A 144,179-nucleotide genomic window follows, 5' to 3' on the forward strand; every position below is an offset into this window, starting at 1 on the left:
ATTAAACATAAAAATTAAATTGATACTAATATCTCCACACAACAATGATAAAAAAATTAATAAAAAGACATTATTTCCTACAGACTCCTACTACTACAGGGGGGAAAAGTCATGAGAGAAAAACAGAATCAACAGGAGAAAAAAGACAATGAGCATTAATTTAATATAGTTTTACAGATATTTTTAAAAATTTTAAAGGAATGAAATAATTTACTGAATCAAGAATACAGGAAATAGTAGAGAAAGGAACTAGGGCTAGAATAAACAGATGATTATTGTGTCTCATTTAAATATAAAGTTCATGCTTTCATAAATAGGCTCAACTATTTTTAAGCCTAATAATTTATCAACAATATTGGAGAATGTTTTGAAATACCAAGTAAAGCTGAATTTACAGAACATTAGAATACTAGTAATTTTTCAACATGCTCTTTAAGTTTCAGGCTGAGTTCTAGAAGAAGATTACATTTTTCAGGGTGTAAATTAATGTTATTTTACTTCAGTCTTTCCCATGAGTTCTTATTTCTCAATTTTTTGACAAATACGTCACTAGTATACATGCTGAGAGTGATGTCTGTGAAAATGGTGAAGACATCTGAAAATTCTCTCCTGTAATAATGACAGGAAAAACTGGCAAAGACAGTCACTAAGGCCAGAACTCTGGGAATCAGCCAAAGTCTTTCATAAAGTAGAAAATATTTATTTTGAAAACAAAGTAATTCCAACATTAACAGTATTTTGTGTAATGAGTTAGTTTGCCCTGTTTCTTTTCTTCAAGACCCACTGCTGTAATGGCTTTGAAAACCAGCAACCAGGTAGCCACTGAAAGTGGAAAGAACAGTGTTTAGGCTTCTTCAACTAGATATGTTGAACTACATAAAAATTAAATGTATTTTTGCCTCTTATAACATTCTGAACTGAACTGATAACACTATTAATAGTGAAAGGGCAGCAAATCAAGTAGTAGAAAATGTTTGTAAATCATATTTGATGAGGGGTTCCTATCAGGAATATGTAAAGAATTCCTAAAATTCAATAGCAGCAACAACAAAAATAAAAAATAATCAAAGTATTTGACTAAACATTTCTCTGACTGTGACATACACATGGCCTGTAGCAAAGAAAAAGATGTGTATCACCAGTCATTAGAGAAATGCAAATTTCTCCAAACCACCACAACATTCCACTTTATATTCCTTAGGAAAGTAATGAGAGAAAATCTTTTAACTATCTCCATAGTCTTTCCTTTTTTGTAGCATTATATAGTTGGAATCAAGCAGTGTGTATCCTTAGACTGGCTTGCTTTATTTAGCAGTATGTATCTAAAGTTCCTCTATGTCTTTTCACAGCTTGATAGCTCATTTCTTTTTAATGCTGGGTAATATTTTATATTCTGGATGTAAGAAAATTTTTCCAGTCACCTACTAAAGAATATGTTGATTTCTTCTAAGTTTTGGTAATTATTTATAAAGCTGTTACAAACATTCATTTACAGGCTTTTGTGTAGACATAAATTTTAAGCACATTTTGGCAAATAGCAAGGAGCACGATTTCTGGATTGGCATATCTAGTTTTGTGAAACTGCCAAACTTAAGGTATTGGTACCATTTTGCATTCCCACAAATAATGAATGGTGGGTTTCCCTTGTAGCTCAATTGGTAAAGAATCTGCCTGCAGTGCAGGAAACCCAGGTTCAATCCCTGGGTCAGGAAGATCCCCTGGAGAAGGAAATAGCAACTGACTCCAGTATCCTTGCCAGGAAAATCTGATGGGCAGAGAAGCCTGGTGGGCTGCAGTCTATGGGGTCGCAAAGAGTCTGCCACGACTGAGCGACTAACACACAATGATAAATGAGAGTTTCAATTGCTACACATGAACTATAATTTTCAGTTGTCTTGTTCCCTTACTTTGTAACTTGAAGACTTGAGGTATTTATGGAAGTATTAAATTGGTGGTCAAGTTTAGTTCACATTTCCTTCTTGCCATTTTTTTGGGCAGTGTAAAGTAGTGTCTTGCTCCTTCAAAATCCCTTGCGTCTTGAGCCACTTCCCACCGTCCCCCTTCCCACCATTCTAGGTGGTCACAGAGCGCCGAGCTGAGCTCCCTGGGATATACAGCAGCTTCCCACTAGCTAGCTATTTCACACACAGTGGTGTGTATGTGGCAATGCTAATCTCAATTTGTCCCACCCTCTCCTTCCCCCAGCGTCCACAATTCTGGTCTCTACATCTGATTCTCCATTCCTCCCCTGCAAATAGGTTCATCAATACCATTATTTTTTTAGACTCCATATATGTGTTTTAATATGATATTTGTTTTCCTCTAACCGACTTACTTCACTCTTGTATAGCAGACTCTAGTTTCATCCGCCTCACTACAACTGATGCAAATGGCTGAGTAATAGGCACCATAATTTCTTTATTTATTGAATTAGAACATTTTCTAACAGCATACACAAAAGTAAACTCAAAATGGATTAATAACCTAGATGCAAGTCCATAAACTATAAAACTTTTAGAAGAAAACATAAGCAGAACACTCTGACATAAATTGCAGCAAAATCCTCTTTATCTAATGTCCTAGAGTAATGGAAATAAAACCAAAATTAAATAGGACCTAATTAAGCAATTATATTTTTGAAAGTCAAAATTTTGTATATTAAAATATTATTCAGAGAAAAGAATCTGAGGCTTAGAGTTTTTTCATTATTTTCTAATTTTATTTCCCAATACTTTATTATTAGAAAGTAATAGCAAATGATTTTATTTTCTGGATAAATGAGAATTAGTATACCATTCAGAAGAGTTAAAATTTGAAAGAGGAACTATAATATTCTGATGGTAGAGCTGGGTGCCTGGTTTAAATTCACATATATACTTTAATAAAATATCTTTATAATACTGTGGTGCCACTTTCTGTTGCTAGATATTAATTATTCATTTTCTTGTCCAAATGATCTAAAATTTTTGAGCACCTACAGTTTTAAAACAATGTACACTTATTCTTCAAATCTTAGAGTATGTAGCACAGAGTTCAATTTATAGTGTTCAATATAAATTATGTTAATGAAGTGGCTTATAAATTCAAATTACTATAGAACAGTAGCAAGGTGATTTAATGAATATTTGGCATCTGACATATTCAATTGGAGAAAAGTGTCTGCTTCTCCAGTGTTTTATCATCATAGATTACATACATATATGTGTATGTATATGCAAATATTACATTTATATACAAAACATATATTTATACTTATGATACAAATGTTAATGCAAATGTAGAGTGAAAACTTCTATATATGGAGACAAGAAAGGAGTGTTTATAGCATTTTGAGGCTGTTATGGAGCTTATATCGAGGGGTTCTGCTGAGTCCATAGTTCTAAGAGGGCTTCTTTCCTGCTGAGCAAGCGGTGCTTGGTGCATGCATGACTGAACTTCCTGAATAAGTGTAGCATCCTGCAGCCGTGAGTCATGGAGGTGTTCAGAGGCCTCAATCTTTGTTGATTCAAGCATCATTCATGGGAAAATTGCTCCAGTTCATTTATCGCTATTTGTCCATTTCCAGATTATTTTATGAATACATGTCACAAAAATCAAATAAATAAATATTATTTTGGTATTAAGTAAGAACTTTTATAGTAAAACTGTAGTTTCAGTGATTATTCTTAGGGGAAAGAAAACTGAAAAATAGCTTTTCCCTATTTTTCAGCCTTTTGCAGATTTTGAGAATCAAAGCAGTTCTCATGTGCTTTATTTCTTTGCAGCGATTTTTGCAATAGAAGAAAATAAAAGCATCTGCTGAGATTCTTTGCCCCCTGGGATTGAGGAAAATGGGAAAAATATAAAGGCAATGATAGATGGATTTGAGAAGTATATTTTATGATTTTTTTTCTTTAAAAGAATTAGTATGTATTTGTTATGCATTTATTGGTTCTTAATAGAAAGGTTTTTTACTGAAAAAAATTTATGAGCTGAATATTCAGGTGATTTCTTGGTCAGTACATTTAGAAATACTTGATGGACCTAATTGGATATATTTTTTCTTTGCTAATATTAACAATTTATTTTTTATTGTAGAGAAATAAATGGTATGACCATTTGCCAAACAAAATGTGTATTTTCTTCCAGTTGTTACACAAGAATTATTGTTTAATATATCCAAAAGGTTTAGTAGGCATTTGGGGTTCACTTGGTTCCTCTATAGTGAATATCCTCAAAGCTTATCTTAGTGAACTGGGTATATTTTTAACTCATCCTATAGTATCACCCTATAGTATCCCATGGACAGAGGAGCCTGGCAGGCTACAATCCATGGTGTTGCAAAGGTCAGACACTACTTAGTGACTAAATCACCCCCATAGTATCACCTGTGCTATCTTCAAGTATAAATATAATTTCCTTCCTCAGGTCTCACTCCTTTAAACTTGCTTTCAACATTCAGTGATGCTCATTAGCCATCACAGTTTATTTTTTGCCACCTTCCATATTAGTAACATCTTTAATTTCTCTATCACTGTCACTTTTTTGTGTTTCCTTTACTCACATCACTTATTTGAATTCACTATATACCTGAGAAATTTTCCTTAGCATCATTGTGCCTTTATTTCTCTAAATAAAGCAGATCTTTTTAAATTTGACTCAACAGTTTTGGCTAAGGTAAGACATGACTACTTGGATGTCACAACTTCCTCAAAACAACATACATAAAATTGAATGCATTTTATACCCCACCTCTACCATTAGGCTGTGACTTTTAATTCATTGTATCTAGACTCAGACACATATTTATGAATCAAAATAGGAACAATTACAATCAACAAAGTTTTGCCAACAAGAAATGTTTGTTTATTCCCGAAGTGTAAAAATCCATGTGTTAGCATTTAACAAACTCTTGGAAAGCATTTTCTGCCTCCTGCTGGTTGTGGAAGACTTTTCCCTGCAAAAAATTGTCAAGATGCTTGATAAACTGGTAGTCAGTTGACAAGAGGTCAGGTGAATATGGCAGATGAGGCAAAATTTCATAGCCCAATTTGTTCAACTTTTGAAGCATTGGTTGTGCAATATGTGACCGGGCATTGTTGTGGAGAAGTATTGGGCCCATTCTGTCCACCAATGCCAGCCACAGGCCTTGCAGATTTTGGTGCATCTCATTGACTTGCTGAGCATACTTCTCAAATGTAAACCAGGATTCAGAAAACTGTAGTGGATAAGATGGACAGCAGAACACCAAACAGTGACCTTGATCTTCCTTGGTGTAAGTTTGGCTTTGGGAAGTGTTTTGGATCTTCTTCTCAGTCCAGCCACTGAGCTGGCCATGACTGGTTGTTGGATAAAGTCCACTTTTCATTGCACATCCCGATCTGATCAAGAAATGGTTCACTGTTGTTGCATAGCATAAAGAAGACGACACTTCAAAATGATGATTTTTTTTTTTGGGGGGTCAGCTCCTGAGGCTCCCACTTATTGAGCTCTTTCACCTTTCCAATTTACTTCAAAGGCCAAATGACTATAAAATGGTCAACACTGAGTTCTTTGGCAACTAGTAGTTGTAAGAGGATCAGATTTGATGATGGCTCTCAGTTGGTCATTGTCAACTTTGGATGATTGGCCATTCTCTTCTCATCTTCAAGGCTCTCATCTCTTTTGCAAAACACTTGAATCACCACTGCACTGTATGTTCATTAGCAGTTCCTAGGCCAAGTGCATTGTTAATGTTGAGCAGTTTCTCTGCTGCTTTACAACCCATTTTGAACTCAGAAAAATCACTTGGATTTTCTGTTTGTCTAACATCATTTCTATAGTCTAAAATAAATAAATAAATAAATATAAATATATATATATATATATAACAGCAACTAATAAGTCATTAGTAAAAAATTATAAAACAAGAAATATGCATTAAGACGATGTATAATATAACCACATTTATTTAAGATTGTATTCTAATATCAAATGATAAAATTTAAAAATGCAAAACCACAATTTTTGCACCAACCTAATATATTTTACCTCTTAAAATCCACAGAATGATCTCTTTCCCCTTCTTTCTCAAGAAACAGAGACTTCTTCTGTGTGTTCTTTTCTTTTGTACCTTTCATCTGAGATATACTATTCATTTATTATGCATAAAATCACTTTACATCTATTTTTTCAGCTGATATTTGTGCCAAAACATTGTATTTTATAGGAAGATCAAATGAACTTTTGTAAAAGTAAATATGTTCATAAAGATCTCAATATACACATATTCATATATTTATCTTCTGAAGATAAAGTACAATTGGCTTTAGTTTGAAAAAGAAATAGAGCTGAGAGGATTATAAAATATCACCCACAAGAAAAATAGGTTATACAGCAGAATATTTAGGTAAGTTATTTGTTTGTTTTTAATACTTTGCTTAAAAGACAAGGAAAGTACAAAGTAGGGTGGAGTAGAAAGAAGAAAGGTAGGGAAGTCAAATGAAAGATAAGAGTTGAAAAGTTTTCAGGTTCTTGGATATAGACAAGAGTGGCCCAGCTTAGCTACCTTGATCCTGAGGACTGATGTAAAACCCTTAGGAAATCTAGTTGGAAGTTTCCAGGTAAGAATTTTCTTGGCATTCTTAGGAAGTTTTATGGCTGTTTGCTTGTTTTGTTTTTCAGAATCTTATAGTCTGGGGAGGGCTTCCCTTGTGGCTCAGATGGTAAAGACTGCCTGCAATGCAAGAGACCTGGGTTTGATCCCTAGGTTGGGAAGATCCCCTGGAGAAGGGAAAGGCTACCCACTCCAGTATCCTGGCCTGGAGAATTCCATGGACTGTATAGTTCATGGGTTCTAAAGAGTCAGATTCGACTGAACAACTTTCACTCACATAGTCTGGGGAAAATTGATTAGAACTTTCACACATGAAAATTAGGTTTTTAGCAGTCAATGGATGTTCCTGGTACAAAGGGATCCACTGACATCAAATCAAAAGCAAGGTCGGGACAGGCTGCTCTTCCATCAAGGGATAGGTTGAATATTTCAGAGTCTCAGTCAAGGACCAGACAGGACAGGAAGTGGTCATGATCTAGCAAGCAAGCCCTGCTTCCTGTCATCACAATGTTAAAAGTGAATGTTTGTGGTATTTGTGGCCCTGTGTGAAAAGTGAGCCATTGTACAAAGAACATATTGTTTATATACAAAGTACATGTTATACAAACCCTATGATTGGTAATAACAAAAACATAACACACTTATGGAGCAAATTATGCCCTAGCCTTTGTATTTTACAAGGAAACTTGAAGGTTATGTTTACTTAAACATTACCTGATAACATTTGCTGGAATTTCTCAGTTCATCCTTATTCAACACGGGCTGCAATCCATTGTAAGCAGTACTAAACTTGTGTTTCTAAGGCTTTAATTTTTACATGCATCTATAATGGTGAGTAAAATGTATGACAGTATTCAAAATATTAAAAAATGACTCATGACTCTAGAATTCTTAGGGATTCTGATTTCATGTTTCTGAATCACAAAGATTAAGCCTCTCAGCAAATGGGAAATGAGTAGATTGCAATGTGTGAAGTTCTAAATTGTGATTGACTCTGCTACTGTACATTTATCTTTGCACTTGAACAAAATCTAAAATCAAGCAGAGATTTAATAATTTCAGTTCTATAATTGCTGTATTTCTGGTATTATCTATAAGTAACAATACTGCACTCATTCTTTTTTCAACGTGCTGTAGAATTTTGCTCTTCTAAATCTGATGAAAATACCATCACTGCTAGCATAGGATAACTTGTTTCCTCTTAGTCTCTACTTCCTCTGTTTGACACTTACCTCTTACCTCTTATGCTGTCTTTTTAAGTGAATACTTTATTTCTTTATTCCTTGTATTAATAATTCTTTTAAAATGCGAGTAATCCCTCTAACTTTTAACAAATTATTATTTCCCTCATTTCTGTCTTTCAAGTCTCACAAAACAGCTTATGGCCCACAATAATTTGGAACAATAAAAAAATGGAATTCTAGTTTAATTAGGCTGATACCATTCGAACCCACCACAAATAAATTTCAGGTTGGTATTCACACATACTACTTTTAACAAGATTTAATACATATTGCAAGTAAATATATTCACAAAATCAAGTTTTTATCAATGAAATATCTATCCTTATACCTGTGAACACAGCAATCATTTCCAAATTGGATGGGAAGTATTTTTACCAATCTTGAGTTTTTTCCCCTTCAAGCTGTGGAATTCCTCCTTTAATATCCTGTAACTTAATACTGAGATACATAGTTAACTAATCTAAAACTATTATTCATGTGATAAGAAACAGGAGAGGAGAAAATATATTATGTAGAAATTATTTCAAACTAAGTTTTTTAAAATTCTTACTCCTATTAAAATCCTCAATTCTGAATTGGATCACATTGTTGTAGCTACTTGTAAATCTGTTTAGTAAGCTCATTGTAATAAACTCAACCTAATCGAGCTAATGTCCTTTCCACAGTGATCCTCAGTTTGAAACTGAATCCCTGTGTGTTCCAAGTTTCTGTTGTTGTCATTTGCTATGTATCACATCTTATGGGTCATACTTTGTCACACACACACTAACTTACTTTTAACCTGAGTCTAATGATAGATACAGACAATAGAAAGTGGAAGAGTAGAATAAACCAAATAATAGATGCACTAAAATTGTACCCATCTTTATCCTTGCAACCTGTGAATATACGGCACCTGTTATGGCAAAAGGGACTTTGCGAGTTATGATTAAGTTAAGAAAAAAGATGAAATTTTATCCTGGGTTATCTGAATAAGTCTAGGAGTAAAAGAGAAAGACCAGAATCAGATAAGGAGACCTGGTGATGATGAAAATGGAGTAGGAGTTTGGAAAATGTCACACTGCTGTCTCTGAAAATGGAGAAAAAATTCCCAAGCCAAGGAATATGAGAGTTCTCTAGAAGGTGGGCTTCCCTGGTAATTCAGCTGGTAAAGAATCTCCCTGCAATGCAGAAGACCCTGGCTTGATTCCTGGGTCAAAAATATCCCCTGGAGAAGGAATAGTCTATCCACTCTAGTATTCTTGGTCTTTCCTGGTGCCTCAGTTGGTAAAAATCCATCTGCAATGTGAGAGATTTGGGTTCGATCTCTGGGTTGGAAAGATCCCCTGGTGGAGGGCATGGCAACCCACTCCAGTATTCCTGCTTGGAGAATCCCCATAGACAAAGGAACCTGGCAGACTATATCTATGGGGTCTTTAAGAGTTGGACTCAATTGAGTGACTAAGCACACACACCCTAGAAAGTGATAAAGATAAGGAAACAAATTATCTTCTAGTACTCAGCAGAAATTGTTATGGCTTCTTTATAAAAGCAATAGGAAACTAAGGGGATAAATCCTGAAGGTCATCAGTGTCTAATAAAGCAATTATTTCAGAGGAAGCTATAGATTTTGAGGCAAGGGAAGATTAACCTCCCTGTACAAAGTGTGAAGAGATATTTCCACAAATGAAGGAGGATCAAAACAATTTAGAAGTTTAAGTTCCATGGGATTTAACTATAGGTGCATCCCAATTTTCAAAATTCCACTCCTACGAAATTGTTTCCCTAGTTCAAAATAATAGACCTTGAATATTTTGGAATTTCTTTTGTGGTATAACTTGATTTCTAGCGGGATTAAATTTAGGGCTTTATTTTCAGAAATCTTAACTGTGGAGCTGTTAGAGTTTAGGGTATTCAAAGAAACAAGAGCTTGGGCTTGGTAGTTAATATTATGAGTTCCACTTTTAATCCCTAAATTGCCCAGTATTTAAAACAAACACCTAACCTTATTATACTGTTTATTTTGACAATATTTCTTATGGTAGCAAATAACTTGTTACCTAATACCTTTTGTTGTCTAATCTCTTGATTACAGGTGATATTTTAAGTCATTGTTTTGTCAATTTCCATGTTTTACAACATAATATGATGTATGAAGACTGTCTTTACCATTGGAAATACTGTCATTAGTATCTGTAATCATATAAGATCACTCTGGATAAACTGTACACAATTCAAAGTATCCATTTTAGGGTTCTGTTCCACTAGAAACATTTGCTGTACTAAATTTTATATCTGAAAACAAGAGAAGCAGAACTGACTAAAGAATATGTATAAAAGCATTTTTTAGAGGCATCGTTGAAAGTGGTCACTCAGTCATGTCTGACTCTTTGTGACCCCATGGACTGTAGCCTGTCAGTCTCCTCTATCCATGGGGTTTCTGTGAGGATATGCTGGAACCCACAAGGATAGCCTATCTTATCTCTCAATACCTGGATGTCACCTAGATAGAGATATTCCACAGGAAAAAATAATGCCCTTTATCATGAAGCAAAACATACACCTGGCCCCGTGGTTGGAAGATCTTAAGAAATCCATCAGAAGGTAAAGGAGCCTGGTTGCTGCCTCGCATCAATGGCAGAAGAGACAATTATGTGACTGGCTGTAATCTCTCATGCCCTGCACTGACTTTTTGAGATTAAAAGAGAAACATAGCTACTGTTTCACCTCCATCTTCAACATCTCAAGCTACCTCTGCTCCCTTCTCTACAGTCAAGAGAATTCTGGGAAGTATAGTTGATTGAATACAAATCCTGCAATAGTATCCAGAATGCTGGAAACTACATAATGCTATTACTGCCTATTCACTGTAGATTGGAGTCAGAGTTGAAGCAGTGTCCAGGTGATCACTAATTTTACTTGAATTTAAGCTTTCAATTGTAGGGAGTTTAGGGGTTCTGCTATAAAACTCAGGATGTTGGAGAAGAGCACCAGTGGGAGTATAGTGGGGTAGAGGCTAATAACCTATCATAATTACAAACTTAACAACTCATGCAACTGCATGATCGGCACATATAACAGTTCAACAAATACTTGTTGGGTGAAGGATGATTGAACATTCTAGCATTCTACTAATCCTGATGTTTAGTAGAATAAGGGTCTTTATTCTTCATTATATCTTGGAATTGATTTTATAACTTTCTTCATTCAAACACCTAATGCACTATTTCTAATATACTTGACATTGAATTTAAGTTTGTCTATCTTATTATGGTGAATGTACATCTCATATTCTCCAGATCACAAACTCAATAATAATTATTTGAATGTATTAATTTACTCAACAAGTATTTCAAACAGTTTAAGATATCAGAGATATGATGTGAGGAATCTAGAAATATACAGTGTTTTAATTTGAATATACATATGAACTAAACTAACCTTAGTATTTCATTCATTCATTTTATGCTTCTTTTTGTTTATAAAATTATTTTGTAAAATTTTAAAAATAAGTACTATATATCAAAATAATTTTGCATTCATAGACTAAATTTTATATTTTAAAATGTATAATTTTTTCATTTTATATGATACAAATTTTATGTTTACAACCTCACAAAATGTTTACATAATAGTGTTTCCTCTATTCACATGAATGACCCAATTCAGGGCTTCCATAATTTAAAATTTTGTACTAGTAGCCTTAATATTGTTTTTATATAAATTCTGAGTTTGATATTTATACTCTGTAAAGTCAAAAAATATAAAATTTTCCCAGGAGGAAACTAAAGTAAATTTGACCCTTAAATCTCATTTTATTCCTAAAGCTCTAGAGATTCTAGTTCATTATTTCTGCAATTCTAATACAAACAGTATTTTCCTGAGTATATAAAATCTCCATTAATACATAAACTTGATTTGCATTTTTATAATATCTTTTGGCCTTGGCCAATCTACTATTAGCATATGCAGTAAATCTAAATGACAGAGATTTTAAAATTGCAATCCATTATGCTATTTGTAGTGGTAGTCCTTAGGTCTTTTTAATAGGTTATATTTTAAATAATTCAGTTTTTTAGATAAAATCAGTTTGATCACTAGTATTTTCAGGCAATTAAAAAAAAAATGTGTGTTGGGTGAGGGCTTTGCCTAGAAACCCATCTGGGAAACCCAATGAAGTATGTCCTTCAAAGTGAGTAAAGTTATGGTTGATGAATTTGGTGATGGTCCTAATAATGTATTTCACCTTTCTATATTCAATGATAATGGTGTAGAAGAGAAATTATTGACTACTTAGTATGTCCCAGGCAATTTCTAATGACTTTATGTAGTAGCATGTTTACTCATTCTTAATCTTTTGTACTTTCATATCAGTATGCCATTCATTCGCTCATGGAATACTGGCTGCATGGTGGTGAATAATCTTCTAGGCTGGATAGTCCCTATTTAGGGTTATTGATTCCAGAGAAGGAAGTGATTTTGCAAGCGTTACTGACTAGTGTTCTTGAACTCCTTAATCAACAGAAATTGATAAGAGGTCAGACAAGAAATTCAGGCCAGGATTTTATAGGACTTGTGCTACAGCACAAGGGAGTAAAAAGGAACAGGTTCCCTTACTCCTGTGGGAGTGAGTGTGCATGTTTCTAATTGAGGGTGAGGGCAGAGGTGGGTTCAGAGAGTGGGTTGAAGGGGTGCCTTAGGTTGGCTTACCCAACCTCTTATCGATGCTGTGGGCAAAGTGCTTGCTTTTGTTTCCAACACCCTATTTTTGCTGTGTTTTTTTTTTTTTTTTGTCATTTTGTATCTTCTTCATAATTTGGGTTGAGATGAGGTTTCCATCCTTGGGTCCAGGGAAGATCCCCTGGAAAAGAGTTATGGCAACCCACTCCAGTATTTCTTGCCTGGAGAATTCCATGGATAGAGGAGCCTGTCAGGCTATAATCCATGGGGTTGCAGAAAGTTGGACATGATTGAGTGCACATGCTCACAAACACACACGTAATCCAATAGAATTAGCATCTTTGGAAGAAGCCAGAGATGACAGGAGTAAACGTGCACAGAGAAAAGGCCACGCAAGTTGAGTGAGGTAGTGATCTGAGCCAGAGAGGCCTCAGGAGAAACCAAATCTTCCACCAACTCGATATAGGTTTTTGAGCCAAGAGATCTATGAGAGAACAAATTTCTTTTGTTAGGCTGCTCTGTTTGTGATTTTTGTTATGTTAGCCCTAGCTAATTTAGTAGCTCAACACTCCTGCTCCAACTCTGGGACACTTTGATGGCTCTTCCAGCTTCAGAGCTCCCGCAGGGTTAGTTGGGGTCTTGTTGTGACTACTTTGATGTCTAACTCCTCATTTTCTTTAAAGGAAACAGCTTCCTTTCCTATCGTCTCCTCAGCCCCGCAGTGCTTGATACCCAAGCATTTCCTACTGAACCTTCTACATGCTAATACCCACCTCACTGCATGCTGATGAGAACTTCACCTGCAACAATCAGTCTTTACATGTATCCCTTCCTGGTTTATGTACATCAAAGTTTTAGTAATAGAAATGCTAGGCTTGCCAGTATAAATTATTGGTAACTTTAAAAAATCCTAAAGTACTGATAGCTGTGGGGGAAAATTGACTTAGTAGTAATTGGAGAAAAAAATTTAAATTATCTATGTTTTACTTTGAAGTAGGTACACAACAATCACTCAACTAATGTGTTGATTATTTGGTATTTTATTTCTGAAATAAAATTTGAAATATATACATATAATGTATTTATGTATATTTTTGAAATATATACATATACAAAATTGTGATATATAATTTTGTTACATTTGATATGTTTTCTGGATATATATAAATGCAATTTAAAATGTAGCTGCATGTTTTCCCAAGACTACTGATTTTTAAATGCATATTGACATTTTAAAAATGTGTTTATTGTACAACTGTAGTGAATAGTAAATATTGGGAATAGTCCCCAAATTCAATTAGAAGAAAGTGGAATAGATTATATAACAAATTTTATAAGATATCATATAACCATGAAAGTCATTTGAAAAATAATGCTGAATTGCAAAGTATTAAATCTATATTGAATATGTAGAATAAAAATATTATGAATAAAATGTATACAACCTGTAAATACATGTCAATGAAAAATGTAAGTATACATTAGTGTGAATGTATATGTATACATATTAGCAGAAATTAACATTGAGTGGAGGATTAACAAGCAATTATTCCTATGTGTTTTTTAATTTTTTCCAAATAAAGAATATACAAAAAAGGGATAGATCACCCCAAAAGGAATACCTGTACAGAAATTCAAGAAGTCTCTTTACAGAAAGCAATGTCAAAGGTGCATTTGAACACCCAATCACTAATAACACTCTTCTGTTTGGCTAAGAGCTTTCTCCAGGGAGATCTTGGCATACTGCACTCTCCTTTGTTTCTTCTTTCTATGACTAGGAAGTCTGATTCTCTAACTGTATGTATTTTAACAATTTTCTAACTGTAGTAAATGCTTGGCCATTGAGTGTATTCCTTAAGATCATATCTTTGATTACCTTCTCTCAGGGTTCACGAACTGTGAGAGAGAATATATTTTTCCCATATCTGTGGCCTCATAGAACTCTAAACATAGCTTGGCAGCCTTTCCTACTTTTGTGACATTTCACTCCTATCCAAATCATTCACTATGTTTCTATCACCAAGCGATGGCCTATTTGCTTTCTACCATTCCAGTTCTTCACTTTTTTTTTTTTAATTTTATTTTATTATTTGGAGGCTAATTACTTCACAACATTTCAGTGGTTTTTGTCATACATTGACATGAATCAGCCATAGAGTTACACGTATTCCCCATCCCGATCCCCCCTCCCACCTCCCTCTCCACCCGACTCCTCTGGGTCCTCCCAGGGCACCAGGCCCGAGCACTTGTCTCATGCATCACACCTGGGCTGGTGATCTGTTTCACCATAAATAATATACATGCTGTTCTTGATATCATGTCATAGAGAGTCACTGAAATCATTGAAAAGTGAAAGTGAAGGTTTCTCAGTTATGTCTGGCTCTTTGTGATCCCATGAACTATATAGTCCATGGAATTCTCCAGGCCAGAATACTGGAGTGGGTAGTCTTTCCCTTCTCTAGGGGAGTCTTCCTGACCCAGGGATCGAACCCAGGTCTCCTGAATTGCAGGTAGATTCTTTACCAGCTGAGCCACAAGGGAAGCCGATTGAAATGTCTTGACAAAAGCAGGTGGAAATACAAATTAGGTGATTATGTGAATGTGAAACTCAAACTTCCATTAAAGGAATTGTCTGTTCATGTTCTGGAATCCATGGTGCCCTTGCAACTGATGGGGTGAGGTTCATAAAATTCTCTAAAACAGGTTGGACCTACTTGCCATGAAAAATCTCCAGATGCTGATATCTAAGAGAAAGTACTGCAAACTCGATGGCTGACATGTGTTACTATATATATCATTTTTTTTCCTGTCTAGAATTAGGTATACCTTTGAAATAATATACTGTCCATCTTTGTTCAAGGTGCACTGTGGTTAGAATAAACTGTGTGAAACTATGTAGAACGTTTCAATGTAAAGTCAAGTCTTATCTGTAGTGTGATTAATGTCACATGTTCTATTTTATCACATTGACATTATATATCTGTGTAATTGAGCATCTTATTCTAATATATATACTCTTTATCTCCTCTCTACTTTGACTCTTTCTAGTTAATTGAAAATAGAAAAACTTATTTCTTGACAAAGAATATCATCATGTTAAAACAATTTATGGCTTTTGACTGAACCAATTTAAGGAAATGCTATTTTATTGTTTCCAAAGGAAGTCAGTTCTTTGATTCATCAAAATTCAGCATATCAAAATGTTATTGCATAAATTATGTAAACCAAGATATCTGAAATTACCAATAAACAACTTTCAACTATATTAAGAAACGCATATATTAAATTTTCAAAAATGGCAATACACAAAACTCTTAGACCGCACACTAATTCTGAAAGATGCTGATGAAATGAAAGTTTCTCTATACCATGAACTAGTCATTCTTGCATATTCCAATAGTTGCTGGTGCTCTCCTCAAACTTTATCAGATCCATTATATTTTTTATACTCAAAATAATTCATGGACAATTATTTTCCATATAGAATAGCATAAAAAAATAAGATCTTCCAAGGTTTCAGTTCAGTTCAGTTCAGTCGCTCAGTCATGTCTCTTTGGGACCCCATGGACTGCTGCAAGACAGGCCTCGCTGTCCACCACCAACACCCAGAGTTTACTCAAGCTCATGTTTATTGAGTCAGTGATTCCATCCAACCATAACATCCCCTGTTGTCCCCTTCTCTTCCTGCCTTCAATCTTTCCCAGCATCAGGGTCTTTTCAAGAGTCAGCTCTTCCCATCAGGTTGCCAAAGTATTGGGGTTTCAGCTTCAGATTCAGTCCTTCCAATGAATGCTCAGAACTGATCTCCCTTAGGATTAACTGGTTTAATCTCATTGCAGTCCAAGGGACTCTCAAGAATCTTCTCTAATACCTCAGTTCAAAAGCCTAAATTCTTCTGCACTCAGCTTTCCTTATAGTCCAAGTCTCACATTCATACATGACCACTGGAAAAACCATAGCCTTGACTAGATGGATCTTTGTTGGCAAAGTAATGTCTCTGCTTTTTAATATGCTGCCTAGTTTGGTCATAAGTTTCCTTTCAAGCAGTAAGTGTCTTTTAATTTCATGGCTGCAATCACCATCTGCAGTGATTTTGGAGCCCCTCAAAAATAAAGTCAACCACTGTTTCCAATGTTTCCCCATCTATTTCCCATGAAGTGATGGGACCAGATGCCATGAACTTAGTTTTCTGAATGTTGAACTTTAAGTCAACTTTGCACTCTCCTCTTTCACTTTCATCAAGAGGCTCTTTAGTTCTTCTTCACTTCCTGTCATAAGGGTGGTATCATCTGCATATCTGAGGTTATTGATATTTCTTCCACAAATCTTGATTCCAGCCTGTGCTTCCTCTAGCCCAGCATTTCTCATGATGGACTTTGCATATAATTAAATAAACAGGGTGACAATGTACAGCCTTGATGTTCTCCTTTTCCTATTTGGAACCAGTCTGTTGTTTCATGTCCAGTTCTAACTGTTGCTTCCTGACCTGCATACAGGCTTCTAAAGAGGCATTTCAGGTAGTCTGGTATTTCCATCTCTTTCAGAATTTTCCACAGTTTATTGTGATTCACACAGCCAAAGGCTTTGGCATAGTCAATGAAGCAGAAATGTTTTTCTGGAACTTTATTGCTTTTTTGATGATCCAGCAGATGTTGGCAATTTGATCTCTGGTTTCTCTGCCTTTTCTAAAACCAGCTTGAACATCTTGAAGTCCATGGTTCATGTATTTTTGAAGCCTGGCTTGGAGAATTTTGAGCATTACTTTACTAGCATGTGAGAAGAGTATAACTGTGTGGTAGTTTGCACATTCTTTGGCATTGCCTTTCTTAGGGAGTGGGATGAAAACTGACCTGTTCCAGGGCTGTGGCCACTGCTGAGTTTTCCAAATTTGCTGGCATATTGAGTACAGCATTTTCACAGCATCATCTTTCAAGATTTGAAATGGCTCAACTAGAATTCCATCACCTCTACTAGCTTTGTTCATACTGATGCTTCCTATGACCCACTTGACTTCACATTCTAGGATGTCTGGTTTTAGGTTAGTGATCACACCATTGGGATTATCTGGGTTGTGAAGATCTTTTTTGTATAGTTCTTCTGTGTATTCTTGCCACTTCTTAAAATCTTCTGCTTCTGTTAGGTCCATAAAATTTCTGTCCTTTATTGAGCCCATCTTTGCATGAAATATTCCCTTGGCATCTCTAATTTTCTTGAAGAGATCTCTAGTCTTTCCCATTCTAGTTTTTCCTTCTATTTCTTTACACTGATCACTGAGGAAGGGTTTCTTATCTCTCCTTGCTATTCTTTGGAACTCTGCTTTCAAATGGGTATATCTTTCCTTTTATCCTTTGCTTTTCAATTCTCTTCTTTTCACAGCTATTTGTAATGCCTCCTAAGACCGTCATTTTGCTTTTTTGCATTTATTTTTCTTGGCAATGGTCTTGATTCCTGTCTCCTCTATGATGTCATGAACTTCCATTCATATTTCATCAGGCACTCTGTCTATCAGATCTAGTCCCTTAAATCTATTTCTCACATCCACTGTATAATTGGAAAGGATTTGATTTAGGTCATACCTGAATGGTCTAATGGTTTTCCTTACTTTGTTTAAGTCTGAATTTTGCAATAAGGAGTTCATAATCTGAGCAACAGTCTTCTTTTTGCTGACTGTATGGAGCTTCTCCATCTTTGGCTGCAAAGAATATAATCAATATGATTTTGATATTTTTCATCTAGTGATGTCCACGTGTAGAGTCTTCTCTTGTGTTGTTGGAAGAGGGTGTTTGCTTTGATGGTGAGCCGTGGCTGCCGGGCACTGGATCAGCGAGCAATTGAGAGGAGATACCCAATATCAAAGGTCAGAGAAACACCAGTAAGCTGGTAGGTGCTGAGAGAGGGCACCAGAGGGCAGATAGACTGAAACCACAATCACAGAAAACTAACCAATCTAATCACATGGACCATAGCCTTGTCTAACTCAATGAAATTAAGCCATGTCGTGTGTGGACACCCAAGAGAGCGGGTCATGTTGGAGAGGTCTGACAAAATGTTGTCCACTGGAGAAAGGAATGGCAAACCACTTCAAGTATTCTTGCCTTGAGAACCCTATGAATAGTATGAAAAAGCAAAAAGTTAGGACACTAAAAGTTGAACTCCCCAGGTTGGTAGGTGCCTAATATGATACTGGAGATCAGTGAAGAAATACCTCCAGAAAGAATAAAGAGACAGAGCCAAAGCAAAAACAACACCAGTTTGGTGATAGAAGCAAGGTCCAAAGCTGTAAAGAGCAATTTTGCATAGGAACCTGGAAAGTTAGGTCCATGAATCAAGGCAAATTAGAAGTGGTCCAACAGTGAGATGGCAAGAGTGAATATTGACAGTTTAAGAATTAGCAAAGTAAAATGGACTGGAATGGGTGAATTTAACTCAGATGACCATTATATCTACTACTGTGGGCAGGAATCCCTTAGAATAAGTGGAGTAGCCATCATAGTGAACAAAAGAGTCCGAAATGCAGTACTTGGATGCAATCTCAAAAATGACAGAATGATCTCTGTTCGTTTCCAAGGAAAACCATTCAATATCACTGTCATCCAAGTCTATGCCCTGACCAGTAATGCTAAAGAAGCTGAAGTTGAACGGTTCTATGAAAACCTACAAGACCTTGTAGAACTAACACCTCAAAAATATGTCCTTTTCATTATTCGGGACTGGAATGGAAAAGTAGGAAGTCAAGAAACACCTGGAGGAACAGGCAAATTTGACCTTGGAGTACAGAATGAATTGGGACAAAGGCTAATAGAGTTTTGCCAAGAAATTACACTGGTCATAGCTAACACCCTCTTCCAAGTTTAAACGCATACTTTTAACAAAAAAAATTATTAGAGTATATATGCTTTAAAATATTGTGTTTCTGTTGTGCAGCAAAGTGAATCACTTGTGTGTGTGTGTATGTGCGCACCCTCTCTTTTTAGATTTTCTTCCAATTTAGGTCACCACAGTGTGTTGAGTAGAGTTCCCTCTGCTATATAGTGTGTTCTCGTTAGTATGAACAATAAATTCTGTAGAGGCTGTGGAGAGAAATGAACTCTCCTACACTGATTGGAATGTAAATTCATGTTAATTTTATCAAAAGAAAATGCGGACAGGTGCACGTTACATGCTACGGACACAATTTGAGCAGTAATTACTTCTCTACTCAACAGCTGTAAACATTTTCTCTTAGGAATATATGGAAGTAGATGTAGAAAATTTAAATATATAACAGTTTGAAAACCTGTTCAGGAACTAAATTAAATATTTATAGTTTCTTAATAACTATATTTTATTGTATTAACATATTGGTGCATAATATTTTATTATAAACTATACTTCAGGATAGCCCTGAATATTGATTGGAAGGACTGATGCTGAAGCTGAAACTCCAATACTCTGGCCACCTGATGCAAAGAGCTGACTTATTGGAAAAGACCCTGATGCTGGGAAAGATTGAAGGCAGAAGAAGAAGGGGATACCAGAGGATGAGATGGTTGGATGGTATCACTGACGCAATGGACATGAGTTAGAGTAAGCTCCACACGTTGGTGATGGAAAGGGAAGCCTGGCATGCTGTAGTCTGTGGGGTTGCAAAGAGTTGGACATGGCTGAGTAATTGAACTGAACTGATACTTCAGAAATTCATTAAGAATTGGGCAAAGAAAATAATACTGAGGACACCCTAAATCATTTGCAGCCACATTTATAAACATTGCTGTTTTGATGAAAATAGATCATTATTTAACTCTGTACAAAAACATAAGCTTAAAATAGATTAAAGACCTAAATGTGAGACCAGAGACTATAAAACTCCTAGAGGAAAACTTTGGCAAAATATTCCCTGCCATAAATTACAGAAACGTCTTTTTTTTGTTCCATCTCCCAGAATAATGGTAATAAAAGCAAAAAATAAACAAATGGGACCTACTCATACTCCAAAGCTTTAGTACAGCTTTTGATATGATAAGGAAATGATAAACAGAACCAAAAGACGACCCACAGATTGGGAGAGAATATTTGCAAATTATGTGACCAATAAGGGATTAATCTCCAAAATTTACAAATAGCTCATGACATTTAACAGCATCAAGGCAAACAACCCACTTGAAAAATGAGCAGAAGACCAAAGAAGATGTTCCCCCAAAGAAGGCATGTAGATAGCCAACAGGCACATGGAAAGATATTCAATATTGCTAATTATTAGATAAGGTCAAATCAAAACTACAATGAGATATCACCTCACATCAGCCAGAATGGCTATCGTCAAAAAAAAAATCCACAAGCAGTAAAAGCTGGAAAGGGTGTGGAGAAAAGGGAATCCTCCTACACTGTTAGTGGGAATGTAAATTAGTGCAGCCACCATTGAGAGCAGCATGGGCGTTCCTCCCAAAACATTAAATATAGAGCTACCATATGACCCTGCAATCCCATTCCCAGACACATGTTCAGAGAAAAACATGATCCATAAGGATACATACAACCCAATGTTCATTGCAGCACTGTTTACAATAGCCAAGAAAGAGACTCATAGACTTAGAAAGCAAGCTTCTGGTGACCGGTGGGAAGGGATAGTTACAGGGTTTGGGATGGCCATGTACACACTGTGATATTTCAAATGGAAAACCAACAAGGACATATTGTATAGCACATGGATTTCTGCTCAATGTTATGTGGCAGCCCGGATGAGGGGTGGGGGTTGAAGGAGAAATGGATACATGTATACATATGGCTGAGTTGCTTTGCTGTCCAGCTAAAACTATCACAACATTTTAAATCGGCTATACCCAAATATAAAATAAACATTTCAAAAAAATGTTGGAGTTTTGAGAAAACATCTAGTGGTGGGAACCTCACCAAAATTAAATTTTCCCAGGATGTTTGACAACAATGGACAATTAATAGTTTATAAAATGTAAGAACTGTGTCAACACGGATAATTCATTTTTTAAATAGGAATTCTCCCATGTTCAAAGTAGGATTGTTCACACACAGACACTGTGATGATATATCTTACCAAGATCAGAAATAACATGGTGTGCATACTTAGTTGGTATTTATGGGTGTATGAAAAATCAAGTAGTGGAAGTGAGTCCAGTAATGAGTAATGAGGGTAGATATGTAAAGAAGGAAAATATGAATCTATGAATTTTATTCTTGTAAGCATGGTTGGTGTTCTAAAATGCATTCTCATCCTTGTTTACTGGTTTCAGTTTCAGAAAATGAAATTTTGTTACTGCATTCACGTCTTGTAACTTTTTTTGACAAGTGGAAGATATAACTTGGAGCCAAGTGCCTTGGATAAACTCCCACAGAGAATAGATTACAGGTTGCCACCTCCTTGATGCTAATATTCCAAGACTCGAGAAAGACACCCCTGGAATGCAAAGCAGGCAAGAAATTCATTTTTCTTTTTGAAAAATTGTACACATCTCAAAGATACAGAGGAATAACATACAAATACATTTTTAAAAAGAAAAATGCTAAAAGAGAGGTTTAGTTCACTCTCCCTTTGGCATCAGAAAAATCTAAAATTTATTATTTTTAGATTTGTGTTTACCTATATGTTGTCTCCTATTATTGTTCATATCTGTTAGTAACATTTTTACTTTTCCATTATCTCTACTTCTAGTTCAACCTTTCTCTGAGTAGCTACAGGGAAATCCAGCTGTCTAAATATCTAGCAAGTCCCTATCAAAATAAAAAGCAAAGCAGTTATCAGAATAACAATGGGATGGATTTTCTTAAAATCAATGTTTGTTTGTCTTGGAGAATTACATTTAAATATATCATGCTAATAATGAATGATTAAGGCAGATTCTTGATTAACAACATGATAAAATTAATTACACAAATTGTTATATCTTTATTGCTTGACTCTTGAACTTCATAATTAATTTATTTTAAAATATTATTTTATTTAAAAATAACTATTTAATGTTTATTTTATGTATTTATATTTATAATAAATATTTATTTAATAAATAAATAACATAGAATATTTAACTTTTTAAAATTGGAAGAATTTACCTTCCAATATTAACTGAATAATATTAGACCTGTCTTTTGCACCCTCTGTCTCTAAATGCAGGATTCCTATTAGCTAAAATATTTCCTTTTCTACATCTTTCTGTCTTTTCTGTGAGTTTTTCTTGTTAAGCCAGTAAATTTCTCTTGTTTTCATCAATCACATAAGCAACATTACATTTACACACTAATGTAGGTGCTTTGGTAATTATTCTGTCTTCCCAGATAATTTTTCCTGGATGTGAAAGAAAACCCTGCCCATGGCTGTTAGCAGGTTTCGAAGTCTTATTAGGAGACACTCATTGAAGTGTTCAGGTTGAAATTATAGTGTTTAATGTACATAGCTCTAATTGTTTTAACTCATTAAAACAAGTACAAGCAATGGGTCATTTTTCACATAGGTTAAAATCAATAGCTTTATTATGATAAGTTAATTATGCCTCCATGAATAATAGGCGTTCACCTTTGTTTATCTGTCTATATTTTACCGGCAATAATTTACCTTCCAATATTAACTGAATAATATTAGACCTGCTTTTTGTAATCTCTGCCTGTAAATGCTGGATTTCTGTCTATTAGTAAAAAGCTTTCCTTTTCTACATTTTTCTGTCTTTTCTGCTGTTGCTGCTGCTGCTAAGTCGCTTCAGTCGTGTCCGACTCTGTGCGACCCCATAGACGGCAGCCCACCAGGCTCCGCCATCCCTGGGATTCTCCAGGCAAGAACACTGGGGTGGGCTGACATTGTCTTCTCCTGTCTTTTCTGAGGTAGCCTCATATTGTCAGTACCCCGCTGTTCCCTTCTGTATGTATTATTGGAAGTATAGGAAGAAAAGTAGTAGAGCAGGTTAAATGTAAACTTGGTCCTTTAAGTCACTGAAAGAACTCTCACTATGAATAGGACATTTGAATAAAATATAAGAATAGTATATTAAGGTAAAATATTGGTAGTAAGTTCTTTAGAAGACCTACTTTCAATTGAGTTCAGTACACTGCAGATGGTGATTGCAGCTATGAAATTAAAAGACACTTACTCCTTGGAAGGAAAGATATGACCAACCTAGACAGCATATTAAAAAGCAAAGACATTACTTTGTCAACAAAGGTCCGTGTAGTCAAGGCTATGGTTTTTCCAGTGGTCATGTATGGATGTGAGAGTTGGACTATAAAGAAAGTTGAGTGCAGAAGAATTGATGCTTTTGAACTGTGGTGTTGGAGAAGACTCTTGAGAGTTCCTTGGACTGCAAGGAAATCCAACCAGTCCATCCTAAAGGAGATCAGTCCTGGGTGTTCATTGGAAGGACTGATGCTAAAGCTGAAACTCCAATACTTTGGTCACCTGATGTGAAGAGTGGACTCATTGGAAAAGACCCTGATGCTGGGAGGGATTGGGGGCAGGAGGAGAAGGGGACAACAGAGGATGTGATGTTTGTATGGCATCACCGACTCAATGGACATGGGTTTAGGTGGACTCCGGGAGTTGGTGATGGACAGGGAGGCCTGGTATGCTGCGATTCGTGGTGTCACAAAGAGTGAGACACGACTGAGCAACTAATGAACAAGTTCAATTGAGTTCAGTATCAGTGAGTCTGGAAAACTTAGATTTCCAGTGTTTTGTGGAAGCCACAATTTAGTTCTCCTGAGGTGCTGGCTCACATAGGAAACTTAAATCCCACTAGGTATTCGTTTCACATTAATAGCTTTTTGAATGATAAGCAACACTTGAAAGGATCCCTCTCAGCATGGGCACAGGCTATCTTTCCTCTGGAACACTTTTATGTAGATGAAATCTCCCGAGAGAAATGGCAGACTTCTTTATGTTGATCCTCCAGGTCCTTATGACTTTAGTTTCCAGGGAAGGGAGAAGCCCTTTTAAAATATTGGAAACAGTTATGGAGAATTCAGTTAAATCAGGCCCAGGGCAATATCTCAGACCCAATTTGTAGACATGTCAAACACAAGTTCAAAGGGAAAAGTGTATTTTTGCTTGCAGGAATTCTGTACTTTGTACCAAAGCTAGTATAATAGTAAAGCTCCAGACCATCTTAATCCAATAGATTGTGGAAGGTTAGTCAATAAATTGTTGAATTGTTTTGTTGACTTTTGATTTCTTTAGAGTTTGGTTCATCCATTCTATATATCCAAAGGGCTGAGGATAAAAAAATGTAATAACCAATAGGTACCCACAAACATTTATGTAACTTCTACATGGCAGGGGAAACAAAATTAATCCTCTCTGATTCAGCATGCTCTGATACCTTGAAGTAGGAATTCTGTGTATTATGATAGCTAGTACTACTGTTTATGATAATCAACTTTTGAAAAGGAAAGATAATAGGCAGTTCAGACATCATACATAATGTAATTAGACAAAATTTCTTACCTTCCACGGGTGTTGATTCTGTAAAACCCAACTGCCACCACCTTTCTTGTAAAGTTGATGAGGAATCTTCTGCAAGTATCTTGGAATTGGCATAAAAAGAACTCTGACAAAAGCATTCCTCTTTAATAAGTTTTGAGTAATTTCATCTTTTTGGTAGGGGCTTCCCAAGTGGCACAGTGGTAAAGAATCCTCTTGCCAGTGAAGGAAACACGAGATCTGGGTCCAATCCCTGGGTTGGGAAATGGCATAGGAAATGGCAACCAACTCCAGTATTCTTGCCTGGAAAATTCCATGGATAGAGGAGGCTGGCAGGCTACAGTCCATAGGGTCTCAAAAAAGTCAGCCAAGACTGAGCGACTGACCACACAGAGTCTAGTTACTCTGGCTTTATTGGTGACACAGCAATTTTAACAAAGCAAATAAAGACTGATATAGGAATTTCTTCATAAGATAATTCCCATTACTCACTGAGTTTCTTTTATTTTTCTAAATCCAGGTAATTCCCTTGTGGAACCTTTTTAAAATGAATGAAAATTTCTTTTTTTCTTTTTTTTTGTCAGGCACAACTTAGAATTTTATTCCTAGAGAAATTTTGAGCAGTTTATGATACTCATGATGCAAAAATCATCAAGTTTCCAATATACCTGAATGATTTAATTTCAATAAGACTTTCTTTCATTTGTACTTTTGAGTTTAACGTCTGCCTCCAGCACTTTTATAAAACTATCCTATGTCATTTAGATTGTTTCTTCATACACTGAGGGTTCATTGCAGAGAATTATACAAGATGTTAAGATTTATTCGAATTTAAAAATCATTTTTGAGTTGATGGCAACACTGTATTAGCTATCTACATTTCCAATTCCAGATAGTTAGGACTACTTGAGTTTTTATTTATTTATTTTTTTTCAAGGTGATTTTTTTTTCTTTTCTATTTATTTTTATTAGTTGGAGGCTATTTACTTCCAAATTCATTCTATGAGGCCACCATCACCCTAATTCCAAAACCAGACAAAGATGCCACCAAAAAAAAGAAAACTACAGGCCAATATCGCTGATGAACATAGATGCAAAAATCCTTAACAAAATTCTAGCAAACAGAATCCAACCACATATTAAAAAGATCATACATCATGAGCAAGTGGGCTTTATCCCAAGGATGCAAGGATTCTTTAATATCCACAAATCAGTCAATGTAATACACTACAGTAACAAATTGAAAGATAAAAACCATATGATTATCTCAACAGATGCAGGAAAAGCCTTTGACAAAATTCAACATTCATTTATGATAAGTACTTGAGTTTTTAATTTTTTATTTTATTTTGCAGTATAGTTGAGCAATAATGTGTTAGTTTCAGATGTACAGCAAAGTGATTTGGTTATACATATATCTATTCTTTGAAAATTTCTTATTAAAAATGGGGCTTCTAAGTTTGGAATCTGTCATGTCTTAACTGTGTTTATTATTTTTTTCTTCTAACTTTGTCAGAAAGATCACTGCCTTAAAATTTTTTGTTGTTTTGCCTTTATTAAGCTCTAAAATGGATTGCTAATATCTAAGCAGGACATTAGTTGTAAAGCCTCTACACATCGACCATGAATTTTCCAAATGACATTTTAGTTCTCATCAAAATCAAGAATTCCCTGCTTTTCCAAATGTCCCTGCTGTATTAGACCAAACATGCATGCACATGCACTTATGTGTGTTACTCTCTCTCACACTAACATCATATAATCACATGTGTATTTGGAACAGGAATATCAGACATTCTAGTCAAGGTCTAATATCCTCTATTATCCCTGTGATGATCATCATTTCTATTTCCTCAGGATCTGATTTTTTTTAAGTAAGATTTAGGGAATTTGGTGAATGTTCCCCACGTAAATATCATAAGTAGAAAACAGCACTCATTCATAACTAGTTTGATAGTGCATTGAATGCTAGATCCTGTGCATCTTTAAGATAGCTGTCAGGTAACCCAAGATAGCTCAGTAGCCCATGGTAACTCAAAAGTGTGGTTTCCATTTATCTTCTTGGAGGTGTTCAGACACTCCATGCATCCATACTTGCAGAAGAGTCTGCAAGTATGCTCAAGTCTGCTAACAAGATTTAAGTTAAAATTTCACTAGCAGCACCTTTATCTTCATAACAAACCAAGTGGAAAAGCTTCTCAAAATCTAGAATCTCTAAAGCTGAGAGAGAAACTATAGCCCATTTCAGTGGTTCAGAATCTCTTTAGCTCCTAGGAACTAACCCAGACGATTAGAGTAATGCCAAATAACTGCTCTGTTGTGGATTTCTGGTTTTCACTAAAGTTGGGACCCACTCTCTACAATACACTACTTGTCCCTAAATTGTTTATTTGGGGTTTGTTTGCATACTTCTTTGGCTTTTAGAAACCCCTAGTGTAGAATAGCTGACTTGTAGATTGTAGCATGTGTTGACTTCAGCTGACAACAGATGCCCTAAATACTTTGCTTCATTCCAGCAGTACTGTAGTTTGTCTGACATCCTTTGCCCCTGTGAAGCAAGGATAGTTAGCCAAGTCCAAGTATCAGTTTTGCATTGCTATTTAGTTTCCAAGGGCACCAACAAATCATCTACATTGTGAATAATTCATAAATCTCTCAGGTGGGACAACTTTCCTCAAGTTTTCCTGTAAATAACAAGAGAAAATAAGAAACCTGAAATCCTGCAAACTCCTTTGCCATAAATTCTGGACTTATTTATAAGCAAACACCAACAAAAGTTTAATAGTCATTCACTAGAGGAATAAGGGGATAAAAGCAGAATGTAGATCAACTATAGAGAAAAGTTTTGTAGATGATGGTACAAAAATAAAAATAGTTGCAGGGTTAGGAACTACAGTATAGTTATTGAAACAGCAATTTATTTGCTTCATCAAAATCTTATGCATAGCCTTGATAGAGGGGTGACCACCTTGATCAAATTTACCTTCCTCTTTACTGAACATATGGAAGTATTGAGTGACTTCCTGTTTTACCTATCCCTTTTGTTCTAATTCTTGTGTAACTGTTTTACTTCTAGTTGAGTGCTAATAAAGGATATTGTTTTACACTTGGCTGTGGCTTATTGTTTTGTTAGCTATATTTGTTTTTCATGTCAAATTAAACCAGTATCATTATCTCCAGAGCCCAAACTGATACATTTATTTGCTGCCATTGAGGATATTTTTCCAACATACTGTGAGACTGCCACTGCCTTACCGCCTTTTCTTTCAGAAAGGACAAAATAGTCAGATAAAATGTCTTTTATTCCCCCAGGGAGCTCCAGAAATATTCCATCTGGCATACAGAATACTGAGGCCTAATTTGCCTAGTCATTGTCTTCCAAATCGTTTTACAGGTGATTGGGAGAGAAAACTATATTCCTCAGTTAAAAGAAAATATTTGTATGAAAAATACTGAATAAAGAGAAAAATGAAAAGCTGAATAAAAATACCAACAACTGACACTGATGTATCATCAGATCAAAAGTAAGAGACTTGTATGGAATAAATAGCATCTGTATGTACTAGGAATTGCAAGGAATAAGATGGCATAAGGGAAACATATTTCCCAGTCACCGCCTCAGAGATTTCCTTCAATCCATCAATGTTGAGCCATTTGCTAGTTATTCCCTAGATGAAGATTTTGTCCTTCTGGGATTTCCTGAATCTCTGTTGCTGCCATTTCTGTGTTTCTTGAAGTCTCTTTCTCCAATCCATCTTCCATTGTCCCAGCCTCTTGCGGTAATGATATACAGTGTATCTTTCTTCCTAGCTCCCTTCAAAGGATGTGCAGAGAAAGGGTTATAGACGAGAATAAATAGTTCAAGCTCAGAAGCAGACACTGTATTTTTAAAATTATTTTATTTCTTTTTATCTCTATGTTGTCCCTAAACTAAGTAGCTGCTGCTAAGTTTTAAGTAATAGTCTATCTTTGCTATTCTACTCTCTTTTTCCTCATGCGAGCTTGAATAGTTGACAAGAGAATGCAGGGAAGAGGAAAAAAAAAACAAATGAGTAGTAACAGCAGGTGGATGGCAGGTGAATTACATAGGAGGCTTGGGTAGCTTTGCACTGACATCAGCTCACTGGCAGTCTGAATAAGAAGGGCTGATTTCCCTCCTATTGAGATAAAAAGCATAGAATTTAAGCCCTTATTTTCCCCTTTGTGTCAGTATTTCCACCTAGTATTTCTGTTTGCCTTCTCCAAGTGCCAAGCACAATGACTGGTCAAATTATTGACTTCATGTAGGGACACAGCCTCCTACTCAAGTGCTCAGTTATCCTCTAATCATATCTCTGTGATCCCTGCTTCCTAGCCACATGGTGTGTGAATGATAAAGGTTAAATCCAGGCTAATACATGAAGAGATCCCTGTTAGGTCATGAGATTCACAACTTAGGTCCTCAGAGAAAGTGGTTCATTACCAGCTAAAGATATTGTGCACCTGTCTCTCTTTGCATGGAAATGCACACATGAAGGGGGCCATGCATCTGAAAGATTATTGTCTCCCTCTTCCCAGGAGTTGATTTTGAGGAATGGAGGACCTAAGAGATGCAGGAGGATGGAAGAGGGAGGGAACAGTAGAGAAATAAGGGTTCTGTGAACAAGAAAGTAATATAAATGATCATATTTCCCCTTTAGTTTTTCTCTTAGTATTTTCTTCTGGCTATTTTTTAACTTTCCTCTTAAGATGATACTCACCCCACAAATAACAATCATTTACTTGTGACTGGTTGACTATAAATATCTTATTTATCCAAATCTGAGACACCATCCTCTGGCTTACTACAAGATTGGATTCATATATGTAAACCTGCTTCAAATATGATGGAGAGATATGTCACTTATGAAAAACACCTGCAGAATACAATCCTGGCTTACCATATTTTTATATCATCAAAAAAAGACTAGTGGTGGTCTTTACAAGATGTAAGAACTTGCATTAACAATGCTTACTCCACCATAAAATCTTGAACTTGGAGAGAATGTTTTGTCTGGTTCTATACTAAAGGGCCTCCTGGTGACTCAGATGGTAAAGAATCTGCCTACAATGAGGGAGAACCAGATTCAATCCCTGTGTTGGGAAGATCCCCTGGAGAAGGAAATGGCAACCCACTCCAGTATTCTTGCCTGGAGAATCCCATGGACGGAGGAGCCTGGCGTGCTGCAGTTCATGGGGTTGCAAGAGTCAGACATGACTGAGTGACTAACACATTCACTTTCATATTAAAAAGAAGAGAGACAGAAGTAAGACTTTTACCCGATATTTGTGCTACCACAAGAACCTCAGTTGTGTCCGTTTAGTTCAGAAACTGCCAAGCTAATCCTGTCCTTATAGTTCAGTTGTAGAAGAAATGTAATTAAAAATATACTGCTATCCTGCAAGTAAACCTATCCATAGATTTTTAAAAAGAATAAAATAACTTTATCCCTTATAAAGTGCATCACAGGTAATCTGCTAAAGAGATTACCAAAAACAAAAGAAATCTTACCCTATTTGTATAACCAGATTAGATATAAACTATTACACACATTTTGTCTTTTTTAGGTTATCAAATTTTGTATTTTAATTATTTTAAATTTTATTTTATAATTGGAGTATAGTTGATTAGCAATGTTGTGTTTCAAGTGTAGAGCAAAATGATTCAGTTATATGTGTATCTCTTCTTTTCTCAAATTCTTTTTGTATTTATTACAGAATATTGAGCAGAATCCCATGTGCTATGTTAGTAGACCCTTCCTTGTTGGTAATCTATTTTAAATATAGCAGTGTGTACATGTCCATCCCAGACTCTTAATTTTTTCCTCCACCCCAGCTGTCTGCAAATTGCTACAGATGGCATTATTTCATTTTTATTAATGACTGAATAGTACTTCATTGTATATATCTACCACATCTTTATCTGTTTCTCTATTGATGGGCATTTAGATTGCTTCCATGTCTTGACTATTATAAACAGTGTTGCAATGAACATTGGGGTGCATATATCCTTTGAATCATATTTTTCTCTGGACATTTGCCCAAGTGGGGTTGCTGGATCCTGTGTTTGCTGGAATATTGCAGTAAATATCTTTTAGTGTAACCACAAGTAATGGAACATTTGCTTTTTGCATAAATATACAATATATGATGAGCTTAGTGATTTTAGTAATGGAAAATTATTCTGATTTCAAGATGATGTCTTTATTATTTGAGTAAACTAAAATAGTACATGTTTATCATTTATTATTTGCATACAATTAATATTGGTTGATATATAATATTTGTCAAAATCTGATGTATATTTAATATTTCATTTAATCTTACAATGGACATTAATCTTATAATAATAAGCATATTACTTTCTGAATTTTATAGATAAAATTTTGGACTGTTGAAATTTAAAAAATATATATATATTTCACATTGGAATATTATTTCATGGTAGGTGATTAGTATCACAGTTATGCAATTTATTTTAATTTGTTATATGTTATAATTCTTTCAGTGGTAAAGAATGCATGTGCCAATGCAGGAGATGCGAGTTCAGTCTGGGTCGGGAAGATCCCCTGGAGGAAACGGCAATCCACTCCATTATTCTTGCCTGGACAATCTCATGGTCAGCAGCGCCTGTGGGCCACACTCCATGGTATTGCAAAGAGTCGGACATGACTGAGCACACACGCATAATTTTGTAATATCAACATATATCTTTGACTATCTAGTGATTTTTTTCACTAACTAGTGATTTTTCTTCACTACTGTGATTTTTTTTTTTTTAACTGAGAATAGCTGGATTGTCTCAAAAGAGAACTGGGTTATTACCATCTTGTGGTTAATCTTACATAGATAGGTGTGCTTGTGCGCTCAGTCACTGCAGTCCTATTGGTTGTATAGCAACTCTGCAACCCCATTGGTTGTATAGCTCTCCAGGCTCTTCTGCCCATGGCTTCTCCAGGCAAGAAGACTGGAGTGGATTGCCATGATCTCCTCCAGGGGATTTTCCTGACCCAGGAATAGATATGTAGTATACAATAAATCATGTGAAACAGTTCCAGTTTCATTTCAGTTTACCCTAATCTTTTACGTTCAGAAATTTGCTTAAATTGTTTTAAACTATTTTGGCTACAAATGGGTTCAATGAGATATACATCAGAATGTTTGATTCATCATAAAATATATGAATATTCTCATAACATTTTAGGTGATCAATAAATGTCAGTTCCTTCCCTCTTAACTATGTCATCAAAATCATCTACTCCCACAACTGACTAGTTTCGTTGCCAGCTAGTCATTAAAATTATATTCGGAAATCAAATAAAATTCTATTTATAGATCATCTCTCTCCAATTTAGGAACTATCACTTCCCACCTGTCAGAGTGGCTATCGTCGAAAAGACCAGACAACAAATATTGATGAAGATATGAAGAAAAGGGAATATTCTTACACTGTTGGTGGGAATGTAAATAGAGCTATAATATTTTCCAGCAGTTCCACATCTTGGTATATATCAAGAGAAACTGAAAACTCTAATTTGAAAAGATTCACATACCCCAGTGTTTATTGCTGCACTATTTATAGTAGCCAAGAAATGGAAACAAAGTGTCCTGGAACAGATGAATAAATAAAGATATTGTAGATCTATATAGACAATAGAATACTATTCAACCATAAAAATATCTCAGTCTTGCCATTTGCAACAATATGGATGGAGGGTTTTACGATTATTGAAATAAGACAAAGACAAACAGTTCATTTCATCACTTATAAGTAGAACCTGAAAAGTAAAAGAAATGATATAACAAAATAGAAACAGATTCACAGATACAGAGAGCAAACTAATAGCAGTGGAGGAAGAGATAGGGGACAAAATAATAGCATTTACCTCTTAAATCCCTACCCCTATGTATAAACTAAGAAACAAGGATGTATTGTATAACAGTGGGATTATAGCCAATAGTTTATATATAACTTCAAATGGTGTATGATCCATAAAAATACTGAGCCACTGTGTTATATAACTTACACTAATGTACTATTATAAATAAACTGTAATTTAAAATGGTTTAACGAGACTACCATCTATTCTGAGCTGCAAGGGTTCTCTGTTGGCACATTGAAAGTAGGTCCAATGACACATTTTCTCTGATTTATTCAGAAATAGTGTCTGCTAATTTTTCCAAATAATATATATATTTTTAGTTTACTCTTTTCACTGCAAGAATATTTAAACTATTTTCTCTGTTATACCTGAACAACCCTATATGTAACAATAAACTAGGAATCTGGAGAGAAAAAAGTCTGAGATAACCATGGCCCTTCTCTTTTCCTGCAATACTCCTTTGGTGACCAGCCTGTAGCTGACAAGATTCCTTGTATTTCATGGAATTCTCATGGTCCTCATGATGAAATGATCAACTCCTTCCAGTTGGATATAGACCCTCAACTTCATGGTACAACTTGGTAGTTAGAATTTAATTTCAGATATCTCCTGTCTTTTTGTCAAAAAATATAACTGGAAGAGACAAATGTAAGGCAAGGGAACTAGCTGATTGTTTATGATGACTTTTCCTAGGCATCAACTGCATACTACTTTGGTTCACTTATATTTGGACCATATTTGGCCCATGTTGAGAAGGAGAAGGAAATGTGGAGGTGTGAATATTACTCAGGAATATATCCTGTAAGGGCTTCCCTGGTGGCTCAGATGGTAAAGAGCCTGCCTGAAGCTCAGGAGACCCAGGTTCGATCCCTGGATTGGGAAGATCCCCTGGAGAAGGACATGGCAACCCACTCCAGTATTCTTCCCTGGAAAATCCCATGGGCAGAGGAGCCTGGCAGGCTACAGTCCACGGGGTCACAAAGAGTCGGACAAGACTGAGCCACTTCACTTTACACCCTGTAAGGAGTTCTATGGGAAAGGGAGATCTGGTGTTTGCAGGGAGTTTGCATATTGGTCACAAAATGTGCTGTCTGTTGGGTTGGACAAAAAGTTCATTCAATAAGAGGTTACAGAAAAACACAAATGAACTTTTAAGCCAACTCAATATTTCTTCCTGAAATGCTCTCTCATATTTTTATGACTATATTTTATTTTTTATTATTTATACCTTTCCAGATGTTCAAGCTGGTTTTAGAAAAGGCAGAGGAACCAGAGATCAAATTACCAATATCCGCTGGATCATCAAAAAAGCAAGAGAGTTCCAGAAAAACATCTATTTCTACTTTATTGACTACGCCAAAGCCTTCGGCTGTGTGGATCACAATAAACTGTGGAAAATTCTGAAAGAGATGGAAATACCAGACCACCTGAAATGCCTCTTTAGAAGCCCGTATGCAGGTCAGGAAGCAACAGTTAGAACTGGACATGGATCAACAGACTGATTCCAAATAGGAAAAGGAGTACGTCAAGGCTGTATGTTGTCATCCTGCTTATTTAACTTATATGCAGAGTACATCATGAGAAACGCTGGGCTGGAAGAAACACAAGTTGGAATCAAGATCGCCAGAAAAAATATCACTAACCTCAGATATGCAGATGATGCTACCCTTATGGCAGAAAGTGAAGAGGAACTAAAAAGCCTCTTGATGAAAGTGAAAGAGGAGAAAGAAAAAGTTGACTTAAAGCTCAACATTCAGAAAACTAAGATCATGGCATCTGGTCCCATCACCTCGTGGGAAATAGATGGGCAGACAGTAGAAACAGTGTCAGCTCCAAAATCACTGCAGATGGTGACTGCAGCCATGAAATTAAAAGATGCTTACTCCTTGGAAGGAAAGTTATAGCCAACCTTGAAAGCATATTAAAAAGTAGAGACATTACTTTGTCAACAAAGGTCCGTCTGGTCAAGGCTATGGTTTTTCCAGTGGTCATGTATGGATGTGAGAGTTGGACTGTGAAGAATGCTGAGCACCGAAAAATTGATGCTTTTGAACTGTGGTGTTGGAGAAGACTCTGGAGAATCCCTTGGACAGCAAGGAGATCCAACCAGTTCATCCTGAAGGAGAGAAGTCCTGGGTGTTCATTGGAAGGACTGATGCTGAAGCTGAAACTCTAATACTTTGGCCACCTCATGCGAAGAGCTGACTCATTGGAAAAAACCCTGATGCTGGGAGGGATTGGGGTAGGAGGAGAAGGGGACAACAGAGGGTGAGATGGCAGGATGGTATCACCGACTTGATGGGCATGAGTTTGAGTAAACTCCAGGAGTTTGTGACGGACAAGAAGTCCTGGCATGCTGCGATTCATGGGGTCACAAAGAGTCAGACACGACTGAGCGACTGAACTGAACGGATGTGTGTGATGTTGTAAGAGCCCTCTCCTATTGCAAAGCAATCTGCATTCGTCATTTATGTCTTACCACATTTTTCCATATGTTATATGCAGCATATGAACCACAAACTAAAATCTTTCAATAGGATATTTGATCAGTTACTCGATTTTTTTGTCCCTTTTTTAAGAAGGATGACAGCATTCTAGGAGGAAAGAACTGTTTTTCTTGTTCAGAAATTCATTCCAGACTTTCAAACTGTAGTTATCATGGAATAGCACCAAATTAACAAAAGTAGGTTAGATAATACACATAAAATCAATTATTTCTAAATATTTTGAAACAACTTGAAAAGACTCCATGTAAACTAACACCTGCAGACAGTGCCTGAAGCCATGAAATCAGAAGATGATTGCTTTTTGGCAGGAAAGTGATGACAAACTTAGATAGTGTGTTGAAAAGCAGAGACATCACTCTGCCAACATAGGTCCGTATAGTCAAGGTATGGTCTTCCCAGTGGTCACATACAGTTGTGTGAGCTGGGCCGTAAAGAAGGCAGAACGCCGAAGAACTGATGCCTTTGCACTGTTGGTGCTAGAGAAGACTCCTTAAAGTCCCTCGGACAGCAAGGAGATCAAACCAGTCAATCTGCAGGGAGATCAACCCTGAATATTCACTGGAAGGACTGATGCTGAAGCTGAAGCTCTAGTATTTTGGTCATCTGATGCTCATAGTTAATTCATTAAGAAAGTCCTTGATGCTGGGAAAGACCAAGGATAGGAGAAGAGGAGGTCAGAGGATGAGATGGCTGGAAGGCATCACTGATGCAATGAACATGAACTTGGGCAAACTCTGGGAGATGATAGGGGCAGGGAGGCCTGGCAAATTGCAGTCCATGGGGTTACAGAGTCAAACACAAATGGGCAACTTAACAACAACAACAGCAGCAAACTAACACCTAAGTGTTTTATCCATCTAATCACTTCAAGTATTTTGAGCATGTAACTAGAAATTATAAATAATTGTAATTAGAAATTATAAATAATTAATAAATAATTATATAAAATTATAAAATTTTATATAAAATTATATATAATTATAAAAATGTAATTTATAATTATAAATAATTATACCTCCATTAGAACTTTCCTAGTGGCTCAAACAATAATGAATCTGCAATGCAGGAGACCTGGGTATGATCCCTGGATTGGGAAGATTGTATGGGAAGAAATTCAGTGGTTTTGCATGCTCCCGCATGTGAAATAAGACTGTAAGTAGAAATATAGATGAAAGAAACCATAAAAAGTTATGTAATTGCTATAAAGGAAAATTGTCAGAATATTAATTCATACACATTAGAGAATGATACTTGGAGGATACTTAGTGCATTTTTCCATCAAGCTGAAAAACTGATCTATTTCAGCGTAAAGACAACATAGGCTTAAATATAGTTTTAGCCAATAGATCATTTTGCGCAATATTAAGCCTGCAAACACTTTCAAGAATTCTTAATGCTGCAGTACTTTTAAACAACTATGACACAATTAATTTCCACTGTGCACATAGGCAACCAACAACCATAGAAGCAACTTTCAGGCAGTTATAAACCAAATACAGAAAGTATTTGAATAAAGTAAGTTAGAATTGAGAGAAACTGGGATAAAGTAAAATCATTCTGGTTTGCATGTAAATATGTAAAGACTGAACTGTGAATCCACAGCACAAATTCTTTGTTTCCAAACAAAATTAGAGATAAAAAAAACTTATACAACACACACATACTAGTCTATTTCAATATCCCAAGAGTTATACTAGCCCAGTGCCATATCTGTAGATAAACTTAATTTGAAATTTGGCAATTTGGTGATTCTATGATTTCATGACCAACTTTGGAGCTTACTGTACTATGTTAATTACTGTTGTTGTTGTTTAGTCATTAAGTCATGTCTGACTCTGTGATCCCATGGACTATATAGCCTGCGAGGCTCCTCTGTCCAAGGGATTTCCCAGAAACAATATTGGATTGGGTTGTCATTTCCTTCTCCAGGGTATGTTCCCAACCCAGGTGTTGAACCCATTTCTCCTGCATGGGCAGGCGGTATCTTTATTGCTGAGCCACCTGGGAAGCCCCAAGAATACTGGAGTGTGTAGCCATTCTCTTCTCCAGTAGATCTTCCTGACCCAGGAATCAAACCCTGGTCTCCCACATTGCAGGCATATTCTTTACCATCTGAGTCACCAGGGAAGTCCATGTTAATTACTACCTTGATGCAAACTTATATTTCTTTGGGCATGCATTTTTCATGTTTAGTTGTACCTCATTTTTTATGTTTAAGATGATAGGAAGCGAGTTTCTTGCATGTCCTTCAACTTGGGTAATTCCATTATGGATTATTGCTGTAGCACATTCCCATCAGTATAGCACTTGTCTTTCAGAATTCTGCTATCCTACAGTCCATATGATTCCAAGGGTGCCCCAGGTGGTGCTAGTGGTAAAAAACCTGCCTGCCATTGCAAGACACATAAGATCTTTCATTCTGTCCCTGGCTTGGGACGATGACTTGGTGAAGGAAATGGCAACCCACTGCAGTATTCTTGCCTGGAGAATCCCATGGACACAGGAGCCTGACAGGCTATAGTCACTGGGGTCACAAAGAGTTGGACACAAGTGAAATGACTTAGCATGTATCTGATGGTCCATATAGTCTACTTGCACTTTTGAATGTTCATCTGATGTAGTTCTTGCCAAACTGTTTTGTTTTTATTTTCCTTAACTAGGTTTCGCTTTCTTTAAATAATCAAAAATATATTTTCAGATATTTTAGAAAGAATGCTACAGGTTTTAGAAGTTTACTACTTAAAAGAAAGTGAATCCACTGTTTCAGTGGTCTACACCTTCTCTCACTACATATATTTTTGAATATATATATATATATATATATATATATATATATATATATATACACACACATATGCATGTATAATAATAACTCTGAACAAATTAAGGATTCTTTGTGTCTTTTTGAAGTGGGTGGTTTCTCATGACAAAGCCTAGCGGGAAACAGTTCAAATTGTGGAAAGCTGCTTCTCTGGAATGTTTTGTTACAGGGCACATCGGATCGTTTGCCTGGCTCTATCTTTTTGGTCACTTCCTCTAAACAAATTGGATTTCCTAGAGGAGCTTGGCCTGTGTGCAGCTGATAAGTAGAGCAGCAGGCTATGCTTGCATTTGGTATTCCTCCTGCAACTTTGACTCCATTCTTTTCATCCAATTTTCTGGTTGTTATGGTTTGCACTGATGATTTGCCTCTTCTCCCTCCTCTTTCCCTTTCACTCAAATACAATTTCTTGTCCCTTTCAGTGCTTGTAATAATAAGGTGTTTTGTCAAGCAATGCTAATATGCTGTCTCTAGTCATACTCCTTGAAGTGACTCATCCCACAGAAAGGCATTTTGCCTTGCTTGCCTCCCAAAATATAGATAAACAACTACAAATCTTTGGGAACCCAGATTAGAATTTAGCATAACATGCAAGGCAAAATAAAGCCACATTAATTCCATTAAGGTTTCTTAACTTTCTGCCTTAGTGACCTAAAGTTGCATTTGAGGTTAGAAAAGGCATAAGAGATTTACAGATCCATGGACTGTGTTAATTAGGCTGGAAGCACAGGAGAAGGCACTGTGTGATTGAAAGGCGCAACAATAACAGATCCTCTGAATAAGAGTGTACAAAAGTAAATATGGCATATCTTGTCTATTGCTTGGTACAGACTTAAGGATTTTCTTCATGTTAATAAAGTCACTGGAATGAAGAAGGTATGATGTTTGGAGCTGACAATTCTGGTTATCAAACATGTTTATTTGAATTGATGAACACAGAAACATAATTTCCACCCATGAATTGAAAATACTAACTCTAAACATTGTATTACTCACAATAATGTGGGACCGATGAGGTAAATAAAGGTTATATATAAATCCTTTATAGTCTTTATAATCCACTCCATAAGTCAGATAAATATGCATTAAATATATTATAAAATCTAATTCTGAAATGTAATCAGAACAATAAGTCCAAAGAGTGTTTTTTTGTGTGTGTGGGTATGAGATGTGAATCAATCTATTACAAAAGATGGGAAGTAACTAACTTATTAAAATACTCATCTTCAATCCAGAGTAGAATTACCTTAAAAACCACAATAATGTGCATTTTAATCTTAAAAATATACACAGCAATATATCAGGAGATAAAGATTTATATTTGTTTTATGTATTTTGCTTCAGATTAGGTAAAGACAGCAGCATATAATAGGAGAGGTAGTTTAAATAGCTTAATCAACCATAAACAAAATATTTTGCTTTTAAATTAGACAATTTTCCAAAGGCTGTTGCCTATAGAATACTGCTATGTCAACTCTACTTTCCCCTACAAGGCACTGTTTTACTACCTGATAAATTATATCATTAAAAAAAAAAGACCTAGAAAATAATGCTCTTTTTGTGTGTGCTAATTTCTCCTGTTGTATAGAGATGCAAAAAATAAAAATTTAGTTTATCTTAGTGTTTTAAAAGCAAATACAAATTAAATTCAATTTCTTCATCATGGAGAAAATCTTTAATTGGATTTTAAGCTATTTTCATTATATACTCACTGTAATTTTTTGCACCAGTAAGAGAGAAATCTAGAAAAAACTATACTGATGCTTTCCCAAATGCTTCTCAGGATTTGACAACTGCATTTTTTCATTTTGAGTACTGAAATAGCTGCTAGAACATTCCAAAGAAAAGAATATAAATAAAAGGACTACACAAAACAAAGAAAACCATGATTTAAAAAAATAAGATTTAAAATTGTGTAAGTTTAGGTTTATAAAATGTTGATTTGATACATTTATATATTGCAATATGATTACCACCATGCACTGTGCTTAGTTGCTCAGTCATTTCCAACTCTTTTTGACCCTGTGGACTGTAGCCCGCCAGGCTCCTCTGCCCTTGGGATTCTCCAAGCAAGAATACTGGAGTGGATTGCCCTCCTCCAGATGTTCCCAATCCAGGAATTAAACCCAGGTCACCCTCATTGCAGGGGAATTCTTTACCACCTGAGCCACCAGGGAGGTCTGAGAATACTGAAGTGGGTAGCCTATCCCTTCTCCAGGGGATCTTCCCAACCCAGGAATTGAACCAGAGTCTCCTGCATTGCAGCCAGATTCTTCACCAGCTGAGCTACCTGGGAAGCCTGATAACCAAAATAGGGTTAGCTAATATCTCTATCATCTCACATTAACTGTTTCCTTTCTGTGATATGAACAATATAGATCTAGTCTCTTAGTGACTTTGAAGTTTATAGTACTACTGCAAAGTTGTGTATAATCACTACATTTATTTATCTATTGGTTGCAATTCTGTGCTCTTAAACAACATATAGCCAGGTCTCCCACCCACCACGTCCTGGTAACCACCATTCCATTCTGACATTTACGGAAAAAATTTTTTTTTAAATTATGTTCAAATTATAATAAGGAAAATAAATCTATAGAAGCATAAAAAAGTAGAACACTAGTCTAATTTGAAATAAGTGATATTATATCTGATGCTCGCAAGGTAAAGGAAAGGTGAATGGGTATTCAAAACATAGAGAAAGGATGTACAAAGCTCTTGTAGCTATAAAGGCCCATAGAGACAAGAGACCAAGGTAGCTAGAGATTAATGAATGAAGCAGAGAGTGCAATGAAATTAAGTCACAATGAAGCGAGAGCTTATGTCTGCTAGGCACGTTGAAATGCATTCTAAATTTAATAGCGATAGAGTGAGTGAAATTAAGCTAGAGAACAACAAGAATAAATTTGCTTTTATAAAATATCAGTGCCTCTGTCATTTGGAGAAGAGAGCAGAAGTGACAAGTTTAATGGCAATACGAGGATCATTTATGAATTTATTCATCTGGTCCAGAAAATGTCTGTCAAAAGGGGCCAATTATATAAATATTTTTATGTTGCATAAATTATATAACTCACATATTACATATAAATCACATCTTTTAAAACAATATGTGCTATTATTTTCAATTTAATGCATAAATGCACTTTGTGCAAATAGATTGTTATGGCCAGCTTTAACAGAAACATACTTTGATAACTGAACTATATTTTATACAGACATAAATATCTAGTATTTAAATGAAAAATATATTTTAAAAAATGTACTTACCATTTTCTTTTAATATACCCATTTATCATATACTTGATATCACATTTCTCCCATGTAAAATATACATTTGATAATGTATATTGTCATAATGTAACATATACAGAAAAACAATCCTCAGTATGAAAGTATTCTAATTCCCAAACCTAAGAGTACATTCCGCTTGCCACATCTTGAGGAGAGTCTTACCTTCACTATGACCTATTACTGTATTTTCAAAAGTCAAAAACAAAAGCACTTACTATGCACATAAAACGTTGTCATTGTAACATTCAAAAAACAGCAAATTAATTTTATTTATGCAGCATATTCTGTGAAATAAAAGCAAATCTTGTTTACATTGTTAAATCAGACAGTATTGAATTTAGATATAAACTCCAAACAACTAGTTTATAAATTTTAAAAAGTCAGTGTGCCTATGAGAGATTTTGGTTGGGGATAAGATAAACAATATGTCTTGAAATGGAAAGGACTGAAGTAACTGTGCATCCTTTAAGGCATTATAAAACAACTTCCAGTCTTTTTCTCATTTTGTTAAATGGTGGCCAAAAACTTGGTTTGAAAAACTGGCTAAGGCTTTACAATATTATACTTATAAAGATGTAATGGGATTATGCAAAGTTAACCAAATGATAGCTACAATTAATAAAGTCCAGATTTTAATTTCTTATTTTGATTTACCCTTTTCAATACACTGTTGGAGATATGTATAAAATGTATAAAGACTTTAAGTTTTTTTTCCTGAAAACATCTCTAATATTTGACTTATCTATTCAATGTTTATAAAGCAAATTTAACCATTGGTTTTATTTTGCATCATTATTTTTCTATTCATTATAACGTGCTATCTATATTCTCTGGAATTGGAGTATTCTATTTTTCAACGATGTAGCTCAACATTTTAAGTTTGAAAAGATTTGTTTTGATCCTTTGTTTTCCCAACTGCTTCTGTGTTCAGATGTTTTCATGAAAGGAGATATTAAATTCTCCTTCCTTTCACAAAAAGTTTAAATTCTTCATTGATGCATAAGCTTAAAGAAAATTTTTTGAGTGAGTTTAAGGATTTCACATAAATTTCCCCTTCCCTCTCTCCCTCAACACTGGCTTAGTGTAAAAGCTCTCATTTAATCCTGTCATCATGAAATTTCAGTGAGGGATAATATGTGGTGTTACGGAGTTTTCTTTGTTCTCCATTAATTTCTCACAACTATAACCGCCTGGAAGTAAGGGGATCTTTCAGTATAGTGATACAAAATGTTATGCTAACAGAAGTGTTCAGTAATACCAAGTAGAAATATTTTCTTTTCTAAGTAGTCAGCACTCTAAGAATCTACTACTGAGCATATACTCATCTGGATTCACATCCAATTAGCAGTCGGAAATTTCAAACAACAAACATACCTTTTCTGAGTAGTACAAAACCAAATTTTATAAGATATAATTCTATTTGAAAAACTATATGTTTAAAATTCCGCATGTCTTCATTGAATTATTGAATGTGATTATATTTAATCTTTCTTATTAGTCTAAGAAATATTTATATTCATTCATATTTAGTATTCATTTGTACTTTAAGCCCATCCTTTCTTAAATATGGTATATAAAATGGTCTACAACACTCCACAATTGGCATTTGATATAACAAAGCATGTCCATTAATTATATATCTTCTGGACTTTACAGTCTAACAACTTATTAATATGTATACAAAACACACTTGAAAGTTAGCTTATATTTAGTAGGGAACGACAAGTAAATATACCTTCTTGTTTAAATTATAGTTAAATAGCAATGTCTTCATATAGCTGATACATTTATGCTATTAAAAATTTTCATCCCTCCCCAAAGCTCATTTCCTCTTGTCTCATCTATGTATATCTGTCTGTCTCCAAACACAGATACTCACATGCATGTATTTTTATTACAAAATGATTGTGCTAAAATATTAATAATATAGCTGAACTACTGAGTCTTGACAAACATCTTATTTTTTAAAATGAAATTAAATCTTTATCTTAAAAAGTCTTCTAGATTATATTTGTATTTTATACTATTTAAGTGGCTCAAATACAAGCTTTATTGCAATTAGATTTCAGTAAATGGGGATTTGATGTTTAAAAATTTGAACATTATTGTATTAATATTAAAAATGGTAATAAATCATTGCCACTTCTGTATTTTCATCAGCAGAATAAATAGAATTATTTCCATTAATCACCAACTTGTTACTTTTAAAGAAACCTGAAGTGTTGCAACTTAATCTAAAGTCCATTATTTTCCATAAGACTGTACAGTTAATACAACAAATGTGTGTAAATACTGTCATTTTTTTATCCTTATTTTTTCTTGAGTTTACACTACAATAGCTTTCTTCATTAACATGCCAATAAGAGTCCTTACTAAAAATACCAGCATTTTATAACTTGCAAAATATTAATCCTATATTTTCACTTTAATTTTCTTCTCAGCAGGATATAATTGAACATCATTCCCAATTTCTTAAAACAAACAAACAAAAAACTCCATTGCCAGGAATTAGTGACCATAGAGTATTCTGATTTTCTTTGTACCCTAGCCCCACTGCTAAGGCTTTTCTTAAAGGGATCTCAAAGCTCTAGGGTACTTTAAGGCTTCACCCTGGGTTCTTTGCTCCTTGTATTGCATAACATTGCATAGTGTCATTTACCCTCAAGGTTTTAAAATAATCTATATTCTAGTGATTGCCAGATTTATTGTATAGTCTTGCTATCTCCCATGAGTGCCAGACTCATATGTCCATTTATTCAACAAACTATTCAGATTCTTCCTTTGGAAATGTACTAGATATCCATATTTTGTACATCTGAAAGAAGATATCTTGACTTGCTCCCTCTACACTCCCTTGAATTGGTTCATCATTCATTCTTTCTCTCATTATGGCATCAGAATTCCTCTATGGCATCAATTATCCCAAATTAATCTATTCCATGCCTACTTTCAGAAAATTCACTCTCTTGGTACCTCCAAAATATTTCCCAAAGAATTTTTTCCCTCCATCTCCTTTAATACCATTTATTACAAATCCATTTCCCCCCACTTAAAGTAATGCAAAAGCCTAACAATTAGCTAACTTTGGGTTTCTGTTTTAAACAGATTTAATCACATCGACAACTTGATTAAATCATCCAAAATCTTTCTACTAGTGTTAGAATAAATCCAACCTTCCTGCCTACTTCTGCTTCATTGACTATGCTAAAGTCTTGACTGTGTGGATCACAACAAACTGGAAAATTCTAAAACAGATGGAAATACTGGACCACATTACTTGTCTCCTGTGAAACCTGTATTCAGGTCAAGGAGCAACAGTTAGAACCGGACATGGAAGAACAGACTAGTCTTAAATTGGGAAATGAGTATATCAAGGCTGGATATTGTCACCCTCCTTATTTAACTTATATGTAGAATACATCATGCAAAATGCTGGACTGGATGAAGCACAAGATGGAATTACAATCAAGATTGCCAGGAGAAATATCAATATCCTCAGCTATGCAGATGACACCAACTTTATGGCCGAAAACAAAAAGAAATTAAAGAGCACCTTGATGAAGGTAAAAGAGGAAAGTGAAATAGCTGGCTTAAAAATTAACCTTCAGAAAACTAAGATCATGGCATCTGGTCCCATCACTTCATGGGAAAGAGATGGGGAAACAATGGAAACAGTAACATACTACATTTTCTTGGACTCCAAAATCACTGCAGCCATGAAATTTAAAGACACTTGCTCCTTGGAAGAAAAACTACAACAAAACTAGACAGCATATTAGAAAGCAGAGACATTACTTTGCCAGCAAAGGTCCATCTAGTCAAAGCTATGGTTTTTCCAGCCTTCATGTATGGATGTGAGAGTTGGACCATAATTAAAGCTGAGTGCCAAAGAATGGATGCTTTTGAATCATGGTGTTGGTGAAGACTCTTGAGAGTCCCTTTGACTTCAAGGAGATCAAACTAGTCAATCCTAAAGGAGATCAGTCCTAAATGTTCATTAGAAAGACTAATACTGAAACTCCAGTACTTTGGCCAACTGATGCGAAGAGCTGCCTCATTAGAAATGACCCTGGCAGTGGGAAAGATTGGAGGCAGGAAGAGAAGGGGACAACAGGATGAGATGGCTGGATGGTATCATCAACTCTATGGACATGAGTTTGAGAAAGGTTCACGAGATGCTGAAGGACAAGGAAGCTTGGCATGCTGCAGTCCATGGGTTCACAGAGTCAGACATAATTGGGTGACTTTACAACAACAACAGCTTTGAAAGTGTGAAGCAAAAGTGAAAGTCACTCAGTTGTGTCTGACTCATGACATGGGGTATAGTCCATGGAATTCTCCAGGCCAGAATAATGAAATGGGTAGACTTTCCCTTCTCTGGAGCATCTTCCCAACCCAGGGATCAAACTCAGGTCTCCTGTATTGCAGGTAGATTCTTTACCAGCTGAGCCCCAAGGGAAGCCCAACAACAGCCTTCTTGTCATGATTTAGAAATTAGATCCCTCCTTTCTCCTGCAGTGAGACCCCCCTGCAATACTCCTCATTCTGTTGTAGCTATACTTGTTGTTCAGTCGCTCAGTTGTGTCTGATTCTTAGAGATCCCAATGACTGCAGCCCTCCAGGTTTCCATGTCCTTCACTGTCTCCTGAAGTTTGTGCAAACTCATGTCCACTGAGTCAATGAGGTCATCCAACCATCTTATCCTCTGTTGGACCCTTCTCCCACCACCCTCAATATTTCCAGCATTAGTGTCTTTCCCAATGAATCATCTCTTCTCTAACATTTATCTTACTCATCAGTTAGTTCTGGTTTATTCCCATCTCTTGGTCTTTGTACAGATTCATCAGCATGGGGATCTATTTTCCTAGGAGGTAGGACTTGTTTCTCCTTATCATTAAGCCCTGATTTTAGATATTACCTTATTACCCTTTCCATTCTATATAAAATAACTTCCCAGTGAGTAGTTAATCATCATATTGATCACTTTTTGAAATGTTACATTTTGTATTCTGTGAGTACTTTTCTGTATCCCCACTTCTCAGACACACACTAATAAAGGAAGCTCCACTGTAGCCAAAAACATTTGTCTTGCTCAATTTTTCATCTCCAGTTCTTACTACAATGATTGGCAGGTTATAGAGAAATATTTGTAAATATTTTTTCAAGTAAATACTGATGAAATGTAAACTATTTAAACAAAATAACAGATGAAAATTTTAGTTTTTCAGAAATAAATTTCCAATTCTAAATTCCGTACCTACTAGATTAATAACTTACTTGTGCCAGGCATTATTGATAAAGTTTAGTTCAGTTGACTCTGGCATTGACTTGCGAGCAAGATTATATCTTTATATCTCATGGTGAAGTTAACAAAGTTAATTCATTTATGGTTACACTTAATAGCAGTATTAAAAGTACTAGATACTGATTCGGTATCTCTTATCTATCCCTGGTGGCTCAGACGGTAAAGCGTCTGCCTGTAATGTGGGAGACCCGGGTTCGATCCCTGGGTCGGGAAGATCCCCTGGAGAAGGAAATGGCAACCCATTCTAGTACTCTTGCCTGGAAAATCCCATGGACAGAGGAGGCTGGTAGGCTACAGTCCATGCGGTCGCAAAGAGTCGGACCCGATTGAGTAACTTTATTTTTTATCTGTCTCTAGTGAAATTTGGCTTTCGATTTACAATGTTAAATTATTGAAAAATATTTGTCTATACACATGATTTCTAAAAGCATGATTTTATGTTGATATCATCATTAAATATATCCAGAATTTATTTTCTGGGAAAGACATTTATAGTGGCATGTTTATGACTGTCTCACAATATAAAAATATGGCACATCATAGAAAGTATATATATTTAGAATGATAAAATGTGAGTCATAGGCCCTTATCTCTTTATTTTTATAACAGCCACTTTTCAAACAGCTATTATTGATGCCATGAAGCTCATACTTCATTTTGACAGGTTAACATAACTATCAATATAGAAATGAATTGGTCATGAAAACATTAAGAAACATTCCAGAGAACTATACATTTACCTCTTACCTAAACACAGGAGAAACCCATAAGAAATTGCCTGTTACTATATAGATCAGAAAAGGACCACACCGCTAAACAAAATCATAAAAACTTGAAAAAAATTACATCAGTCAAGGATGTTGATATTAGCATCATTAATAATAATGTATTATTTAACTCAAAGTTAATAAATCTAAGTTAAAAATTTTTACATTTGGAATTAAAATATACCTTTGAAAATATTTTTTTCAAGCTAAGGAATTTAAATTCTATTATGACACTATGGTTTCCATATGCATGAAAACATGCCCCTGGAAACCTCAGTGAACTTATAAGGATGACCCAGGGTATTTAAAATTTTCAAAGCAAACATAGAAACATCATCAAAATCATATAAACTATGATATTAAGTGATTTGGTCTTAAACTTTTGACTAAATTTAGTAAACTGTGTGCTTAAACTGAGTTTTTCTCCTTATTGGGGGTGGCCTGAAAATCTTACTGATACCCTAAGGTGGCATGAACTTAAAATATTTATAAAACTTACTTATATTTAGAGATAATTTAAAAAATTTGTTATAGCATAAGGCTATGAATATGGCCTCATTTTCAATAATTCAACTAATCTAAAAGAAGTGCATTTACAATTGTTATATCTTCTTTCTGGATTGAACCTTTGATCATTATATGTAGAATCCTTATTCCTCTCAAAATCTTAAGAAACCTAAGTGAAAAAGCAATCCTGGTCTTTAAAGATAGTGTGAGAATGTTGCTCATCAAAATTTGATTATTTTTAGGTTATATTTATCATATTTGCAATATCATTGAGCTGTATTTTTCATGGAAATTAAGGATGGATGGAGCCTTAATTTTTTTTAGTGTAGTTGTAATTCTGCTTTTCCTTTTTTTGTCATTGTTGATGAGGTACTGTTTCTGTTTTTCCCCTTGGTGGAGATAGGTTAGCACTTTAGTTATAGTGTACTGTGCATGCAGTGTATTGTTTATATCATATACAGTCAGTAAATGTATACATGTAGGTATACTATACTAATAGGGTTTTATGGTTCTTGTGTCTTGTCATTTATGGCAAATCAGGTTCCAAGGTGACTCATTTGCTGTTGCTCCCTAGGTCAGGAACACTCTCACTGGCTATAGCATTTCTCTTGTGACAAAATGAGAGCAAGCCATTTTATGATTTAAATGCATGGAATTCCATTCAATGAACATTTTTTGCATAGTGGCAAATTTGGCTGTGGCAATTTCTTCTATATAAGTCAAGGGTAAGATATTTATAAACTGCCCTGATAGGATAATTTGTGGCAGAGAAATTTAAGAGTGGATAGAGTATAAAGGGGCCTTTCCTGGTAGCTCAGCTGGTAGGGAATCTGCCCGCAATGCAGGAGACTCCGGGTCAATCTTTGGATCGGGAAGATCCCCTGGAAAAGGGATAGACTACCCATGCAGTATTCTTGAGCTTCCCTGGTGGTTCAGATGGTAAAGAATCCACCTAAAATGAGGGAGACCTGGGTTCAATCCCCAGGTTGGGCAGATCCCCTGGAGGAGGACATGACAACCCACTCCAGTATTCCTGCCCGGCGAATCCCCATGGACAGAGGAGCCGGGTGGGCTACAGTCTGTGGGGGTCTCAAAATGTCAGACATGTCTGAGCCCCTAAGCACAAGCACATCACAAGCATTGTGGCCATTCAATCACCCTATGACTCAGTAATTTAGCAACATGTTTATCAAATGCTTAACCTCAGCAAAGGTCTGTGGCTGGAGAGGAAGCTTTATACAAGCAGATACAGCAACAGCTTTTATAAGATTAATATAATAGCCTATATTCTGGTGCCACATGTGGAAGTTTGATGTTTATCCTATCATTCTTTTTAAAGCATTTGTGTTGGTTTACAGTGACAGGACATTTTTTTCCCCCATACAAACAGGATCCTTTAATATCTCATTGTTACACTTACATACACACTCACTACTGAGTTTATGTGTGTCTGTATATGTATGTGTATGTATATTAATATTGTATCTCCCACTAAGAATAATGTAGCCTGAGGAACAGGCTGCCTTGGTTTGTTTCCAAGTTTCACCAGGTTCACTAGTCCTGCAATCTTGAGCAAGGTGATAATTTCTCAGAGACTCCATTTCCTCATCTGTGAAAAGAGGGTTACAATTGTACCTGTACTACATAAGTAGTGTATGAATATAAGTGTAATGCATTTGAGATGTTTTAACAATATTTGACATTGAGAAAGAGCCCAATATATATTTGCTATGATAGTAATTTTATTACTTCTATCACTTGACCCATTCCTTAATCTTCATTATCAGAAACATTTCTACAGAAAGTTACTTCATATGCAATTTTAATAGCTTCATAGTGTTTCATAGGGACTTCCCATATGTTTTAGTGGTAAAGAATTCACCTGCCAAGCAGGAGATGCAGGTTTGATCCCTGGGTTAAGAAAATACCCTGTGAAAAGAAATGACAACCTACTCTAGTATTTTTGCCTGGAAAATCCCATGGACAGAGGAGCCTGGTGGGCCACAGTTTGTGGGGTTTCAAAAGAGTTGGACTTGAATTTAATGACTTAAAAAAATATTTCATAGAATGTATGTTCCATAATTTATTTGATTATTCACTTTTAAGATTTGTGACATTTTTGTATAAAAAGCAATGCAGTGATGAACATCTTTGTACATTTTTCCACAAATATGCAAGCATGATTGTAACTAGTGCATTGCATAGTTCAAAAATTTTGATAGACAAGGATGAAATTCACTTCCTCCCCAAATATTCACAATTTATTGTAGCAGAAATGTTAGCTTGTTTTCCCTACATCACATTTTTTCTTTGCATTTTATTATTGAAATTCAGAGGATATGCTATTTTTTGTAGCTTTGTATTTCTTTTTCAGTGAAGAATAATTAGCAAAGCTTAACTTTAAAGTATGTTTTAGTGAATTTCCCTATTGACATATTCCTCTACTTCTTAAATTTTTAAAATTTTTGTTGGAGCACAATTGCTTTATAAAGTTGTACTAGTTTCTAAACAGCAAAGTAAATCAGTTATGTGTATGTGTGTGTGTGTTTGTGTATGTGTGTGTGTGTATGTATGTATACATGTGTGTGTCTTAGTTGCTCAGTAATGTCCAACTCTTTTTGAGCCCATAGACAGTAACATCTGTCCATGAAGTTCTCCAGACAAGGATTTGGTGTGGGTAACTATTCCCTTCTCTAGGGGGTTCTCCCCACCCAGGGATTCAACCTGGGTCTCCTGCATTGCAGGCAGATTCTTTACTCTTTGAGCCACCAGGGAAGCCATATATATATATATATACACACACATCAATTCAAATCTCCAAACTTATCCCACCCTCCTGCACATCTCCTTGCTTTCCATAGTTTGTTTTCTACATCTGTGAGTTTACTTCTGCTTGACAATGTGCTCATCTGTATCATCTTTCCAGATTTATGATGTTTTTTGTCCTTCGGACTGACTTCACTCTGTATGACAGTCTCATGGTTAGATAGCCAAACCATTTCTCTGCAGACGGCACTATTTTTTTCCTCTATGACAAATTGTTGTTGTTTACTCACTAAGTCATGTCTGACACTTTGAGACCTCATAGGCTGTAGCCCACCAGACTCCTCTGTCCGTGGTATTCTCCAGGCAAAGGTACTGAAGTGGGTTGCCATTTCCTTCTCCATTATGACTAATATTCCATTGTATCAAGGTACCACGTCTTCTTTATCCATCCGTCTTTGGATGGATATTTATGATGTTTCTATGCCCTGCTTATTGTAAGTGTTGCTGCAATGAACATTGGGGTGCATATATCTTTTTCAATTATGTTAGAGATGAACACTACAAAATACTTAGAGCAAAACATGAACAGAACATACTTTGGTCAAAAGAAATCTTGCTGCAATTTATGTCAATCTCCTAAAGTAATAAAAATAAAAATGAAAATAAACAAATGAGACCTAATTAAACTTAAGAAATTCTGCATAGAGATCAAAACCATAAACAAAATGAAATGACAACCCATAGAATGGAAGAAAATATTTGAAAATTAAACAACAGAAAGGAATTAATCTCCAAAATATATAAATAATTCTTACAGCTCAATATCAACAACAAATTAACCTAATCAAAGATTTAAAAAGATAATTGTCCAAAGAAGACATGTATATGGTTAAGTTCAGTTCAGTTCATTTGTGTCACTCTTTGCAACCCCATGGACTAAAGAACACTTGTGTCTGACTCTTTGCAACCCCATGGACTGAAGCTGACTCTTTGCAACCCCATGGACTGAAGAACAACAAACCTCCCTGTCCATCACCAACTCTGGAGTTTACTCTCAGACTCATGTCCATTGAGTCAGTGTGGCCATCCAACCATCTCATCCTCTAGTGTCCACTTCTCCTCCCATATTCAATCTTTCCCAGGATCAGGGTCTTTTCAAATGAGTCAGTTCTTCACATCAGGTGGTCAAAGTATTGGAGTTACAGCTTCAGAATCAATCAGTCTTTCCAATGAATATTCAGGACTGATTTCCTTTAGGATGAACTGGTTGGATCTCCTTGCAGTCCAAGGGACTCTCAAGAGTCTTCTCCAAAACCATAGTTCAAAAACATCAATTCTTTTGTTCTCAGCTTTCTTTATAGTCCAACTCTCACATCCATACATGACTACTGGAAAAACCATGCTTTGATTAGGTGAACCTTTGTTGGCAAAGTAACGTCTTAGCTTTTTAATATACTGTCTAGGTTGATCATAACTTTTCTTCCAAGGAGCAAGCATCTTTTAATTTCATGGCTTTAGTCACCATCTGCAGTGATTTTGGATTCCTAAATAAATAAATAAATAAAGTCGGTCACTATTTCCACTATTTCCCCATCTATTTGGCATGAAGTGATGGGACCAGTTACCATGATCTTAGTTTTTTCACTCTCCTCTTTCACTTTCATCAAGAAGCTCTTTAGTTCTTCTTCACTTTCTGCTGTAAGTGTGGTGCCATCTGCATACCTGAGGTTATTGATATTTTCCCTGGAAATCTTGATTCCAACTTATGCTTCATCCAGACTATAGTTTCTCATTATATACTTTGCATGTAAGTTAAATAAGCAGGGCGACAATATACAGCCTTGAGGTACTCCTTTCCTTAATTGGAACCAGTCTGTTGTTCTATGTCCAGTTCTAACCGTTGCTTCTTGATCTACATACAGATTTCTCAGGAGGCAGGTAAGGTGGCCTGGTATTCCCATCTCTTGAAGAATTTTCCACAGTTTGTTGTGATTTGCACAGTCAAAGGCTTTGGCATAGTCAATAAAGAAGAAGTAAATGTTTTTCTGGAACTCTCTTGCTTTTTGATGATTCAGCAGATGTTTGCTATTTGATCTCTTATACGTCTTACTTTTCTAAATCCAGATTGAACATCTGGAAGTTCTTGTTTCACATACTGTTGAAACCTATCTTGGAAAATTTTGAGCTTCACGCTACTAGTGTGTGAGATAAAGTGCAATTGTGCAGTAGTTTGAACATAATTTGGCATCCCTTTCTTTGGGGTTAGAATGAAAATTGACGTTTTCCAGTCCTGTGGCCACTGATGAGTTTTCCAAATTTGCTGGCATATTGAGTGCAGCACTTTCACAGCATCATCTTTTAGGATTTGAAATAGTTCCAGTGGAATTCCATCACCTCCACTAGCTTTGTTCGTAATGATGCTTCCTAAGGCTCACTTGACTTTGCATTCCAGGATGTCTGGCTCTAGGTGAGTGATCATACCATAGTGATTATCTGGGTCATGAAGATCTTTTTTGTATAGTTCTTCTGTGTATTCTTGTCACCTCTTCTTAATATTTTCTGCTTCCGCTAGGACCATACCATTTCTTTTAACCACAGATTGTTTAAAGGCGCATGGAAAGATGCTCAGCATCACTAATTATTAAAGAAATGCAAATCAAAATTTAATGCCGTATCCTCTCATACCACTCAGAAGGGCCATCAACAAAATATCTACAAACAATACATACTGCAGATTTAAAGAAAAGGGAATCTTCCTATACATTGAATGTAAGTTGGTACAGCCACTGTGGAGAACAGTATGAAGTTCCTCAAAAAACCGAAAATAGAACTACCATATGATACAGCAGTCCCACTCCTAGATATATACCCAGAGAAATCATCCACGCTTTAAGTGCTTTTCATTCTTGCTGCTTACCTGGCTCAATGCCCACATGCACGCATATATGACTGTGTGTTCAGTTGTGTCTGACTCTATGAGACCCCATGAAGTGTAGCCCACCAGCCGCCTCTGCCCATGGGGATTCTCCAGGCAAGAATACATGCATGGAGAATACAATACAAGAATACAGGCATCGAGTGGTTTGCCATGCCTTCCTCCAGGGAATCTTCTGACCCAAGGATTGAATCTGTATCTCCTACATTGGCAGGCAGATTCTTTACCACTGGGCCACCTAATTAACACAAACACAAATTTTAAAATTTCATGAGCTCATACCAGGTTTATTTTCTATCTTTACCAAAGGCAATTATAATTTAGTATTGGCTAAAATTTGTTTGTAAATTTCATTTGTAAATTTTCATGCAAAAATTTAATTTATAAACTGTAAATTAAAAGTAGAAAATATTTGTAATGCTTCAGCAAGTTTAGTGCTATGAGAATAATGGAAGGGTTTTGGGGAAAACTGCTTTTGGAGAGCTTCTTAAATCACAGAAAACAGATAAATTCTTACTTAAACTTCTGGCCCATGGGGTCTTGAGAAAATCATTTGGAATGATATGTGCAAAGGCTTATATTATGAAGGTCAGTTTAATTAAGTACTGATGCTATCCAGATGGAATATAGACATGTAAATGTATAGTATAATTAGGCATATTTGAATCAGTTCATTATATTTTAAATCATTTTGTCCCTTAGCATAGCAAATTTATAGTAAATTGTCATTTCTGTTTCAGTTCTCATTTTTCCCCATACAAATTTTTGTAATGTAAACACATACCAAGTATTCTATTTGTTCATCATATTTTCTCGTCCTCCTTGTAGCTAGCCAAAGTAATGTTTCTTATTCTGGCTAGTGAGTTCTGAATTATGATATATGTCACTTGCAGAGGGACACAGAGAAAGGTACACTCAGTTCTCATTCTGCTTTTCCCTGTTGCAGCAACTGAGGCAGCCCACATGGTCCTGAAGTTACCATATAAGGTTCTTGAATTGCTGTCAGCCTGGATCCCTGGGTGTCTAAATACAGAACTCCTTGCTGCAGATCTCTGTAGATTGCTTGTCACTGAAGTATGACCTGTTCAACCCTAAGGCATAGTTCATACTCTTAAAACATGAAATCTTAACTTTTTAGAGACAGAATAACTTGTAAAGGTCCTCCTTCACTGGAAAAGAGGTTAATTCCATTGTTAAATTACTAAGCAGTGTATGATGAGAGATCCTTGATTATACTGAGTGCTATGTAGGCAGTTATGAGTAATGCAATAGGTAAAGTTATTCTGTTGAAGTTTCTTCTTAAAATATTAACATGTTATATTTATCTAATTATCTAACAAAACTCAAAAGTACCAAGTTCAACTATACTCAGCAAACTTATGGCTTTAAATTCTGTATGCTAAAATCTGCTGATTACTGTATGCAGAATTTTCACTTACCAAATCTGTAAATTGCAGTTTTATGCAAATAAGAGCTTGGACAATCTTCAGAGTAATAGATTTATTTAAAAGCTGACAATATATCATCTTACAGTATAATAAAATCTTAATCAGAACCTTGGGATAAAGTCTTCTAGTTGAATTAAATGTATGTTCGCTACACTCTTTCCTCAAGAAGCGTATTGTACAAAATGAAATTTGATCTCTCTTTGAAGTTTTTCAACCATGTATAAAGAAAAATTAAAGACTGTTCTTCATTTAACACTGTCTACTTTTTCAAATCATCCACAATTATTCAGTCAGAGGCATAAGGATAGAGTTAAGGAAAGGAAGGGTAAAACAATTATGAAAGATGAAGTTGTGATCTTTGGGGACAGGGGTTGATGGAATTTAGTTGCACACTATACACGTTTAAACATAATCAACACAACTGTAATAAATTGAGAAATACTGAAATTGTATGTTGAGCTTCTCCAGAGAGATGATTCTATGAAATATAATGTCAAAGCTAGGATGTGAGCCTAAGAGACAAAACTTGTAGAAAAAAAAGGTGTCTTAAAAACTGTCATAGAATACAAGTTTCCATTTGTAATAAATTTCCCCAAAACTGATCTTGTATAATGTCCCTTGGCCTTTAGTAGTCCTAGACTTTGAATAGGATGTACTCCTGCACTGTCAACAATTGTATTTTGAATATATTTTATCATGACTTTTTATTCTATTATTGCATTCATATCCAAAGATATATCACCGGTTAGAACAATTTCATGTTTATTGTGCTATTCAGTGTTTAGTCTCTCAGTCATGTCTGACTTTTTGTGAACCCACAGACTGTAGCCCATCAGGCTCCCCTGTCCATGGGGATTCTCCAGGCAAGAATACATTCCCTCCTCCAGGGGATACTACCAACACAAGAATAGAACACAGCTCATCTGCATTGCAGGTGGATTCTTTACCATCTGATCTACCATGGAACCTTCATGTCTATTATATTTGCTTAAAGTATTTTGTTGGCTACCTTGGTGATTTACTATTATATATGATTGATGCTTCCCAGGTGACTCAGTGTAAAGAATCCACTTGCCAATGCAGGAAACACAGTTTCAACCTCTGGGTTGGGAAGATCCCCTGGAGGAGGACATGGCAACCCACTCTAGAATTCTTGCCCGGAAAGTCCCATGGTTAGAGTAGTCTGGCAGGTTGTACATAGTCCATGGGGTTGCAAAGAATGGGGCACAACTAGTCACATAATAGCGGAAAAAATATTAATATTAATAGTGAGATTTTAATCCAGTTCCTTTAAAAAGTTGAATTGAGTAAATAATCACAAGTTTTGTTAATATCCTATAATTTTGACCTTTTAAATTGCTATGTTAGGTTGAGATTTGATCACTGTAAACTTGTATAAGAGCACATTCTTCTTAAGCTGAGGAACATACATAATTTTTTATATTTATAAAATTAGGAAATTTTAGATTTCATTATATATCACATAGGATTTCTAGAACTTTTTAAAATACCTATAAATTTTATTGATGGAAAAAAGAGAAAGCAAGATATTACTTTCTTTAAAGAAAGTGATTTTTTTCCTATATGCTAACTTATCAACTTAACATACATATATGAGAAATATGGATTGAGTTTTTAGCAAAATATAGAACAGATTTTTTAAATCTGTATTTTAATTTCTACTTATTTTTATAGAAGTTATTTTTGAAGTATTACTGTTAACTAGTTTTTTACTGAGAGTATGTTAGTCATAATACTATATCATAAAATATACATAAAGTTCACTTTCAACGTAAGGTCTGTTATAGTATTGTGAGAAAGATGACATTAGATATAGGTGAGATATAGGTTTCCTTCAAACAGAGGATATGGAATTGTAACGTTAAGCTGCTGCTGCTGCTAAGTCGCTTCAGTCGTGTCTGACTCTGTGCGACCCCATAGACGGCAGCCCACCAGGCTCCCCCGTCCCTGGGATTCTCCAGGCAAGAACACTGGAGTGGGTTGCCATTTCCTTCTCTAATGCATGAAAGTGAAAAGTGAAAGTGAAGTCGCTCAGTCGTGTCCGACTCTTCGCGACCCCATGGACTGCAGCCCACCAGGCTCCTCCGTCCATGGGATTTTCCAGGTGAGAGTACTGGGGTGGGGTGCCATTGCCTTCTCCAAATGTTAAGCTACATAAAAACGATTGGATACTGTGATCACAGAAGGAGATAACTTTCTCAGCACCTTACATTTCCCATGAATGAACAACCATCATCAATACCACATATGTGGATTGGGGGTTATGGTAGGAATTCATTCATTCGTCTCTTTAGATATCCTTATACCCTCATACCTCCTCTTGATTGATGGGAGAATTCTGGCTTTGGCTTCACCACACATACATAATTTGAACAAAACAGTCCAGTACTCTTCTTATAAGAGTGAATGACTTATAGACTTTTCCCTCTGTATAATTCCCTAAGAGAATAAAACTTTAATCCTTGAAACAACTTACAAATTCAAAATAAAATAAACAGATATATACCTTTTGTTAAAATGTGATTATAGTATGATTCATTTATCAGGCATTCATTGTGAGATTTTGCACATTGCTATCCCTTTTCTGTGCACATACACAAAACCATGAATTCTCTCAAAGAACTGTGAGCATATGAGCGTGTGAATCACACAAACATTTGTTTCATCTGAAACATGGTATTGTCCATATATAGCATCATACAGTACTACCTATCAAAGAATGAAACCACTTCCACAAGTGTTAAATGACTACATTTTGATTTTAGAATGTTAGAATATCGTACGTATAGTTCAAGTACTCTGCATAATGTAATATTTTGCAATTCTAATATTGAGACATGAAAGCAAATTAGTTCCTTTTGAAATTGAAGAAAAGTAGCAATTTATCTTTCTTTTCTTTATATGGCTATTTTAACAATACCAAATCTAAAATGACAACACAGCTTTCAAATCAATCAGAAAATGACCTAGAATTCCAAAGGTTTAAGCCCATAAAAATCTAGTATATCCTTTTTATTCTCATAGATATTGTCCATTTTGTTTCATTACATTATATGTTGACTGGACACAGTGAATAACACTTATATTTTGGCATGAAAAATTAACCACAAAAATAATAGTTTGGTAAACATTTAAAATTACAGATAGAGCACCTGTCCAAAGTATTTTTACAAATCATCTTGTACTAAACTTATCAGTAGATCACCATGAGGAAAATTATGATGTCAAAATGGAGTGTCATGTACACTTGATCAAGATTAGGCTATTAAAATGTTGCTTTTGGAAGAATAACTTGGTATTAGATAATCACATGACACACAGAAAGGCTCTATGTTCTTGTTTTAAAGCAGGTGTTACCCTTTAGATTTTTGCTGATAATGGAATATGACAACTTTTGGGTACAGTGCTTGAAGTGCCGATACAGGACTAAAGAAATAGGGATAAAAGCATTATTATAGTAGTCTTTCAAAAATAACAAAATTCACTCAGCATTATAAAGCTTCCTTAAACAAAACTATGGCATGACTGTAACTACCTCTCCATCAGAGGGAACCATGACCCGCTGCCATTTATCCAATTAGATACATTCCAGAGGTAATGGTATTCTTGAATCATTTTACTAAGCTTTCAAGCAGTACTCTTGAGAAGAATAATATGGAATCAAGAATTGCTGAAAAATGTCTCTTTTCTTCTTTAACCATTCATCTCTGTAGGCAGGCATCAATATCTATTAAATTATCAGTGTGAGGGCTTGCTACAGATACAGTAGGCTGCCTGATTTTCATTTTTTCCTCAACTTACCTCAGTTCCAAAGTTCATCAGCTCTGGGAAGTAGAGTTACTTCCGACTGAGTACTCTTTCAGTCCTTCAGCTGACTTGAATTTCTGCCATAAAAGCATAGTCATTATTCAGTGAATTAAGGCATGCCTGTGAGCAACCCATTCTCATTCCAGATAGTAGATTTTCACTTTAAGAGGAAGACAAGCAATGCCTTTAGATTCTCACTCCATGAAATTTCTTCTCACCATGGGTGATTATGATTGAGCTGCCATTATACATCTCTGATCACATTTGTATTCATCTTGTGTTATTTTGTCCTTTATAAAGAATACTTTAAATAGAAAACTTTTTTAAACCCATACTTACAAATCAATCTGAATTATGTTCATTAAAATGCTATAACATTATTGAAGCAAACCAAATAAATGCAAATAGTGATTAACTATGCTGCTTTTAATATACTGAAAACCTCTCAACAGAAAATAGTTTTGGAGATAAAGGTTGCTATCTTTGATACTGAATTGTAAGTGTAGTATATTATAGCTTCTAATAAACATAACACAAATGTGGAATTTTCTAATATTATATTTTGTTCTGTCTAAATTATCAGTGACAATAGTATATGGTTAAATAATCTATAATTATAATGATAATTACCCTTTCATAAATTATAAAAATTAAGAATAAGAATATTAACCTTTTTTTTCTGTTTGTTTTTGCCTTTCTTAACTTTGGATACAATCAAAATGATGATATTTTTAAAGAATTCTAATCCATCACCTATTGCTCATCTGAAAATTTAAAATCAGTATGAAGTTAAAATTAGTTCATGATTTTTCAAGTATTTTCAAAGCAACATATATTTCTTTTAAATTTATATTTTATAAGTATTTTATTGATATTTTAGATAAACCAAAGAACCAAAGAACAAGATAAATTTAAAACAAGTGGAAGTAAAACTAATTATTCTCAATTATTTGGCACTTGATAGGTAAAATTCTATCTATAATGAAAGCAAAGAAGTGATCCAGGCACATAGTAGGTGCTTAATACATATTTGGTACATTCATATTATATTAATCATATTATACATATTTCACATAAATGACAGCCATTAGATACATAACAATATAGTGAGGCCATGGCTGGGGTCTCTTTTACAGAGGAGACACTGAATCTGCATTTATATTCAGTGAATTTCTATATTTCCCACATTGATCCTTTCTTTAGAGTCCATACTCAAAGGTTGAATATTCTGAACTCTTGCTTTAAGGCAACACTGACATTCTGCCAGGGAATAAGATCAAAGAGCTTGTTATAGAGTGAATACTGGGATTAGAGATAAAAACGTTAAGAAATCAAGGAAAAACTATGTACTTGCTATATATTAATATAAGTAACTTTCAGGGGCAGGCGCACCTTGCAATATTAGAAACTATAGACAACATTGCATATGTTACAAATGTCTACAGGTTTGCTAACTTATGTCAAGATGTCCCTCTACATCACAGGGACCCTTCTCTCCGGTCCTTTCTCCCAATGATTTGTGCTCTCATCTTTATTCTATTCTATTTTCTAGTTTAGCAGTCTTGTGCCAATTAATTGATTATAATTTGAATCTTTATTAAGTTTGGATGAACCTTTCAGTTCAGTTCAATTTCTTAGTAGTGTCCAACTTTTTGCAACCCCATGGACTGCAGCATGCCAGGCTTCCCTGTGCATCACCAACTTCCAGAGCCTACACAAACTCATGTCCATCATGTCAGTGATGCTATCCAACCATCTCATCTTCTGTCGTCCCCTTTTCCTCCTGCCTCCAATCTTTCCCAGCATCAGGGTATTTTCAATGAACTGGTTCTTCGCATCACATGGCCAATGTATTGGAGCTTCAGCTTCAGCATCAGTCCTTCCAATGAATATTCAGGGCTGATTTCCTTTAGGACTGACTGGTTATATCTCCTTGCAGTTCAAGGGACTCTCAAGGGTCTCCTCCAACACTACAGTTCAAAAGCATCCCTTCTTCGGCACTCAGCTTTCTTTATAATCCAACTCTCACATTCATACATGACTACTGGAAAAACCATAGCTTTGACTAGATGTACCTTTGCTGGTAAAGTAATGTGTTTGTTTTTTATATCCTGTCTAGGTTGGTCATAGCTTTTCTTCCAAGGAGCAAGCATCTTTTAATTTCATGGCTGCAGTCACCATCTGCAGTGAATTTGGAGCCCCCCAAAATAAAGTCTCTCACTGTTTCCATTGTTTCCCCATCTATTTGCCAATAGATGCAATTTCAAACATGGATAGATAATAGATGGAATCTCAAAAACTATGAACCTTTACTGAATTTTAACTATTGTAGTGATGATCCATAGGCCATTCCATATCCTTTACCATCCTGTGAGATCTTCCTACATACACAATCCATGAATCCAGCTGTTCTTGACAGAAAACTCAAGTTGAATCTCTCACTAGAAAGCTGGGATAGTTTCTATTATGTCAGAGACTGTATGCTCTGAATATAGAATAGTCCCCAGAGTATAATCTCTAATGACTGAACATCTATTTCTGCATGATATTAAAATATTTCTAGTTATTTTAGATTTTCCTATGAATTTCATTTATTTATCCTATAATTTATTTACTTATTCATTAACCCCCCAAAAATGTCCTTTTTATCATAGGGGACTGGAACACAAAAGTAGGATGTCATGAGATAACTGGTGTAACAGGCAAGTTTGACTTTGGAGTCAAAATGAGTCAGGGCAAAGAATAACAGAGTTTTGCCAAATGAAGGCACTTGTCATAGAAAACGCTTTCTTCCAACAACACAAGTGATGACTCTACACATGTACACCAGATGGTCACCACTGAAATCAGATTGATCATATCATTGCAGCTGAAGAGGGAGAAGTTCTATATAGTCAGCATAAAACAAGACCAGGAGCTGACTGTGGCTCAGATCATGAAATCATTGCAAAATTGAGACTTAAGTTGAAGAAAGTATGGAAAATCACTAGATCATTCAGGTATGATGTATATCAAACCTTACAATTATACAGTAGAAGTGAAAAATAGATTCAAGGGATTAGATTTGATAGGCAGAGTTCCTGAAAAACTATGGACAGAGATTTGTAACATTGTACAGAGGCAGGGATCAAAACCATCCACAAGAAGAAGCGCAAAAAGGCAAAATCATTGCCTGAGGCCTTACTAATAGCTGAGAAAAGAAGAGAAGTGAAAGACAAAGGAGGAAAAAAAAAAAAAGGTATATCCATCTGAATGCAGAGTTCCAAAGAATAACAAGGAGAGATAAGAAAGCTTTCCTCAGTGATCAGTGCAAAGAAATAGAGGCAAACAATAGAATGGGAAAGACTAGAAATCTCTTCAAAAAAATTTGAGATACAAAGGCAACATTTCATGCAAAGATGGGACAATCAAACTTGCCCCAACTTTTTAAAATACATTTTAAAGAAGTGGTTATGGAACTGCTAGCTCCCATCTGTAAGAGAGAAAAAGTGGCATCCACAGCCATGACTTTAGGGGTTTATACGGACCTGCCAGCCAAGAGACACCCAAGGTCCCTGCTAGGGGAGCAGCCAGAGATGGGAAAAGCATGTGGACGGAACTTTCCTTTCTCAATCACTTTTTCCTGTTCTCTTTGACCATTCCATAATTGCATGGGGAATTAGAACTACTAACATAGTCTGCCATATCATAGACTTTCAAGGGACTTGTGATCCATGATATTACTATGTACTTTTACTTAGACCCCATGTATGGAAGCGCCTAGCCTTGCTAGGAGACAAATGTTACAGGAGCACCTTTGGGAGCGAGGCGGAGCTCTAGCTCCAGGATCGTCTCTCAGGCTAGAGGTCACTCTCTTGGTTGCCTGCCTCGGGGACCAGCGACCTGAAAGTGAGTCCTTATCACTGCTGTGTCTTCTAGCTGTGTGGATAGAAGCACTGCTGGTATACAGTTTTTGAGGTTTTTGCGGACCTTGAGGTTTTTGAGGACACAGATCAGGAATTGCAAGATCTGGTCAGATTGGAAATGAATGGGCTTCTTCCTTTGGTAGTACTAGCTCTTAGTGGACCAGAGGAGGCTCTCTGATGACTTTTTTCTCAACTCCCTAGATATTTCTTTCTGTGGAATTTGTGGAAATGAACTGGAAGGACTGGTTCTAGTAGCTCGAGGACAAAAATTACTCTTTCCTCGTTGGCCAACCCTCTACCACCTCTTTTGCTATCTCATATACTGGCGTGGTGACACTCTGAATGGGCATCTTGGTTGTTATTCATCTCTTTGTGACTCACCATTTCTGCTGTGGTCAGGACTATACTCAGAACTGTGCACAGGCACATGTAAGATGGATGTTTCCCCAGTAGTACTAGCTTGGGAAACATCCCAGGAAAGCGAAGGGTGCAGCTTTGGGTGTGAAACCTTCAGTTTCTTCCTGTCCTCTTACTTTGCCCCTGTATCAGAGTCTCCCAACTGAACAGGCTGAGAATCAGGGCACCCTTCCAGGAGGGGTTGCCTCATTCTTGGTAGAATTTCAAACAGTTCCAATTGTGGTTGAGATTATTTAGAGGATCCAAAAGTACACAGAAGCCTTTATGGGACTAACTTTACTTTATGAGCTTACTTGGAAGGATGTAATGTTTGTCTTGGGACAGACGCTGACTCCTGACTCAAGAACTCGAGTTTTGGGGGAGGCTAAGGAGATCCAACCAGTTCATCCTAAAGGAGATAAGTCCTGGGTGTTCATTGGAAGGACTGATGATGAAGCTGAAACTCCAATACTTTGGCCACCTCATGCGAAGTGTTGACTCATTGGAAAAGACCCTGAAGCTTGGAGGGATTGGGGTCAGGAGGAGAAGGGGACGACAGAGGATGAGATGGTTGGATGGTATCACCGGCTCAATGGACATGAGTTTGAGTAAACTCTGGGAGTTGGTGATGGACAGGGAGGTCTGGCGTGCTGTGATTCATGGGGTCGCAAAGAGTCGGACACGACTGAGCAACTGAACTGACTGACTACTTATGGCGATGAATGGCTTGAGCATGAGGCAAGGGAAAAGAGGGAACATAAAATAGCCCTCCTTCCTACTGGGAGCCAAGCAGTTCCCATGACAGAGTCACTTTATTAGATGTATTCTTGAAGGACTTAAGCAAGCACATGCTAAGACTTTAAACTATTCTAGGTTGGCTGACAAAGAACAGGAAGAGAAGGAAACTCCTAGCAAATTCCTAGATAAACTATGGGAGGCTCTCCACAAGTTTACTGACGTTGATCTCGAAATTACAGAGGGAGAAACGATTTTAAAAGATAGATTTCTCACTCAGCAGGCTCCAGATATCTGCTGTAAGTTATGAAAACAGGTGGTTGGGCCAAATGAATCTTTAGATAATCTGTTGCAACTAGCTCAGATGGAATATTACAATAGATAATACGAGGATGAAAATAGACCCCCCCCCAAAAAAAAAAAAAACCAGTTGAAAGACTGAAGCCCCAACAATGGCTGTTAGATCTGCTCTGAAACAGTCTGAGAAAAATGCCCAGAGGAACCTAGGTGAAAAGGGATGGGCCTGGTATTACTTTGGAAGGTAGGGACATCTCAAGCAGGATTGCCCTCAGGCATCTAAGCTGCCCCTGGCTCCAGGTCTGGTCTGCAAAGGACCATATGGAGAAGAGACTATCCTCTGTGGTGTAGGCCCCCAGAGGTGTGACTCTCAAGACAATCAGGACTGAAGGTGCCCTGGAATCCCCACTCAAGCTCCTGTCCTAATTACACCTGAGGAACTCTGGGTATTAATAACTGTGGAGGGCCAATCAATTGATTTCTTTTGGACACTGGTGCAAATTTCTCTCTGCTCACTAAAGCCCCTGTTCTGCTTTTCTCCCAATCTGCTACTGTAATGGGGCTCTCTGAATAAGCCAATTATTTTTCAGTCATTGATTCAAAGGATGCTTTCCAGAGTTAAATCTGTAATAGATCACTCTCTACCTATGAGTTTAAGACAACTGAAAGGATTCTTGGAAATTACAGGCTACTGCCACATTTGGATTTCAGGTTATGGGGAACTTGCCTCGCCTTTATATAAACTTATAACTGAGACTCAGCAGGCCCAAACCGACAAGCTGGTTTGGTCTCTAGTTACTCAAAAGGCTTTTAAGATTTGGATTCTTCAGTGTGTATGCCCAGAAGTGGTATTGCTGGGTCATATGGCAGTTCTATTTCCAGTTTTTTAAGAAATCTCCACACTGTTTTCCATAGTGGCTGTACTAGTTTGCATTCCCACCAACAGTGTAAGAGGGTTCCCTTTTCTCCACACCCTCTCCAGCATTTATTGCTTGTAGACTTTTGGATAGCAGCCATCCTGACTGGCGTGTAATGGTACCTCATTGTGGTTTTGATTTGCATTTCTCTGATGATGAGTGATGTTGAGCATCTTTTCATGTGTTTGTTAGCCATCTGTATGTCTTCTTTGGAGAAATGTCTGTTTAGTTCTTTGGCCCATTTTTTGATTGGGTCGTTTATTTTTCTGGAATTGAGCTTCAGGAGTTGCTTGTATATTTTTGAGATTAATCCTTTGTCTGTTTCCTCATTTGTTATTATTTTCTCCCAATCTGAGGGCTGTCTTTTCACCTTACTTATAGTTTCCTTTGTTGTACAGTTGTGTAGAGACACGTGCACCCCAATGTTCATCGCAGCACTGTTTATAATAGCCAGGACATGGAAGCAACCCAGATGCCCATCAGCAGATGAATGGATAAGGAAGCTGTGGTACATATACACCATGGAATATTACTCAGCCGTTAAAAAGAATTCATTTGAATCAGTTCTAATGAGATGGATGAAACTGGAGCCCATTATACAGAGTGAAGTAAGCCAGAAAGATAAAGAACATTACAGCATACTAACACATATATACGGAATTTAGATAGATGGTGGCGATAACCCTATATGCAAAACAGAAAAAGAGACACAGAAGTACAGAACAGACTTTTGAACTCTGTGGGAGAAGGGGAGGGTGGGATGTTTTGAAAGAACAGCATGTATATTATCTATGGTGAAACGGACCATCAGCCCAGGTGGGATACATGAGTCAGGTGCTCAGGCCTGGTGCACTGGGAGGACCCTAAGGAGTCGGGTGGGGAGGGAGGTGGGAGGGGGGATCGGGATGGGGAATACGTGTAACTATATGGCTGATTCATGTCAATGTATGTCAAAACCCACTGAAATGTTGTAAAGTGATTGGCCTCCAACTAATAAAATAATTTAAAAAAAAAAAAAAAAAGGCTTTTAAGACTCTTCCAATTGCTCCCTTGTAGCCTCCAATTATGAGCTTGCCCACAGGATCAGAGTTTAGTTTGTTACTGAAAATAAAGGCTATGGCCATATTGCTTAAGGGTGATTGTTACTATTGTTTTGCTAATACCTAAAACTCACAGGTTTACTAATGGGTGAAATTTTACTGTACTGACTTCTTTTGATGTAGGTGGAATCTTAAACTCTAAAGTTCAGAGCAACAATGCTCAACCTTTAAAGCTGCTGTAACTCAAAGGGTGTTGAAAGCTCTAGGAAAAGAATATCACACTGTTCCTGGAGACCCCAATCTTCGGGAAAGGTAAAAAAAAAGCTAATGACATTATTAAGAGACATCTGAGTAAGCTAACTCAGGAAACATAAAACAGCTGGTTTAAAATTTTACCTGTAGCTTTAATGAGGGCTCAAACTGCCCCTAAGAAGAAGGGACTGTCTCTATGACAGACTGCTTTTATGCACAGATATTGTCATAGGTCCTGAAGCCTTAAAATTAGCTATGTGACTCAGCTTTTAGCTTATCAACAGAAATTACCAGAAGGTTAACTCCTGACCCAGCCTTTGAGTCAAACTTGCGGTTGTTTGAGCAAGAAACCAAGATGGGCTTGAGAATCTAGGTGGGCTTGCTTCTGCTGAATCCAAAAGTCCTGAGTATGCCATTTGACCCTCAAGGCAACTCCTTCCTGTCTTGAGCTCATTCCTACACTGTATTCCACAATCGCCATAGTTGCTGAATCTGCGGAGCACTCCCCTCTTCAATTGAAGACTTCCCAGGGTGGGTTTCTCTGCTTCACAAAAGGAATTTCCTCAACTCTGTGATGAAATCTAACAATCCTAAGATGCTTTCTGGTCTTACATTTAAATCTTTAATCCATTTTGAGTTTATTTTTGTGCATGATGTTAGAAAGTGTTCTAGTTTCATTCTTTTACAAGTGGTTGACCAGTTTCCCCAGCACCACTTGTTAAAGAGGTTGTCTTTTTTCCATTGTATATTCTTTCTTCCTTTGTTGAAGATAAGGTATCCATAGGTTTGTGGATTTATCTCTGGGCTCTCTATTCTGTTCCATTGATCTATATTTCTGTCTTTGTGCCAGTACCATACTGTCTTGATGACTGTGGCTTTGTAGTATAGTCTGAAGTCAGGCAGGGTGATTCCTCCAGTTCCATTCTTCTTTCTCAAGATTACTTTGGCTATTCGAGGTTTTTTGTATTTCCATACAAATTGTGAAATTATTTGTTCTAGTTCTGTGAAAAAGACCGATGAAACTTCCAGAGGAGAACATAGGCAAAACACTCTCTGACATAAATCACAGCAGGATCCTCTATGATCCACCTCCCAGAATATTAGAAATAAAAGCAGAAATAAACAAATGGGACCTAATGAAACTTAAAAGCTTTTGCACAACAAAGGAAACTATAAGCAAGGTGAAAAGACAGCCTTCAGAATGGGAGAAAATAATAGCAAACGAAGCAACAGACAAAGGATTAATCTCAAAAATATACAAACAACTCCTGCAGCTCAGTTCCAGAAAAATAAATGGCCAATCAAAAAATGGGCCAAAGAACTAAACAGACATTTCTCCAAAGAAGACATACAGATGGCCAACAAACACATGAAAAGATGCTCAACATCACTCATTATCAGAGAAATGCAAATCAAAACCACAATGAGGTACCATTACATGCCAGTCAGGATGGCTGCTATTCAAAAGTCTACAAACAATAAATGCTGGAGAGGGTGTGGAGAAAAGGGAACCCTCTTACACTGTTGGTGGGAATGCAAACTAGTACAGCCGCTATGGAGAACAGTGTGGAGATTTCTTAAAAAATTGGAAATAGAACTGCCATTTGACCCAGCAATCCCACTTCTGGGCATACACACTGAGGAAACTAGATCTGAAAGAGGCACGTGTACCCCAATGTTCATCACAGCACTGTTTATAATATCCAGGACATGGAAGAAACCTAGATGTCCATCAGCAGACGAATGGATAAGGAAGCTGTGGTACATATACACTATGGAATATTACTCAGCCATTAAAAAGAATTCATTTGAATCAGTTCTAATGAGATGGATGAAACTGGAACCCATTTTACAGAATGAAGTAAGCCAGAAACATAAAGACCAATACAGTATACTAACGCATATATATGGAATTTAGAAAGATGGTAACAATAACCCTATATGCAAAACAGAAAAAAAGACACAGATGTACAGTTGGACTCTGTGGGAGAAGGCGAGGGTGGGATGTTTCAAGAGAACAGCATCGAAACATGTATATATCAAGGGTGAAACAGATCACCAGCCCAGGTTGGATGCATGAGACAAGTGCTTGGGGCTGGTGCACTGGGAAGACCCAGAGGGATCAGGTGGAAAGGGAGGTGGGAGGGGGGATTAGGATGGAGAATACATGTAAATCCATGGCTGATTCATGTCAATGTATGGCAAAAACCACTACTATATTGTAAACTAATTAGCCTCCAACTAATAAAAATAAATGGAAAAAAAAAAATCCTGTGATGGATTGGTATAACTATGGACATAATATAACTTTTAATTTTGAATATGTTTTAACATGGTTTAATGACTATTTTGCCTTATATATGTAACTGTATAAGTGTTTGTTTCTAACCCTCTGAAAGCTTTTAAGTTACAAATGGTTGTCCAGGTTCCTATGAGTGCCATAATCTCCGTCAACTATTACTTCGGGCCCCCAGATCAGAGACACTCAGGATGAGGTTAGGAGAATACATTGCCTCAACAATTTAGGGACAGCGCCCCATCACAGCAAGAAATAGTTATGGAATGAAAACAATGCCCCTTTCCCTTGGCAAGATAATTCTTCTAAAAGAAACGGCCGTGAGGTGTGGGGGTGGGTGAAAGAGGCAATTCCTAGGCAGGTTGGTAAGAAGTCAGGGGTTCCACGAGGAGGAGAAATGGATCTGGGATTCTCAAGGAGGAGAAAGGGGTCTGGAATTCTCAAGGAGAAGGAAAAGACAAACTTTTTTTTTTTTTTTCCCTCTACATTCTTTAGTTTTAGTCACATAAAACTTTTTTTTTTTTTTTTCCTTTCCTTTAAGCCTGGAACTGATGATTACACAACTCAGTTTAAACTTTGTACTAGGGATTATATAACAATAGTGCATCCTTGGGGACAGTTCCCCCTTCCTGAAAATCTTCTGACAAAACCTGATATCTTAAAATGTAAATTATGGGAGTGGGTCTAGTAGGATAAGTTCCAATCCTGTTATCCTAAAATATAAATTGTGAGAGTGAGTGTGGTAAAATTTTTACAACCTTGAGACATTCTTTTGACTTATTGTAATAATTAATTTAAAAAATATATAAATCCCTTGCTAACACTAACAAGGGGGACACTCTCCATCCCCCTTCTGATGTCTATGTCAGAAGCTTTCTCTGTTCATTTTCATACTTTAATAAAACTCTGCTATACAAAAGCTCTTGAGTAATTAAGCCTGGTCCCTGGTCCCGATGTTAAATCTTCTTCGGAGATCACGAATCTGACACTGTTCACCGTAAGCTATCAATACCAAGGGAACATTTCATGCAAAGATGTGCACAATAAAGGACAGAAACGGTATGGATCTAAGAGAAGCAGAAGATATTAAGAAGAGGTGGCAAGAATACACAGAACTGTACAAAAGAAGATCTTCATGACCCCGATAACCATGATGGTGTGATCACTCACTTAGAGCCAGACATCCTTGAGTACAAAGTCAAGTGGGCCTTAGGAAGCATCGCTGCAAACAAAGCTAGTGGAAGGTGAAGGTGATGGAATTTCAGTTGAGATATTTAAAATCCTAAAAGATGGTGCTGTGAAAGTGCTGCACTCAATATATCAGCAAATTTGGAAAACTCAGTAGTATTCACAGGACTGGAAAATGTCAGTTTTCATTCCAATTCCAAAGAAAAACAATGCCAAGGAATGTTCAAACTATCGCACAATTGCACTCATTTCACACACTAGCAAAATAATGCTCAAAATTCTCCAAGCCAGGCTTCAACAGCACATGAACTGAGAAATTCCAGATGTTCAACCTGGATTTAGAAAATGTAGAGGAACCAGAGATCAAATTGGATCTACTGGATCTATTGGATCACTGGAAAAGCAAGAGAGTTCCAGAAAGACATCTACTTCTGCTTTACTGACTAAACAAAAACCTTTGACTGTGTGGATCACAACAAAGTGTGGAAAATTCTTCAATAAATGAGAACACGAGACCACCTGACCTGCCTCCTGAGAAATCTGTATGCAGGTCAAGAAGCAACAGTTTGAACTGGACATGGAGCAATGGACTGGTTCTAAATTGGGAAAGTGGTACGTCAAGGCTGTATATTGTCACCTTGCTTATTTAACTAATATGCAGAGTTTATCATGCAAAGTACTGGTTTGGATGAAGAACAAGCTGGAATCAAGATTGCCAGGAGAAATATCAGTGACATCACATATGCAGACTCCACCCTTATGGCAGAAAGTGAAGAGGAACTAAAGAGCCTCTTGATGAAAGTGAAAGATTTGAGTGAAAAAGTTGGCTTAAAACTTAACATTCAAAAAGTGAACATCATAGCATCTAGTCCCATCACTTCATAGCAGATATATGGGGAAACAATGGAAACAATGACAAACTTTTATTTTCTAGGGCTTCAAAATCACCTCAGAAGGTGACTGCAGCCATGACATTAAAAGATGGTTGCTCCTTGGAGAAAAGCTATATCTAACCTAGACAACAAATTAAAAAGCAGAAGCATTTCTTTGCCAACAATGGTCCATCTAGTCAAAACTATGTTTTTTCCAGTAGTCATGTATGGATGTGAAGGCTGAGCACTGAAAAATTCTTTGTATTGATCTGTGGTGTTGGTGAAGACTCTTGAGAGGCCCTTGGACTGCAGGGAGATCAAATTAGTCAATTCTAAAGGCAACCAGTCCTTAATATTCATTGAAAGGACTGATGCTGAAGCTAAAACTCCAGTACTTTGGCTACCTGATGCGAAGAACTGGCTCATTGGAAAAGACCCTGATGTTGTGAAAGATTGAAGGCAGGAGAAGAGGATGACAGAAAATGTGATAGTTGGGTGAAATCACCTACTCAATGGGCATGAGTTTAAGCAAGCTCCAGGAGTTGGTGAAGGACAGGGAAGCCTGGTGTGCTGCAGTCTATGGGGTCACAAAGAGTTGGATATGACTGAGTGACTGAACTGAGCCTATTTTTTTTTAAAAAAAGTTACTAAACACTCCATTATATCATAGAAATAATATCTATAAACATGCATACATTAATAAATAATATAGTTAGGATGTTAATCTTTATGGTTTTTAAAATTTAGAGTGGCATGGAAATAATGCAAACTAAGCAAGGTTATATTCACTTTTAGAAAAATGAATGTTTTTCTTTGTTATTTGTATTAAAAAGAAAGTGATTTTAACCTTTGCAGGGGAAGTAAATCTAGGTTTACCATTTGGATTTCTGACAATTGGCATTCCTTACATAATATAATGAGATAATTTCTCCTCCTGTTTTGGATAAATAAAAATGGCAAAATACTAATATGCACTCTATCCATTAATGCACGTATGTATTCTATCCATTAATGCACTTATGTATTAATACTTAATTTTAAAAAAATCACATTTCTACTTCATGCCAGACACTATTTTAAGTGTTAGTGATAAAATGTCGATATGAAATCTCCTATAACCCTTGTTTTTGTGGAGTTTAAAATTATTAAAAGCCAAGTAAAATTGGTGGTTTTAAACCACATTTTAGTGAATAGACTATATTAATTAAGTACATTTCTCTGCAAACCTGATGAATTAGTGGTAGGATTTCTGAGATTCTTTAAAGTCAGAGTGAAATGGAATATTTGTCATCCCAGTGATACATGTTTATAGATACAGATTCTTTTTCTATGAAAAAAAATGGTAATTTTCTCAGTAAATAGATTTCTAAACAGACTCTCTGAAAGTTAGATACCTTAGTTGATGGTTTCAAAATATTTATTCATGGGAACTGTCCTGCAAAATCACAGCACAAAGGAGACCAACAATTCTGCCTATTTAAATAGCAGAAACAGTTCTTTGGAGTCATATAACAAGAATGAATTCTTACTGGAGAGGAAGTCTTGCATGCAAACAGACTTTTGGGATAATGAGTTGAATGTTAGAATACACCGAGTAGCTTTAAAAGTCATCTGTAGGCATTTAACAGATGTTTATGCTTTTTAGATTTGCCTCAAATTTATTTTTTTTTAATTTTAAACTTATTGCTTCAATTGAAATAACAACAGAAGTATAGTTAACTGGTTATAAAAAGGCTTTAAGATATTTTTAATTGATGCTTCTACAATGCCTAAAACACATTTATATAGTAAATTTGATACTTAGGAGAAAAAATACTCTCTTTTATTTTTCTTTCTGTAACAGATATTACACTTTCTTCCCCAATATTAATTTTCCCTTTATTCTCTGTTTAATGCATTCTATCAATATTTAATAGACAAATGACCTACTATAATAAAAGCTGGATTTCTCATTCTCCTTTGCCCAAAAACTTGTCCTTGCAATAAACTTGGTTCGAAGCTGATCTTTTATATTACTGAAAAAGTGTCTTTATTTTTATCCAGCTCTGTTATTGGACTATCAATGTTTTATAATACTGTGTTAGTTTCTGTACTAACTGAGTGAATCAACGATATGCATACATGTAAAGTTTGCCTCTTTAAACTGAGGGAGAATTGTTCCCTTTTCTCTTGAATCTTCTTGAATTTTGTAAAGCAGTGAATGTGTGAACGTGTTAGTCACTCTGTTGTGTCTGACTATCTACGACCCCACGGACTGTAGACTGCCAGGCTCCTCTGTTCTTGGATTTCTCTAGGCAGGAATACTGGAGTGGTTAACCATTCTCTTCTCTGGTAGATATTCCTGACCCAGGAATAATCTCCTTCATTGCAGGCAGATTCTTTACCACCTGGGCCACCAGGAGATTCAGTCATATTTGATTACAATGTATACGTTTTCTTATTGAACAAGATGAAGAACAGAAGGGGCATTTGTCCTTCATGGTCAATCCTGAATTGCCTATACATATGTGAGAGAGAGGGTTTGTGGTCACTTTCAGTCTAATGGAATTACCACTATTACACTCTCAATACTATTAATTACAGCATATATTCATAATCCATAGTGAATTATTTTCCTCAAGGTTTGGGAAAAAATAGAGTAAAACATCATTGTTATTAAGTTGAGTTCTCCAGAATAACACCTTAGGTAAGAATTTTTGTGCAAGTTATTTATTAAGAAGTTGGTTCTCAGAAAGGGGAAAAAAAAAGTAAGCAAACAAGAGGGACAGGTTGACAGTGGAAGAAAACAGTGGAAGACTGGTTGACAGTGGAAGAAGGTGTTTGACTCTAGACAGAAAAGCCCAAGCTTCACTGTAATCATGCAACTGAGCAGAAATGATGCCTCAGAATTTGGTCCAGATCCAGGAAGGAGAGCTGAACATTGCTACTCCAGCAGCACTTAGTCGCTGAGGACCGGGTGTGTGGATTAAACTCTCCAGTGCAACGTTCTTGTGGATAATGACTGCAGTAGTTTAAGGGCAGTTGTGGAAAAAGAATCCAGGCACCGTACTTTAGAAGTGAGGACAGTAAAGTTCGATAAATGGTTGGTCAGAAGTACCAACAGGAATCTGTGATACAATTAAAACAGTGAAACATAGGCCAGAAATCATTTCACTAAACATAATTGTCATATGTTTTGGTTTGACTATGATCTAATTAAGAAAAATCAACAAAACAAACCATCTATAGAGAGTAATACAAGTGTAAAAGCAACCTGCACATGAATCTTTAAAAAAAATGGCAGGAATCTTCATATTGTGAAGGGCTATATTTGGTTTTTCAGTTCGGTTCAGTCACTCAGTCATGTCTGACTCTTTGCAATCCCATGAATCGCAGCATGCCAGGCCTCCCTGTCCATCACCAACTCCCGGAGTTTACCCAAACTCATGTCCATTGAGTCGGTGATGCCATCCATCCATCTCATCCTCTGTCATCTCCTTCTCCCCCTGCCGCCAATCCCTCCCAGCATCAGGGTCTTTTCCAATGGGTCAACTCTTCGCATGAGGTGGCCAAAGTACTAGAGTTTCAGCTTTAGCTCCAGTCCTTCCAATGAACACCCAGGACTGATCTCCTTTATGATGGACAAGTTGGATCTCCTTGCAGCCCAAGGGACTCACAAGAGTCTTCTCCAACACCACAGTTCAAAAGCATCAATTCTTCAGCACTCAGCTTTCTTCACAGTCCAACTCTCACATCCATACATGACCACTGGAAAAACCATAGCCTTAACTAGACGGACCTTTGCTGGCAAAGTAATGTCTCTGCTTTTTAATATGCTATCTAGGTTGGTCATAACTTTCCTTCCAAGGAGTAAGTGTCTTTTAATTTCATGGTTGCAATCACCATCTGAAGTGATTTTGGAGCCCCCCAAAAAACTAAAGTCTGACACTGTTTCCACTGTTTCTCCATCTATTTCCCATGAAGGGATAGGACCAGATGCCATGATCTTAGTTTTCTGAATGTTGAGCTTTAAGTCAACTTTTTCTCTCTCCTCTTTCACTTTCATCAAGAGGCTTTTTAGTTCATCTTCACTTTCTGCCATAAGTGTGGTGTCATCTGCATATCTGAGGTTATTGATATTTCTCCCGGCAATCTTGATTCCAACTTGTGCTTCTTCCAGCCCAGCGTTTCTCATGATGTACTCTGCATATAAGTTAAATAAGCAGGGTGACAATATACAGCCTTGACGTACTCATTTTCCTGTTTGGAACCAGTCTGTTGCTCCATGTCCAGTTCTAACTGTTGCTTCCTGACCTAGATCAAAGAGGCAAAAGTTCTCATGGATTAGTTTCAGGTATGGCAAGATAAATCAATATCTGTGTTATAACCCATTATTAGCTCTGCCATTTTGACTTAGTTTTGTCAGTAGTGATTCAAACATTATCTATTTTTTCCCAAGAAAAGTCAAAGGCAGCATGTTATTTTTGTTGTCCAGGGGAGAAGTGTGTTCAACTTTTGGAGATCTCATGGATCGCAGTACATGTGGCTCCCCTGTCCTTCACTGTCTCCTAGAGTGTGCACAAACTCAAGTCCATTGAGTCAGTGATGCCATCGAATCTCCTTATCCTTTGTTGCCCACTTCTTCTGTCCTAAATATTTCCCAGCATCACAGTCTTTTCCAATGCATTGGCTCTTCACATGGCCAAAGTATTATTGGAGCTTCAGCATCAGTCCTTCCAATAAATAAGCAGGGTTGATTTCCATTAGGATTGGCTGGTTTAACCTTCTTGTTGTCCAAGGGGCTCTCAAGAATTTTCCCCAACACTACAGATCAAAAGTGTCTATTCTTTGGCACTCAACTTTCTTTATGGTCCAACTCTCACATTTTGAGTATATGGACCTTTGTTGGCAAAGTGATGTCTCTGCTTTTTAATACACTATCAGGGCTTGTCATGGACTTCCCTAGAGGGTCAGATGGTAAAGAATCTGCCTACAATACAGGAGACTTAGGTTCAATCCCTGGGCTGGCAAGATCCCCTGGAGATGGAAATGGCAATTTACACCACTATTCTTGCCTGGAGAATTCCATAGAGAGAGGAGCCTTGTGGGCTACAGTCCATGTAGTCCATGGGTCACAAAGAGTCAGACATGACTGCGTGGCTAACATGCAACACTCACTCACAGGTTTGTCATAGCTTTCCTTCCAATGAGCAATAGTCTTTTAAATTTCTGGCCTGAGTCACCATCCACAGTGATTTTGGAGCCCAAGAAAATAAAATCTGTCACTGTTCCCAGTTTTTCCCATCTTTTTGCCATGACCTCAGTTTTGTGAAGGTTAAGTTTTAAGCCAGCTTTTTCAATCTCTTTTTTAACCTTCATCAAGAGGTTCTTTAGTTCCTCTTAAATTTCTGCCATTAAAGTGGTATCATCTGCATATCAGAAGTTATTGATATTTCTGCCAGCAATCTTGATTTCAGCTTGTGATTCATGCAGCCCAGCATTTCACATGATATGCTCTGCATATAAGTTGAAAAAGTGGGTGACAATATACAGCCTTGACATATTCCTGTCCCAATTTTGGAAGTCTGTTTCTCAAGAGTATGGTATGCCCATCTCTCTCAGAATTTTCCACAATGTTGTGATCCACACAGTCAAAGACTTTAGCATAATTAGTGAAACAGAAGTAGATATTTTTCTGAAATTCTCTTACTTTCTTTATGACACAAAGAATGTTGGCAACTGCTCTCTGGTTCCTCTCTTTTCTAAATCCAGCTTGTATACCTGCAAGTTCTTGGTTCACAAATTGCTGAATCATAGCTTGAAGGATTTAGGGCATTATTTTTCTAGCATGTGAAATGAGCACAATCTTGTGGTGGTCTGAACATTCTTTGGCATTGCCTTCTTCAGGGTTGGAATGAAACTGATCTTTTTCAGTCCTATGGCCACTGCTGAGCTTTCCAGATTTGCTGACATTTTGAGTGCAGCACTTTAACAGCATCATATTTTAGGACTTGAAATGGCTCAAGTGGAATTCCATCACCTCCACTAGCTTGGTTTACAGTAATGCTTCCTAAGACCCACTTAACTTCACATTTCAGGATGACTGGTTTTAGGTGAGTGACCACACCATCATGGTTATCTGGGTTATTAAACCTTTTTTTTAAATATAGTTATGTGTATTTTTGCCACCTCTTCTTAATCTCTTCTGGTACTCTTATGGTTTTACTGTTTCTGCCCTTTATTGTGCCCATCCTCACAAGAAATATTCTCTTGATATCTCTTTTCTTGAAAAGATCTCTAGTCTTTCACATTCTATTGCTTTCCTTAGCTTCTTTACATTGCTTATTTAAGGAGGCTTTCTTCTCTCTCCTTGATATCTCTGGAACTCTGCATTCAGTTTTCCCCTTTCTCCCTTGCCTTCTGCTTTTCTTCTTTCCTCAATTATTTCTAAAGCCTCCTCACACACCACTTTGCCTTCTTGCATTTCTTTTTCTTTGGGATGGTTTGGTCACTACATCCTGTATACTATTACAAACCTCCATCCATAGTTCTTTAGGCACTCTGTCTACCAGATCTAATCCCTTGAATCTGTTCATCATCTCTACTGTATGATCATAAGGGATTTGATTTGGATCATACCTGAATGGTCTAGTGGCTTTCCCTGCTTTCTTTGATTTAAGCCTGCATTTTGCAATAAGGAGTTCATGATCTGATCCACAGTCAGCTCCAGGTCTTGTTTTTGCACTGTATAGAACTTCTTCACTTTTGACTGCAAAGAATATAGTTTATCTTATTTTGGTATTGACCATATGGTGATGTCCGTGTGTAGGGTTGTCTCATGTTGCTGGAAGAGAATTTTTGCTATGATCAGTGTTCTCTTGGTAAAACTCTTTTAGCCTTTGTCCTGCTTCATTTTGTACTCTAATACCAAACTTATGTGCTACTCCAGATATCTCCTGACTTCCTACTTTTCCAATCCCCTATGATAAAAATGACATTTATGTGTTTGTGTGTGTTATTTCTAGAAGGTCTTGTAGGTCTTCATGGAACCATTAAATTTCAGCTTCTTTGGTATTAGTGGTTGGGACATAGACTTGGATTACTGTGATATTGAATGGTTTGCCTTGGAAATGACCCAAGATCATTCTGTTGTTTTTGAGATTACACCCAAGTACTGCACTTCAACCTCTTTTGTTGACTATGAGGTCTACTCCATTTCTTCTATGGAATTCTTGCCCACAGTAATAGATATAATGGTCATCTAAATTTAATTTACCCATTCCCATCCCTTTTAGTTCACTGATTCCTCAGATGTCAATGTCCACTCTTGCCATCTCCAATTTACCACTTCCAATTTACCTTAATTAATGGATCTAACATTCCAGGTTCCTACGAAGTATTGTTCCTTACCACGTCACACTTTACTTTCACCACCAGGCACACCCACAATTGAGCATCATTTTTGCTTTGGCCCAGCCTCTTAATTCTTTCTGGAGCTAATTTTCCACTCTTCCCCAGTATCATATTAGACATCTTCCAACCTGTGGGGTTCAGCTTCTAGAAAACAAATGTAAATATTTTTGAAGAATATAAAATATTTAGCTAACTGAATTTATTAGCAATACTAAATATGCATCTTTGGCTAAATGAATTGTCCAAAATATATACAGAAAATGGACAAACACATAAAGAACTGTGAATAATCATGAAATTGTAGAATGTTATCAGTGAATAAGAGTCTTGATACATCTAGGAACAAACCTGAATTACTGAAGACAATTACCAAGTGAAAAGTTAGTCTATAATAGTAATAAGAAGAAAAGAGAAAAATGTGTGAATGTAGAATGTTTAATTATGTCTGAATCCTTACTTATAAATGTATAAAATATATATTTTTCAGAAAGACAAAACACTTATTTTATTTCTATATTTTTTCTTTCTTTCCAGACAAAAAAATCCTAAAACAAGAGTTCTAAGAAATGACAATACAAAATCGTCTTAGTAGTACTATACATTCAATATCTATTTCATTCACTATCTTATGAATCCATGTTAAAATTAGCTGCAATTGCATTGGTTCATTTGAATTTAATGACATTAAAATTCTAAAAATATTAAAATATCAAGGAATATATCAAAATATAATAGAGGATAGAATTCAGAATTGTTTTCAACTTTGGTATCACTCATAATAGAAAAGTAATATTGTCAGAAGTTTTCTTCTGAGCTTTCTTTCTATAGGTATTTTGACTCAGAGTATTTAAAAGGTTAGCAATTGACAGATCTTCTGGAATAATTCAGATATTTTTCTGCATTTTAAATGGCAGATCTTCCTTAAATCAGATGGATGATGACTGATTCAAGCCATAGTTCTTCATCAACATCATAGGTATGAAATCCTAATGTTCACTGTACTTTAGAGGAAAAGACTCAAGACAGAAGGAAGTCATGTAATACTTTAAAATATATGTTAAAGAAACAAGATAATTTTATTCTTCATTAACTTACTCTTTTAGGCTATCCTTCAGTTACAGGTACCAAATTCAATCAATATAAGTTAAGGACAAATGTTGGTGTTTTGAAACAACATATTTGAGTCAAAATAACACTATGTACCTGGGGGAGGGGTTTTACTCCTCTGAGCATCTGTTACCATGTTTGAGAAAGAGAGAGAGAGAGAGCAAGAGCAAGAGTCTTTACACTGTTTTTGAAGGTAATAAGAGATAATGAATATAACAACCTGTAATAAATATAGAGTAAGTTGTAGATGGCTTTAAAAAGTGCATAATAGATTATAATATTTGGACATTTGCCTACTCTTGCTATTAATTGCTGGCCTAGGACTTAAATGTTTATTCAAACAAGGCAAAAAGCCAAACCTTCTCAAATGACTTTTTTTTCAGCCTTAGATTGGCATATTGCCACACACGAACGCCTTGCAATCTTCACTTCTTGGTAACTGAGATTTAGAGTTTTACAGTAAGGAATGAGTTAGATGATGGCAAGATTATGTCACCAGGAACACACTAGTATCTTATCTCCCATCCCTTTGCTTCATGTCCAGGATGAGATTTTGATTATAATACAAAAGATCAAGATAACGTGAACATGTCCTTAATTTATATTCTGTTGGTCCCTATTCTTTTATCAACAAAGGTATAGTTGAACTATCAAATGAAAAAATATAAAAACTGGAACAAAATTGTCTTGGAATAATAACTCAAGTTTTTTGTTTAATTATTTTTTATTTCAAATGAAACATATTCTAGGAAAGTGAAAATTAAGAGGGGAAGAAAAGGAAAGTATGAATATAATCTAAAGTGTCTACACTGTCTTTGAGGTCTTTTTGTTGAAAAATGCCCATTTTAAATGAACATGTTATAAGAAGAACCATGTTTATGAAAATGGAATATTTATGAAAATCAGGATAAAAAGCATTCTGATTGATGAATACATTTTTATATGTGACAAATTCACTTTTCCTTTAAATTTATTTTACCTTTTTTTCTCTCTTTAGTGTTACGTTACTTGTTTTCCTAAGAACATCACAGAAACCATGCTTTTTATTAAGTAAAGTCTTTCTTGGTGTTACATTTCTTTGAATAAAACTCTGCAGATATTTACTATAAAATACGCTTGAAGGATGTTTATCATGTCCAGATTAGAGGTTTCTTATCTATGAAAATAAAAATAAATATGTATATAGCATCCAAATGTTTGTATGATTTATCTGTTCACCAAAAGACTATTGCTTCAAATGCCTCCAATCCTGGACTCAATGAAGAGTTTCATATAATGTAATATATGTAATACCACTAGATAGACAATATATATAGAATAAGTTTTTTAAATCAACATGACTTTTTGCTTCTTTTCAAAGGGTATTTTAATTTATCTTAAATTTACATGTGTCCAAATGTTGATTAATCAATCAAACTACAAACAAATATTTTCAAGTCATCTTATTTAAAATTTTATTTAATAATTTAAACATCAAAACATTCTTTCAAGATACATTTTTAAAATTCATAATGTATTTTTTGTAGTCATTTCACATCAGTTCAATTCAGTTCAGTCGCTCAGTCGTGTCCAGCTCTTTGCAACCCCATGAATAGCAGCACGTCAGGCCTCCATCATTCGATATAAACTAACCTAATTTTTCTTCTGAAACACCATTTTTCTCTATATTTTACCTGTCACATCCAAAGGAAATCCTTCCTTTTTCAAATATATTCTCTCTATCCTACATAGATGGTGTTTTTTCATCTGCCTGATTATTTTCCGACATAGCAGAAGTGACTTGATGATTGTTACTTTTCTATAATGCTAAATAAATTCCTTATTTTGTTGTAACTGGTAGTATAGCTTCTGTTGCCCAGCGACTTGTTCCCTTGTGAACATATAGACAATTCTGAATGAGATGTCACAGAAAATTGGTTTATTACCATGAAAACAGTGGTTTTGATTTGAGGACACGAATGCTGGTTTAAGACTATTGTAGTCATCGCAAACTCACTCATGAGTATCACATATTGCTGATACAATAGCATTAGCTCAGAGATATTGACCTTTAGCTGACTTTGTGATTTTGACAAGTTTTCAATTTGCAAATAAAGTGAAGAGGGAAAAAGTGCCTGTTTCCAGAAGGCTTGAAATTAAACAATGAATAATTTTTCCAACACTCTGGTCTACTTAAACTTATAATGGATGTTGGGTTTATGCCAGTGGGAAGAATGCAGAGAGAGATTTTAAAGCAGTCCCTCTCCATCTGAATTTACTAACATCTCCTGTGCTTCAAATTCTGTGCCTAGCGCTTAACAGATAAAGTAAGGATAAGTTTTCCTTCGTAGAACTTATAGAGAAATAGACAAGAAAGCAATCATGATACAGTGAAAATAAAGGGCTTTGATTAGAGAAGGACTGTGTACTAAACACAGCAAATGCCAGGGTTCCTACAGCAGACTGGGTTACTAAATTTTCTAACCTGATATCTGGCTTATCTAAGTAGACAATGTACATCAATTTAGCCTGAATTTTATGGGATTGTTCTAACCACTACCTTTAATGAGCCGTGGGGAAAAGTGAGGTCTCTCACTCTAACTCTTTTTTGAAGAAGGAGCAAATTACCACTCAACTATAAAAATAAGTAACTGACTTGAGTACATGCTTGGTTGCCCTAAGATCAACTTGCCCCAAAGTACAGGCTAATCACAACACCTGAACTTCTCTCTCACATATTACACTGGTTCAGATAACACCTGTATCAGACTGAGGGTCAGCATAGCTAAGATGTGCAGTTGAAAAAAAGAGTAAATCTAGGAGGCCGTGTTAAATTCACCCATTGACTGGTAACAGGACCAATCAGCTAGCTGTCTGTTGCCATTAATATGTGATCATGAATATGTTTACACATTGATATATGAATAAACATGACAATGAAAGGAAAATATATACACACTGAATACACTTTTAGAGAACCAAAGCAATATTTTGTGGGAAAATGATGGAGCAAGGGAAAAAGAACTCTGCCCCCCTAAAATAGGAGTGCCAAACAGGAGGAAATAAAGAATCAATATTTGGGGGAGTGGGTAACTGCTGAAAACAAACTCTGGTCCTTTTTGAAACTAGCATATCCTTCACTACAAAGTAAGATGTAGTAAAGGTGAAAAGAAAAGAAAAAGAGACCAAAAAGTCACACTATTTGATTTGAGCAGTGACAAAAATGGCTTTAATATATTTGCAGTAATTGAAAAAGAATGTCTCCTACTAAGAATTTTGACATATATTGAGAAATTCCAAAATAACCCAGTTGATAAGATCATTTAAGTTCCCTGGTGAGCCATAAGATTGAATTGCGAATGGCAAAAGATATCACCTTACCCTAAAATAGAAAAGCCGCAAAGAAAAAAAAAAAATTCAATACCCAGATACTTTGTCACCTAACTGTTTGCACTGAGATTTATGGACTGAATTACTTTGCAGATGTTTCTAAAAATCTTAATCTAAACAAACAACAAATACATACATTTGACACAAAATATTTTGTTGCAGCTTATGAATTCTCTCTAAAGAACTGATCTGAAAATATGTCTATATTATTTATACTTAGCACATTTTTGTCAATATTGCAATTTTTGCTCCATTTTTCACAACAATGAGAGCTAATTGCAATTCATGTCAGATTCTCAGTTGAAGCATGGATGTTTGGGGAGGATAAGAAATCATGACCATTCTCTTCTCTGTGCATCTTTCGAGAATCAAAATAGGTCACTTGAATTTTATCAGGTTGACTTACTATAAAAATAGTTTTAAAGATATAGTGTGTTTCAGCTGTTAGAGACTTTTGACATAATATGGATATTCAACATTTAAATATATTCCAAAGACTCCCCCAATTATATTTGCCACTGTATAATCTTTCTGCTGTTTTGATATGGTTTTATAGGGATTACATGAGATACGGCATATAGAGGCCTTAGAAAAAGAGGACTGACTGTTCAGTACTCAACTACCTTAGTCATTATTAATGTCGTTGTGATATACTCCTCCTTGATTATTTTAAACATGTTTTTTGCAGTATATTCCTTATTCGTGTTCAATGGGTAATTTTGTATCTTTTTAATTTTACATTGTATAATATTTTATATTGCTATATAATCTCTCATAATGATATGATTCTCACATTCTTGAGAGTGACTATAAAGCTTTTTGTGATTTTCAGTTTTATCACTTTGTGTTTATTTGTTTATTTGCTGTGAATTTATTGTTCCTGGATAATATCCTGTCCAGGAGGTGGCTCTGGCTCATTTTCTGTGTGTGAGCACATGTGGGTTTGGTATGTTAATTTGTCCTGATCTTAAAATAGTCTCCTGCTTTGAATCGATTTTTCCATTGGATCAGCATGGTGAGGACTGGGTGACATGTATTCCTGCAAACATGCCTAAGGTTGAAAAAAGTTAGCTTCATCCTCTTTAGTGCATAATCCTTCTCTGACTTAACAACAGGAAATCCAGAGCTAGCTCTGACATACTCTCAGGAAGTAGCCCCGGATTCTATCTAAAACGGCTTTCAAACCGCAGCCCCGAATGTCTGCCTTTGATATCTGCACAGTATCCACTTTACAACTTTATTTCTCTGACATTCAGTGTTACATATTTCCTTTCTGTTCTAGTTCTGGAGGTTTTTCTTTGTTATCTTTGCATCTGGGAATATATTTTAAATGTATTCCAATTATGCTAATGTGCTTGGATCAGTAAGATATATCTTAATATGTGTTCAATCCCCTGCCTTGACCTTGAAGCTGATAAGTGTTTTCATTTTTTAATAATCAGGCATATCAAGAATTCACATGGCCTGTGAGTAGCAAATGCGAAGCACAATTACAATGGTAATTCAAGAAATTGTAAGATCTATCTCAAATTTATTGACTGCTGTGAAGTATTAGGTTTAATGTCAAGAAGTGGGCAAAACTGAATTTTAAAGAACTTAGTAATGAAATCGCTTTTTAGTGTTCTGTGACTAATCAATTTTTAATGTACTACATCTGGAAAAAATGGATAATAATATCAATAATGTCAGTAATAAAAACACCTAGCGCTTACTGAGTGTGATTAGGTGCTGTATACACTACTGACTGTTTCACGTTTATCTCCTTTAATTCTTATGGCCGTCATTTCAGGGGTTATTTCTATTATACCTATTCCACAGATGAAGAAACTGAGTGCAGAAAGTTAAGTAGTTTTCCTGAGGTTGAATAGTCATATGTTGATTATCCAAAATTCAAACTTAACTTGATTTTAGAACTTATAGCTTTACCATCTTTCTGACTACTTAATTTAATATTGAATCATATTGATTATAATGCTGGTTTATTATATATGTTGTTTAAAATAGACCTTATTCCTGATTCCAAGACTAGAGTGACACAGCCTTGCTTTTCACAGAATCAAATGCTCTGTCAAAAGATGAGACTGAAATTAGGATTACTTTTAACTTCAGGTGATCTATAGGCCACATGGATTATTGTCTATATAACAGTCACATAAATTATGTTTTAATTTTCTGTAAATATTTCTGAAAACAAATAGTGTGCAATGAGCATTGCTGTCTTGGAAAAAGAGTTTCATTGAACAATGTTAGAAAATAGAAATAGTAGTGGAAAGAGGTGCTGTTAAGAGATACCATTTATCAGAGGCTGTTTAGGCAGTTTTTAGCCTTTTCTATAGATAAATGACATTAAACATACCCAGTTGTCAGAGTGCCATTGTGTGGTGAAGATTCTGACTGTGAGAACTTTCCAAAGCCTGAGACTAACCATACTAGCATTTAGATGGAGGCGTCACTGTCCACCAGAGGAGGTTAGCATGCTTTTTGTTTGCTTGACATAAATCTCTGGGCAACAGCAAATGAACCTCTATCCCAGCTGCTTTTCAAATGCAAGCTTTGTTCCTTTTTGGTACTTCTAAGGCAGATGCATCACATGAAGGGGTGGGAAGAGAGATTGAGGACTCAGAAAACATTTTTGAAGTGAATATTTCGCACTTAAAGACACAGACTTAAAGACCACAACTGTATTGCATCAGTAACTCAAATATTCTTGAGTTTTTAATTAGAGACGTAAGTCAAGAAATGTATAACTACTAAAATTTAATGATTCTCATTAAATGTAATTTTAATGGAATTCTTTTGGAAGATTTTCAGTAGTTTTGATTTTTTCTTTATAAAATGGTCCATAGTTTTTGTTAACTACTATGTATTCTACCTGATATATTTATATGTATATATATACACTCCATATATATGTATATGTATTTACACATCCATATGATTTTAATAAAACACTGAATCTTTAATCTGACAAATACAGGAGGAGGAATGTTCTACAGGCTAATTTTATATACACTGCTACTTGACCCACTCTCGTATTCTTCTTGAGAAATCCCATGGACAGAGGAGCTTGGTTGGCTACAGTCCATGGGGTCACAGAGAGTCAGACATGACTCAGTGACTAACACTTTCACTTTCACTGCTACTTGACTGTATTCTTTTGCTGGTTATGATAATTTTCATCTGTTTCTGAACATCGTTCCATTATACTGTCATATCAATGATGAATAGCAACAGTTTTACCTGCCCCTTGCCATTTATTGCATTTCTAAATTTACCCCTCTTTTAATATACATTAATAAGTGCAAAAGAATGATAAACGGGCACAATATCCAGCACTTATTGTTTTGGTCCTAGCTTTAGTGGCTATATCCAGGTGCTTCATTGTTCCACTATTGTGTACGATGATAGCTTTTGTCCTGTATGTGCATCATCTCATTAAGGTAGTTCCTATTGATTTTTGAATGTCTTTCTCTAGTATATTTGTTGAATTTTGTCAAATGCCTTTTCATTGTTTGCAAAAAAAAAGATATTTCCTCATTAGATTTATTAAAATGAGGAATATTTGCTATTTATTTTCCACCCTTGAACACTTTTTGTATTTCTGGGATAAGGTAATTTAATCTTGTTTTAGCAGTCTGCTAAATTCTATTTACAAATGCAAATTTTTTTAAGAATTAATCTCAGTAATTGAGGTTGATATGTAGTTACTTCTTTTAGGGGACAGTGCTTATTAGGTTTGAGTGAAAATATTATACATGATTTAAAAATAATTTTGTTTCTTTAACTTAACCCTCTCTAGATCTAGAATGTTATCACAAATTAAAAACTTCATTTTTAATGGCTGAGTAATATTCTGTTCTGCATATGTTTGTGAGTGTGTGTGTATACACCACATCTTTATCTATTTGTCTACCAGTAGGCATATAGGTTGCTTCTTTATCTTGACTAAAAGGTGCAATGAATGTTAGGGTGCATAATTCTAAGAGAAATAAAATATAACAGACTGAGAAAGATAAAGACTGCATGATCACATTTATTAACTGTTGCTTGCTCAGTCATGCCTGACTCTTTGATGACCCCATGAGATGTAGCCCGCCAGGCTCCTTTATCCATGGGATGTCCCAGGCAAGAATACTGGAGTGGGTTGCCATTTCCTTCTCCAGGAGATCTTCCCGACCCAGGGATCGAACCCAGGTCTCATGCTTTACAGGCAAATTCTTTATCGTCTGAGCCACCAGGGAAACCCCAATCTCTTACATGTGGAATCTAAATAAATAAATAAAACAAACAAAATATAAACACATACATACATACAGAGAACAAATGAATGGGTGATAGAATAGTAAGGGATGAAAGGGTATGAGAGACAAGTAAAGAGGATTAAGAGGTATAAAGCTCCAGTTGTATAAGTCATGGGATGTCATATACAGGATAATGAACACAGTCAATAATGTAATAATTTTAATATGGGGACAGATGATTATTAAAGTTATTGCATATCATGATCATTTCATAATGTATGCAAGTGCCAAATTCATAGGCAATATGCTGAGGCTAGCATAATATAGCTGTATATCAACTACATTTCAATACCAAACAGTTTAAAATTCCCTTCTTTTTTGAAAGTATTAATCAAGCATTTTGAAAGTATTAATCTGAAAATTGACTTGTCTGATCTTCAAATGCTTATTTGAGTGCTCAGGTATAATTGCCAGGGATTTGAAGAAGTTAGTTCTTTGAAAAATTCTGTATTTTCTCATTGTAAATAAGCCTGTTAAAAGTCTTTGCAACAAATATTTCTAGACCATTATGCATTTTTTGCAATTTTTAAAAATATTTTTGTGTAGAGTTAAAATATTTTAACACTTTGCCTTTTATATTTTAACCAGTTCTTTGGTGGTTATTTTTATCTTTATAAAGATATTTATTGACTCATGAGATTATCCATCAGTTTATCTATTATTTTTTCAAATAATAGTTAGCATTTAAAAATGTTATTAGTATTAGTTTTCTTGTTTTTAAAATAGTAACATAAAATATATTTTCTTATTAATTTTGAGCTTTTAAAAATTGAGTGACAGTTATTTTGAACTTTGATCCATACTAATTTTATGTTTTCTCTCTATAAGCAGCTAATGAAATATATAAAATAATATATAATACAGTCATACAGTCTTTGTATAGCATCTATACTATACTATATATTATAGTGGATTGTATGCTATACTATGGAATATAGATACTACATATCATTATGGACATTTATATAGTTATATATGTATGTGTGTATATATAGTGTTACATATGTATACCTATAGATACATATTTACAGTAAAGTGTTAACTCACTGGGGGCTTGGGGTCTCAAATTCTGCCATTCCAAAGAAAAAACTCATCTTTAAACCATTCTGGGAGATGTGCTATGAACTCATGGAATTCTGCCTGATAAGAGTGATTTTTAAGAGTGTCTATTGTACATAGGGGTCTTTGGCTATGCCATATAGTTTGTGGTAACAATGCAATTAATGGTGAGTGTTTATTTTTGTTCACCTGTGGTCTCAGCTCTGCTTTATCAACTCTCTGCAGAGAGGGGAGGGAGAGAGATGAACACTAAACAGTTAAACCATGGGGAAAGGACAACTGAATGCTCATGACTGGTTTCTCTCTAAGTCATATGCACCTTTGCCTTTGCTCATTTAAATTTGTGCCCTTTCACTGTAATAAACTATAACCATGAATATAACAACTTGAGTTCCATTAATCTTTCTAGTAAATCTTTGAATGAGTATAATCTCTGACACAATATATGATATATACACACACATTTTTCCTTTTCTATTAACTTTTCTGTCTTCTCCCTCTGTTGTCTGTCTCCTACCACTCAATTCTAGTCAAAATAATCATTGTTCTCTGTGTCTACCTTCATACTTTAAATATAATTATAATCTTCTTCATTTGCCATATTTACATAATTTATGGCTTCTAACTAATCAAAATAAGTAATTCTATTTTATGGTCTATCTTCTATTTATCTTCTATTTCTTTTTATATATATTATTTTGACACTGATTGGAAAAAATGCACATTTTATTGTCATACTTACACTATATTAGTTTTCATCTTAGCTCTGCAGTTAAATATACCAACACTTACTTCTGGTCTTTTGTTGCAATTTCACAGGTTATCTTTATTGGGAGATAATTAATATTTCAAGAGCTTTCTTCAAGAGGGCTCATTGGAATAATATTTCTTGGTATAGTTTTATAGAACTATTAAATTTATATTTGAATATAGCCTGTCTAAATAAAAATTATTACTGTCTTCCTTTTATTCACCAAATATCCTGTAGATATTGCTGAGTTTTCATTTAACTTTATTGTTTGGAAGCCTGGGTTCTTGTTCTACTTTAAAACAGCTTAGAAAACTTTACTTGACTCTCCAAAGTGTACTTTTCTTATACTTAATTACCATAAACTTAATTAGGATATGCTTGATGTGGGCAGCTGTCTTTGACTCATCGTGGTCCCATTTAATGTCTGTGTCCCATTTGCTTAGGACTGTCATGCCCAAAGGAAAAGAACAAAACATGAAACAAAAGGAAATAGAATATAAACTTTTCTGACATTATTAAGGAAGTTAGACCTTTCTAAATAGGTACTATTTAGGTTAAATTTCTTAGAATCAGAAAAGTATATCCTAGCAACTTAGTGCTTTGTGCTATTTTTTACTTTGAATTTTATTTTTTCACTTTTATTTTCCTCCTATTGTCTCATCTTCTTCTTTAACCACCATTTCTTCATTTTTTTGTTTTTCTTATTTGTATTGTTGGGTAATTTTTTACAAAATTTTATTAGGCAATATTTGACTATATTGTGTGAGGGGGGAAAAATAAAGCATTCATTACTGTTTGTGTTGAAACAGCTATTGTTTTGGTTTAAAGTTTTGACACAGGTATACTGGTTTCACCAGTTAACATGCACTTTGGACAGTGGGGTTGTAAACTGCAGACTCTTTAAGGAATATCAATACTCAACTGGAGACCATTTACTTAGAGATTATCTCTCAAGTAGGTTAAATAAGACACTTCCTTAGACAGTTGCCAGTATTAATCAATGACATTGACCAATGAAACAAATTTCATTCAGATTAATTAGGAAATTAAATCCAAGACAATTTGAAAAAATAATCATTAATCAAAGGACGAAAGAATTTACCTAACATACATCAAAACAGATAGCTTAAATTGAGCTTCTCAAATCACTTTTAAAAATCATTAAAAGTAAAAATATTTTAAAATATTAAATGAAAAATATTTAATATCTAAAAATTATTATAAAGTGTATAAATGTTCTCCACCATGCACTTTGTAAACATACCTAGCTGCTCCTATGCCCAAGTCTTGACACTAACATTAACTGAAATTGTCCTGTGCTGATATTGTATTCTGCTGTCTTTGTTCTGATAAATTCAAATGAAAATAATTTGCATTTTAATCCTATAAAGTATAATATTGAAATTTGCTCTTGACACAATGAAAGTGTGAAGAAATAATTTAATTTAAATAAATAGATTATTCCATTTAAAATGCAAACTATGCATCATTGCCAAGTAAAAGGCAAATGACATCATTCCACACTCTATGAATAGAGATTCTTGTGGTGTTCCAAATAACAAAAAGCAATGATAGAATAAGCTAATTGCACAGAATAGACATTCAAATAAAAATGAGCTGATAGTCTCTGATTTCCTGTTTACTCATGCCCACTTCTTAAACTCACATAAGTGCATTGATAAATATTTCACTTGTTGGTACTACTTATAGTTTGTGATAGAAAACAACTTCTAAGTGACTTAAGCAAAGCAGGAAGTTTAGTGATTTGTGAATCTAAAAGTTCCAGAGGTGCATCTGATGTGAAGAATGCTGGAATCTCAACATCATAAATGTCATCGGACAATGTGTTTTTTAATCCTTTAGTTCAATTTCAAATGTGTTGGCTGTAGTGTCAGATAAAGTTAGCCTCACATTACACAAAAGACTGTCACCAGTAGATTCAGAGGAGAAAATAAAAGAAAAAATTTAAAAAAATATAATATTCTATTCGAAATAATCAGTCTCACTTTTGACCAAATTGATTTATCACACCATGACTAAACCAGGATATGTTCCCAGAGGAAAAGAGGACATTTAAGTGTAAGATCTGGATAATAGATTATCAGTTCAGTTCAGTCGCTTAGTCATGTCCAACTCTTTTCAACCTCATGAATTGCAGCACACCAGGCCTCCCTGTCCATCCCCAGCTCCCAGAATTTACTCAAACTCATGTCCATCGAGTCAGTGATGTCATCCAGTCATCTTATCCTCTGTTGTCCCCTTCTCCTCCTGCCCCCAATCCCTCCCAGCTCAGGGTCTTTTCCAGTGAGTCAGCTCTTCACATGAGGTAGCCAAAGTATTGGAGTTTCAGCTTCAGCATTAGTCCTTCCAATGAACACCCAGGACTGATCTCCTTGCAGGCCAAGGGAGTCTCAAGAGTCTTCTCCAACACCACAGTTCAAAGCATCAATTCTTTGGCGCTCAGCTTTCTTCACAGTCCAACTCTCACATCCATACATGACTACTGGAAAAACCATAGCTTTGACCAGACCGACCTTTGTTGACAAAGTAATGTCTCTGCTTTTTAATACGCCATCTAATTTGGTCATAACTTTCCTTCCAAAGAGCAAGCATCTTTTAATTTCATGGCTGCAATAACCATCTGCAGTGATTTTGGAGCCCCAAAATAAAGTCTGACACTGTTTCTGCTGTTTCTCCATCTATTTCCCATGAGGTAATGGGACCATATGCCATGATTTTAGTTTTCTGAATGTTGAGCTTTAAGCCAACTTTTGCACTCTCCTCCTTCACTTTCAAGAGGTGTTTTAGTTCCTCTTCACTTTCTGCCATAAGGGTGGTGTCATCTTCATATCTGAGGTTATTGATATTTCTCCCAGCAATCTTAATTACAGCCTGTGCTTCCTCCAGCCCAGTGTTTCTCATGATGTACTCTGGATATAAGTTAAATAAGCAGGGTGACAATATACAGCCTTGATGTACTCCTTTTCCTATTTGGAACCACTCTGTTCTTCCTTGTCCAGTTCTAACTGTTGCTTCCTGACCTGCATATAGGTTTCACAAGAGGCAGGTCAGGTGGTCTGGTATTCCCATCTCTTTCAGTAATTTCCACAGTTTGTTGTGATCCACACAGTCGAAGACTATGGCATAGTCAATAAAGCAGAAGTAAATGTTTTTCTAGAACTCTCTTGTTTTTTAGATGCTCCAACGGATATTGGCAATTTGATCTCTGGTTCCTCTGCCTTTTCTAAAACCAGCTTGAACATCTGGAAGTTCACGGTTCACGTATTGCTGAAGCCTGGCTTGGAGAATTTTGATCATTACTTTACTAGCATGTGAGATGAGTGCAATTGTGCGGTATTTTGAGCATTCTTTGGGATTGCCTTCCTTCAGGATTGGAATGAAAACTGACCTTTCCCAGCCCTGTGGTCACTGCTGAGTTTTCCAAATTTGCTGGCATATTGAGTGCAGCACTTTCACAGCATCATCTTTCAGGATTTGAAATAGCTCAACTGGAATTCCATCAGCTCCACTAGCTTTGTTCGTAGTGATGCTTCCTAAGGCCCAGTTGACTTCACATTCCAGGATGTCTGGCTCTAGGTGAGTGATCACACCATCATGATTATCTGTGTTGTGAAGATCTTTTTTGTACAGATCTTCTGTGTATTCTTGCCATCTCTTCTTAATATCTTCTGCTTCTGTTAGGTCCATACCACTTCTCTCCTTTATCAAGCCCATTTTTGCATGAAATGTTCCCTTGGTATCTCTAATTTTCTTGAAGAGATCTCTAGTCTTTCCCTTTCTGTTGTTTTCCTCTATATCTTTGCTCTGATCACTGAGGAAAATGGTAGATTGGCTTGAATCATTGAAATCAGAGTGGGAGAGTGTTTCATCAAAAATAGAAGCTGCAGGAAAAGGTGGCATGAGCTGATCGGCCCAAACAATATACCAAAAAATTAAATATTCCATGAGAAGTATTAATGGAATGACATTTTTGCTTCAGTACAACATTCTAGATATCAAACAGATTGCTTCTTCAGTTCAGTTCAGTACAGTCGCTCAGTCGTGTCTGACTCTTTGTGACCTCATGAACCCCAACACGACAGGTCTCCCTGTCCACCAACTCCCAGAGTCCACCCAAACTTATGTCCATTGAGTCAGCGATGCCATCCAACCATCTCATACTCTGTCATCCCCTTCTCCTCCTGCCCCTCAATCTTTCCCAGAATCAGGCTCTTTTCAAATGAGTCAGCTCTTCGCATTAGGTGGCCAAAGTTTTGGAGTTTCAGCTTCAACATCAGTCTTTCCAATGACACCCAGGACTGATCTGCTTCAGGATGGACTGGTTGGATCTCCTTGCAGTCCAGGGAACTCTCAAGAGTCTTCTCCAACACCACAGTTCAAAAGCATCAATTCTTCAGTGCTCAGCTTTCTTTACAGTCCAACTCTCACATCCATAACATGACTACTGGAAGAGCCATATCTTTGACTCGACGGACCTTTCTTGAGAAAGTAATGTCTCTGCTTTTTAATATGCTGTCTAGGTTGCTCATAGCTTTCCTTCCAGGGAGTGAACGTCTTTTAATTTCATGGCTGCAATCACCATCTGCAGTGACTGCCTTAAGTGTGGTGTCATCTGCATATCTGAGGTTATTGATATTTCTCCCAGCAATTTTGATTCCAGCTTGTGCTTCCTCCAGCCCAGAGTTTCTCATGATGTACTCCGCATATAAGTCAAATCTTCAAAGCTTATCAAATTATTGGTTATATCAGCATTGTTAATGCAGCAATGTTTATAATTCTGCAAGGAAAATATTGATTAATATTTGTTAACGTGATTTTATCATCCTTAAAATTTAAAAAGAAATAAAATTAACTAGCAAATGTAGAAATTACAAATGTGCATTTTTCCTATTAAGTCCAGATTGGGAAATTGAACCAAGCAAGAAAGTACCATTTATAATATCAAAATAATATGCTTTATTTGACTTGTATGATTTTGATTTTTGTTGTATATAATTTATCCATTAGCTTTAAATAAAAATTGATTGAAAGTTGGGATTTAAAGAACAAGTTAGTGGGTATGTTATTTAAATCCTACCAATAGTATTGACAACATGAATGCACCTTGAAGATATCATGCTAAATGAATGAGTCAGAAAGAGGAAGAAGAAGACAAATACTGCCTAATCTCACTTATATGTGAAATATCAAAAAGTCAAATTTGTATAAATGGAATAAAATTGTTGTAACAGGGGTTTCAGGATGGAGTATATGGGGAGATGTTGGTCAAAGACTATAAACATTCATTTAGAAGACAAGTAAGTTCTGGGAATCTAATGCACAGCATTTTGATTATAGTTAACAGTAATGTATCATATACTTGAAGATTGAGAGTACATCTTAAAAGTTCTCACCACAGAAAGTGATAGCTAACATAATGTACCAATCACTTTGTAACATCTAAATATATCAAATCAACAAAATGTACACCTTAAACTTGCACAGTGTTAAATGTGGAATATATATTAGTAAAGTTGTGGGAAAAGTCACCACCAATAATGCTGTAATCAACCTAGGAGTGCCTATATTTCCTTGAAATCCTGTTCTCCTTTTTTTTTTTTTTTTTTTAAGATATAACTAGGATTTCTTGACCATATGGTAGATCTATTTTTAAATTTTGAGTATACTCAACAATGTTTTCCACAGTGGTTGAACTAATTTGCCTTAATGGTGCTGGGAAAACTGGATCAACACAGAGCAATGAAATTGCACCCCTATCAGACACTGCACACACTCTTAACTTGAAATAAATCAAAGACTTAAATGAAACAAGAGGCTTGTGAATGAGGCAATATTAGATAACACACCACAAGATTAAGGTGACTTTGTTAAATATATCACACCAAACAAGCAGACCTCTGAGTTGAGCACAGAGTAGCCAAAACATGACCCACTTAATAATCTGGGAACAACTTAAATACTTGTTTTCAGTTTTGGTGTGGTGAGACGCACTGAGACAGATAACTCATACACTTTTAGAAGTGCGACTTTTGTCAAAATTATTATTTTTTAAAGTTATTTGCAATAAACACAAATAACAAAAGGTATAAAGGATATGAGATACAAAGTTTATTTTTAAAGTTTAGAGTCACAGATTTATAAAGCAATTTGACAACTACTTATGCATTTGTATATTCATTTAAATTGATACTCTATTTTTATGTCTTTTCTTCACCTATTTAATATACTGTTATGAAGTAAATACTTAAGTCGATTTTCCTTTCATCCATCAGTCATTCATTTATAGGTAATTATAAGCATATTTTCAATTATAGAGTAGAATATAAGTTTACTGAGTAATGACTGACAGAACTTAAAATAAAACCTGGGGAAAAAAAGAATGACAGTTTTAAATAGTAGGAAATAAGTGTGCAAATCAATCCTACAGCCTGATGAACTTGATTAATGTGTAGTTGCTTTTCAGTAGATTTGCAAAAGGAAAGCTTATTGGGGGGTGGAGAAATTGTAAGCCCAATGTCAGGATCTATTTGGCTTTAAGAATTTGTGGTTATAAATACTGTCTGGCTAATGAAAGTGATTGTCTTTAAGTTCTCACCAAATGCACTATTTTTTAAACAGTGTGGTGATAGCCACAAATGTTGGTGTTGAATAGAAGGAAGTTGGCTAAAAATACAGCAACTGTTTGGTACACTGAGAATATCTTTTTAATGTTCCCTTGAGAATAAGAAAAAAATGATTTTTCTTAATGCAAATGCATAATTACACATTAATAAAATATAAAATAAAATAAAACATATTAATATTTCAAATAACATTTCTACACCATGAGTTAGGAGATCATTTTAATGTTACACCCAGATGCTAAAGATGTGAAGTGGAATGGAATAGAATGCATTTTATCTCAAACTATGTATAAATTTTCATCAAACTCCATCCACGTTTACTATATATGTCTCTGAGTGTGTGTGTGTGTGTGTGTGTGCATACGCTTGTGTCATTTTAACAGAAACTATCTTATTGTGGATTTCACCAATGATGAAACACACTGAGAAACATGTTCTTTCATTTCCAGTAAACCAATACACACAAAAATTTCGCATTTCAGTACACAGAAACTCACAATGAACTCCATAAAGTAAATTTTCATCAAACTCTATCTACATTTACTGTATATTTCTCTGAGTGTGTGTGTGCATATGCTTGTGTCATTTTAATGCAAACTATTTATTTGTGGACTTCAATGAATAGTAAAGCACATTGAGACACATGTTTTTTCATTTCCATTAATATAGCACAAAAAATTTTCATATTTCAGTACACAGAAACGCACAATGAACTCCATAGAGGAGAAACTGCAGTAGCCATATTTTCTGAACACGAGGTTAGAAAGTAACAACAAAAATATAACCTCAATGCTCATGTAATATAACCTAGTCATTTTTAATTTGAAAAAAAAAAAAAAAAAACCAACTCATAAAAGTGGTTGAATCTGCGAAAAATTAATAGCCAGGTGTTTACAACTTTGAACTATTAATGTGTTCAAATATATAGGATATCACTAATCCTAAATCAGAGGAAATAAATACTAAAGTGTTTCATTGTCATAAAGTATAATTTAAGATTTCACAAAATTAAAAAATTACATTTGGTAAAGTTTAATAAATTTAAACTAGACACAAGATAGCAAAAAGAAAAGACATACTCATTTGAATGCAGAGTTCCAAAGAATAGCAAGGAGAGATAAGAAAGCCTTTCTCAGTGATCAATGCAAAGAAATAGAGGCAAACAATAGAATGGGAAATACTAGAGATTTCCTCAAGAAAATTAGAGATACAAATGAAATTTCATGCAAAGATCGGTACAATAAAGGACAGAAATTATAATGGACCTAGCAGAAGCAGAAGATATTAAGAAGAGATGGCAAGAATACACAGAACAAGTATACAAAAAAGATCTTCATAATCCAGATAATCATGATGGTGTGATCACTCACCTAGTGCCAGACATCCTAGAACGTGAAGTCAAGTGGGCCTTAGGAAGCATCACTACAAACAAAACTAGTGGAGGTGATGGAATTCCAGTTGAGCTATTTCAAATCCTAAAAGATGATGCTGTGAAAGTGCTGCACTTAATATGCCAGCAAACTTGGAAAACTCAGCAGTGACCACAGGACTGGAAAACATGTCTTTATTTCAATCCCAAAGAAAGGCATTGCCAAAGAACGTTCAAACTACTGCACAATTGCACACACACTAGCAAACTAATTCTCAAAATTCTCCAAGCCAGTCTTCAACAGTATATGAATCATGAACTTTCAGATGTTCAAGTTGGATTTAGAAAAGACAAAGGAACCAGATATCAAATTGCCCACATCAGTTGGATCATCAAAAAAGCAAGAGAGTTCCAGAAAAGCACCCACATCTGCTTTATTGACTACACCAAAGCTTTTGACCGTGTGGATCACAACAAACTGTGGAAAATGCTTCAAGAGATGGGAATACCAGACCACCTGACCTGCCTCCTGAGAAATCTGTATGGAGGTCAAGAAGCAACAGTTAGAACTGGACATGGAACAACAGACTGGTTCCAAGTCAAGAAAGGAGTATGCCAAGGTTGTTTATTGTCACCCTGCTTATTTAGCATATATGCAGAGTACATCATGTGAATTCCAGGGTGGATAAAGCACAAGGTGGAATCAAAATTGCTAGGAGAAATATCAGTAACCTCAGATATGCATAAGACACCATCCTTATGGCAGAAAGTGAAGAAGAACTAAACAGCCACTTGATGAAATTGAAAGAGGAGAGTGAAAATATTAGCTTAAAACTCAACATTCAGAAAACTAGGATCGTGGCATCCAGTCCCATCACTTCATGGCAAATAGATGGGGAAATGGTGGAAACAGTGACAGACTTTATTCTGAGGGGCTCCAAAATCATTCTAGATGGTGACTGAAGCCATCAAATTAAAAGATGCTTGCTCCTTGAAAGAAAAGCTATGATCAACCTAGACAGCATATTAAAAAGCAGTGACATTGCTTTGCCAACAAAGGTCCATCTAATCAAAGCTATGATTTTTCCAATAGTTGAAAGATAAAGAAAGCTGAGCATAGAAAAATTGATGCTTTTGAACTGTGGTATTAGAGAAGACTCTTGAGAGTCCCTTGAACTGCAAGGAGATCAAACCATTCAATCCTAAATGAGATCAGTCCTGGGTGTTCACTGAAAGGACTGATGTTGAAGCTGAAACTCCAATACTTTGGCCACCTGATGCGAAGAGCTGACTCATTGGTAAAGACCCTGATGCTGGGAAGGTATGAAGGCAGGAAGAGAAGCGGGCGACAGACATGAAATTGTTGGATGGCACCTTCGACACAATGGACATGTATTTGAGCAAACTCCGTGAGATCATGATGACAGGGAAGCCTAACATGCTGTAGTGAATTGCCCTGCAAAGAGCTGGACATGCCTTAAAACTGAGCAACAGTAATGAAAGAGTGTTAATTATTAATGTTTGGAACAGCTTTAAGATGTTATGGGTATAAAAATACAAAATCAATCAAGCAAGATATTATCAACCCTTTGGATATGATTTTAGTGCATCATTTTCTATTATACTTTAAAAGATGTTTCATGAAGAAAAAATACTCATTAAATTATTTAGTCTTTGAAAAGTCTTCATTTTTAAATGAGGAATGAGACCTTTTAGTCCATATAGCTAATGACTTGTACATTAAACCTTACAGGTTTACAGAAAGCACTTAAGCACTTGCCTATATTGCCATTTTTATTTCTCAATATTAATTTGTGTAATAGATAATATATTTACTTTAAAATAGGGTAATAAATGCTCAACTTCTATGAGGTCATGGAGCTACAAAACTTTGACTCAAAACTCAAATACAAAGCTCCTAAATCCTACCTCAAAACATGATAGCAATAAATAATGAATTCTTTACTGCACTAACAAAATTAGGAAACTTTTTTTTAATACCTAATACTTTGAAAACACTCAAAGTATATGGAAAACAAATGAGTTTGAACTTATGGGAAAATTTTAAAAATTAGAATTTCATCTGATAAGATAACCAGCTAAAAATTTGAGTCACATTTAAATATCAAGAAAAGAATTGTTTTAGTTTTTACTCAAGGAATGAGTTATAATTAACATTAGAAATTCTCTTTATATCTTTTTAACAGTTGAATTCAGACATCAAAAATCCAAAATCTAATTGCTAACATAGTTAAAGTTGTAAAAAGGAAATTGATTTCTTAAATTAATGATTCATTTATTAAAAACTGATAATAAGAAAATTCTTATATCCATAAACTGTGCAAAATATACTAATTGTGACATGATATCATTTAAATAATTGAGCCTGGAATTATTTAGAAATGTTAATATTTTTTAACATCTTGGGATTTTTCACTTACCTTTATGTAGGTAATAGGAGTTGATGAGAATGGTACTTCATTTGTAGGAATTATATTACTTATTAGAGGAAATGAAAATAAAAAAAGTGAAAGTGTTAGTTATTCAGTCCTATCTGACTCTTTGTCACTTGATGGACTGTAGCCTGACAGGCTCCTCTGTCCTTGGAATTCTCCGGGCAAGAATACTGGAGTGGGCAAGAATACTGGAGGGGGAAGCCATCCCCTTCTCTAAGAACTCTTCTGCACCCAGGATTTGAACCCCAGTCTCCTGCATTGCTGGCATATTCTTTACTGTCTGAGGCACCAGGGAAGCCCATTAGAAAAAAATGCTTCAGTTCAAATCCTTTTTGGGTTTAGCCTATAATAAAATAATAATCAGTGATGGCTAAATATCTTATTTAAATTCAGTGTTACTAGATTAAAGACATAAAGCTTAATTTTCTAGTTTACTTGAATATTAGCTTCCTACAATTAATTAGAAGCTTAAAATTTAATATCATTATTGTTCCTCTCACTATTAATTACCAAAGTTATATTTTCTTTTATTATCCTACAATACTGATATGCAATTTTAATTGCATTCTTTATACCTTTATAACAAAAATAAATGTGCCTCTTGAGAAAATAAACTAAAATATGTTAAATATTTTCTTGTAAAAATGAATGGCCTATAATTTCTTTCCTTTTACCTAAAATAGGTCAGTAAGTTCCTATCTTTCTAAAATGAAAAACTTTTATCATTAGTTCTTACCAAGTAACTCAGAATTGAATATTGATATGCATTATCAATATTGATTTGATTTGAAAGATTTGATTTCTATATTTTGGTAAATACATATATTTCCAATTAAATTCAGAACAGATCAATATTTGCTATATAAAATGTAATAGAAATTCAGTCAGAACCCAATCAATTTAGCATTCTATTTAATGTGTAAAGCATTATCTTAGGTAGAAGTATAATTTCTATAAAATTGTATGTTTTTTTCCTCCATTATAACTTTATAAGACAGAAAGTTTCAACTTTAAAATCAAGGAAGAGCTGCAACAGGACTGATATGAATTTTAACAAAATCTCAGTTCCAAGGAACAATTTGAGAAACTAGGTATTAAGTTTCAACTACCATACACCAAAAAAGACAAACAAACAAACAAGAAAATCCTCTTGATATAGTTTCCTCTCTATGTTTCCTATTATTTGGAAAATACTTTAATAAGACTTTAAGCATTTAAAATATTTATACTAAAAGACATAATTCTACAATCATCTAAATGAATAGCTTATGACAATACTGAAGAGATATTTCTCCCACCACAGATCTTATTCTTTTTTTTTTTTTTTTCAGATCGTATTCTTTAATTTGGAACTGACAAGTAAATACAAAATATGGCCACAAAAAAAATCTAAAAATTCAAAGTATTTTAAAATAAAACTCAAATATAACATGAAATCTACAGCTGGAATCTCCAGATTTTTTTCAGATAAAGATTTATTTCACTTTGAGAAATATAATGGTAAACCCTGGGAAACCTATTTATTCCTTGTTATTGAAAAGGATATGAAATGTATTACCATTTCCTGAATAAATGTTATTTAGAGTGCACATGCCACATCAATGTTTTTGCCTTAAGAGTTTTCAAGAATCAAGTATATTATAGATTCTACAGTTCTATTTTCAGGGGAAAATTAACACATGCATATATATAATTATTGCCATGTACTTCTGATTTGATAGTCTAAAGTAACCAAGAAGTTTCAGTGTAGACTAAACATCCTGAAGAATCTCAATAATTTAGGAATAACCAAGCAATAATAGTATACATATTCTTTCATCACAATTCTGGAATAATTTAATAATTTTTAATAGAAAAAAATATACATTTGATGGCAATAAACAGAATTTTGCTTGAGTTAGTAGGCTTGCATTGGAATGAAAATTATTGATCCTTACAATTAAAATGCTTCTTGATATTTAATATTTAAATATGGGGGACATTTCACTTACTGAAAGAATCCCTTTTCCTCATGTAACAATGTGTAATAGTAATGATGTTCATATGTCAGCTACTCCATATCACCTCAAATGCTGTAGTGACAAAGTTGCTATGAATAACCAGAGAGCAAACTGTTAAACAATTAAAATATCCACTAATTTCCTTTTTATAAAATCATCTTCATGTGTCAAACTCAAATAGATTCAATACCTTATGGTGAAATTGTTAAACAACATTGGATTAATTGAATGTGTTCGTTCACACTATTGATATAATCATAAAAAATTTACTTAATATTTGATAAACAGGTTCGATTGGCAGAGCTGAAATATTAATCTCCCATTTCTCTTAATTATTTTCTCTAGTCTTGTGAATCATATTTGTTATCAATGATATAAATGGATAACCTGAGTTTGTTGTTGTTCAGCTCCTTACAAAAGTTAGAAGGTAAAAGGAGCCCATGCATGAAAGTCCTCTGAACTAACACATACTTCTCTTGGAATATAGCATCTAAAGGAGAAAGAAATCAGCATCTGGTACCTACTCTCTCTATGTGTGCTCATGGAGGGTGAAATTTGTTCCTTTAGGTAATTTTCATTGAACTAATTACCATTATCAATGTTATTTTCATAAATCTAACTTTTGTCTCCTGTTCTCTATTTATACTCTTGCATTTGATAGTGCAATGTCTCTGTCATAATACTCCATGAAATGGGAGTCAGAAAATGGAGTTGAAATTCTGAGTACTTTAAAGTGGTGCAAAGTTGCTGACTTTATCCAGTCTTTAAATGATTCAGAGATGAGTAAACTACTCCTCCATTTTGAAAGCTAGAATTAAGTTCACACAAATTTATGTGGAAAAAAGTGACAATTAACTGAAACATAAATAATATTTTACTTATACTGGTTCTTGAGAAAAACATGATTTTAACAAGCTTCTGAAAGATATTCTTCTTACAGAATACTCTACGATTGCTAATTTTAATAGAGCATCTCTTAGGAGTATTGACTTTAAAAATATTGACAGGAGACAGAAAGGAAGCTTTCCCAATTTCTTTGACTGGGTAAATTCTTCAAAGGGGAAGGAAAAGATTTAGTAGATATCAAGTGCAAAGCACGTAATGGCAAAAGTACTAATAATAACACATATGAATAAAGTTTTGCAGCTTAATAATACTCAGGTTTCTAAAAATAAAAATAAAATAGCTATTAAAGTTTACCTCGTCAATACCAATTTCTATGACAAATTATCACATGCCAGTCATTTCAGAATATATATTGAAGGGATAAGTAAGGAAGTCAATTAGGAATGGGAAGAAGAAAACCTTTTAAATGCTTATATTTATTTAGCAGACACTAATTGATAGCAAAAAAAAAAAAAGCAAATATTATGTGCCAGACATTGTTCTAAACATCTTACACATACTTTCTCATTTAATCTTGATGTAAACCTTAAGCTTTGTACTATAATCATACTCATATAACTGCTGCAATTGTGGACAAGGAGATTTAATAACTCTTGGGATCATAAAAGTCATAAGCAGAAAAGCCAAAGTTCACACATTTATCAATTATTCAATAATGCATTATTATATAGTAAAGGACCTTACACATTTAGATTGGAATTGGAATTATGTTAATCTTTTTTCCATTCTTTATAAGTAAATCTAAAATGTATATTTGATCAAAAGTTTTAAAAATTACATTTTATGCAATCACACAACTGAAAATTTAAACCTTTTCTAAGATTAAGATATCATAATTTCTAATTTACTCTCATATTCCCAAAGCAGTGTTCTCAAATTAAAACTACTAAATAAGGGGAATATTTACTACCTTAAGAGAAGATTGACAACTTTGTGTTTGATTATAATACAAAATAACATAATTTGAAACCTGATATTTATATTTGCCTACAATAGGATTTCAAAAGTAATACATTAATCAAAGCTATTAAAGTGTAAGGAGGCAGTTTTCTTGCTTCAAGAGTAAAGAGACTTTCTATTAAAAAACTCACAAAGTAATAGAATATAATTCATGAGATTCATGTCATGGTTTAAAACACAAACTAGTAAATAGTAAGAAATGCATTAAAGATAGTTTGTTGTTAACCTAGACTTTCACACTATGTGTGAAGTGCATCTTGGATGCAAAATGAGCATCTTCCAAGCTCAGAATGACTTGCCAAACACTGGAAATTCATTAAGTTTAGCAATATTAAAAAAGTATCTTATGAATTTTATTCATGAAGATTATGTAATTGTGAAATCCCAAATTATTACATACACAGAAATATGAAGTTTAGATTGTTTTCATTCCTAACTGATGCTTTTCACAATTCCTGGAATATACCAGTCACAGTAAATTGGTTACCAAATCATCTGTCCTTTTTATGGAAACTAGTAAAGTCCAAAAGGCTTTGAAAAGAAACTATTTTAATAGCAGACATTTTGCAATACACATATTTTTTCCAACATTTGTTCAATATATATGTTTTGTTGATTTACCACTGTTAGTTACACGCTGGAAACCACACAAGTTTCTCACATAAAACTCTAATTTGTAATGTTTGACAATCTACATGGTGCAAATAATCCCTATCATAGGGGATTTCAAGCATTATCATGATGTCATTGAAAGAGGAGTTGTGAAGAATGCACAGAGCCATCCCCACCCCTTCATCTTTCTTGGGCCATATCTAGCACATGGTCATGCAACTGTATAAGTTGCAGCAGGGAACAAAAAGGTCATCAGAGCCTCTACTCCCAGAGAGACTTGAAAACTTTTACTATTCTGAACAAGGCAGGATGAGTAAGCAGTTTCTAACATTTAAGTTCATTAATGATTCTTACATAAGTTATCATGATTTAATTTAAAAGTATGCTCATTTAATCATTTACACATACACAAATAACCTTGATATGGTCCATACTTCAGGAAATGACTATTTTCATATAATCTATTTTACTTGAAATATGTTTCACATACAACATTGTATAAATTTAAGGTATGTAACATATTAATTGCAGCCATGAAATTAAAAGACGCTTACTCCTTGGAAGGAAAGTTATGACCAACCTAGATAGCATATTAAAAAGCAGAGACATTATTTTGCCAACAAAGGTCCTTCTAGTCAAGGCTATGGTTTTTCCAGTGGTTATGTATGGATGTGAGAGGTAGACCGTGAAGGCAGTTGAGCACCAAAAAATTGATGCTTTTGAACTGTGGTGTTGGAGAAGACTCTTGAGAGTCCCTTGGACTGCAAGGAGATCCAACCAGTCCATCCCAAAGGAGATCAGTCCTGGGTGTTCATTGGAAGGACTGATGTTGAAGCTGAAACTCCAATACTTTGGCCACCTGATGCGAAGAGCTGACTCATTGGAAAAGACCCTGATGCTGGGAGGGATTGGGGGCAGGAGGAGAAGGGGACGACAGAGGATGAGACGGTTGGATGGCATCACCGACTCAATGGACATGAGTCTGAGTGGACTCCGAGTGTTGGTGATGGACAGGATGCTTTGATTCACGGGTTGCAAAGAGTCGGATACGACTGAGCTACTGAACTGAACTGAACATGTTAATATGTTATGTTATATATTATAATGCAATTGCCATGGTAGCTCTAATTAGCACATTTAACACATTACGTTATTGTCAAATCTTTTAGTGATTGAGATAATTAAGTTCTAATCTTTTAGCGAGTTTGATAATTATAATGCAATAGTGTCTATATTTTGAGGCTTCCCTGGTGCTCAGACAGTAAAGCGTCTGCTTGTGGTGCAGGAGACCCAGGTTCAATACCTGGGTTGGGAAGATCTCCTGGAGAAGGAAATAGCAACCCACTCCAGTACTCTTGCCTGGAAAATTCCATGGACTGAGGAGCCTGGTGGGCTACAGTCCATGGTGTCGCAAAGTCAGACACGATTTGCAATTGCCATGGTAGCTCTAATTAGCACCTCTAACACATTACATTATTGTCAAATCTTTTATGATTGAAATAATTAAGTTCTAATCTTTTAGCAAGTTTGATAATTATAATGCAATAGTGTCTACATTTACCATACTGTGCTTTAGATCTGTAGGGCTATTTGTTATTTATTATTCTTCTTAAGTTTGTACCCTTAAACGATACCTGTCCTATGCCCCACTCCACATCCTGTGGTAATCATTTTACTCTGTTTTTAGGAGCCTGGATCTTTTAGAATCCACATACAAGTGCTATGATGCAGTTCTTATCTTTCTCTGACATCTCACTTAGCACATTATGCTCTAGGTCCATCTGTATTGTAAATGGCAAGATGTCTTCCTTTCTTATATTTGCATATTTTTATTCATCTATTACTGAACGCTTAGTTGTTGTTGTTATTTTTTGCATTTCTTGGCTACTGTGAATAACACTATAATCAACATGACAGTGCATATATCTCTTTGAAGTTCTATCCTTTTTTTTAGGTATAAGTGGAATTGCACTTATACCAATCTGACCATATTTTTAATTTATTTAGTAAACTCCATAATATTTTCCACAGTCATTGAGCCAATTTGCATTAATGGCACTGGGAAAACTGGATAAACACAAAATGAAATTTTACCCCTATCAGACACCATACACAGTATTAACTTGAATCAAAGACTTAAATGTAAGACCTCATAACACTCCTAGAAGAAAACTAAGGAAAGATGTTCCTTGACATTAGTCTTGGCAATAAGTTTTTTAATATGATGCTAAAAGCACACACACACACACAAAGGAAAAGCAACAAATGGGAATACATCAAACTTAAAAGCCTCTACACAGAAAAATAAACAATAAAATGAAAAGCCAAACTACAGAATGAGAGAAAACTTTTGCAAACTATATTCTGAACAAAGATTTATTATCCGAAATAATTATCTTTGAAATGGGAGAGTGCCTAAGTATTCTAGGTATTTGTAAAAGAAAGAAATGACCAGATACAGTTGGAACTATAATGTTGAACAGAAAGAAAATTATAATCCTCTTTACGGAAGTCAACCAAATTTTTGTTCACTTTCTTATTTCAGTTTTTGAAGGAATTTTGTTGAGAGGATAGTCTGAATAATTTTCATGCTGGCAGATATTTATGTTGATAGTACAATGAATAGAAATCACAGTTATCTGATAGTGAGTGAACAGCTTTAACAAATACAAGAGTGCATGATGAAATTTCAGCATGTCAAAAAGCCATTTTTTCTTATTATTGCTCTTTGAAAGGAGTAACAGCAAAAGACACATTTTGTATCCTGGAAGGATTCCTGTCACTATTCATTAACTAAATTATCTAAGCATTTGATGTTTACCCCTGAATAACTGAAGAGTAAGTTTTTAGGATTCACATAAATGTTATAAACTAATTAGTAAATATAAATTTCAAATTTTTCTATTAATATCTTCATTTGCTCTTCATTATCATGTAATTCCTCGATTGAGGAATAGTAAGTTAAGTGGTTACCATGGGACTAGATAATTGAAGGAGCAGTTTACCATGGTCAGTTATCAATGATTAAAAACATTATGTCTGAGGTTGGAAAATTTTTCATTAGGAAAATATTTTTTGGAAGTTCAAGTTCCATGTTGTTTATCTGTTTCTGTTTGGTTGGGCTTTCTTTCCTTTTTTTTTTTTTTCTTTTTTACCAAAGAAGAGAGTTAGATGATTCAAGTGAATGAATAGAATCGCTGTTAGCAGAGTACTTTTTCAGAATGGATTATATATAATTTGATTAAAGACCTTTCTGGCTCATTTCCTTGATTCAGATGGATTTGTGTCCTCAACACAAGCCACTTGAAGTGGAGAGCTGGAGTCCTATGTAATGAGTGTAGTGGTAGAAAGAAGGGACAGCTTGCATCATATCTCAATCCCCAGATTTCCACTAGAATTTCTAGGATAAGCTTTTTAATGATCAGTGCTTATTTTAGCTCTATTAAAAAGTTAAAATGTGACTTTTTTTTTCCTGGTGCTTGGGATAAAGCAATGGAAAAGTAGAAAAATATCCCTATAGATAGATACACATATATAAATTATATTAGATAATAATATGCCAAAAAAGAGAAGGAAACTGGAGTATATAGGGATGACTCTTTTATGTCAGAGGGTCTAAAAGACATGAATAAAATTAAAGAGTAAGCCACATAGATATATTTAGGTTGATATTCCAGAGACAGCAGCAGATATGTCTTTGTGTTGATTGTTTACATGGTGTATATGAGGGTTGAAATGAATCAGGGTGGGAGGAAGTAGCAGACGATGAGAATGGAGAGGTTGCCAGAATTAGTTTAATTGTATGCTAAGTGGGATGGCTACAGAACCATTGAAGTTTCAAATAGGAAAGTGTCAAAATAATATTTACATTTTTTTTTCTTTAAAAAAAAATCAGTCTGGTTGCTGAATTAGAGGAGAATAGGAAATGGGGAGCAGGTGGATAGTGAGAAGCAGTAAGCTTTTCCAAAGGAGTATTCCAATAGAGCAGGCAAAGGAGGATGGCAGTGATGGGCATTATAAGAATAATTTAAAAGTAGAGCATCAGAACTTGCATATGTTTTGGAATATGAGAAAGCAGAGAAGGCATGGTTTTGCCAAGTTTTTTTGGCCTGAGTATCTGTATGAGATATGGTGCATTTTAATGAAATGGAGAGCACAGAGGGAGCTGTGTTTTAGTTGTAGGGTGAATAGGTTTCTTAAGTAGAAGTGGATCAAACAGGAAAAGGATTTTAATTGCTTCTTAATCATAATATGACTGAGCAGGGTACCATGAAAATTGCTGGGCAAAGATAGTCAAAGGCAGTTTCTGGCCAAGCATTAGGAAACATAAATCAAGGTGGGTTTATACAATATTTAGAACAAGAATATGCATGCACACACACTCAGATATCAAGTCGACCTCTCATTGGACCCCATGTAATGAATCTTTGGTCATTTTCCACTAACATCTATGTGGAGGAATTAAAGATTTAGTCACTATAGCTATATATGTTTGACATATTAAAATGAAGTCTGATAACCAAAATATTTCTATATTTATTTGTAATTGACTAGCACTATATCTGGAAGAAGCACAAGCTGGAATCAAGATTGCCGTGAGAAATATCAATAACCTCAGATATGCAGATGTCACCACTCTTATGACAGAAAGTGAAGAGGAACTAAAGAGCCTCTTGATGAGAGTGACAGAGGAAAGTGAAAATGTTGGCTTAAAGCTCAACATTCAGAAAACTAAGATTATGGCACCTGGTCCCATCACTTCATGGGAAATAGATGGGGAAACAATGGAAACAGTGGCTGACTTTATTTTTCTGGATTCCAAAATCACTGCAGATAGTGATTGCAGCCATGAAATTAAAAGATGCTTACTGCTTGGAAGGAAAGTTATGACTAACCTAGACAGCATATTGAAAAGTAGAGATATTACTTTGCTAACAAATGTCTGTCTAGCCAAGGCTATGGTTTTTCCAGTGGTCATGTATGGATGTGAGTGTTGGACTGTGAAGAAAGCTGAGCCCTGAAGAATTGATGCTTCTGAACTGTGGTGTTGGAGAAGACTCTTGAGAGTCCCTTGGACTGCAAGGAGATCCAACCCGTCCATCCTAAAGGAGATCAGCCCTGGGTGTTCACTGGAAGGACTGATGCTGAAGCTGAAACTCCAGTACTTTGGTCACCTGATGCGAAGAGCTGACTCATTGGAAAAGACCCTGATGCTGGGAGAGATTGGGGGCAGGAAGAGAAGGGGATGACAGAGGATGAGATGGCTGGATGGCATCACCGACTCGATGGACATGAGTTTGAGTGGATTCCGGGAGTTGTTGATGGACACGGAGGCCTGGCTTGCTTTAATTCATGGAGTCGCAGAGTCGGACATGACTGAGCGACTGAACTGAGCTGAACTGAGCACTATATCTGATGCCTTGCACGTTTCTACAATGCATATTTTCTCTTATACTTTCTCAAAAAAAATTTTTTTAAACAAAGCAACTTGTAATCACTAAAACTACTTTCTATTGTTGTTCAGTCACTAAATTGTGTCTTACTATTTGCAATCCCATTGACTGCAGCATGCCAGGCTTCGCTGTCTGTCACTATCTCCCAGAATTTGCTCAAACTCATATCCATTGAGTCTGTGATACCATCCAACCATCTCATCCTCTGTCGCAGCCTTCTCCTTTTGCCTTAAATCTTTCCCAGCATCAAGGTCTTTTCTAGTGAGTCAACTTAGCTCCATCATCAGTCCTTCCAATGAGTATTCAGAGTTGATTTCCTTCAGGATTGACTGGTTCAATCTCCTTGATGTCCAGGGGACTCTCAAGAGTCTTTTCTAGCACCACAGTTTGAAAGCATCAGTTCTCTGGTGCTTAGCCTTCTTTATGGTCCAGCTCTCACATTTGTATATGACAAATGGAAAAAATCATAGCTTTGGCTTTTTTGGTAAAATGATATTTCTGCTTTTTAATTGCCATCTAGGTTTGTCATAGCTTTTCTTTCAAGGAACAAGTGTCTTTTAATTTCATGGCTGCACTCATTGTCTTCAGTGATTTGGAACCCCAAAAAATAAGGCCTGTTACTCTTTTCACTTTTTACCTATCTATTTGAAATGAAATAATAGGACCAGATGCCATGATCTAATTTTTCTGAATGTTGAGTTTTAAGCCAGCTTTTTCACTCTCCTCTTTCACCCTCATCAACAGATTCTTTAGTTCCTCTAAATCTGTCGTAATTGGTGACAACTTTCCATGAGTAATTGTGATACACAATGTCAGTCAATTAGTGGCAACCTCACTCTTCTGAAAGGATGCCAGTACTTGAACTCTACATTCATATAATCCTAACAGGACAAACAGTGCGCTTTTTTCAGATAGACAGCGCCCTACAGTACAGCTGCTACTTTAACCAAGAATAAACTCAGGTTTTATTCTGATACTGAATGTTGGCCTCATTCTTTGATAACTGAAGCTTGCACCACTACTATTCTGAAGTTTATCTTTTGAAAGCATTCTATATGAACTTTGAACATGAAAACATGACTAAGCGTCTTGGACAAATAGAGTTGTTGTTGTCATTTTTTCTTCCTCTGCCAAGTAAATGTTTCTGTAGCCATCTGAGTTTTCAATTATTTAAATATGCCTTAAATTCATTTTGTTATGTTAGGGTTTTCAAATGGTCCCCAGGCTTGAGAGAGAGAAAACAACAAAAGAGTAAATGACTGACAAAAACTTTTTCAAGTCTTTTCTTGAGAGTAGATTGGAAAAGTTTCAAAATTGTGATGTAACAAAATTAATTTAAAGGAAACTTCCAGAATAGAATCCAGGCATATTTTGAACAATTTTCTAGGATAGATCCAATATCCAAAGTAAAGGAACATAGTTTTATTTTTGTAAGTGGGCTTAGACATGCAAAAGAGAATTGTTTGAAAAATTAAGTTAGAAAGGGTAATTTCTAAGTGAGATTTTCACCAAGTAGGTAAACATTTTTAATAAGATCTAAAGGGTTAAAAAGTAACTTATATACTTCAAAACAAAATTACTGTTCCTTAAAAGAAAATAAGACTGATTTGTCTGCTGTCCTCTGAGAACTGGAAATCTTTGGGTATGCAAGCTTCAAGATCATAGGGGAAAACAAAAAGGAATGTTAACTCTTGACTAAGAATCACATGGACAGAAGTTAAAAATGTATAAAGTGATGCCACTCTGTAGGAGATTTTAGCCCCTACTAAAATTGTAGTATTTATGTTGCTGTAGCCTATAATTGTTGTAGCCTTCTTTTAAATTCCCAAAGGAAATATAGATGCACAAAATACAGCTTTCTTATTGACATGTATGTATTGTATCTAACCAATACTCTCTAAATATTGGATCTCTCAAAGTGCCAAAATCACTAGTGAAGTGAGAATGTTTGCTAATACTAAGTTCTTTCACATGTCCTTGAAATTGTGATCATTATTAGAAAAATACTCTTTTATTCTCTGTGACACAGCTAATGTAAGATTATATCAATGTATGACAAAACCCACTGAAAAATAAAATTAAAAAAAAAAAAAAAGATTAACAGTAAATTTATTTATAAATGGAACTACCATTTGTAAAATATCCTGTAGGAAGTGTGTTAAAGCAAGTTCAAGTTTTTGTCCCCACAACAAAATTTGAATTGATTTTGATACCTTGACCTTAGATACCTACATTATTAATGTCTCAAGAAATAATCCAATAATTAAAAATGACTGCAGATCTACTGGCAAAAGATTCTGCCCAATTATAACATTTAGATCACAGCTTATCATATTGCAAATTAAGTCTTCCCAATTATAGCTATATTTTATGTGTATGAACATTTAGGTCATGCTTTATTGGGATTAACACAACAACATGGCCCACTTTAAAAATCATAGCTTGCCATAGCCTTGATCCAAGGGCCAAAGCATATTCTCTATGCCTCAGCACAATGGTTTGCTAGAATAAATTAAACAAATTATCTTTAGACTTTATAGAATCATTTGTATATTTTATGGTATATATCAATCTTTAATAAATAAAACCAACTGACATTTTATGCCTTGAACAGGTAAAACTCTGCTGATTAGCATGTTGGAAAGGCTGCTCTTACAAAAATTCTTGTGAAAAGATTTGTTTAAATAAAACAATAAAACAAATTCATAGATAAATTCAAATATCTCAACATAGATGCATGGAATCTTACCCCAGTTCTAAAAGAAAGCACTGGATAGGGTCAGGTTGCAAAATCCATGGGTATAGCTCCACAGTAAACCTAGTGGCATCAGATAATTTCATGAATGTTTTCTAAAATTGTCATGAGATAACTTTTAACAATGTGTGTGTGTGTGTGTGTATGTATGTGATTGAGTGTGTGTGCACGCTTAGTTGTGTCTGACTCTTTGTGACCCTTTTGACTATAGCCCACAAGGCTCTTCTGTTTATGGAATTTTTCAAATAAGAATACTGGGGTGAGTTGCCATTTCTTCTCCTGGGGATCTTCCTGACCCCGGGATCAAACCTAGGTCTCCTGCTTTGCAGACTGAATCTTTATCCACTGAGCTATGAAGGAAGCCCTAAACTTTAACAATTGACATAGATTTTAAAAGATATAAGGAAATGTCACTAGGGAAATTTTTTCTAACTTAACATAGGATATGACCATTCATGCATTAGTTATATCCAATAAAATCCTGAAATTAATGATAATAGTGGAACATGGAAGTTGCCCAAAGGAACACTTCTGCATGCCCAAATGGATTTTATACATCTGTTTCCTCTGTTTGTTATGAATATGTAATTTTGATAATGTTTATAATTTTATGGATATGTTGAAATCTCACCTCAGTAAGTCTAAATATAGTTCTTCTGCTTTTATTTTGGTAAAGGTTATCTAAGAGTTGGTCATCATTAAAAATTTAGGATGGCACTTGGTGAATATTTTTCTCCATAAATATAAATGGACATGAATGTATACAAAGAATTATTGAGAAAGGTTATCAATTTTTGCTTTCTATGTTAGTAAATAAATGGATAAATGGCCAGTGTATGTCAATCAATTGAAAAATAATTTGAAGATCACAGTTTAAACCAGAAAAAATCTTTGTCTGTCTTTCTGTACTCTCTTTTAAATATGAGTTTTCCAGATTCAAAGAACAGTTCTAACCTGAATTATCCACCTAAATATAGGAAGAGGAAATTTAAAAAAAAAAAAAAAAATTAGAAAGAAGGTAACCAAACTTAAACTAATTCTCAAGCTATTTGTTCTATCTTTACATTTCAATCTATCAGTCAACCTTATATTCTGCATGCCACATTACCACAGGGTTAATCCTGGAACCAAACTCTATTTACTGGATTTTAGCTATTCCATGGATATTAGAAGTCCTGGATATTCCATTGTTGCTCACAAACATTTGAAATGGCAATAAAAAATATATATAGAACATATATTTTTAATAAATTAGTAATGTGAGGAAATTCTCATCATAAATATTATGTGACACAAAGTATTATAGGAAAAAAACACATTAGCATATGTCAAATATCTCAATGTTGGTTTGTGTGTTTAGGCCCAGGAAAATAACTAGTAACAAATATTAAAACTTCAATATTCAATATCCCTGAAAAATAGCAATGTAGTTGACTTTTATTATATTTTATATTTTTGTGGTCTACAGTTTGTTCATGACAACCGTATATTTTTGTTATGAGTAGCGAATGTAAATAAAAGTATTTAAATTTAAGTGTAAATTTGTCATAATGATTCAGATGTATTTAAGGTTTATAAATTGGTACATTTCTTGTTTTAACATTAACAAATGTTCTCATAAAATATTTAATATTTTATAGCACAAGTAATTTTCAGTTATAGCTAGTGCTTGTTTTATAGTGCAAAATAAAACATGGAACGATTTAGGTAGTTTTGCAACCGCTTAAATACTAAAAGAGCAAGATCGTATATATTATCAGTTTCTAGTCAGCCAAACTTTAAACATTTAAAAAAGTTTTGTTAACTTATTTTGTTGTTGTTGAACATAAATATATGTATATAGCTATGTATCTACATAGCCATCCATACAGATAGATAGCTATAGATAGAATTTTTTGGGTGTGAGGGGTATTTAACCTTTATAAAGGATAAATTGAAGAAAACTCACCAAAGTAAACATTCTGTTGTTAAAAAAAATCCCTTATGCTGAAGTTGTTTATATTTTCTAACAAAATAAAAAAAAAATGATTGTTATGATTGCTACTATTTCAGTAAAAATGATTATACATGAACACTTTGATACTATTAGAATCTACAAAGACATATAAAAATAAAATTAGAAATTGATCTGTATGTATGGCATGCATGCAATTTAATAATTTCAAGTGTTATCAAACTAATGTAAATTTACAGACATCTACAGAGGCAGTGTGTTAGATAGAGCTGGGACCTCAGTCAGCAGTCAGCGTGAGTCAAGAGCCCTCATGGTTCCCCTCTGCTTCAGCGTTCCCTCTTTCTGGGGCAAGGGTCCTGGTGCTGGGAAGGAGACATCACATGCTTAAAGGTAACAGAGTCAGCTCGGGCATGAATCTCAGGACTTCTGCTTGGGACCAGATCCTGCCCCTGAGATGATGGTGACAGGCACTGAACGTAGGGGAAATCCCACCTCACACCCAGCTACAGCTCTAGCCCCTCCATCTCTAGCCCCACACTTGCTAAGGGAATAGCTTCCAGGATGCTCTGGGGAATGATGTGACTTAGCTTACATCAGGAGAAGGCAGGGGCACCCCACTCCAGTCCTCTCGCCTGGAAAATCCCATGGACGGAGGAGCCTGGTGGGCTGCAGTCCATGGGGTCGCTAAGAGTTGGACACAACTGAGTGACTTCACTTTCACTTTCCACTTTCATGCATTGGAGAAGGAAATGGCAACCCACTCCAGTGTTCTTGCCTGGAGAATCCCAGGGATGGGGGAGCCTGGAGGGCTGCTGTCTATGGGGTCGCACAGAGTCTGACACCACTGAAGTGACAGCACCAGCAGCAGCAGCAGCTTACATCAAATCCAGCTCTCCAACCAAAGTCTTTGTAACATGCAGTCTGTATAGGGATGCTCCCAGATAAGATCACCCTTTAAGACCACAATAGGTAACTGTTTCAATTAAACTCATAGATAAAAAGAAGATAAGCAAAAGGAAAGGTAGAGGAACTGCTCTCAATTGAAACAATAAGAGAAAACTGAAAAGAATAGTGAAATAGAAATAACTTACCAGATAAAGGATTCAAAACATTGGTAATAAAAATTTAACTGAATTAGGAAGAAAAGAATAGATGAACATGATGAAAATTTTAACAAGGAACTAGAAAATATATTAAAAAATAATAATAAAAGACCCAATCAGAAACAGAATCTAATGACTGGGGGGAAAAGAAAAAAAAAAAAAAAAAAAACAACAACAGAAGGAATAAATAGCAGACTAAGAATAACACATAAGTGATGCAATATAGAAAAATAAAAACTACCCAATCAGACTAGTACTGAGAAAAAAAAATAAAAATAAAAACAACAAATAAAAGTTTAACTGATCTCAGGGTATATATTAAGCCTAGCAACACTCATAGGCATCTGAGAAGAAAAGTGAAGTTAAGCACTCTGTCATGTCCAACTCTTTGTGACCCCATGGACTGTGGCCTACCAGACTCCTAGGTCCATGGAATTTTCCAGGTAAGAGTACTGGAGTGGGTTGCCATTTCCTTCTCCAGGGGATCTTCCCAACACAGGAATCAAACCTGCGTCCCCCACATTGCAGGCTGATGCTTTAGGTCTGAGCCACAATGGAAGCAAGAAGAGAAGAGGGATAGAAAATGTATTTGAGGAAATTATGGCTGAAACTTTCCAAATCTAAAGAAAGAAACAGATATCCATGTAAAGAAGTGTGCAGAGTTCCAAACAAAATGAACACAAACAAACAGACACAAAGACATATCATAATTAAAAATGTCAAATTTTCAGAGAATTTTAAAGGGAGAAAGAGAAAAATAGTCATATATATAAGGAAATTCACAAAAGGCTATCAGCTGATTTCACTGTAGAAACTTGCTGGCCAGAAAAGATCATGATATATTCAAAGGTCAGAAGTGAAAAACCTGCAACCTAGAATAACTAACCAATAAAATTATCTTTTAGAATTGAAGAGAGACTTAAAGAACTGAGATAAGAAAAAGCTAACAGAGTTGTGAATACTAAACCCACTCTAAAAGAAATGACAAAATTTCTCCTCTGAGTGGAAAAGAAATAATAATTTATCAGAGAGGAAAAGGCCCACTGGTACTTAGGAAAGGTGAATATGTATTAAGGACTGAGGATCAAACCCTTAAATATGCCATTAAAAAGATTAAAAACAAGAAAATTCAACTGTAACTACCATAAACAGTTTAGGATTAAACATAAGTATATAAAATACAACATAAAAAACAAAATGTTGGTCTTTTAGAGTGTTTTTGAGCTTAATGATTACCCAACAGATAAAGATTGATATATGTTTAGTTCAGTTTAGTTGCTCAGTCATGTCTGACTGTTTGAGACCCCATGGACTGCAGCCTGCCAGGCCTCCCTGTCCATCACCAATTCTCAGTTACTCAAACTCATGTCCATTGAGTCAGTGATGCCATCTAACCATCTCATCCTCTGTTGTCTCCTTTTCCTCCCACCTTCAATCTTTCCCAACATCAGGGTCTTTTCAGTGAGTCAGCTCTTCGCATCAGGTGGCCAAAATATTGAAGTTGCAGCTTCAGCATCAGTCTTTCCAATGAATATTCAGAACTGATTTCCTTTAGGATGGACTGATTGGATCTTCTTGCAGTCCAAGGGACTCTCAAGAGTCTTCTCCAACACCACAGATCAAAAGCAGCAATTCCTCAGCGCTCGGGTTTCTTTATAGTCCAAATCCCAGATCCATACATGACTACTGGAAAAAAAAAAATAACTTTGACTAGATGGAACTTTGTTGACAAAGTAATGTCTCTGATTTTTAATATACTGTCTAGGTTGGTCATATCTTTTCTTTCAAGAAGTAAGCAACTTTTAATTTGATGGCTGCAGTCACCATCTACAGTGATTTTGGAGCCCCCCAAAAATAAAGTTTGTCACTATTTCCACTGTTTCCCATCTATTTGCCATGAAGGGATGGGACCAGATGCCATGATCTTATTTTTATGAATGTTGAGTTTTAAGCCAAATTTTTCACTCTCCTCTCACTTTCAACAAGAGACTCTTTAGTTATTTGCTTTCTGCCGTAAAGATGGTGTCATCGTCACATCTGAGGTTATTGATATTTCTCCCAAAAATCTTGATTCCAGCTTGTGTTTTTGAACTTAATGACTACCAAGCAGATATAATTATAGATCAATAGATGAGCCTCATGTTAATCATAAGTTGAAAACCTACAATAGATACAGCAAACCTAAAAGGACAGGAATGAAAACATACTATTAAAAGAAATAATCAAAAGTCTGTTCTGTACATCTGTGTCTCTTTTTCTGTTTTGCATATAGGGTTATTGTTAACATCCTTCTAAATTCCATATATATGTATTAGTATACTGTATTGGTCTTTATCTTTCTGGCTTACTTCACTCTAAATATGGGCTCCAGTTTAATCCATCTCATTAGAACTGACTCAAATTAATTCTTTTTAATGGCTGAGTAATATTCCATGGTGTATATGTACCACAGCTTCCTTATCCATTCGTCTGCTGATGGGCATCTTGGTTGCTTCCATGTCCTGGCTATTATAAACAGTGCTGCAATGAACATTGGCGTGCACGTGTCTCTTTCAGATCTGGTTTCCTCGGTGTGTATGCCCAGAAGAGGTATTGCTGGGTCATGTGGCAGTTCTATTTCCAGTTTTTTAAGAAATCTCCACACTGTTCTCCATAGTGGCTATACTAGTTTGAATTCCCACCAACAGTATAAGAGGGTTCCCTTTTGGATTCTGTGGGAGAAGGCGAGGGTGGGATGTTTTGAGAGAACAGCATCAAAACATGTATATTATCAAGGGTGAAACAGATCACCAGCCCAGGTTGGATGTATGAGACAAGTGCTCAGGGCTGGTGCTCTGGGAAGACTCAGAGGGATGGGGTAGGGAGGGAGGTGGGAGGGGGATCGGGATGGGGAATACATGTAAATCCATGGCTGATTCATGTCAATGTATGGCATAAACCCACTACAATATTTTAAAGTGATTAGCCTCCAACTAATAAAAATAAATGGAAAAAAAAATAAAAGAAAAAAAATCATTAAACCACAAGGGAAGAAACAATAAGATAAGAGAGAATTACAAAAATAACTCCCCCCAAAAAACAAATAATAAAATGACAAAAAAAAAAAAAAAAACCACAATGTTATGTAAATATCAGTGGACTAAGTGCTCCAGTGAAAAGAGAAATGTTGGCTGATTTGGGAAAATAAAATACAAAAACAGGAAACTTCTATATGCTACCTATAAAAGACTCACTGCTGAGCTAAACACACAGAGAGTGAAAGTGAGGGCATGGAAAATGACATTTCATGCAAACAGAAAGTTGTAGTAAAATTCATGTCAGATAAAATAGACTTTAAAACAAACACTGTATGACAAAACAGAATGGATCATTTCCTTTATTATTATTCTTGTATCATATGTAATAATGATAAACCCCAAGAGGATATTACATGCATTACCATAAATCCACCTAATATAGGAGAACCTGAATATGTAAAGCAAATAACAGACATAGAGAAAAAGGACAACAATAATAGTAGTGGACGTTAACATTCCACTTATATTAATGAAAAGACAACAGAAACAAGAAATCAGTAAGGCAACAATGATCTTATATGTCAGAGTAAGCTAGTTGCACTTATTATATGTCCACAAGGCATTATATCCAAAAACTGAATACACATTCTTTTCAAGGGCACATGTAAAGTTCTTCAGGATAGATCACAAGCTAGGGCACAAAATAACTCTCAACAAACTTAAAGAGATTGAAATTATATCAAGAATTCCCTCAGCATACAACAGTATAAAACTAAAAATCAATTAAAGAAAAACGGAAAAGGAACAAACATGTGGAAACTGAACAACATGCTACTAAAAATCCAAGGGATTCAATGCAGAAATCAAGGAGGAAATCAGAAAATACCTTACTACATTAAGAAAATAAATAAATAAATAAAATAGAAACACAACATTCCAATAATCTATGGGATGCCAAAAAGCACCTCTAAGAGGGAAGTTTAGGGTGATTCAAATTTTCTCAAGGAAAAAAAAAAAAAAAGCAAATCTATAACAGCCTAACCCACGATGTAAAAGAATTAAGGGGTAAAAAAAAAAAAAGAAGAAGAAGAAAAAGAGGAAGCCAGGCACAAAGCCAGTAGAATAAAGGAAATATTAAAGATCAGAGAGGAAACAAATAGAAAACAAAAGCAACAACAACCAAAATAGTAGAAAATGTCAACTGTTTTTTTGAAAATAAATTAAAAAAAGATAAACATTTAGTTGCATTCCTCAAGAAGAAAAACAGAACTGAAATAAAGTAAGAAATGAGGAGGAAAACTAATGACAGATACCACAGATACAAAAAAAGAATTAAATACTGTGAACAGGTATACGTCAACAAACTACAATCTAATAGACAAATTTCTAGAAACCTGAGCCTGTCAACACTGAATCAAGAAGAAACCAATTTGAGCACATGGGTCAATAGTAACGAAATTGAATTTATAATAATAAAAAAATGTCTCAGCAAACAAAAGTCTAAACCAGATGATTCCATGGGGGAATCTACCAGAAATAATAATAACTAACAGTTATCCTTCTCAAGCTTTTCAAAAAAACTGAAGAGGGAAAAACACTCCAAAATTCATTCTATAAGACTATCATGACCCTGATGCCAAGACCAGACACTACCAAAAACACAGAAGTTACAGGCCAATATTCTAGATGAATGTAGATGCAAGAATCCTCAATAAAATATTAGCAAGCCAAATCAAATAATATATAAAAAGAATCATACACCATGATCCATTTCAATTTATTCCAGTGTTATAAGGATGGTCTCAATATTTTCAAATCAATCAGCTTGAAACATCATATTAACAAAATGAAGGACTGAAATCATCTCAGTAGAAAGAATAAAGCATTTGACAAAATTAATATATTCTTTTATAAATACTCAACATAATAAAGGTTCTTTATTACAAAGCCACAGGCAGCATCAACTCAATGATGAAATGCTAAAAGTCTTCCACTAAACTGGAGCTTCCCAGGTGGCACTAGTGATAAAGAATCTGCCTGCGAATGCCAGAGACTCAAGAGTTGTGGGTTCGATCCCTGGGTTGGGAAGATCCCCTGGAGGAGGAAATGGCAACCCACTCCAGTGTTCTTCCCTGGGAAATCCCATGGACAGAAGAGACTGGTAAGCTACTGTCAATGGTGTTGCAAAGAGTCAAACAGGACAGTTTACACACACACACACACACACACACACACACACTAAGTAACAAGACAAAGATTCTCACTCTCACCAATTCCATTTAACACACTATTGGAAATCCTAGTTATAGCAATCAGACACAAAAAATAAATTATATATATTTATATATAAATATATATATATAGTATATATAAAATTATATATATTATATAAGTATACTGAATCACTATGCTGTATATTTAAAATAATTTAATATTGAAAATCAGTTCTACTTCAATAAAAGTAATTTTAAAAGGGAATATTATACCCATTAACTGTAAAATATTACCTTGAAGCATTCTGACCGACACTGTTGAATCAAAGTAAAGAAGTATGTGTGGATTTCAGAATATATGATTCCTTTTCAGAGTGTAGTATCTATATATTGCTTGTGTCAGCTGAAATTTCTATATTTCTCTGAGAAGTACATTTATATATTTCTGCAAGTCTCACATTATTTTGTAGAATATCTATGAATATCTCTGATATCTGTGTGCATTCTTGTATATCAACTCTCCTGTGATCCACAGTGTCCTGAATAATTTTCTATCATTATTTTCTAATATTTACTGGTATCATTTATTTATATAATTTTGCATATATTTATGTAATTGTATAGAAAATTCAAAATTAATTTCATCAAATCAAGAACTGTCCCTCATCATCTTTGTATTACAAGCCACGGAGCTTACTACTTGGAAAACAGAAAGTATTCAAAAAATTTTTTGAGTGAATGATGAATGTCTGAACTTTCTTCCACAAATCTACTCTTATGGACAGAAAGATTAATAGACACTTCATTTTTCACCGAGTTTTCCAAAAATGAAACTCAGTGTTAATAATTTCAAAATAAAAAAGCAACTAGTTATCACAATTGATGCCCTATATCATAAATCAGAAGAGTCAGCATTCAATCATAAAATAGGGTGGTAGATATAATCTGAGATTGAGTCAAACAGGTGAAGACAAATAATGATTTTTAAGATGTGGTGAATTGTATTCCTTTTAGGAAAAGAAGAGGCAGTCATAGAATGGACAGTTACTTTTTTTTCCCCAAAAGCTTTGAATTCTATTAATTAATTAGTGATTTATTTGCTCTAAATTCTGACAAATGTTTCTCTCTTACACTTTCATTTGTCTCTTCTTTAAAAAAATGTAAAGTATAATGCCTACAAAATTTAATCTGTAAAATGTGTTAAGAAAAATATGTATGTGTATTTTACAGTTTTGTCAAATATTAATCTCATTTCTTGCATGATTTTATTTTCTTTAATTTTTAAACTTTTTATTTTTTATTGAGGTATGGCTGATTAGCAATGTTGTGGTAGATTCAGGTGAACATCGACTGGACTCAGCCATATATGTACATGCACCCATTCTTTCCCAATCCTCTCTCCTACCCAGGCAGCCTGGCGCACAACATTGAGCAGAGCTCCATGTGCTATACAGTAGGTCCTTATCGGTTATCTATTTTGAATATAGCAGTGTATCATCAAATTCCAACAAGTTACTTCATAGATATCAACAAAGCAATTCTGGAGTTTATCTAGAAAGAAGATTCTTACATTCTTCCCCACTCACATACAAACACAAAACCTTACAATGCCTCACAGACCTAAATGTAAAACACAAAATTATGAAAGTCCTAGAAGCCTAAAGGAAAATCTACATAAAAATAATAATCCATGAAAGAAACAATTGGTAAGTTGGATTTCATGAAAATTGAAAATATTTACACTATGAAAGGATATGTTAAGAAAATTAGAAAACAAACCAGAATTGAAAAAAATTTACAAAATATACATCTAAAAAAATACTATATCTACCATATGTAAAGAATGCAAAAACAGCAATAAGAAAACAGATTTTGAAAATGGGCCAAAGACTTCAACATATATTTTACTAAAGTAGATATGCAGTTGGCACAAAAGCATATTAAAAATTCTGTAACTCTTATGTTATCAGGGAAAGACAAACTTAAAATGCAATACAATAAAAAAAAAATAAAGAAAAAAAAATGCAATACAATACTACTTTATACCTATTAATGACCAGCATCTGGAACACTGACAACACCAAATGCTGGTCAGGATATAAGGCAAGAACTCTCATTCTTTGCTTGTGTCAATGCAAAATGGAACAGATACTTTGAAAAACAGTTTGGTAATTTCTTAGAAAACTAAACACAGTATCCAGCAATTGTACACTTTGGTATTTACTCAAAAGAACTGAGAATTTATGTCCATATAAAATCTACATACACAAATGTTCATAGTAACTTTATTCATAACTTCCAAAACTGGGAAGAACTAAATGAATGGATAAATATACTGCAGTATACCCAAGCAATAAAATATTATTCAGCACTAAAAAGAAGTGAGCTATCAAAGCCATGGAATTATATTGAAGATACCTGAATACAAGTGAAATAATCTGAAAAACTATATTCTCTGTGATTCCAACTATATGACAGTAAGGTCGCTGGTCCTATTCCATAAAGTTGATTTAAGAATCTGTTACTATATTAAGGAAATTAAAAGTGTTTATTTTTTGCCTACTCTATGACCTTTATATGCAATCTCTGATTCTTACAATTCTTTAAAGCAGATGATACTGACTTCCATTTTACATATGAGCGATCTATAGCTCAGAGAAGTTAGCTTAATTGCTTGAGGAACACAGCTGATATCCGCAAACTACATGATATTCTGCATAAGGTAAAACTATGGGGACAATAAAAAGTTAAGTGGTTGCCAGTGTTGAGTTGCCAGAATATGAGTTGATGAATTTGGTAATCACAGAGGATTTTTAGGATCAAAAAAAAAATCTCTGTGTGATACTATGAGACGAATTTATTTTATCATATATGTGTCTGAACCCATTTAACGTACAACATCAAGAGTTAAGAGTCATGTAAATTATGGTTTTTGAGTATGTTGTGTCATTGTATGTTCATTAATTGTAAAAAAAAATTCATTATGCTGTTCAGTGATTTGATGATGGATGAATCTATGGCTGCTGCTGCTAAGTCACTTCAGTCTTGTCTGACTCTGTGCGACCCCAGAGATGGCAGCCCACCAGGCTCCCCCGTCCCTGGGATTCTCCAGGCAAGAGCACTGGAGTGGGTTGCCATTTCCTTCTCCAATGCATGAACGTGAAAAGCGAAAGTGAAGTCGCTTAGTTGTTTCCTACTCTTAGCGACTCCGTGGTCTGCAGCCTACCAGTCTCCACTGTCCATGGGATTTTCCAGGCAAGAGTACTGGAGTGGGATGCCATTGCCTTCTCCGTGAATCTATGGAGAAGGGTGTATATAGGAATTCTCTGTAACTTTCTCTCAGTTTTACTAGGAACCTGCTCTAAAATAATATGACAAATGTATGGTAGTGTTTTTCAATTTCCAAATGTGATTTATAGCCTCAGTGATATGGAACCAAGCATATTGGTGACCATTGTATCTTTACAGTCCTCAAAACAAGCTCTAATACATCATTAAAATGCATCATTAAAAAGTGTGAGGGTAAAAAAACAAAGCTTTTACTTTACCACTCTGTGCTAACTTAGCTTTGAATAAGAATATATTTATGAAAGCAAGCTCATTAAAACTTTGAAGTTTAGAAACATAATTTTATTCAAACTTCAATTTTAGTATTTATCACAGATAATCTTAATTATCCCAGAGCAGTAAAAAGGAATTACTAATATTTACCTCACAATAATAATTTAGGTCCAAAAGAAAAAAAAAAAAAAGCACAATATTTTGTGAAACTTCTTTGTAAGGTATATAGTGCTACATTTACAGATTCATAATGTCAGTTGCAGAGGGTGCAGGATAGTCATATGAGGTCTAACTAAAAGTAACATTTTTCTATATAAGAGGAGTAAAAAGTTTTGTTTAGAATCTATACAAATATATAATATATATACATATTCTAGAATATCAGTGCAAATATAAAGCATATTGTATAACACTCTGTATGGAAACCTCATGACATGACTTTATGATTCAAGGAGACATAATGAGTTAACTATAATTTTATATATTTTGGGCTTATGAAGAGTTTGCTGATCTATCTTGCATTATTCAGACAAAGCAGTATGCTTTGCTCTTTGCTCCTGGCTTTTGGCATTGGGATCTTGAGTATGAAGCACCCCCTTTAACCTTCCAAACTGATTATCTTACTAACTTTTCTTTTTTTATGACAAAGCATAAACTCACCAAGAAAATATGCATAGCTCAGTTTTGTATAAAGCAAAGCATAATGTCCTATTCATCCAAAAGTACATGGAAATTAGCAGAAACAAACTGTTCCTGAGCATTTTCAAAAATACTGCCTTCCATTTATTTAACATAATTCCTCATAGGCTTGGGCTTCCCAGGTGGGCACTAGTGGTAAAGAGCCAACCTGACAGTGCAGGAGACATAAAAGATATGAGTTCAATCCCTGGGTCAGGAAGATCCCTTGGAGGAGGGTATGGCAAACCACTCCAGTATTCATGCCTGGAGAATCTTATGCACAGAGGAGCCTGGTGGGCTACAGTCTATAGTGTCACAAAGAGTTGGACACGACTGAAGTGGCTTAGAGTGCACTCATGCCTCATGGTGTTGACATGAAGTTGACTCTTGAACAACAGGGTTTTGAACTGAAAGAGTTCACTTATATGAAAAGATTTTCAGCAGATTTACAGTTGACCCTCCATATTTGTTGTTGCACATCCATGGGTTAAACCAACAGTGGAGCGTGTCCTATATTTATGATCCTCAGTTGGTTGAAATCCTAGGATGTAGAATCCACATTTTCAGGTGATCAACTGTGGTACATGAGCATTCCCAGATTTTGATATGTTCACTGGGTCCTGAACCATCCATGGACACCAAGTTCAGTTCAGTCACTCAGTTGTGCCCAACTCTTTGCCTTCTTTTCCAGCACCAGGGTCTTTTCCAATGAGTCAGTTCTTTGCATCAGGTGGCCAAAGTATTTGAGTTTCAGCTTCAGCATCAGTCCTTCCAATGAATATTCAGGGCTGATCTCCTTTAGGATGGACTGGTTGGATCTCCTTGCAGTCCAAGGGACTCTCAGGAGTCTTCTCCAATACCACAGTTCAAAAGCATCAATTCTTTGGCACTCAGCTTTCTTTATGGTCCAACTCTCACATCCATACATAACTACTGGAAAAACCATAGTTTTGACTAGACAGATCTTTGTTGGCAAAATAATGTCTCAGCTTTTTAATATGCTGTCTAGGTTGGTCATAACTTTTCTTCCAAGGAACAGTATCTTTTAATTTCATGGCTTAGTCACCATCTACAATGATTTTCGAGTCCCGCAAAATAAGTCTCTCACTGTTTCCATTGTTTCCCCATCTACTTGCCATGAAGTGATGGGACTGAATGACATGATCTTAGTCTTCTGAATGTTGAGTTTTAAGCCAACTTTTTCACTCTCCTCTTTCACTGTCATCAGGAGGCTCTTTAGTTCTTCTTCTTTCTGCCATTAAGGAGTGTCATCTGCACATCTGAGGTTATTGCTATTTCTCCCAACAATCATGATTCCAGCTTGTGCTTCATCCAGCCCAGCATTTCACATGATGTACTCTGCATTTAAGTTAAATAAGCAGGGTGACAATATACAGCATTGACATATTCCTTTCCCAATTTGGAAAGGAGCAACCGTCAGTTGTTCCATGTCCAATTCTAACTGTTGCTTTCTGACCTGCATACAGGTTTCTCAAGAGGCAGGTCAGGTGGTCTGGTATTCCCATCTCTAAGAATTTTCCACAGCTTGTTGTATTCCATACAGTCAAAGTCTGTGTGGATACCAAGGCACAGCTATAATTCTCTCATCTACTCATTTTGAAATGATTCCACTAGGCTGATGACATCAAGAGCCTCTTGGTGTTTTCATGTTACTGGTAACAAACAGGATGGTATAGATTGATGAAACTCTATGCAAGTTTGCTACAGGTGAGTTTTAACCTCTTGCTGAATTCTGCTTTGTTCAACGGAGACTAAATTACTAAATTATTAGCATTGTAAATAAAACTTTGGGGAAGATTAAAAGATAAATTTCCTGGTTTTATCTATTTATTGTTTGGTTTGGTTTGAAGATGCTTTTGAAAATGGTTATGATGGAGGACTTTTAACCATAATGATGAAAAATCAAAACTCTAAAATCAGTAAATATTTTTATGTAGAACATTTTCCTTCTGGATTTCCCTTATATACTTTATTATATGATTCTTCAAAAACTTAATTAAAATATTTGAACATTATTCTGCACATATTCTGTGGAAACTAGTTTTTATTTATTTATTTTTGTTTATTTCCTATAAAAAAGTTGAAGCATCTATATTTGGATTCTCTGCAACCCCTCCCCCCTCCCCACTCCACACATGCATACACAAACACTCAGCATAAAACAGTTGTGAAAACACTTGAGATAGTGTATGGTATAGCTGGAAGTTAGTTTGTTAAAGCTATGTATTGAGGTGAAAGGAATACCCTATTGCTTGAAAGAATGCATTGGTTATGCAAAAGGAAATTAGAACTATGAAATACATTTGATGACAATTTTCAACTTAGAGTTTCTGGCCCTTTCTATTGCTGTCAGAGACAGAGTTCTCATCAATACAGGAGGCTTATTATAGAATGTACAGGACACCTAGATTGAATCAGGACTTTAGCTCTACCTTTTAAAGTAAATGTTATTATATCAAGTTTTTCAGATAAAGACATTGATATGGATATATATTGATATAGTTATATTTGAAGTGTGGGTATTTCCAGGGATATCTTTGTTCCAAAGTCATAGGAGCAAAAATTGTGTTACAAGGAAAATGATTAAGAGGTATGCATGAAATCTTAGGCATTAACTCCAATATTTATCCTTATACCATTAATTAATGACCAAATAAGGGCTTCCCACGTGGCTCAGTGTTAAAGTATCTGCCTGCCAATGCAGGAGGATGAAGGAGGCATGGGTTTGATCCCTGGACTAAGAAGATCCCCTGGAGAGGGAAATTGTACCTGCCTTCAGTATTCTTGCCTGGAGAACCCCATGGACAGAGGAGCCTGGTGTGCTGCGGTCCATGGGGTAGCAAAGAGTCTGATACAACTTAGCGACTGGACATGCACGCATGCACACAATGACTGAATAAGATATTCTCTCATCTTGACACTCTACCCTTGAGAGTCTTCTCCCTTGATAGGTGAAAGACGTGATTGTGCCCTGAAACCAGTGTGAGATTCATTTGCTTGCAAGTGGCTTTAACTCTTAACTTCTCTTTCTCATCCTCTGTTCTTTGAGAGTAGTTAGAAGTGAAAAACAATTGTGCTAAATCAGATCAGATCCGTGATTTTCTACAGCTAAGGAGATCACCAGTTTGCTATTTTCCTAACTAGATCTCTATCTCAGGCCCTGCCAGCGCTCTTCTCTGTGTTAGCATTTCTGACCATACTATGAATGCAAAACCATCAGAAGCTCAGTGTTGTTTTTTACTTAGCAAATTATCTTGTCCTAAGTATGCCATTAAATCCATACTACGGTACTCATGCTCAAATAGTCTGCCCAAATCACTGCAATGCGGTGTTATCTGAAAACCCACGAAACTATAACGACTGATCTCCCTCAATCATAGCAGCACAGTTAAGAGTTGCTTTTGGTTTTTTGTTCCTTGGATATGACACTTTTGCAGAAGCTCAGTATGTTATAGTCACCAAGATTAAACAGCTTTTATCCTTGGAGGAAAGAAATAATCAAGGAATGTATACAATTGAGTAAAATTTGAGTTTATCCTTGATTGTAAGAGTAGGCTTATTACTAACTATAACAAAAAGAGTTGAAGAATTATTTTTTAGTAAAGTAGAAGATAGGCATTCTTAAAAGTGTAAAAAAAATGAAAGTACTTTGTGTTAATATTTAAGGTTAATGTTTTTTTCTTTTTCTAATTATTTTTAAAATTGAGCCACAGTTAATTTACAATGTTATTTGAGTTCCAGGTGTATGTCAAAGTGATTCAGCTATGTATATATTATATGTGTATATGTATCTATACACAAACACACATATATATATAACATTTTTAAGATTATTTTCTGTTATAAATGATTATTACAAACTGCTATAAATTATTATTATTATTAAATACAGTTATCTGTGTTATTAATGTATAATAAGTCCTTATTGTTTATATATACTAGTGTGTATTTGTTCATCTAAAACTCCTAACAAAAAAATATTTTGAATCAAAGTAAGATTAAAAGTGTTTTATTGATTTTATTATTGTTTACAATGAGTAAATACTCACATAACTAAAAGTAATCATTAGTTTTCTATTATTTGATTCCTAAGGCAGTAAAAAACAAATACTGTAAGGAAAATGATAATAATGTTAACTCTTCCATAAATCTGGGTCATCCAAATTTTAAAGTACTATAGGGAAAAGCCACTACAAAATAAATTTAAAGGCTCAAGGAGAACAAATCCCAAAGGTTAGTTCCCACCAGGAAGAATAAAAATTTGCTAGGGTTTCTGGGAAGTTCAATTATAAGAACAGACAACAAGAGATTTTCAGCCAATTTGAAACTAATTCAGTGTGTTCTGGAGGAAAAAGGCAGTTGCACAGATAACATCAACTTGAAGCTAAAAGTTGTAACCTTAGGAGAGACACTAACAAATGGGCTTTATAGTTTGGGCTCCGAGCAAAGAAAGAGGATAGTGATAAAGAGAGAAACAAAGAAAGGGACAAAATTATATTCTGTCATGCTCACTCTCTACAGCTAATACAATAAGTTGAAAATACTCCAATGATTCAAGGAACACAATATATTTTGATTATTGTAAATAAAAGGCAGTAAAAAATAAATCAAGGGCATAGAAAAAGTTGTAGAAATATGGCAGAAGAATAAAATCTGTAGAGTAAGAAGATATATACCCCAAAATAATAAAACAAATGTCTGCCAATCCATTTTACAGCAGTTCCTTGTTCATCTTTAACTATGTTTGCATGCCCTGTTTTGCATTTCTCTTCTATGTTTCTTTTACTAAAATTGATCCAGATACATGACTGTAGACATACAATTCCAAAGCAATATGTAATAACATACATAACAATGTCTTATAATATGTTTAAAAGCAATAAAAGAAGCTGTATCAGAGCATATATTTCCCAAAAAGTGGGACATGTAGATAAATAATGAGATCTTTACATTTGCAATGTAATATTGCCAGCTTTAAATAACTTCAACTATTCCAAATATGCTTTAAATGACATCAATATTATGACAGAAAATAACACTATTTCTATTCTTTTAAATCTAATAGCACTTTACTTTTTGACCTACAAAAAAATGCAATTTCATAAGATTTATTCTAATACATTTTCAGCTATTCTAGTCTACATAATAAGATGAGTAAGTACATAGCACAGTTTCTAATCTTTTATTCCTGATCTATTGTTTCAGTTTAAAATTATGTTTATTAGTATGCATGGACAGTTCTCATTCTTAGAAAAATTTTAGAAATTTTAAAAGATACATATGCATAAATTAAAAGTTTCCTTGATATAAATTTATATGGTTTTTGGAAATGTTCACCCACTTGAAAAACTTGGAAGTCTCTGCTTTTTCAAAGAAGCTATAAAACATTTTTTCTGAGAAGTCAGATTATTCATAAAGAGAGAGTAACTATCACAATACAATGGTTTTATACTAAGTATTAATAAGATTTTTTGCATTCAGCATATAATATTTTAAAGGGCCTGTCTCCCATGCAAACAAGCTGTATCATTTATTTAAAATTGATTTTCTGACTTATAAAATAAGCAAACTAATTTTTATTAACAGGATCACAGAAAGATCATAGTTCAGTCTTTATGCTTTTGTCATGAAATCCAGGGAAAAGAAAGCTTCCTAATCATGTTACCCTTCTGAGTATATCACACAAAAAAGTGATTAGGGAGTCTCCTGTTGTTAGCTATTTTTAAGCACAAACTTCTTATTATAGTTAATATCTGCTGCCTAGTAGAGGAACTTATGTCAGTTATTGGTAACTGTTGAAATAATAAAATAATGGGAATGTTCCAGTGTCCAAAGCAATAATTATCCTATATTTTCACCTCTATGTGATAAAATATCAAAAATCTATACTACAAGGAAATTGCATTCTCACATAGGATATAGACACCACTGAGAATTATTGCTTCTTTATTATATGAGAGAATCCAGATAATGTGCAGTATCATAAATTAAATTGAACCTCAGCAACTTGATGTCACAAGGAAAAAGAGCTGAATTCCAAAGTTACATGTGCCTCAAAGGGGAGATAAAACACATATAGACTGCTTTATCTTTGGTTGAGTACTGGAGGGAGAATAAAATCAGTTAAGAAGAAATCAGCTAAAATTTTAATTAAGTCCTGAAGGTAAATAAAGGACTTCCCTGATAACTCAATGGTAAAGAATCTGCCTGCCATTTCAGGAGATGGGCTTGGTACCTGGGTCAGGAAGATCCCTTGGAGTAGGAAATGGCAACCCACTCCAGTATCCTTGTCTGGGAAATCCCATGAAAAGAGGAGCCTTGGTGGGTTACTGTCCGAAGGGTCACAAAGAGTCGGACACAACTTAGTGACTAAATGCCCAAAAACAAGGTAAAGTAGGATCAATTTAGGGCATCAGCTCTCAATGTAGGGTAACTGCACCTTTGGGGACATTTGCCAATGTCTGTACATAGTTTTATTTGTCACAGCTCTTGTAGATGTTGTGGATACACCCTAAGATCTCTTCCAATAATCTCTACCCTCACGCTATCACCTCCCCACTCACCCTTAAGTGTGGGTGAGACTTCTGATTCCCTTTTCACCAACAGTATGTCAGAGGTAAAGGAGTCCCCCCCAGTGACTTTGTTTTATCACTTAAGACTCCATCTTAGCCATGGAGTGAGGGTCTCTCATGCTTGCTTGCATTAAAGAAGTAAGTTGCTATGATGTGACTATCATATCAAGAGGGTCACCTGGCAGGAAACTATAGGTTATCTCTAAAAATTGAGGGTCTATCTTACAACACTAAGGTGCTGACTGTCAAAAATCCATATGAGTTGGTAAGAGAAGCCAAGCAACAGATGAAAACACAGCCCAGCCAACATCCTGACTGTAGCCTTGTGAAACTCAGCAGAGGACCCAGTTAAGCCAGACCTAGACTTCTGACCCACAGAAACTGTGAGATAGTAGAATGATGATTTGAAGCTCTGCATTTGTGAGGATTTGTTATGCAGTGATAGAAAGTAATATAGAGTACTACTGGCATCTAGTGGGTGGAGATCAGGGACTGTTAATAACCCTAAAATGCACAGGATGGCCCCTACAACAGAGAATTATCTGCTTTGATGTGACAGTACTCTCTACATTTAGAAAATGTGGGCCAGGATAGGGACCAAAGATACTTCCTGTCCACAGCATCACCTCTACCTTGGAGATGCATACTTGCAGTAACTGATGGGCTGCAACTATGAAACAGACAAAAATGACTTCCCCTATGCCTTTCTCTCACATGAGTCCAAAACTTTAAGCTGATGGAGAAGGAGGAGTAAAGCCTCCTTCCCCTACATAGCCATAAAAAATTCCTTTGTTTCAAGGGGAGGGGCAGAAACAAAAATAAATCTGCTTCTGTAAGAACTGGAGGAAATGATCCTTACCCCAGGATTCAGGCACTGCTTAAGTGAGTAGCTTACAGCAAGACAGAGGGGTATCAAATCCTTGGGTTAAAGATTCTGTGCCAATTCAAAGTGGAAGTCACTCAGTCATGCCCAACTCTTTGCAAATACATTGACTGTAGCTCCTCTGTCCATGGAATTCTCCAGCCAAGAATACTATAGCACGTAACCATTCCCTACCCCAGGGGATCTTCCTGACATAGGGATTGAACTCAGGTCTCTTGCCCTGCAGGAAGATTCTTTACAATCTAGCCACTAGAAGTCTTATATTACCGGGAAAGGGCAGAAAAATCTTTTCTGCACAAAACCCACCACAGAAAGCAGACAGAGTTTGGCTCCTGAGGGGAGTTGCTACAGGAACGCTAGGAAGGCACCATCCATAGGCCAAGGTTCTTAGAACCTGCCTAAGATCAAGCTGATATGCTAAATAATAGGTCCCCAGAGGTGTCTAGGTTCTAAATCCAGGAATCTGTGAATATGTTACCTTACTGATAAAAGAACACTGTAATTACATTTAGAATCTTTTGATGGGAAGAATGTCACAGTGAATTCAATATAGTGGTAAGTTTAATACAAAGGGAGACATGAGGGTTGATGCTGAGAAGGCAAAGTGATGATGGAAGCTGAGTCAGGAATGCAGATGGCCTCTAGATGCTGGCAAAGGGAAGGAAGTAGATTCTTTGCAAGAGACTCTAGCAAGAACTAGCCCTGAAGAACTTATGGCATTAGTTCACTAGTAAGCAGTTGGTACTCAGAAACTCCAGAATTCTAATTTTAAAAAGTGTGGATTGTTTTAAGGCACTAAGTTTGTGATAATGAGTTACATTAGCAATAGGAAATTAGCACAAGGCTGGACCAGAAGAACAAAGAAAACTTGCTTCCTCATTGTGATACAAGTATGGCTCAGTTAGCTACCAAGCAGAGGGAGGAGCGTCAGAATAGGAGAAAGACCTTTCCTGTGACAAAAGTGATGAGAAATGCAAATCAAAACCACAATGAGGTACCATTACACACCAGTCAGGATGGTTGCTATCCAAAAGTCTACAAGCAATAAATGATAGAGAGGGTGTGGAGAAAAGGGAACCCTTATACACTGCTAGTGGGAATGCAAACTAGTACAGCCACTATGGAGAACAGTGTGGAGATTTCTTAAAAAACTGGAAATAGAACTGCCGTCTGACCCAGCAATCCCACTTCTGGACATATACACTGAGGAAACCAGATCTGAAAGAGACACGTGCACCCAAATGTTCATCGCAGCACTGTTTATAATAGCCAGGACATGGAAGCAACCTAGATGCCCATCAGCAGACGAATGGATAAGGAAGCTGTGGTACATATACACTGTGGAATATTACTCAGTCATTAAAAAGAATTCATTTGAATCAGTTCTAATGAGATGGATGAAACTGGAGCCCATTATACAGAGTGAAGTAAGCCAGAAAGATAAAGACCAATACAGTATACTAACACATATATATGGAATTTAGGAAGATGGTAACAATAACCCTATATGCAAAACAGGAAAAGAGACACAGATGTACAGAACAGACTTTTGGACTCTGTGGGAGAAGACGAGGGAGGGATGTTTCAAGAGAACAGCATCAAAACATGTATATCATCTATAGTGAAACAGATCACCAGCCCAGGTGGGATGCATGAGACAAGTGCTCAGGGCTGGTGCCCTGGGAGGACCCAGAGGGATGGGATGGGAAGGGAGGTGAGAGGGGGGATCGGGATGGGGAATACATGTAAATCCATGGCTGATTCATGTCAATGTACGACAAAAACCACTACAATATTGTAAAGTAATTAGCCTCCAACTAATGAAAATAAATGGAAAAAAAAGGAAAAGTGATTGAAGGAGTAACGAGAGCTGAGGCTATACAAGGAACACTAAGTAAAACACTCTAGCACCTCAAGTACTATGCTAAATCTACACAACAACAGAAAGTGAATGAGGATTAAGATTACTACATCCTTTCATATCAGCATATTTTCTGCACCCCTTGACTAAGGACACAATTGTTCGGTTCTGTTTTTATCTTTTAAATCTAGTGATCCATAGATAATATTTGTGTCTGGTAGTTGTTCAGTCATGTACTACTCTTTGTGGCCCCATGGACTGTGGCCCTCCAGGCCCCTCTGTCTATGGAATTCTCCAGCCAAGAATAATGGAGTGGGTTGCCATGCTCTTCTGCAGGGGATCTTCCCAACCCAGGGATCGAACACAGGTCTCCTGCATTGTAAGCAGATTCTTTACCATCTGAACCACCAGGGAAGCCCATATATATAGATATTTGGGAAGTTCTAAATCTCTGTTTCATAGATAATAATTCTACATTTTAATAACATATTCCATCTTTGGGGGAGCCTATAACACTTGGTTTGGAGCCTATTTCAATCAGATTTACCCAGAATTCTCTACTGGCCTACAGAGGCTGCAAAGGTGGCAAAATCAGTATATTTGGGACCCACAGATCCTCATAATCCTTACTCTGTTTCCAGGTTGGTTCAGTTCAGTTAGTTCAGTTGCTCAGTTGTGTTCCGACTCTGCGACCCCATGAACCACAGCATGCCAGGCATCCCTGTCCATCACCAACTCCCGGAGTCCACCCAAACCCAAGTCCATTGAGTCGGTGATGCCATCCAACCATCTCATCCTCTGTTGTCTCCTTTTCCTCCCGCCCTCAATCTTTCCCAACATCAGGGTCTTTTCAAATGAGTCAGCTCTTCGCATCAGGTGGCCAGAGTAGCTCGCCACAAAAGAAAAACAGAAACAAGAGTGATTTTCTTCTTCACAATTGCAGATGCACCCAGGGCTGTTTTATTTCCTCCTAACCACACTAACTGTTTTGTCTAGAATAGATGTAGTTGTTCTTTGAATCTGGAAAATTAGAGTGCTGGGATACAATCTAGCTCCTATCTTTCCAGAAGCTGCTCTTCATAAAAGTACTAATTTATTTTGCTTTACTCATATGAGTAAAATACAGATAAATCATATAATTCTTTATTTTAAGGAAATAAATAAACCTGTAAGAGCTGAGTGTATGTCTTTGTCTATCTCTCTCCTCACCAAAGAGCTAATTAAAATGTCAGCAAAATGATTAAATATTTTCCACTGAAATTTGAGAGGAGACAGCAGTAGGAAAGGTGGTGATTCAACATAATTTTAGAAGATAGAAAAGCAATAGCGTGATTGTACCTGAATTAGCAGAGGAGAGGAAGTGACAGCATAAGTCCCCCACAAAGAAATGCTAATAAAAAAATTGCGGGCAAATAAAAAAGAAACAGTAGCCAGCCATGAGTAAATGATCAGTAACGGTCTCCTACTCCCCCCCAGTCAAATCTCTGAGATTATCTACAGAAGAGTGCAAAATCCTGGGCCATTGGTTCCAGTTTATTTTGGAAAACAATTGCTAGTGTAGACATCATCACATGATTTTCCTCTCCCTCTATCATTTATACCCCAAAACATAATATACAGAAGTTTTATACTCAAGTTTTGTATATTTGCTCTTTTTTGTTGGCAGGGGTGGTGGGTGGGGTTTCCCTATTGGCTCAGATGGTAAAGAATCTGCTTGCAATGCAGAAGACCTGGATTCAGCCCCAGGGTTGAGTCGATGTCCAGATAAGGAAATGGCTACTCACTCTAATATTCTTGCCTGGAGAATTCTATGGACAGAGGATACAGTCCATGGGGTCACAAAGAGTCAGACATGTCTGAGTGACTAAAACGCTTTCATGAAACAACTTCAAGAATAGCAAACGATGAAGATGAGTCAATTGATATAAAACTGGAGGATAGAATGAGGGTTGACTTTCTGATCTGTCTGAAGAGTAGTTGACACTTACCTAACTGAAATCTCAGGTCCATGTAAAGTGTAGAGAGGTGCTAGTTTCTCCTCTTACACAGAGGAATTATTCATAAAACAAACAAACAAACAAAAAACTTAATTAAATTAATAGATATCCAGACAGGCATACTGTTGGATAGGGACTTTCCTGGTGGCTGAGACAGTAAAAGCGTCTGCCTACAATATGGGAGACCAGGGTTCAATCCCTGGGTCAGGAAGATCTCCTGGAGAAGGAAATCGCAACCACTCCAGTATTCTTGCCTGGAAAATACCATGGACTGAGGAGCCTGGCGTGCTACAGTCCATGGGGTCGCAAAGAGTTGGACACAACTGAACAACTTCTCTTCTTCACTTCATAGTGTTGGATACTTATCCGTCAAAAATGAAAAATTTACCACACTGTGTTGCTAAATTATGCTAGTTAATAATTCTCTAACACAGATGCACGTTGACAATCAGATTTCAATCAGAAACTTAATGCTTCACTGTTAAATGTGTGTCCTGGACAATTAAGTTTCCATTTGAAGAAATTTCTGACATGAAAGTCAAAAGAAAAATGAATAAAACAACTTAGAGGAAATAAAAATAGGCCAGTAAAAATAAATAAACTAACAAAAAATAATACATTTTGGTAAATGATAGAATTAACTGCTTTCACAAATCAGGAAAAGTATATTTTTGAAAGAAGCAGCAAGGAATAAAGAATGTCCCTAGAAATTAAGTATATTACAGAAGAAAAAGAAATTTGAAACATATTGGATAATTTTCTAGAACAGTGGCCTGTAAATTCTGGTTTTTCTCTGAAGAGCCAACTAGTAAATATTGGAAGCTTTGCAGGCCATATAATATTTGTTACCACTTCTTAACTCCACCATTTTAGAGGGAAAGCAGCCATGGAAATTATTTAAACAAACAAATGAGTAGGAGCCTGAGCTACAATAAAATTTTACAAAAACAGGCAGCAGACTGAAATTGAAATTACTGACCCTTGCTGTAAAGAGAAGAATTTTTAAAAAGAAAATGATGGAAAAAGAAAGCTGGATTTGGAGCTCCAACCCTGATGTCTTATGTGTAACTAAAAAAACATTCTAGAAAGAATATATCAAAAGCCAAGAGTAGATTATGAAAAAAAAAAAAATAGAATTCATTAGAATTAAAATATGCATGTCATAATATTAGAAAGAAAATTCAGAATAGATTTGTGGAATATTAAGCAGAAGTAAAAATAATGCATTATATTTATATACCAAAATGCAGAAAGATGTTAAAATTAAGTGAAAACTAAAATTTTAAAAAAGTATTTTATGATACCACATATGTAACATATACATGTATATACACTTAAACCTTACTCTTTGAATTTAAGAAAATATATATTTTTCCACTCATACACTTTCATACTGAATTCTATTTTATCCTACATTGATACTTTTTATTGATAATTTGTCCTCCATAATTTGCTAGCATATTTTGAAATGTTGTTGTTCAGTCGTGTCCCATTCTTTGTGACCCCTTGGACTGCAGCACTCCCGGCTTTCCAGTCCTTTACACTCTCCCAGAGTTTGCTCAAACTCATGATGCTATCCAACCATCTCATCCTCTGCTGTCTCCTTCTCCTGCCCTCAATTTTTCCCAGCATCGGGGTCTTTACCAGTGAGTCAGTTATTCACATCAGGTGGCTGAGGTATTGGAGATTCAGCTTCAGCATCAGTCCTTCCAATGAATATTCAGGAGTGGTTTACTTTAGGATGGACTGGTTGGATCTCCTTGCAGTCCGAGGTGACTAGCACCACCTTCCTCTAGCACCACAGTTCAAAAGCCCTGTGTTTACTTTTTAATCTGTGAATATCTCTCAGTCCTGTCCAACTCTTTGTAACCCAAGGACTATACAGTCCGTGGAATTCGCCAGGGCAGGGTACTGGGTAGCCTTTCCCTTCTCCAGGGGATTGATAGCTTATGGTGAATGATGTTGGATTAGTGATCTCGGAGACGATTTAGCTTTGGGACCAGTGACCAGCCTTGATCACTCAAGAGCTTTTGTTTAGCAGAGGGATAGAGAAAGCTTCTGATATAGACATCAGAAGGGGGGCAGGGAGTGCCCCCTAGCTAATCTTATCAAGGTCTTTTGATAAGATTTGATACATTTTTCAGACCCACTCCCACAACCTACATCTTAAGTTAACAAGACTAGTATGAAAAATAGAAAGCTTCTACCAGACCCACTCCATAATATATATTTTAAGATGACAGGATTAGTCAGAAGATTAGGAGAAGCATGTCCTCAAGCAAGATACATTATTATGTTGACTAAGACAAAGCAATGTAGAAACCAAGGTTTGTCATTTTCTCCTTGAGAGGTCCAGATCCTTTTCTCTTTCTCGAGGGCTCTGAATCCCTTTCTCGTCCTCAGAAAATCTGGACTTCTTATCAACCTACCTAGGAATTGACTCTCTCAGGATTTTCCCAACCCAGGGATTGAACCTAGGTCTCCCACATTGCAGGTGGACTGTTTACCAGCTGAGCCTCAAGGGAAGGTCCTACTTTTTAATATATCCCTTTAAATATTATAAGTAGCATTTTTCATGTTAAAAGTAAATATGGGATTGTCTCCTCCTTTAACGAGAGAGGTGTTTTCTCATATGCTGTAACATATTTATATCTAATACTGACATATAATTATTACTTATTTTATGCTTCTGATTCATTTATCTTTGGAAGATTTTGTCTATTTTTTATCCTTTTGTTTGATATTACATATTCATATTTTAAAAGATTATTTTAAAATATTTAACCATCATTATTTTATGAAAGGAAATAGTTAATAAACAATTCTTATTGAATTGTCTTTTAATGTTGAAATTAACATTTCCACATCAATATTTAAATAATCCTGGATTTGCTTTAAACTTTTATTGTGATATATATTATACCATAAATATTTAGAATACCAATAATTATACAAATAATCATATATTAGTAAAATAAAACTAGGACATTTGAGAGACAAGATTTTCTATAATGAGTGGAAAATGAAAACAGTTTTGGTTTCTTTATTTACATCAGAATTTGATAAACATTTTTATATTATATACATTTTAAATTAATATATCTCTTTAATATTGCATATGTTTCAAAACTTTAAAAAAATCCTTTTTTTCCCCATGTATTCATTTTTCTAGACTTCATGTTAAAATGTCTTTAAAATTTGAAAGACACTTAAATTATCTGGCAGGAAGAAATCTCTCTGGAAAATTGATCTTTGAATTTACTGTGATATAAATATATCACAGTATATATAAATTTACTGTGATATAATACTGTGATATTAGCTTATCTTGCCATTTTTTATTTATTTTATTGACTTTTGTTAATTTGTAAGTAAAATAGCTTTCATTTTGCAGTTTTTGCTATTAATATAATTTAGAACAACTCTCAGTACAGAAAATGAAAACTAGAGAACAAAATAATAAAATGGCTTAACCTTTATCACACACCTAATCAGTATATGAATCTACATTTCTTGGTTCTTTGTGATCTTTTTCTGCAGCATCATGCTGCTTCTTTCAGATGTAATTTAGGGCTTTTATTTTGTAATTATAATGAAATCATTTCAGAAGCAAAAATTTATTTTCCCTTACCATGTTTTGTGTTCTCTAGCCCATAATGAAGTACTTATTTAATGGCTATTCTATCTGTAGTTAACTAGATAGTCTTTGGATGTATAGCAAAATATATATGATCCATAAACTTCAATGTTGTATCAATAGATGGAGAAAGTGAGCTTTAACTCAGAAGAAAATGTGTAGCAGAATGGAATGGAAAGGTAGAATTGATCACCTGTGACTTTATTTTCCTCTTATAAACAAGGAAATCCTTCTATAAGCACATTTTCTATCAACATTTTTTACTGAAACAATTTGGTTATTTATCGTAACTGTTTAACAGAATCATGCTGAGAGAACATGAACCATTGATATTATTTATATTCATTCTGGCCATTCATGCTGTCTTATAATTAGCTTCTGCATGGGTTTAAAATTGTTGCAATAATTGAACTGGAAGTAGGAGTTCACTGAGTCGTTTATGATAATAAGAAAGTTTAATCCATAATCCAAATGATAGGATAATTACATCATTGAGATAATGAAAAATTAATCCCTACTAAAGATACATAATGATAATTCTGATTAGAAAACAAATGGGACCACTAAAATTTTTGAGAGAGTGCTTTATCTCCATTAAAGTATACTCACGTTTGAGTGGGAGTTATTTTTGTTTATGGGGGGATTCAAATGATGAAAGAATCACTTAGATTTATGTTGTTTACAGTGTGAATAACTGTTAACAATTCAAGAAATTTAATAAATTTCAAAATTGGCTATAATTTGATGGTCAATTATAAGTCCATTATCACTTAATCAAATCTGATTCTGTGCATTATAACAAAATGTAAATGTTAATTTCTTTAGTGTAATTGCTATTTTCAGAGGACTCTTTTTAACACTGAAATAATGAATCAATTTTTTTTAATATGGGATGAGTTTTGAATTTAATTTTGAGAAAAATAAATCAAATGACATTGTATGATAGATTATGGTTGTGATATTTGACTAAAGAAATGCATTCTTTTTTGGCTCAAATTCTGTGTAAAAAAAGGCTCTTTGAATCTCATATATGTGTGCATAGTTAGAGAACTGAGACGCTTTCTGCTGCTCTTATTTATCAAGTCTATGTGCCTTTCTCTAATGGAGAAAAAACACACAGTTCAGCAGCCCATAAGTACATGTTAGCTCAAGTGCAAAAAATAGTATTAAAATAGTGATTGCAATGCATGCATAATTATATTTTCATACATTTTAATAGATAAAAGATGTATCAGTTTATATGGCTGAAGTCAAAATGGTTAAAACTGGAAACTGAATGAGATTCCAGCAAGTTATTACACAAATATCTTACAGATGAATTAATAATATTTCACAAAAAATATAACTTAAAATTAATTTACACTAGGGATTACATAGGTAAAAAATAGAGGAAAAAATTCCATATGGTTAATCTCTTCTCTCTATATGTATCACAATGGTATGTTTAAGTTAGAAAATATAGGTAGATAGATAGATAGGTAGATAGTCAATCAGTCATATTCAACTCTTTGTGACCCCATAGACTATAGCCCACCAGACTTTTTTGTCCATGGGATTTCCCAGGCAAGAATGATGGAATGGGTTGCCATTTCCTACTCCAATACATACATACATATATATGTAAATTATATAGTATATTATGTAATAATTTGTGATATATTATCCGTGCATAGCATAAGTACAATTTTAGTACACTTTGATATTCAAAAGAACTGACACAGGAACCTTAGAAATACAACCAGCAGTGTACAGCCATTTTTCAGTTTGAACAGCAAAGGAGAGTGTGAAGAATGAAACTGAATTCCAACAGTTCCAGGGTTAATATATGAGGAATGTTGCCTTCATCCTAATTGTCTGACATGACTGACAGATTCTACCAATAGAACCTCATTCCAGGGGACAGGATAGGTGAAGGAGCGGACTGAGGATTTCCATTAACTTTTTTTTTTCTTTTTTTAATTATTATTTTTTTTCAGTGGGTTTTGTCGTGCAACTCCATTAACTTTTAAGAATACTTCCTAGAGCTTCTGGTTCAAGATGGCAGAATAGAAAGCCATGAGCTTATTTCCTCCTTAGAGAGCACCAAAATCAAAGCCATCAAAAGGAGGGTATTGGAGCCCACCAAAAAAAGATACCCCACATCCAAAGACAAAGAAGAAGCCACAATGAGACTGGAGGAGGGGAGCAATCACAATAAGATCCATACCCACTGGGTGGGTGACCCACAAACTGGAGAGCAGTAATACTGAAAAGTTCTCTCACTCTTGTGAAGGTTCTGAACCCCTGGTGAAACTTCCCAGCCTAAGGATCTGGCAAAGGGACTGGGGGTCCTCGGGAAATCTGACCTTGAAAGCCAGTGGGATTTGGTCAGAGGACTACCCAGGACAGGGGGAAACAGAGACTCCACTTTGCACAGACAAAATCTTGTACACACAAGATCCAGGGGAAAGGAGCCAGTGATGGCCACGGGAGACTGAGTCAGACCTGCCTGCTAGTGTTGCAGGGTCTCCTGTGGAGTCCTGGGTCAGCGGGGGCTTGCCACAGGGACACGGTCACTGGCAGCAGCAGTCTAGGAAGTGCCTCTTGATGTAACAGTACCAGGGACCCCTAGATTCCAGAGCTGGGTTGCCTTAGGCCAAACAACTAATAGGAAGGGGTGCAATCCCACCCATCATCAGATAATTGGAACAAAGCTTAATTGAGCATGAAAGCCACAACAGAAACATGACTTTTTTATATACACACACACATATATATAGTATGTATAATATAACATATATTTTAGACAACTTATGAATGCTTGCCTAGCTAAAAAAAATTATGGAAATTTTGATTCCACTTGTTTGACAGTATGAATAGAATGTTAGATTTCTAACTTAAAATAGACATGCCACAAACAACAAAATGTACTGTATAGCACAGGAACTTTAGTCAATATCTTGCAATAACCTATAATGGAAAATAATCAGAAAAATAATATACATGTATATGTTTAACTGAATCACCTTGCTGTGCACCTGAAACTTTGTAAAGAAACTATATTTCAATAAAAAATACATATATTTTAAAAAAAAGAATGTTTCCTAGATGGTCTACCTACATTGGTTAAGGTAAATGAATAGACACACACATACACATACAGAGTGTCTCAATCTTAACCATAATATTATTTTGCTTCAGTAATTACTTCTTCATAGATAAAGATATTGATACATTATGTATATTGTGTGTATTTTATCAAAATGGAAAGATATGCAAAATTTTAATATCAATAATCTAGATAAAGATATTGATACATTATTATATTGTGTGTATTTTATCAAAATGGAAAGATATGCAAAATTTTAATATCAATAATCTTTGGGTAGTAGAACTACATTTTTTTATTTAAAGCTTCTATTTGATGTGAAGTTTTTATAGATACTGGATTTAAATTAGTTTTTTAATTAGATGATTTAATAACTTTCAAGTATGTTTTTACATCTTTATATATACTTATACATAATCCTTGCTTTTTTTCTGTTAGTTTCTATCTGTATGGTATAAAATGAGATCTTGCACTTTAAACTTACTATTATTTTATAATTTTGGTACAAAATAAAAATTTCCACTAATAAAATCCAGTTTAAAAAATCATATTGGTGAAGTATATTTCCTTATCAGGATTAACTTTTTTTTTGAAGCACATACATATACAAGAAATTAGTTACGTTGAATTAAAGATGCAAACACTGTGTGTTGCAACATTCAAAATTAAATGAGTTAAGAAAATGTAATATTACTAAAAACATAGACTATTTTTATACATGGGTAATTTTCTGTTACCTGTATTACTTTAAATCCAAATTGATTGATTTAAATAATATATCATCTTGCTGAATATTGCAAAGCAGTGTTTTTTATTCCTTAACTTCAGCACCAGGATTATTTAACTTGATATGTGGAAATAAAAAATATATATATTCAAAAAATCATTTAAAAATGAACAAAATTACTACCCAAAATAATAGTTCATAAATATCTTCAACTCAGCTTAGATTATGAAACTATATTCAGTGACAAATATCAGTAAAAATGAGTATATTCATTGCAATTTCTTTTACATTGAATAGATCTATCCAACACTTGAAGAATGTTTATGCTCCAGGCACTGTCCCTAGTGTTTTCATGTATTAAATACTTTAGTTCTAGTAACCACTCTAAGAGGTAGGACTATTATTATCTCCATTTCACATTTGGGAAAATTATGGCATAGGAAATAAATTAGCAAGTTGAGCAGGTGGGACTTGAGATCAAATAGTTTTATTCTAGATTTGGTGTTTTCAACAACTGCACAGCAGTAAAGAATCCACGGACAATGCAGGAGACTTGCAGGAGACATGGGTTCGATCCCTGGGTAAGGATGATCACCTGGAAAAGGAAATGACAGCCCATTCCGATATTTTTGCCTGGGAAATCCCATGAACAAGGGAGACTGGTAGGCTACAATCCATGGATCACAAAGAGTTGCACACGACTGAGCAGCTAAATAACAACAACAAAAGGTCTTATTCTAGACTTTATGTTTTCAACAACTGCACTTGGATATTATGGCATGTTAATATTTTTAAAATGTTTGTGATATATATCCAGTTAAAAAAAAATAAAAGAGCTTTCAGATACTCATAACGATGTATTTG

Source organism: Muntiacus reevesi, chromosome 14 (genome assembly GCF_963930625.1).
Source record: "Muntiacus reevesi chromosome 14, mMunRee1.1, whole genome shotgun sequence".
NCBI lineage: Eukaryota > Metazoa > Chordata > Mammalia > Artiodactyla > Cervidae > Muntiacus > Muntiacus reevesi.